Below are 144179 nucleotides of genomic sequence, written 5' to 3'. Positions count from 1 at the left end.
TAAAATTATGGAAGAAAACTACTTCCCTAACCTAAATAGAGAGATGCCCATGAATATACAAGAAGCCTACAGAACTCCAAACAGACTGGACCAGAACAGAAATACCTCCCATCACATAATAATCAAAACCCCAAATGTACTAAACAAAGAAAGAATATTAAAGGCAGTAAGAGAAAGAGGCCAAGTAACATATAAAGGAAGACCTATCAGAATCACACCAGACTTCTCACCAGAGACTATGAAAGCTAGAAGATCCTGGGCAGATCTCATGCAGACTCTAAGAGAACACAAATACCAGCCAAAACTACTATACCCAGCAAAACTCTCAATCACCATAGATGGAGAAACCAAGATATTCCATGACAAAACCAAATTCACCCAATATGTTACCACAAACCTAGCCCTACAAAGGATAATAGGAGGAAAACACCAATACAAAGAGGGAAACTTCACCCTGGAAAATGCAAGATAGTAACCTTCTTTAATTAAACCCCCCCAAAAAAATAACCAATCAAATATAAAAGATAACATCAAAAATGACAGGAAGTAATAATCACTATTCCTTAATATGTCTTAACATCAATGGATTCAATTCCCCCAATAAAAAGACATATACTAAAGGACTGGATACATAAACAGGATCCTACATTTTGCTGCATACAGTAAACACACCTCAGTGTCAAAGACAAACACTACCTTAAAGTAAAAGGCTGGAAGACAATTTTACAAGCAAATGGTCTCAGGAAACAAGCCGGAGTAACCATTCTAATATCAGATAAAATTGACTTTCAACCTAAAGTCATCAAAAGAGACACTGAGGGACACTTCTTGCTGGTCAAAGGAAAAACACACCAAGAACTCTCAATCCTGAACATCTATGCTCCAAATTCAAAGGCACCCTAATTCATAAAAGAAACTTTACTAAAGCTCAAAGCACACATTGCACCTAATACAATAATTGTGGGTGACTTCAACACTGCACTTTCCTCAGTGGACCGATCAGGAAAACAGAAAGTAAACAGGGACACAGTGAAACTAATTGAAGCTTTGGACCAATTAAAGTTAACAGATATAGATATATATAGAACATTTCACCCTAAAGCAAAAGAATATACCCTTTTCTCAGCACCTCATGGTACCTTCTCCAAAATCGACCATATAATTGGTCACAAGACAGACCTCAACAAATACAAGAAGATTGAAATAATCCCATGCTTCCTATTAGATCACTATGGAGTAAAAGTGGTATTCAATAGCAACAAAAACAACAGAAAGCCCACATACACATGGAAACTGAACAATACTCTATTCAATGATAGAGTATTCTGGTCAAGGAAGAAATAAAGAAAGAAATCAAAGACTTTTAGAATTTAATGAAAATGAAGACACAACATACCCAAATCTATGGGACACAATGAAAGCAGTGCTAAGAAGAAAACTCATAGCTCTGAGTGCCTCCAAAAAGAAAATGGAGAGAGCAAACACTAGCAACTTAATGACACACCTGAAAGCCCCGGAGCAAAAAGAAGCGAATTCACCCAGGACAAGTAGAAGGCAGGAAATCATCAAACTCAGGGCTGAAATCAATAAAGTAGAAACTAAGAGAACCATACAAAGAATCAACAAAACCAGGAGCTGGTTCTTTGAGAAAATTAACAAGATAGATAAACCCTTAGCCAGACTGACCAAAGGGCACAGAGACAGTATCCAGATTAACAAAATTAGAAATGAAAAGGGAGATATAACAACATAAACTGAGGAAATTCAAAAAATCATCAGATCTTACTACCAAAGCCTATGCTCAACACAACTGGAGAATCTGGAGGAAATGGACAATTTCCTAGACAGATACCAAACCCCAAAATTAAATCAGGATCAAATAGGTCATCTAAATAGTCCCATGACCCCTAAAGAAATAAAAGGGGTCATAGAAAGTCTCCTAACCAAAAAAAAAAAAAAAAAAAAAAAGCAATATATCCAACATCAAACTAAATGGAGAGAAACTTGAAGCAATCCCACTAAAATCAAGGACTAGACAAGGCTGCCCTCTCTCTCCATATCTTTTCAATATAGTACTTGAAGTTCTAGCTAGAGCAGTTAGACAACATAAGGAGGTCAAAGCGATACAAATTGGAAAGGAAGAAGTAAAATTATCACTATTTGCAGATGACATGATAGTATACTTAAGTGACCCAAAAAACTCCACCAGAGAACTCCGACAGCTGATAAACAACTTCAGCAAAGTGGCAGGTTATAAAATCAACTCAAGCAAATCAGTTGCCTTCCTATACTCAAAGGATAAGCAGGCTGAGAAAGTTAGGGAGATGACACCCTTCACAATAGCCACAAACAATATAAAGCATCTTGGTGTGACTCTAACCAAACAAGTGAAAGATCTTTACGACAAGAACTTCAGGTCTCTGAAGAAGGAAATCGAAGACCTCAGAAAATGGAAAAATCTGCCATGCTCGTGGATTGGCACGATTAATATAGTTAAAATGGCCATCTTGACAAAAGCAATATACAAATTCAATGCAATCCCCATCAAAATCCCAAGTCAGTTCTTCACAGAGTTGGAAAAAGCAATTCTCAAATTCATCTGGAATAACAAAAAACCGAGGATAGCTAAAACTAGTCTCAACAGTAAAAGAACTTCTGGGAGTATTAGTATACCAGACCTCAAGCAATACTACAGAGCAATAGTGTTTAAAACTGCATGGTATTGGCACAGGGACAGGCAAGTGGACCAATGGAATAGAATTGAAGACCCAGAAATGAATCCCACACCTATGGTCACCTGATCTTTGACAAAGGAGCTGAAAACATCCAGTGGAAAAAAGATAGCCTTTTCAACAAATGGTGCTGGCTCAACTGGAGGTCAGTATGCAGGAGAATGCGAATTGATCCGTTCTTATCTCCTTGTACTAAGCTCAACTCCAAGTAAATCAAGGACCTCCACATAAAAGGACCAGACACACTAAAATTAATAGAAAAGAAACTGGGGAAACCTCTTGAGGACATAGGTACAGGGGGAAAGTGCCTGAACAGAACACCGATAGCTTATGCTCTAAGATCAAGACTCGACAAATGGGATCTCATAAAATTATAAAGTTTCTGTAAGGCAAAGGACACCGTCAAAAGGACAAAATGGCAACCAACAAATTGGGAAAAGATCTTCACCAACCCTACATCCGATAGAGGGCTACTATCCAATATATACAAAGAACTCAAGAAGTTAGACCCCAGGGAACCAAATAACCCTATTAAAAATGGTATACAGACCTAAACAAAGAATATTCGCCTGAAGAAATTCCGATGGTCGAGAAGCACCTTAAGAAATGCTCAACATCATTAGCCATTAGGGAAAGGAAGATCAAAACAACCCTGAGATTTCACCTCACACCAGTCAGAATGTTAAAAACTCAGGAGACAGCAGGTGTTGGCGAGGATGTGGAGAAAGAGGAACACTCCCTCACTGCTGGTGGGATTGTAAGACGGTGCAACCACTCTGGAAATCAGTCTGGCGGTTCCTAAGAAAACTGGGCATGACACTTGCAGAGGACCCTGCTAAACCTCTACTGGGCATATACCCAGGGGATTCCCCAGCATGCAATAAGGACACATGCTCCACTATGTTCGTAGCAGCCTTATTTATAATAGCCAGAAGCTGGAAAGAACCCAGATATCCCTCAATGGAGGAATGGATACAGAAAATGTGGTATATATACACAATGGAGTACTATTCAGCAGTTAAAAACAATGAATTCATGAATTTTTTAGGCAAATGGATGGAACTGGAAAATATCATCCTAAGCGAGGTAACGCAATCACAAAAGAATACACATGGAATGCAATCATTGCCCTGAAGCTCTGAACACTGAAGATACAATTAGCATATCAAATGATTCCCATGAAGAAGGAAGAAGAGGGCACTAATCCTGGAAAGGCTTGATCCAGAATTGCAGGGGAGTACCAGGACAGAGAAAAGGGAGGGGGAAAGATAGGAGAATGAATGGAGAGAAGAGGACTTATGGGACATATGCGGGCGGGGGGACTGGGAAAGGGGAAGGCTTTTAGAATGTAAACAAAGAATATAGAAAATAAATAAAAAAATTAAAAAAAATAAAATCAGCTCGAACAAATCAGTAGCCTTCCTATACTCAAAGGATAAGCAGGCTGAGAAAGAAATTAGGGAAATGACACCCTTCACAATAGCCACAAACAGTATAAAGTACCTTGGGGTGACTCTTACCAAACATGTGAAAGATCTGTATGACAAGAACTTCAAGACTCTGAAGAAGGAAATGGAAGAAGACCTCAAAAAATGGAAAAACTTCCCATGCTCATGGATTGGCAGGATTAATGTAGTTAAAATGGCTATTTTGCCAAAGGCAATATACAGATTCAATGCATTGGGATTACCCATGAAAATCCCAACTCAATTCTTCATAGAGTTAGAAAGAGCAATTCTCAAATTCATCTGGAAAAACAAAACAAAACAAAACAAAAACCCAGGATAGCTAAAACTATTCTCAACAACAAAAGAAATTCTGGGGGAATCAGTATCCCTGACCTCAAGCAATACTACAGAGCAATAGTGTTAAAAACTGCATGGTATTGGTACAGTGACAGGCAGGCAGATCAATGGAACAGGATTGAAGATCCAGAAATGAACCCACACACCTATGGCCACTTGATCCTCGACAAAGGGGCTGAAAACATCCAATGGAAAAAAGATAGTCTTTTCAGCAAATGGTGCTGGTTCAACTGGAGGTCAGCATGCAGAAGAATGTAAATTGATCCATCCTTGTCTCCTTGTACTAAGCTCAACTTCAAATGGATCAAGGACCTACACATAAAGCCAGACACTCTGAAGCTAATAGAAAAGAAACTGGGGAAGACCCTTGAGGACATCGGTACAGGGGGAAAGTTTCTGAACAGATCACCAATAGCGTATGCTCTACGATCAAGAATTGACAAATGGGACCTCATAAAATTACAAAGTTTCTGTAAGGCAAAGGACACCATCAAGAGGACAAATCGGCAACCAACAAATTGGGAAAAGATCTTCACCAACCCTACATCAGATAGAGGGCTAATATCCAATATATACAAAGAACTCAAAAAGTTAGACCCCAGGGAACCAAGTAACCCTATTAAAATGGGGTACAGAGTTAAACAAAGAATTTTCACCTGAAGAGCTTCAGACTGGGGAGAAAAATCTTAAAAAAAATGCTCAACTTCATTAGTCATTAGGGAAATGCAAATCAAAACAACCCTGAGATTTCACCTTACACCAGTCAGAATGACTAAGATTAAAAATTCAGGAGACAACAGGTGTTGGCGAGGATATGGAGAAAGAGGAACACTCCTCCACTGCTGGTGGGGTTGCAAATTGGTACAACCACTCTGGAAATCAGTGTGGTGGTTCCTCAGAAAACTGGGCACCTCACTTCCAGAAGATCCTGCTATACCACTCCTGGGCATATACTCAGAGGATTCCCTAGCATGTAATAAGGATACATGCTCCACTATGTTCATAGCAGCCCTATTTATAATAGCCAGAAGCTGGAAAGAACCCAGGTATACCTCAACAGAAGAATGGATGCAAAAAATGTGGTATATCTACACAATGGAGTACTATTCAGCCATTAGAAACAAAGAATTCATGAAATTCTTAGGCAAATGGATGGAGCTGGAGAACATCATACTAAGTGAGGTAACCCAGTCTCAAAAGATCAATCATGGTATGCACTCACTGATAAGTGGATAATAACCTAGAAAACTGGAATACCCAAAACATAATCCACACATCAAATGATGTACAAGAAGAACGGAGGAGTGGCCCCTGGCTCTGGAAAGACTCAGTGTAGCAGTATAGGGCAAAACCAGAACAGGGAAGTGGGAAGGGGTGGGCGGGAGAACAGGGGGAGGGAAGGGGGCTTATGTGACTTTCGGGGAGTGGGAGGCCAGAAAAGGGGAATTCATATGAAATGTAAATAAAACATATATTGAATAAAAAAAAAAGAACTCCTAAAAAAAAAGTGTAAGGAATGGGCCAGAATGGAAGTGAGGAGCCCAGCAGAAGGCAGTGGAGGTGTGCCAGAGTAGGTTGTAAATAAATCAGAACAGTTTTCCAGAGAAAGCTCAGATTCCCTTGATCCTTGACTGCTGGCCTTTGCCTGATGACCCCATCACAAACAGAGCAAGTCATGCTCAATGTCCCTTGGCCCGTGGGCTCAGGATGGTGCTGTATAAGCCAGCTGACTTCCTACAGAAGGGTCATCATGCCCAGCTCGGTTTATAGAGAGTCCCCAGAGCAGCTTTCTAAAGTCTTTTCTACTCTTTCCACCCACTTTAAAACTCACTGCTGACTTAAATAATCGGGGGAGGTGCAAGTTTCTCTTGGAAGACAGGATTTCAGCCTTTCGCTAAAGGGCATTTTAAAATCTCTGGCTTGGTGTTGCTCCGTTGTTAGACTGCTTGTCCAGCACACAACTCTGTGTTTGATCCCCAGCCATACATAAACCACGGGTAGTGCACACATCTGTAATCGTCTTACTCTGGAGATAGAGGCAGGAAAATATGAACTTCAAGGTCATTTCAGCTACAGGAGGATATGTTTTAAAACAAACAAACAAACAATCTGCATTGTCCTGGCTGTCTCGGAACTTGCTCTGTAGATTAGGTTGGCCTCAAACTCAGAGATCCTCTTGCTCTGCCCCCTGTAGCTGGAACTAAAGGCTTGTGCCAGCACCATCTGGCAGCCAGGGGAAGCTAACCCATAGATTTTCCGTTCTTTTCTTCTGTTTGTTTGAACTGACTTATTTTTATTTTATGTGCATTGGTGTTTTGAGTGAGGGTTTCAGATCTCCTGGAACTGGAGTTACAGAGGATTTGTGAGCTGTCACGTGGTTGCTAGGAACTGAACCCAAGTCCTCTAGAGAACAACCCAGTGCTCTTAACCACTGAACCCTCTCTCCAGCCCTCCTGGATAAATTCTTAACAGGCTTGTCCATGGCCGTGAATGTGTGCAAAGCCTGGGTCTGTGTAGAGAGAGGACGTGAGGCTGTTGTCAGTCTTACCTCTCTTACCTGGTCTAGAGATGAGGATCCTGTGGTCAGAGCATCCATAGCAGCCCAGCTTCTGCATCCTGCTGGGGCTTGTATCTCCATCCACAGGCCATTGCTGCTGTTCATTGCTGCTGTTCAGACAAACGTGACTTAACAAGCAGCAGGAAACACAAAAATCACAAAGGGTAAGATTAAGGAGGAAACAGACAATCCTAGGAAGAAAATTCAACCACACACCAACCACCCATTCTCTCTACTCAATGGGGCAAAAAAAAATTTTTCCTTTTTATTTCTTTGTACATTCCTAATTTGATTTTTTTTTAAAAGTGGAAGAAGCCCTTCTCTCAGAAAAATAAATCACAAAAATTACATAAAAGTTTCTCCTCTAAGACTTGGTTTTTATATTTTTGGCCACTTTTTGTAGGCTGCAGTGGCTCAGGGTTTAAGTGAAACATTTGAGAGCTACCCCCGCCCCAGAAAACAAACTGAATGTTTAAAAACTTGTTTTATTTTACTTGTATAAGTGTCGCTGTGGCTGAGTAAATAAAAACACTTAGAGGACCATTACACGGTGGACAAAAAGGTGTTTATCTTACACAGTTTTGATCTTTAGTCCATTCGGGGACAAGCCGAATTCGTTGAACTAAATTTACCCTTAAATACCCCTGTTTTTCTATTCTTAACTTCAATGAAGTCCTGGTTTTAAAGATATTAATTTTAAACTGTTGCTTCAGCTGGTGAACCTGATATGACAGCGATGAACTATAATATTATAAGATCTCCTAGAATTTTTTTGGAGAATAAACTTAATTGGCACAGGAGTAGTTGTAAAGCATTGTCCCTTGCCTCTTGTTAGTCTTATCCCTGAGGAAAAAACTGTCCTTAGGCATCAGTAGTAAATGATTTGGAGCTATATACATCATAATTTGATTCTTCTAGGGCGGTGTCTGTGTAGCTTAGAAACTCCTCACACACACACAAAAGACTATGCAAGATTATTCTCTCTCTCTCTTTTTTTTAAAGATTGATTGTATACTTTAGCTGTTTTCAGACAAACCAGAAGAAGGCATCAGATCCCATTACAGATAGTTGTGAGCCACCATGTGGCTGCTGGGATTTGAACTCAGGACCTCTGGAAGAGCTGCCAGTGCTCTTAACCACCGGGCCATCTCTCCAGCCTCCACAAGATTAAGAATAATCTTGTGGAAAATGACACTCTATTTGTGTTGTGCACCATGGGAGCTAAGACAGTGATTTCTTTATTCTTTGGCAGGTTAAAAAACTGGCTTACCAAGCCATGCCTATTTTTTTATAGCTATTTTATCTTGTAAAATTTCATTAATGCATAGGGATCAAATTAATGTTAGGGAACAGGTCAAATTGTCATTAAATATATGCCTGTCTTCAAACCTTGGTTCTGCCTCTTCCGCACTGTGTGACCCTGTGAAGCTCACCTGACTTCTCTGAAAAGACTTCTTGGAGGGTTGTTGGAACAGAAGCATAAAAGTCAGCACTATCAGCTCTTTGTGTTACACATGATGGCCATATAAATTCATTTCCATTTTTCCACTCAGTTCTTAGAGAATGACAGTTTTGTTCAACTGAGCAAACACTGACTGTGCTGTCTACCAAGTCCAGGAGACAGCAATGGTCACTCATCCTTTCAGGTTCTCTCCGTCTTCTGGGGCAAATGGAGCCTTGCTATGTCCTTCAAGGCAGATGACCACATCTCTACCTGAGTACAAGGAAGTGTGCTGGGATCCAAACACTAATTTCACTTCATAGAATGTGAAATTCTCATACTTCATTCATTCTCATAAATTCGTATGCTTTTATGGAAAAAAAAAGTCAGTGAGCCTCCAAGGAGCCCTTGAAAGACCAAAGGTTCTGGATCTAAAGAAGAATGAGACTTTTGGAAAGCCAGCAATGAGGAAAGAACATTGTCAGAGGTGACAGCAAGGTCAAAGACAGGGCAGAGTGGATGTAATGTAACTTAATGAGATACAGTGGGTCCCCGTATCCACAGGAGCAACACCTCTGGGCTCAACCTTAAGTGCGGGTTAAAAATATCTGGAAAAAGTTGTGGCTGTGGAACCAGAGAGGTGGCTCCGTGGTTAAGAACTCTTGCTGTTCTTTCAGAGGACACATTCAGTTCCCAGCCCTCCTGTCTGGCCGCTCACAACTGCTTGAAATTCCAGCCCCCGGGCCTCTGACACAGTCTCTGACCTCTGTGAACACTGGCTTATATTTGGCATACATTCTCACAGACATGCGCACTTAAGGAAGGATAAATCTTTTGAAGATATGGTTACAGGCATCACTTTTTGTAATCAGTTCCCAAAGAGAACAGTGTAACTACCCAGGACAATTTACACCAGACTATACGTTAGGGAGAATGGTTTAGATCACACCTAAGGATTTAGGACAGCGCTATGCAGAATGTATTGAGTTCATTGTTTACCTAGTTATTTATTTCTTCAGTTATTTGTTTGCTTGCTTGTTTATTCTTGAGCATTCATGGATTTGGGTATCCAAGATAGTTCTGGAATCAATCCCAATGGCTACCCAGGGGGAAAGGATGCCTGTACCTAGGAGAACTGAATGTCCTCAGGGAGGTGGCAAAGTAAAAGAGACAGAGATGTAGAGACACATAGTGAGAGACAGAGACAGAGAGACAGAGAAGAAGAAGGAGGGGGAGAGGAGGGAGGGAGAGAGAAGAGAGGCAGGGAGAGAGAGAAGGGAGGTAGCATCTAAAAGATGAGGTTGAACACACTGTTTTTCCCATACCTCTTCAGCCTGACCCTCCACAAAGGGAGTCTTACAACTCCAGGAGAAGTGAAACAGACACCTTTACCTTGAATCATGGATTCATGATTGTTTTTCAACTACTTCCTATGTTCTAGTCTCATAAAAGTCAATAGTGAACAAGGTACTATTCCTCCTCCAGAGAGCTGACATTCCTATGGAGAATGAGTGAGTGAGCAGAGACAAATGAACTTAATGGAAAATGGAGCTTCAGAGCCATAGTCTTGCTTAGCATGGCCACCACGGTACAGGATTGTGTGCCCTACCCCAGAGCCCACATGCTGAAGTCCTCAGTCGCAAGACATCAGAATGTAACCTAGTTTAGAGACAAGGTCTTTAAGGAGGCAATTGTCAAATTAAAATGAGGTCAAGTGGGTGGCTCTTCTCCCTACATCAAGGGAAGGGGACATCCAGGAAGAGGCTCTTAAGAGACAGAGATGTCAGCCTCAGAGGTGCGGACCCATTCTTCCCTCCCAGTCCACACTTTCTGGTACTTTCAGCTTCCAGAACTAAGAGGCACTATGTTTCTGTTGCATAGGCCACACAGTTGATGGCAACTTCGCATCAAGCTTAAGGAACAATTTCAAGTTGAGGCTTGAAAGGAGGTAAGTCATCCCAGGGCCCTTCTGTGTGGGAACATAGGTGCTAAGCTTTTTGTTTTGTTTTGTTTTGCTCTGGGGTGTGGTCTTCTCTCAGTGTGGGGCATCTGGGTTGTAGCAGCTACTGCAGTGTAATCAAGAGAAGGTTCTGTAGTTACCACAATTCACGCCTGTACTGCCAATTTTCTTCCATGGTGCCCCACGCACAAAGCACCTGCCTCTCAAGGAGCCTGAGGATCTGATTTCCCCGAAGTTGCTTCCTTGTTTTTGTTGCAAAGCCCCATGTGTGGCTTGGCCTCCTTCAAGCCCAGAGAGTCCATTAGACAGGAGAAGGAAATGTCGAATTCAAATGCACTGATATGCAAATACAGGTTCAATGCAGGGTCTCAGGGGAAAGCCTGCTTCCTAGCTGTGTATCTGGCTACATCACACCTTAAAAGGCAGAGATTCCCCATTTCACAGCCAAGAAAAGCAGAGTTCTAGGAAAGCAATGAAACTTGGTGTCCAGGAGATAAACAACTCTCACCCCAAAGAAATAAAAAAGATGATTTGATTTTGGAGCCAAACAAGAGTGATCATAGCCTGAGAACAAAGACTTGAGTGTCCCTAAATGGCATGTTCTAAGGAAGTAGCTATCCTATGAATTTATTATAGAACAAAGAAGGTTATAAGATAACACATACATCAAATACGTGACTGGGTATAGCTATCTGACAGCGGTCTTAGCATTTGACTAGGAAACTAGGAGTCTGTTCATAAACTCCAAAGGATTTAGTCAACAGTTACAAAAGATCATAAATAGAGTAAGACATTAAAAGGTATCCAGAGGGCAAAACATGTCCCCTGCAAACCCTGTTTCCTCTCAGGAATTCTCTTATAATCACATTACTGGTGGCTGCCCAGCTAGTGGGGCAGCAGAACTAGGAGTCAAACAGTCTGTTGTTTCTGTTTGGAATCTATCCAGGTAGCTGGGGAGACAGCTCACTGAGTAAACCACCTATCACTAAGGCATGGGACCTGAGTTTGAGCCCTCACACACATCTAAAGAGTAGAAACAGGCAGATCTTCAGGTAGGTCCTGGGGTTGGGGATTGGGGCATCTAGGTCTACAAGGTGTCAGAGATAACCACTTATACATATATAAGATACAAGCAGACTTTAGTGAAACAAACTTTTCTCAAAGGGCAACAGCACAGAGAAAGTTTCGGGTCATTGGACTGTCTGGGACTTTCAAGTCATTCCACCCACTTTAACATCCTCACTCCCATGAGCCCATCATGTGGGGTTGTAGGCCTGAAGCAGAGAGAGGGCAAATGCCTTCCCCTGAACATTTCAAGCACAGGTGAGGAGGAATCAGCAAGATTGGATGTCATCACAAGCATTAGCCATTTCCTCCACCTTGGTGACCCCAGGGCACTCACTGTTCTCAGCCTGAAGACTTGGGGGTTGGGGACAGTGGAGTGCGGGGTGGGGGGTGGGGGGTGGGGAGTGTGAGTGTTGGGGAGAGGGGGTATCTAGATTCTGGAGTTCCCAATGAAATGGGCACCACAGTGATGGATAAGTAGGCGTGCCCTGGCAGAAGTCCTGATGCCTACCTACTCTTGAGGACTGAGGTGACACAGAAACAGGTGGTTGCCCCTGGTTGGGTGAAACTTGGGAGCAAGTTCTCCCCAAGCTCCTCAGAAGAGAAGAAGGAGATCTCCCTAGAGGACCAGGCAGTAGAACAGAGATCCCCTGTCACGGTGGCCTCAGCTTTGTTTTGTATGTTTTAATCGATGTTAAATCACAAAAAAAGTAGCCACTTAAGGCCTGGGGATGTGTAGCCATTTGTTTAAATTTTTTTTTTATTTTTTTAAGCAATATTTAAAGCGAATAATTCAGGGTCAGGTAGTGGCAGGTGGATCTCTGAGTTCAAGGCCAGCCTGGTCCACAGAGCATGTTCCTGAATAGCTAGGGCTACACAGAGAAACCCTGTCTCTGACAACAAACAGGAATTATGTAGTGGCAATTAGCATACAGTAAATGTTGGTGCACTACCAACTCCATCCAGTTTATCTATCTTTCACCACTCTTGAGAAAGCAGTTGCTCCACAGAGCCCTTCTCCAGCCCTCCCAGCCTCTCTCAAGATTTCCCTATACTGGTCCTTCAGACAAACAGAGCTACACAGCACCTCCTTTTAACTGTCTGCAGAGCGTCAGGTCGAGAAGGACTGAACTGTGATTTTTTTCCACCTTCATTGACATTATTTTTGTCTACTTTACTAAAAGTTACACATTTCATGGTTAAAAAGCAAAACAAAACCCGGAAACAGAGGAAAAGCTCAATGAACAGAATTAAAAATCATTACTGTGTCAGTCTTGCACGTGACTACCCTACTATTTCATGCTCCCCACAAAAGTATAGTGGAGTAGCTAGGGTACTGGGTGTCCTGGGCTGTTTTCTCAGCGTCCGTGTATTGTGTTTCATTTATAAAAATGGAGTTGCTAAGCACACCCTCTTGTTTGGAGTCTGACTGAGGACAAAGACTCAACACAGTACACACAACTCGTTGCTTATGTTTTTTGCTTCCAACTCAATGGGATATTGTATTTGCAGAAGAAATCAAGAATCGGGGAGGTCATGTGGGTGCCAAAGGGCACAGGGAATGAACAATCCTTCTTGACTACTTCCTTGTCTAGGTCATTCCTGTCACCTCCATTCTCCAGTGAGGGAAACTGAGGCACAGAAAGGTCAAGAGCACCCAGAATCTCATGCCTCCTGACTAACTAGATAGAAGTCAAAACAGGTTGTGTGTGTGCTCTGTCTGATTGTCTTGTCTCTCCCTAAGAAGTAGGCCCTTCATCTTGGGTTAGTACCAGGAAGCAGGGCTCCTTACCTCTGAGTAATTCCAGGCATCTGGCACTGCTTCCTGGTTGCCCCAGGCTGCTGTTAGCTCCCTCTGGCTTGACCTCCGTGCTTGCCTCCTGGCTGTGACCGGGAAAGCTCCTGCTGTTCTTTTAGAAAAGAAGAAGCTGTGCTGTGGAAACAGACTCCTTGGCCCTTGGGTTCTGCCCAAGTCATTCACCCCCTGGGCAATGCTACAAGATACTCCTTGGCCTGTTGGTGGTTCAGTCATTGAGGTCTTGGGAACAGGGTTAAGAACTATGAAAGTAGAGATCAAAGCTTCTAGGTCACGGCAAGCAATGAAGACACTTTCTTGGCCTGCATCAGAGGTGGGACCAGCTTACTGGTGGGTGGGTGGTTAATACTGTTACCAAAACAATTCTACAGGTCCGCTGAGCATTCTCTCAGATCCACCTGAGAGCTCTAAGACTGAAGCCTTTTCCCAGGATGCTAATTAAAATCATGACTCACCCAAAGCCAGCATCAAAAATAATTCAACTTGGAGGAGAAGGGGACACAGTGACTCCGATGCTCAAAACAGAGGTTTTGCAGTTCCATCTTTCTAGAGAGCGCTCCCATGGGAGGATACCTCCCAGGAGACAGCTGCTTCTCAACCTCCAGGAGCCCTGGGACCAGAGGCCCACATAGCTGCCAGGTTGCCCTGTGGCTGGTCCCACAGGTCTTGAGTTTGCAAACAGGATACTTCTCCTTCGGTCTCTGGGAAGGGAGGGCTTGGCCTGGACTCAGAGAACAACTCTGCTTTCTGAGTTTTCAGGGAAACTTATGACACCTGTCTTGTTCTTAACAGACTTTTAGGAACCTGACTGGCATTCTTGGTGGACTGCAGGCCTTATCTTTCCCCTACCATAGAACCCAATGAGTTACCATGGCCCAAGGGATCTTGAGAGGTAATAGAGAGAGATGATAAGAAGCATCTCAGTTCTAGTTTGGCTTTCTCTGCCATTACCATCCTTCCTGCTGTGGAGATCAGCACAGAGTCCTCCCCTCTACTACCCTGAGCTTGAGCATACTGTTATGACCAAGTCAGCCCCTCTTTCTTCTCTGTGCTTGCAGGCGTGTGTTTCCAGGGGCTTCATTTTGTAGGGCCCCAAACTGATTCATCGGCTGCACATGGTATCAGTTAACTGTGTGACACACAGAGGCTCCCGAGCTGTCCTGAAGCTTCCCAGTTCTTTGCCTTAAGAGTGAAGAGATCCTGGGGACAAAGCACTGCCAGTGGTATCTATGACCATCTCACAGTCTGTGGCATGTGAAGAGGAGCCAGGGGGTTGTTCCATGTCAGCCCTGTCTCTTAAGGACAAAGCCATGACCAGGCCTGGAGACTCTTTCTGACATATGCTCCAGGAAGCAGGTTGTTCAGTGGCAACAGGGGACAAGATGGGTGTTTATTGAAAACCGGTGTTTTCTCCACCATCAGTATCCTCAATGCCCTATCTGTGATGGCTTAGGCGTGACGTGCAATGAAGCAACAGTTCCTGAGATGAAAGGAGAAGCCTTTTGAAGGTTTCTGGGAAATGACTTCCACCCCCAGAGAAAGGACATGCAAGGATAAGCTACCTTTCCTACCAAAGACCATGATTCCAGGAAACTAAACTACGATGGAGAGCTCAGGCTATAACCTTATTCCCCTGGGCCAAACCTGCGGACACTGAGCCAGTGAAGGCGGGGCTGCCTGCCCTTGGATAACATTAAAAAGCAGCAGGAATAAAACTACCCACTTAGTGTATTCATGTGTTGTTCCTGACACCAGATAAGGAATCCTTTGTTCTTAGATTCTGAAATGCTAGCACAGACAGAACCACCTAGAACTCAGCAGCAACATTGGATTCAGAGGAACTAAGTGAGTTCAAGGCTTTGCATGTTCAGCCATCTCTGGAAGGATGCTCTTGATGCTGATGCTGGCGCTGGTCTATGCCACACTTCTAGGACCCATGGCTGAAACTAATTTGAGGTGCTTGCTCGAAGTGGAAACTTATGGTTTGTTTGGAAAGTCAGTTATGTCAAGTAGTAGTTTGCTGGGGCACACTGGCCAAAGGATGTTTCACTGGAGCAGACAGAGGTGGAACGATGTTTTGATATAGCAAACATGTGAACGGACTCCTACATCATGGTAGTGGGAGATGGGCATAGAGCATTGGTTGGGTTTGCTCTGATTTGTGATTCTTTGCTTACAGCACACATGCATTGGTTTGCCTTACATAGCGTTGTTGATCTCCACTAGTGATGATGCCAGAGAACTGCTCACGGGGCTCCTGAGGCAGCTTACCTTCTGCAGCATATCCCTAGACTGCTCGGCAAGCTGGACAGTTTCTTCAAGATTGAACTACAGTCGCAGGTTCATTCCTGGTATCTGCCTGCCTGAAGGACTTGTCTGCAGCCGCTGAGTCATATTTGGTGATTGCTACAGGACTGAACCGCTGCCAAAGAAGATCGAGCTCGCTCCCAAAGAACTACTGCTGAACAGGCCCACTTCCCCCATAGCCTAATAACTTTTCCCTTTCACTACCTCTGTTGGGTGATGGGTTAGAGAAGAGGTTGAAAGTAGATGGCAAAAAGTTTATGCCTACACATGCTTCTATATGTGAATGTGAATAGTATATGCAGGAAGTGCCTTTGAGGGTATAATACCTGCGAAGAAATTATTCTACTTTGTATTTAAAAGAAGGCATAAACGTTAGTTCAATTGAAAGGATTGGAAGCTGGCTTTATTTTGCAGAAAAGAAAATAGCCTTAGAAAATTACATCTTTGCCAGGCATGATGGCACACAACTTTAGCTCCAGAACTTGGGAGGCAGAGGCAGATAGGTCTCTGTGAATTTGAGGCCAGCCTTGTCTACAAAGCAGATTCCAGGATAGCCAAGGCTGTTATACAGAGAAACCCTGTCTCATAAACAAATAAGCAAGCAAGCAAAAAACAAACAGGATCTTTAATTTATCTTTGAAGGTGACAAAATCCTAACTCCAAAGGAGTTAAAGCACAAAAGGGAAGTTAGGTCAGAGATTATATAGAAAGAACAGGAGGTTGCTTCAGATACAGCTCAATCCAGCAGCTTGTGTTACATTGACTTCCCAAGTACTGAGCAGCTTTCTTTGTCTAGTGGAGAATCTGAGATGAGCAACCGGAGACTCTCATTCCACAACACGGAATTAGGAATCCAGAGGAAATGGAATCCACAGGATTAGGATTCCAGAGGAATCCTGGACACTGACCTAGTGTCTAGGTATAAAACCTCTTGATCTGCCTGCAGTGCGCAAGAGTGAAACCTGACAGCAGCGTTAGGAAAGTGGCACTATCTGTGCCTGAGAGAAGGCAGTTTACTTCCGGGTGGAGGAGGTGGGAGAGGAACTGGATACATTGAAATCAGAATATATTTGTAGAATTCTACTTAAATATATGCATAAATAGACAATTCTAAACTCAGAGTTCTTGTTGGAGTATTTGAATGAGACAGCGTAATGCTCCTAATCACAGAGCAGATTCAGTCCTATAGCTTGCAAGTGTTCCTTAGCTCCTTCACCAGATTCTCCGGCACCCTAATGGCAGGAATCATTCCCTCCTCTGTCCATTTTTACTCTTCGTAGAGTTGAAACAGAAGGAGAAAGGAGGGGAAAGAATGCTGGGAAGGCCACTAGGGAGTATCTCTATGTTCTAGACTTATAGTAAGCTATTCTGATATTGAGGTAAGTTTAAACGTTAATATAAAGAAGTGAAGATATACACCTACTTTTATATGTGCAAGATGATAAATCCTTATTACCAAGGACATGTTTTGTTTTTAGACTGCACGTTTCAAGCTGGAATGCTGAATTGGCAGCTAGGAATGCTGGCTACTCTTCTAAGCACTCTCAGTTCAATTTCCAGCAGGATGGCAGCTTACAACCACCCGTGACTCTGGTCCCAGTGACCCGATGCCATCTTTTAGTCTCCTTGGGCACCAGGAATGCAGATGGTGTACAGACATACTTGTAGACAAAATACTCATACACAAAAAATAAATTACTTCCCCCCCCCTCTTTTTAGTTTTTTGAAATAGGATTTCTTTGTGTAACCTGGCTGTCCTAGAACTCGCCCTGCAGATCAGGCTGACCTCAGACTCAGAGATCTGCTTGCTTTGGTCTTCTAAGTGCTGGAATCAAAGGCAGGAGCCACTACGTCCCTGCTACAAAATTTTGAAAAGTTGCACATTGGTTTTGTGAAGATACTGACTTAAGACTCCCAGGATCTACCCAAAAGGGCAGAACTTCATTTTAATTAAAGAAAGTTCAAATGAGTAGTTGCTAACATGGCTGAAAACTGACATGGGCAGATATGTTCATTGAAAACAACTTAGTTGTATTCCTTTAGAGATGTGTTTGATTCCTTTTCTCTGGTCTAAGAGTGAAGAGCTCAGATCTAGAAAGAAAAAATAGGAAAAGGCTGCCCTGGTGTTCTGGAGGACCAGGTTGCTAAGAGGAAAGCGTGGGGCTAGAAGAAGCCAGCTGAGGGAGATCGCTTAGGGTGACATGGTCTTAGGATTGGGGACCACAAACACTTTCCCCATTTCTGAATGTCTCCTGAGAATGTTGCCTTCAGGAGTATGCTATTAACTCTTTCAGCAGTGGTTTAGGGATGAGAGAGGAAGGAACTCTATGCTTGGGAAAGTCATTGTCTTAGTTACCTTTCTCTTGCTGTGATAAGATACCATGACCAAGGCAAGTTACAGAAAAGAAGAAAAAAAAAGTATGAATCCATCATCATGGTAGGGAACATGACAGTCACTATAGGCAAAGTTATAATTTTTACAGAGAAATGACACAGGTAAGAGTTAGCATCAGGGGGCTGGAGAGATGGCTTAGTCGGATCCAGGTTCAGCACCTACATGGGAAGCTCCAATCAGGGCCATGATGGTCAGAGGTTTTACTGTGTGTCAGCCATATGGACAGGGCAAACTGCTTAGATGGTCAATTTCCGTGCCATGCAGCATCTCTAGCAACTGAGCAGAGACTGCCTGAGTTCAGGCTCTACTGTAACTCACTGCGTTAAAATAGACAACCAGACAAAGTTTAAGAGCTGGGAAAAATCACGTAATTGGACAGACTACATCAAGGGTGAGGTGTCACTTCCCAGATGTCTTGGAGTAAAGTACGGAACTTTCTTTGGGCAACGTTAATCCTTATCAAGATCTTCTTTCCAGTGTTCCCAGACATTCTTACGCGTGACCTAAGACTTAAAAAAAGATTTATTTTACTTTTAAGTGCACATGTGTGTGCGCGCGCGTGTGTATATACACACACACACACACATGTGCACAGATGTGTGCAAATGCCTTTGGAGGCTAGAAGGCACCGGATACCCTGTAGCTAGGAAGTTCAAAGCTACTGGATATGGGTACTGGGAACTGAACTCACTTTGATTTCACTCTCGTAACCACTGGGCCATCTCTCTAGGTTCCCTAAACCCCTTTAAAGAAGTCTTTCTGAAGTACTTGATGGCCTGCATCCTCTTAAAATCTCCTGAGGTTGGCAAAGCAGATGCTTTGATCTGTTTTCTTACTGAGTCAGCTAAGACACAGAGAGATCTAGAAACTTTCCCTCAAGGGCACCCAGGCTGTTCACACACTGGCATGTCCTGTCCTGGCAACTAACATGATGCCCTCTCTGGCTCCACTCAGCTGCCGTAGGCATTATTGCTCCACTGAGCCTGCAGTTGACCAGGAAGAATGAGTGGATGGAAAGATCAGGAGACCGAGGTCAGCCAAACCCCATCGCAAATATTTGGAGAGCTGATTGTTTGCAAAGGCCACATAAGCTTGCTAGAACCAATGAGCTGGCTTTCTGTTAGCACCCCCAGGAGATTACAAAGGCAATTTCTGTAAATAAATAGGGCTTACTGTAGATTTTAACAGCTGTCACACATAGGCTGCTTTCAATATGATGGAGAATGAGGCCAGACATGCTAGGAGCTGTGATAATACCAGGTGGCAATACCCTTGACTCTGTGCAGTGGCAATGAGCCTGTAGCACAGACAGGTGACATTTCTAGGCAGATGTCCTTCACTCTGACCTAGAATTGAAAGTCTTTGGTTGTGCATAAAACTTGGTCAGAGGAACAGCTCAGCCATAGTCCTACTGCCAGCTGGTCCCATCTGTTGCCACAAGCTCTAGGAGAGAAATGATTGCTAAGGTAACCATGAGGCCCCAGGGATGGGCAGACATGGGCACACAGCAGCTGCTGTTACTGGGCATGCAGCCTGGGCTCTACTCTAAAGGGATCCCCAGGACCCTCTGCCAGCTAAGCCTTTAACATACTGGGGCATGCACAGCTACTTGGATAGAACTCACTCCCTGGACTTTGCAGTGTTCATGAAGGGCCATGGAGACATCTCTCTCAGCAAGGGAGCTGTAGGTGACATATCACTTTAGAGTGAACGTTTAAAAAACCCACATTAGCCTGCTAAAAGGAACTCAAAGTTAGCTTTCTGACAGCATTTTAAAAAGATTTAGATTCCCAAATATTTGATATGAAGTGCTTTTAAAGCCAACTCCAAGGTAAACTCTTGATGCTCTCTAGAACTTCACAGAAAGAGGCAGGATGCTACCAGGAATGGCACAGACAGACCTGTAGTTGTACGTGAAGTACTCACTCAAAGTCAATTGTCTCTGCTTCTTTTTTTTTAATTTTTTAAAGATTTATTTATTTATTATATATAAGTACAATGTAGCTGTCTCCAGACACACCAGGAAAGAGCATCAGATCTCATTACAGATGGTTGTGAGCCACCATATGGTTGCTGAGACTTGAACTCAGGACCTCTGGAAGAGCAGTCAGTGCTCTTAACCACTGGGCCATCTCTCCAGCCCCTTGTCTCTGATTCTTCGGAGATGCTACAACAAATTACCACAAACCTGAGAGTGTAAAAACAATAAAACTCTGTTCCCCCACTACTCTGGAGCCCAATGAAATTCCAGTACTATATGGAATTTACAATCAACATGTTGACAAACCCTCTCTGAAGGGCTTCAGGGATGCCTTCCTGCTTCTTCCTCCTCCGGTGGCTCCAAGCCGTTGTTGTTCATCTCTACACCACTCTACAATCTGCCTCGTCTTCGCTTCTTCTCTACAGCTCCTCCTATTCTTTCCTCATCAGAATGTCCATCATTGAACGTAGAGTTTGACTTAGCCTAGGGTGATCTTAATTCACAGTCCTTAATTTGGGTTAGGGTTGTAGCTCAGCAGTGGAGTGCCTTGTCTACCATGTACAAGGACATGGATTTGATCCTCACAGCTTCAAGAAATTCATAATTATGTTAGCAATGACTGTTCTCCAAATGAATTTTATGTACAGTTTCCGGTTGCTGTATTTGAGTAAAGATGGGAACACCACCAAATCCATTGCACTTTCCACGGGTCCAGCTCTGTTTGAAACTCCGGATACAGCTGGAAACAGAATAGAGAGTCAGCATTCATGACATTTCCACTCCAGTAGAAAGGAGGCAAACCAATACCCTCTAAACTTAAGATGCTTTCAGTAGTGAAAACGGCTGTGCTATGAAGGGCAGGGAGACCATCTGGATAGGCATGGCTTCTTCTTTGGAGAAAGTGATCAGAGAAACTCTCTTACAATTGTAGTCAAAGGACAGGGAACCAGCTGGCTCACATCACTCACGCATAAATGCCTATTCTCCCAAGTTCAGGGGATTGGAGTCCACAGATGGTGCCCTTAAAAGATGAAATCTTGGCCACATGTCTTTTATGGGGTATGCAGTAGAGGAGAAAAAAGTTCCCACAGGGCTGTGGCTGCCTATGACAGTTGGGGGGACTGGGAAAGGAGCCAGTGGCAGGCCAGAAGTCTAAGGAAGGCTGACTTTCAGCGTTCATCCACTGGGTGCTTGCCATGAAGGTGGCATTTTATGCTCCAGCAAAGTTTTGGAGGGGAATTTATCATAGGAAGAGAATCTGTTACGGGGATTGTGATTTCCTGAGTATACCAAAGTATAGACAATGGTTCCCTCACCCATTTTAGAAGCAGGCATGAGATTTCCTAGAAGTGTCCAAGCCATGATCTTGATTCCCCGCTCTCTTTAAACTATGTCAAAGAGGAGACTTTTGGAAGATTGATGGAGAAGACTGTTTTTCAGAACAACTTTCAATGTCTCCTCTTTTGAAAATAACACAAGAGAGCAAGGTCTTTATCCTTGAGAAGAAGAAAGTGTGAGAGAGGTGAGGGGTAGATGCCCACAAGCCAGGTTGGTGTCTGACTTGACAGGATTATCTCCTGAACATGCAGGCGAAGACCTACTGTAACCTTGAAACTAGATAGGAGTTAAAGTGATCCTGCTATAAGAGAACTAGGCTGCAGCCTGGTAATGATGCCTTTCCCAGATCTGTCCAAGGTACACACTGAGGAGAAGCAGATCACTGTGGGTGGGAAACCCACTTTCCCAGAGGCTGGAAGGGCCAAGTGAATGTGGATTTCCAAGGAAACTCCAAGGAAGGAACCAGATGAGACACCTGGATGAGAATCCCTTGGCAAGGGGCCAATTACAGGTGAGGAGACATCCAGAGTCAGCTCTTACTGTAGAATAAAAAGATGCGAAGACTCATTGATTGGCCAGCAGTGACAGACAAGAGTAGGAATAGGGGCGATGCACAGTCAAATACTGTGGAGCTTTGGGAATCCTCCAGAAGAGTGGGAGAGAAGGATTGTAGGAGTCAGAGGGGTTAAGGGCTCCACAAAACACAGTCCACAGTATCAACTAAACAGGGCTCATGGGGGCTCACAGAGAGCTCACACCAACAATCAGGGGGCCTTTACATGTCTGACTTATGTCTTTGAATATATATTCTGGTTGTGTGGCTTGTTTTTCTTGTGGGACTCCTAACAGTGGGAGTGGGAACTGTCTCTGATTCTTTTGCCTGCCTTTGAGACTCCTTTCCTTCTACTGGGTTGTCTCGTGCAGCCTTACTATGAGGGTTTGTGTCTAGTCTTATTGCAGCATGTAATTCCCTGTTTGGTCATTATTCCCCTGAGAAGCCTACCCTTCTTAGAAACAGAGGAAGAGTGGATCTGTTGAAGAGGGGAGATGGGGGAGATAAGGGAGGAGAAGAGGGAGGGCAAACTGTGCTTGGGATGTTATATATGAAAGAAGAATAAAAATAAAAATAAAAAAAAACAGGAACAATGAAAAACTGACAAAAGAGTTTCTAGGAAAGAAAACTCAAAGAGTTGCTGTGGATTGAATTGTGTCCCTGAAAAGCTATGTCAAATTTCTAGCCCTTCAGCCCCTAATGGCTATGATCGGACTGCGAGATGAAGTGTGGTTGAAGCAGTTAAGTGAGCAGGATCAGGTTTTGCCCAATAGATGTCCTCAGAAGGGTGGAATTTGGGCATAGTCACAAAGGATGGTGCTGTGAAGTCACAGAGGCAGACTGAAGTGATACAGACACAGTCAAAGACAGCTTGGTCTCTCAGAGCCGCCTGAGGTGAGGAAGGTTCTAGAAGTACCAGAGAAGGCTATTCCTGCCAACACTTTGACTTTGGACCACAAACTTCTAAAACTAGAGAACTAGACTCACATGCTGTGAACTACAGTCTGTAGGACTTTTCCAGGCCTAGACATTAGCATGGGAGTCAATGTTTAGACGTCAGTCACACAACAGGAGCCCAGGGCCAGGTGTTACCACAGAAGTCAGTCAAGATGCACTCTCCTTACACTTTCCTCCTGACTCAGTTTGCTCCCCGTCCTAAGCGGAGCCAGTCACAGCATGTGTCATTGTTCGTTTTTTTAAATGTCACCTTGACACAGTTTAGAATCACCTGGAACCAGGGCCCTTGGGAATGTCTTGGAGAAAGTCTCCCCATTATGATAACTGCCTGAGAAGCCTTGCCAACTGTGGGTGGTAACATGACTTAACAAGGAAATTCTGAAGTGTGCAAGACTCTTGTGGAAAAAGTGGGCTGAGCACAAGCTGTCTTTTCTTGGCTATGGATATACTATGGCCAGTTGTCTCAAGCTCCTCATGTGGTGACTTCTCTGCAGTAATTAATTGTAACCTGGAACTCTGAGTTAAAATAAATCCTTTGTCCCGTAAATTACTTTTTTATCCGGGGTATTTGATCATAGCAATAGAAAGGGAACTAAGAGAGAAGGCACCAAGGGCTGAGAAGGTTGAAAGAACCCCACATCTGTCTGGCCTGAGAAGAGGGAAGAGAAACTTCTTTGAAACTGACCTGAGGGCTGAGAATTTAATTCAGTTGGTAGAATGATTGCCTAGCATGCATCATGTCTAGGTTTGACCCTCAGGACCATAAAAAACCAGGCATGATGGTGCATACCTATAAACCTAGCTCTTGGAAGGAAGAGGCAAAGGATTAGAAGTTCAAAGTCCTCTGAGATCTTTTTACTATCTTGACAATGATCCAAACAAGTTATTTTCCACAAAAAGAGTGAGGGCATTGTCTTAGAGACTCAAGAATGGAAAAGATTTCAGCAGGAAACATTTAGGTAGAAACATTTGATGGGCACTAGTCCAGTTTCCTCTTAAACTCTGGTTGCTCCACGTACCGAGAACCTGAATCTGTAGAAGCGAGAGGCAGGAGGTTTGCTCAGATTTGCATCATCTCTAGGGCTTTCTTCTCATACTGCCGTGAACTTGTTCAGCATCACAGAGATGGTGACTCCTGTCCCCTCCATGGACTGATGCTTAATCTAAGGCCCAGATCAGCAGGGGAAGTGATCCAAACCTCAAGGAATGTCAAAACACTTGGTGGGGCAAGCATTCCCTGGGGGCTGGTAGTTTATGGTACACAATGGCCAGAGCACTGATCCTGAACTGAGGAAATGCTTTGCGGGGTGGCGGTCCTTTGGGATCAGCTTGTGTACTGCATATGCTGGTGTCCACATGAGAGGACTTTCTTCCTGGTAGAGAATGGGGTGTTTCAGACCAGCAGAATGCTGGGAGATTTTGCTCCAGTGGGCCACACTCACTTGGGTGAGTTATTCTGAATACCAAGAATCTCAATAAAAAGATTTGGGTATCTACGAAATCTCAATAAAAAGATTTGGGTATCTACGAAAACCAGCTGAAAGCTATTGATGGGAGAATAACCTTACACCGGGCCTCTAGGGATAATTAATAGCTGCCTGAAAGTTTTGTATTTTGCCAGGTACAGTGCCAAATGGGTTCCACCCTTGTAGATGCTGTAATGTTGAGCTTCATCTCAGTTTCATAGATGATTCCAAGGGCTAAAAGGTTAATCTTAGTAGAAGTCTACATTAAAGTTTATACCGTACATACCTGGCTCTGAGGGAGAGGAGCTTGCAGCCATAATCCACAGCCTTTACAAAGCAAATTAGCCATGTGGGGGCTGCTATCGGCACACCCAGATATCCAGATAGGTCAGGAAGCACTGGACCGGTAGCAGCCAAAGAGCACAAGGCCACCATATCCTTCTGCAGAACCCTAGCCCACTTCCTGACTGGAACTGGTTTTCTAAGCACTTTTGCTCATGAAAAGCCCACCCACTGGAGTGTTGTCTTGCTTTTATTGTTTTGTTTTTACTAATTTGTTTTTTTACTTGCAGTCTTTTCAGAGAACATACTCTTCATAATTACTAAAGTGATATATGACTTCCCATAAAACAGTGACATGTATATGAATGCAAATCATCCCATCCACCAGGAAGGTCGTCATAAAACCACAGACAATAACAGACGTAGACTGGGTGTGGACACCTGCAGGTATCACATACCAGGAATGCAGGGCACTTCCACTATAAAGTAGAGTTCAGCTGAAGAAGAGTTAACAAAATTCGGAAATCCATTCCCAGGAATATCCCCAAGAGAAATGAAACACAACCACGGAAGATGCTGTCTGCACATGTGAAGTAGAAGCAGTTTAAGCTTATTGCCAACTAACTTACAAATAAACGAGTCTCAGACTATACTTATTTTATTGAGCTTTATCAGGGCCAACCCCTAATCTACTCTTCTAACTATTGGCCTGGCTACCTTCCCAGTGGTTTAATCCAGGTAGATGCGCTGTTTTTCCCAGCCATGTGTTTATGGTCCAGTTCATCCTGTGGCAGTTTCCTCCTTCTCCCCTCTTCTTCCTCCTTCTCCTCTCGTTGCTTTCCCCCAACCAGGTCACTCCAAACCCATGCATGTCTAATCCCTGCGGTCATTGGCCAATTTTATTTAACCAATAGTTTTAAATCAAAGAACACGGTTTGCACAACAAAAGCTTGTAAACATTAGAAGTCGGTCACTTGTAGGTTTAGACTTTTTTTAGGTATAGAATTTACCATCATGGTACATAGCAACAGAACAAACTAACATGGATGTTCTTCCCAAGGTGATTCTTAACAGCCCCAAATAGAAGCAGCAGAGATGGCCATGAGATAATATGGGGTATCCGTACAACCAATGTTACTCGGGCATAAAGGAGCAAAACCCCGCTGCAGTCTATCATGTGGGTCAGTCTTGAGAATATTGGGCTCAGAGAAAGCTTCCAGTCACGAAGGACCATATGCTGAAGGATTCCATGCTCAGGAAATAATTGGCAGAGACCGATCATAATACTAAGTAGGTGAGCGGTTGCCAAAGGCTGTGTGTGTTGGGTGGGTGAGTGACTACGAATGAGTAGCATGTCTTTCCTGGTATTACAAGAATGCCATGAAATGGATTCTGGCCACTATTGCATAGCTTTGTGAATATCCTAGGAGATCTTGAATGTACACTCTACATGGATACTTTGTATGTGGTATGAGAGATGTGTGTCAATGAAGCTATTATAAAAATCATAAAACATATCTACACAGTAACTTTCACACAGATGCTGGCAACAGCTTTGTTCTTTTTAAAAATTAATTGATTAATTATAATTAATTTCCCTTAACTCCCCCTCCCCCAACAACAGCTTTATTAGTAATTATAGAATCTTTAAAACAACAAAGATGATTTCTGGACATACAATGGTGTCTACAACATGTGGAATTTCATTTAATGCTAATAAGTCATAAAAAGACATCAAATACACGTCTCTAAGTGAAAGAAGCAAATCTGCAAAGGTTTTGCTGTGTATGTTCCCTGTTGATATGCTGAGAAAATCCCTGTTCTGGAAAAGGCAACACCAGGGAGACAGTAAAAAGAAGTATGCCCAGGAGTTCGGGAGGTGGGAGTGGACAGGTGGAGCACAGCAGGCTTTTAGAGTAGTGAAGGTATTCTATACAATGCTGCAACAGTGGGCACACAGCATTCTATATCCCTTAAAACCTAAAGAAGGTACAGCGCCCAGGGTGAGCTCCAATGACCACTGTAGAGTTCGGGTGAGGCAAGCTAACCTGTCAGGCTTGTTGGCAGATAGCAATTTGGTGGGTAGGGAATAGCAGTGGTAATGGAGGTGAGGTTCTTGTAAAGTAAAAGGCAAATGGGACTTAATATTAAGTTCGTATTCAATGTTGACATGAAGCTCAGACTAAACAGACCTTTTTTAAAAGCCGTTTTTTAAAAAAACATCAGCTATATGGGAAAAAAATCACTTAGCATCCTGACTGTGCACACTTATAAGATCATTCAAGAGTGTGCCTTGGCGGGTCTCTGCAGATACCAGAGTTGGCCAAGTAACAATCTCCGTGAGGCAAGAAGGAAATCCAGTTCAGCACAACTCAGTAGCTGGTGTTGGTTCAAACATCTAGAGTCTGATAGCAGGCAGTTTATTATAGGCTTATTTAAGTGCAGTACAATTTAGAAAAAAAAATGTTTTCTGGAGTAATGTAAGCCCATGTGTGCACGAAAGCATAATTACATTGAAACTCTTGTCAAAGTATACATTCCTTTTTCCATGAAGACGGTTTCTACAGATAGGCTGCATGTGCTATCTTAAGGACCTAGGGGAGGATCTGGTGTGGTCTCAGTCATACAGATAATACAGACATCATGTAGATTTTCAGCTATATCCAGTCCTAGTTGTGGGAATTTGGGGGAGCCAGGTTATGGCCTGGGCCCACAGATAGCACAGGAGTTACCTAGACTATCAGCCAACTCAATTCTCAGCCTTCTGGGCAGAAAGCAGGTTATACATCTTTCCCTTTGAACAACCCCATGTGTTCAACAGTCTGGTTTCCCTGGTGCTGTCTGTGAGCACAAGGACCTTTGGACTTCTAACAGTGACCAATATTCTTGGTGGTTTTGTAAGATTTCCTTTTTTGTGTAATTTTAAATACTGTTCCTTCTTCCCTTAGCAACACGTTTAAACATTTTTTTCTATGCCAATAAATACTTCCCTGTGTTCAGAAACAGCAGCATGGATCTGTATTCTATGGAGGATCTATAATTTATTTGAGCATATCACATTTTAAAAGGCACTACAGTGTGTGCTATTTTGTGAGCACGGTGTTCTTTTTTGAGCACTATGAAAAACACCCCTTGTCCTCAGAATTGATTCTTAACCACAATAAAGGGACAGCCTTGTATTGGATGCTTGATAAAGGTTCGCAGTGAACCAAGTGCCTTGCAGATGTTGCCTCAGTTCATGCTCAGAGACCCTTAGTTCTCAGTTGTTTTCATTAGTCCCACCTTTCAGATGACGTCACAGACACGTAGGAGATATTGATTTCCTGAGGGCATTGGTAAAAAGTGGAAGCTTTAACCAAATTTAAGATGACCTGATTTTAAAACTTGAGCTGTTAGTTCACACCATTAGATAGATTGAGTTAGCTTATAGATCTTTTAATTTTTCTAACCTTTTCTTCAAATAGCTCTTCAGGAGAGTCATACTCATTTATTGTCACCATAAAAAAATATAAGCATTATATTTTCCTCTTATCTGCTCCCTCCACTGCCTTCCCTTTCCCATCTCCCTCATCTGTCTTCCTTCCCTCTCTTTAACCCCAATGGTCCCGTGTTCTGCTTTTGTGACACACATATTCCAATACCCTCTCTCTTGCTCCTCCCTGCTCCAATTAAAGGTCTTAACAGAAGACCTGGAGCTGTCAAACTGCTAGGGGGAAACAGGCTACACACTGACGATGCAAACAGAAAAGGGTCTTTCTGAAAAGGATTTCGGTCAGCCAGAGAGCAAAACCAAGGCTTGACAAATGGGATTTCATGAGACTCAAAAGCACAGTAAAGTAAGAAATCAACAGACCGAAGAGGAAGCCTACAGAATGGGAGAGTCTCTGCCAGCCATACATCGGACAGGTTTATCTCTAAGGTCTAGGAAAGAGGTTCAGAAATTAAATGCTAATGAGGATGTGAGGAAAGAGGAAAACTTACACACTACTGGAAGGAATGTAAAATAGTGTAGCCATTATGGAAATCAGTATGGAGATTCCTCAAAAAGTTTTTTTGAGTTACCATAACTCCAGTTAGACAATCCAGGGTATATACCTGAAGAACTTCAAGTCAACATAGCACAGAGATACTTACAAACACACCGTATTATTGAAGTTTTCACACTAGCCAAGATACAGAACCAGGGGTCCTATCAACAAATGGCTAGGCAAAGAAGACGTGGTACAAAACACAATGGCATTTTATCCAGCTACAGAAAATGAAATATTTACATTTTCAGGAGAATGCAGAGAACTTAAAGAGTGTTATGTTAAGTGAAACAAGCCAGACTCAGACAAATAAGGTCTATTTCTTCTCACATGCAGGATCTAGATTTAAATATGCACGCATGTATACACACATGAGTATTTAGCTCTGACATAAGGTGCAAAGAGGACTGAGAAGGGGGAGCTGGTCAGTTGCTTTAAACTATCAAACATTTATGTGTAATAAAATGTCATTCAGATCCAAGGGCATGAGCTTCCATCCCAGAAGCATATGAACTCACCAGTCACAACAGACTCAGGCCTTAGCTATGCTGGTTGTTGTTACCTTTTAAATGGTAGATGGTAGGTACCAAAGAGGTGGTTTATAGATGCCCTGTAGGAGGAGCCTGTTCCACAGCTGGCATCTCAGAGACCTGCCCCCACCAAGGGCTTCCCTTTCCAAGTGCCATTTGGTAAAACCTACTGGTCCCTATTCCCCACTTTCAATGCTCTTAAGACCCTGCATCCTCATCTTCCTCATAACTGTCCTACCCCTGCCTTCCTTACATGTTTATATCTTCCTTATAGAGTACAAAGCCGTGACCCCAAGCATAACATTATTTTCATTGCTACTTCATAATTATGCTACTGTTAGGAATCATAGTGTAAACACCTATATTTTCTGATGGTCTTAAGCATCCCCTGTGAAAGAGTTAATAGACTCCAAAGGGTTTGTGACACACAGATTGATAACCACTCATGTAGACCATTCCGTAGGACGTTCATATTTTGACTTTTAGGGGCCTGGAGATTGGAAACATGAGTTACAAGAATACTCTAGGCTTCCTTGCCAGTCTGTGGTGTTCTCTAGGACTCCAGCCGCAGCAGGGCTCACTCATAAACACAGATTGGAAAAGCAGTCTGGAGATTTCACCATTTATACCCAGACCGATACAAAGGCTGTGGTGGCTCCCTTCTTTCCCTAGGACTTCAAGGTATGCTGAACTCCCCAGAGAGCCAGACAACTGCTCTCGCGATGGTTTGGGTAGTTTCTTTACCAAGGGGTCTACAGTTCTCATAGATGCTGAGGGCATCAGTAGAGATGCCATCTGCTGTCCTCAGTTCCTAACATTGGGCAGTAGAGGAGAACGTGGGAAGGGCACGTGTTGTAGATCAAGCCCGCTCCACCCTTCTGCCTTTCAGCGACTCAGCTTACGTCATCACCCGCTGCGTCCACTTGCATTTCCACTGATGCTGTGCGTTGCACATACCCCTTTTAAAAGGTCCTGGCCACCCCAGATGGCTCTCTCTGTCTTGTTCATTCTCTATGTCTCTCGGACTGTCTGTCAGTCGGTCGATTCTCTCATGTCCCTACTCTGAGATGGCATTTTACTCCCTGCCCCTAATAAACCTCTTGGGTTAGCTCAGTTGTGTGGCATGACCAGGACCATCCCTGGGCCCTGGACCTGCTGAAGGTAGCCCCGCCGCTCTATCCCAAGAGTGCATCTAGAGGAAGCCCAGGCATCGTGTTTCTCCATCGTCCATCTCATGGAGTTGATCCGCTACAGTCTTGAGCTACAAACCCACCTTTTTTATTGTCATTCCCTTTTATGTGTCTTTTTAAAAGATTTGTTTATTATGTGCAGTGTTCTGTGTCATGTATGTCTGCAGGCCAGAAGAGGGCACCAGATCTCATTTTAGATGCTTATGAGCCATCATGTAACCACTGAGAATTGAACTCAGGACCTCGGAAGAGACTCCTAACCACTGAGACATGTGTCCAGGTTTTATGTGTCACCTTGTGTGTCCAGTTGTCATTGTTTAGACTGTAGGAGTCTTACTTGATCTCCTGCTGGAGAGGACAGGCTAGGTTGTACAGATGTTACCTAGAAGAAAAACCAGCCAGACAACATGAGCGTTGGTTCTTCTTGGAAACAACCAGAGCTCATCATTTCTAAGTATGTTCCATCTGTCGTGATACTTGAGAACGTCCAGGAGTACAGGAGTTTTCCTGAGGAGACTTTCCTTCGGTCTGGTTGGTTTATGCTTCCATTCACAAGAGCTGGCTCTTTCTTTATTTTTTTTTTTTAATTGAAAAGGGAAGTAAAAACACTTTATGATAAAATTAAAGATTTACATGGAAAATATTTCAGATAAAACAGAAGCGATACATAGAAAAACACATTAAAATTGACAATTTTCATGGAAAATTAAAGAGTAAAGTGGTACACATAAAAACATTACTAAATTAATTGAAATATGAAATAGAAATATTTTATGTAGAACTGAAGATTTATGTGGAAAATATTTCTGATAAAATTGTAGAAAAATGTAGAAAAACATGTTAGAATGGAAGATTATCATGGAAAATTTTATATAGATATAATAATGGTAGGCATAAAAGTATTCTTAAGTTGATTGAAAGTGGAATTATAAACATTTTCTGATAAACTTGAAGATTTACATGGAAAATATTTCTGATAAAATTGAAGAAATATATAGAAAAATGTGTTAAAATTAAAGATTATCATGGAAATTATACAGATAAAATGACAGGCATAAAGATAATTCTAAGTTGATTGAAGGTGGAATTATAAACATTTTCAGATAAAATTAAAGATTTACATGGAAAATATCTCTGGTGAAATTCAATAAATATATAGACAAACACGTTAAAATTGACTATTTCATGGAAATTTTTACATATAAAATGGTAGATATAAAAACTCTTTCTAAATTAATTGAAGGTGGAATTAGAAACATTTGTAATAAAATCAAAGATTGACATTAAAAACATTTCTGATAAAATAGAGGAAATATATAGAAAGACATTAAAGTTGAAGATTATCATGAAAAATAATGCAGTTAAAATGGTAGACATAAAAAATTACTAAATTAATTAAAAGGGAAATTACAAACATTTTCTGATAAAATTGAAGATTTACATGAGAAATATTTCTGTTAGTCTGTTTCTTTTTTTGTTTTGTTTTGTTTTGTTTTGTTTTGTTTTGAGTCAGGGTTTCTCTATGTAGCCCTGGCTGTCCTGGAACTCACTCTGTAGACGAGGCTGCCCTCGAACTCAGAAATTCACCTGCCTCTGCCTCCCAAGTGCTGGAATTACAGGCGTGCACTACCATGCCTGGCTTAGTCTATGTTTGTTTTTTTTTTTAATTGGGGAGTTGAGTCCATTGTTGTTAAGAGATATTAAGGAATAGTGATTGTTGCTTCCTGTTATTTTTATGTTTGTGTGGGTATCTTCTTTTGGGTTTGTTGGAAGAAGATTACTTTCTTGCTTTTTCTAGGGTGTAGTTTCCCTCCTTGTGTTGGCATTTTCCATCTATTATCCTTTGTAGGGCTAGATTTGTGGACAGATATTGTGTAAATTTGTTTTTATCATGGAATATCTTGGTTTCTTCATTTATGATGATTGAGAGTTTTGCTGGGTATAGTAGCCTGGGCTGGCATTTGTGTTCTCTTAAGGTCTGTATGAAGTCTGCCCAGGATCTTCTAGCTTTCATTGTCTCTGGTGAGAAGTCTGGTGTGATTCTAATAGGTCTGCCTTTATAAGTTACTTGCCCCTTTTCCCTTACTGCTTTTAATATTCTTTCTTTGTTTAGTGAATTTGGTGTTTTGATTATTATGTGCCAGAAGGACTTTCTGTTCTGGTCCAGTCTGTTTAGAGTTCTGAAGGCTTCTTGTATGTTCATGGGCATCTCTTTCTCTAGGTTAGGGAAGTTTTCTATAATTTTTTTGAAGATATTTACTGGCCCTTTAAATTGGAAATCTTCGCTCTTGTCTATACCTATAATCCTTAGGTTTGGTTTTCTCATTCTGTTCTGAAGTTCCTGGATGTTTTAGGTTACCAGCTTTATGCATTTTATATTTTCTTTGACTGTTGAGTCAACATTTTCTATGGTATCTTCAGCACCCGAGGTTCTTTCTTCTATCTCTTGTATTCTGTTGTTGATGCTTGCATCTATGACTCCTGAATTCTTTCCAAGGTTTTCTATCTCCAGAGATGATTCACTTTGTGATTTCATTATTGTTTCTATTTCCACTTTTAGCTTCTGGATGGTTTTGTTCAGTTTCTTCACTTGATTGTTTGTGTTTTCCTGTAATTCTTTAAGGGATTTTTGAGTTTCTTCTTTAAGGGCTTCTGCTTGTTGACCCATGATCTCCTGTATTTTTTAAAGGGATTTTTGTGTTTCCTTTTTAAGAGCTTTTACTTGTTGACCGATGTTCTCCTGTATTTCTTTAAGGGAGTTATTTAAGTCTTTCTTGAAGCCCTCTATCAGCATCATGAGATACGATTTCAAATCCGATTCTTGCTTTTCCGGTGTGTTGGGGTATCCGGGACTTGCTCTAGTGGGAGAACTGGGTTCTGATGTTGCCATGTGGCCTTGGTCTCTGTTGGTAGGGTTCTTGTGCTTGCCTTTCGCCATCTGGTTATCTCTGGTGCTAGTTGGTATTGTTGTCACTGGCTGGAGTTTGTTCCTCCTGTGGGCCTGTAAGCCTGTGTCCTTACTCCTCTGAGTTCAAAAGTGAAAGCACTGCTGGGAGATCTCTCTCTCCTGGAAGTCTATGCACAGAAGGCTGTGGAATTTCCCGGCTCCCTGGTACAAATGGCGGCAAGAAGACTTCCATCCTAGCTGCTCCACTGATCTTAGACCATGTGTGCTCCTAGCTCTTCCCCTCCAGAGAGAAGGTGGAGATCTCCCCTTTGTGCTCAGAAGTGAAAGTGCTGCTGGGAGATCATTCTCTCCTGGCGGGCTATGCACAGAAGGCTGTGGGGTTTCCTGGCTCCTGATGCAAAAAAATTGAGCTGGCTCTTTCTTAATCACTATTTTGTGGTTGATACTAACCCCATCTTCTAGTCTTGCTTCTTACCTTGAATGGAGCAATGACGCTACACTATGTAGTCTGCCACTGGCACAGGCAGACTGACATCATCACTACCAAATCTGACTTACCCTTTAGGGGCTGCCTTATCCTTTCTGGACCCTAGGCTCCTAACTTAGAAACCTGAGATAAGTTTGTCCCTGGGTTGCAGATTAACACAGTATGCGACTAACAGCCCTCTGCCTGCACAGTGGCTCACACATAGAAATAAGTCTCTTTTCTTCTCCATGCTGGCCCCTGACTATCAACCTGAAGTTTAAACAGTTCCGTAGGAGCCGAGGAGTCTATAATCTTCCTTGGGTCTGATGGTCCTGTCTGCTCTAAGGACAGAGCTATGGGCTAAATGGCTGTCAGTAGCACAGACAGGTTGTAGATAAGAGTTCATGGGCTAATGATGCTATGCTTCCTGAAGGCAAGGCGCCTGAGCTTTATTCTTCCTGTGCCACTGACCATATCATGTCTCTAGGCACTTTCAGCTTTTTTTTTTAAACTCTGTCTCATCTATAAAAAGGAAGTGATTCTGATAGTACCTCCTTGAGAAAGGATATGTGTGAAAGCAACAATCTCACATACCCATATATATATTATATATATATATATATACATATATATACACACACATATACATATATACACATACATATACATATATACACACATACACACACACACATATGTAGGTAGGTATAGGTAGAGATAGAGATATACTGCATTATAGCAGAGTGCAGATACAATAACAGCACTCTACAAATACAAAGCAATATTGTCTCCTGTGGCCTCAGGGGCCATCCTGGTCATGCAATGAGATCATGGGATGGGCTCTTGGCTAACGATAAGTGGCTAGTTAAAACGAGAGCTTCCTGTCATTGGAGAGGGAACATGACAGGTTCTAAGATGAAATCTAAGGGCTGGGAAGACGCACGGCAGAGCCAGGACTGAGGCTTTAGTTCCGAGTTAGGAACCACATCAGCAATATGACACTGACTCAGCTTCCTGGCGGGATTTTGGAAGTGTGGGAGATGAGCAGGGATTGTCTTGTAGCCTAATTAGTAGGAAGTTACAGGAACTCTGCAAAGCGGGGAGGCAAAGACGACTTTGGATCACTCCTCTGTGTTAAATTGACAGAACTAATTACTTCCATTTTAATTAGGAAGTGTCAGGAACTTAATCTATGGTGACAGCGGGTGCTCTCCCTCAGGGTGGTGAGGAGACACTAACCTGGAGTCGTAGGTCAGAGGCTCCATCTGGGTAAGCCCCTGCCACCAGGATGAGAGTGATCTAGGAAGACCATCTCACCTTTCCAGGTCTTTTTTTTTTCAATTGATTATTTGGGGATTTCACATAACACCCTCCCCCCATTCTCACTTCTCATTTCTCCCTCCCATGTCTGCCCCCCACCATGTGGCCTCCTTTCGCCCCCAGAAAAGATAAAAAGGAAGCCCAAACAAACAAGTCCCATTTATGTTGCCCATATACTCACTGGAGCATGGTCAAACTCCCTAAAGAACTCCCAGTGGCCACCTCCCTAAAGAAAAGTGAGAAGCAAATCCTTATCACAATTTTTAAGAGTTCTCTTCATAGATCCTTGTCTAGGTTGTCAGTTTTTTTAGGGGGATGAGGTGAGGCTTGTCCCAGAATCCTTCCGTGTCTCTTTTTCAACTATGGTGTCTACAATCATTGATACCTCTGCAGAAGCAGCTTCCTTGTCCTTTATAATCGGTAGGAACACAGAGCACGCACTTCTACATGGTATTTTTCTGGTCTCAGAACAAGGTATTGGATCATACAAAACTATCAGGGTTGGACAATGCTGCTCTCCGGGGGCGGGGGTATCTTCCAAGAGTGGGAATAATTTTTCTCTTTGTTTATTATTTTCCACAAGTCTTTCAGATAACACAGAGAAATAAATATACATCATTCCATAATGAATTTCAGATTTTTTTTCTTCAGACAAGGTCTCATTGTGTTTCTCAGGCTGGCTTCGAACCCATGGCCTCAAGCCACCCTCTTTCTTTGGCCTGGTAGATAGCAGGGAGTATAGAAAGAATAGTACACCACATCCTACTGCATACAGCTCTATTAGAACTATATACCCCTGCCTTCTATATACCCCTGCCTTCTATATACCCCTGTCTTCTATATACCCCTGCCTTCTATATACCCCTGCCTTCTATATACCCCTGCCTTCTATATACCCCCTGCCTTCTATATACCCCTGCCTTCTATATACCCCTGTCTTCTATATACCCCTGCCTTCTATATATCCCTGCCTTCTATATACCCCTGCCTTCTATATATCCCCTGCCTTCTATATACCCCCTGCCTTCTATATACCCCCTGCCTTCTATATACCCCCTGCCTTCTTTATAACCCCTGCCTTCTTTATACCCCCTCCCTTCTATATACCCCCTGCCTTCTATATTCCCCCTGCCTCCTATATATCCACTGCCTTCTATATACCCCCTGCCTTCTATATACCCCCTGCCTTCTTTATACCCCCTGCCTTCTATATACCCCTGCCTTCTTTATACTCCCTGCCTTCTATATACCCCCTGCCTTCTATATACCCCCTGCCTTCTATATACCCCCTGCCTTCTATATACCTCCTGCCTTCTATATACCCCCTGCCTTCTTTATACCCCTTGCCTTCTATATACCCCCTGCCTTCTATATACCCCCTGCCTTCTATATACCCCTGTCTTCTATATACCCCCTGCCTTCTATATACCCCCTGCCTTCTATATACCCCCTGTTTCTTTATACCCCCTGCCTTCTATATACCCCCTGCCTTCTATATACCCCCTGCCTTCTATATACCCCCTGCCTTCTTTATACCCCCTGCCTTCTATATACCCCCTGCCTTCTATATACCCCCTGCCTTCTATATACCCCCTGCCTTCTATATACCTCCTGCCTTCTATATACCCCCGGCCTTCTTTATACCCCTGCCTTCTATATACCCCCTGCTTTCTATATACCCCCTGCCTTCTATATACCCCCTGCCTTCTATATACCCCCTGCCTTCTATATACCCCCTGCCTTCTTTATACCCCCTGCCTTCTTTATACCCCCTTCCTTCTATATACCCCCTTCCTTCTATATACCCCCTTCCTTCTATATACCCCCAGCCTTCTTTATACCCCCTGCCTTCTTTATACCCCCTGCCTGCCTTCTTTGGCTGCTGAATGCCTCCTACTGAACCTGCTCCCTTAGAGTCTTTGCTAATGGTCCCTTGTGGTATTTAGGGTTGGGATGTTCCAGGTTGTTGAGTATGCTCAGGACCAATGAATGTTTTCTGAACTATAAGACATGCTCCATCGTCAAAGTATGAAATCAATTTAGTACATTAAGACCAGCATCAAAAAAGCTATAAACTGTACATTTTCAAGTAAATTCAAGTAAAGGCAAGTAGTTGATCCAGATTTACTTTTAGATATAGCCATGCACTTCTCAGGGTTGCAATGGAATGTATTTATTATGGATTGCAGTCAACATTCTTGGAAAATGTGGCTTTTAGTCCAGTCGTAGGACCTGGGTCTGAATTCCTAACTCCCCTTGTTAAGCACAGCCATTGTATTTCTAGTTAGCGTGAGAAATGTTTCCAGCTGCAGGTGATGTGTCTAGGGAGCTGTTCCCTGATTAGAGGACGGGCATGGGTTAGCATGTCATCTGCCTCTCCTCTGTTTCCTGCCTTTAACACGAAGTGGGATGCTCTGAGATGCGGCAACCACCTTGACACCAACAGGGACACTGTCAGCTCTGTAGCCGGCATTGCCAGACAGCCATGATGAAGCTTGTCCCTGTGTGAGACGCTCTGCCACACCTGACCCCTGCTAAAACCTGCAGGAGTTTGCTCACCTGCCACATGCAGCTGTGCAAGAATTCAGTTTAAATGCCTTCTCTGTCACACTCTGTGTCCGAAGGTTCTTCTTGTGGTGGCTCTGTATCTACAGTTACAATGACAGACGTGATTCATCGTTGTCACTCCACATCATTTCCCAAAGCAGTAAGAGCACTGCAGATAAATATCTGTTAGGTGAATTTGACAAACTGGACAAGACATCAGGCTATTTGTGTCTTAGACTGGAAGACAGGAGAGCAAAGAAAAATTCAGTCGCAGCCTGTGTTTCACTACAGTACTTAAACAGGCAGCCATGCTGGAGGCGGGTGCTATTTCTACTATGCTTATAGGGGAGAAAGGCTCAGATAGGTGGGGTGCTTGACCCAAGCCCTTCACTGGGGTAGATGTGACACTGCTGTCATCAGTCGGGTCCTTCTGATTGTAAAGCTCTGCTTGTTCCATTGCCTCCAGCAAGCAGCCTTCCACAAAACAAAACAAAACGAAACGAAACGAAACGAAACGAAACTAAACTAAAGTAAACTAAACTAAACTAAACTTGCTTTTGAGAAAAGAAGACCCAGCTCTTAATAGCTGAGTTACTCCTTAGAGAGGCTGCCAGGACTTCAGAAAGCCTCAAAGACAGTGTAAATTGGGACAACTTTCCCTCAGAGCCCTACTCTCGGGGGTCTTCCGGATGAAGACTGGTGGCTTCTAGGACTTCAGGAGTTGGAAATCAGTCAGGGAGTTGGTTCATCTCTTTCTCTTTGATCAGTTCTCTTTTTTCTGAAGTGTGTGCCGTGGAAGGTGATATCTTTGGCTTCACTTGGACTGCTGTCTAAAAACCCAGAGTTCAGTGGGTATCTCTAGTTACACCCACTGAAGTTATTTAATTTTTAACATTTAATAATTATTCAATCATTTATATTTAATCATATAATATTTAATAATTATGTAATTATTAAGTGGGGCGCTGGGTGGAGGCAAGTGAAACATGCATTACCATAGAATAGAAAGAAGGGAGAATCTTCAGGTTAGCTAACTGGTTAGGTGTGGGAGCTTCTACGCTTGCTGTGGAAGCAGAGACAGCAAAGGTTAATATAGCCACGGAGCCCGCCAGGACTTTCTAGTTTTCCTTCTTCAGAATTTGTTTTTTCCTCTAGTCTCCTTCCTCTCTTCTTCCTCTCCCTTCTCCTCCTTGTCTTCTTTGCTTTTTTGTTCAAGAAAGGGTTTCCTCTGGGTAGCTCTGGCGACCCTGGAACTTACTCTGTAGACCAGGCTGGCCCTGATCTCAGAGATCTGCTTGCCTCTGCCTCCTGAATGCTGGGACTAAAAGTGTGCGTTACCACCAGGGCCTGGCTTTCTCCCCTGTCTTCATCCAGCGCTCTTGCTTAGGATTCACTCTTTTTCATCCTGAGCAGTTTTTCCTCAGAGACACGCCTGCCACTCGAGAGACACTTCATGGGTCTGCTCGTAAGCTTCCTACCAAAGCTTTTGCATTTAACATGCTAACATTTTTCTTGTTGGTTAACAGCATATTTCAAGGGTACACACTGATTTATGACTGCCAGCGAGGGCCTGACCTACCGTGGGTGGGGCAAGAACTTCTACCTGTGTGAACTCATTTTGATGCCCTGAAAGTTGGGTTGAACCTTCACCATTTTTAATAATAAAAAAAGTTAACACACAGAAGAAAATTAATTCAGTATGAAGTGGGGAGCTCAGAGCACTGACTGTCCTTGTAGGGGACCAGAGTTTGGTTCCCGGCATCGACATTAGGTCTGTAACTCCAAGTCCTGGAGATCTGCCATCCTCTGCTGCCTCTGCAGGCACCTGTGTACATGTGTTCATGCATGTACAACTCACACACACATAAAAATAACAAAAATAAATCTTTTTAAAAAGGACACTTTAAAAAGTGTCACTTTATGATACTATTAAGTGATGTGAAGGAAATGAAAAATATCTACTACACATATCACATATATTAAAATATTTAAGCATACTGCTGAAGCTGGGTCTCCTGTTTCAAAGTCAGCAAAAGTTAACAGGACAATGGTGCAACCCAGGGCTGCTGAGAGCGTGGGCCCCGGGGCGTACTCAGACCCTCGCTGCTTATGCAAAGTATTGAGGCAGTTACTACCTTGTAAGTAAGTCAGGACTTACTTGTAGAAGGAATTCCAGTTCAGGGACGGACCTCAAGGAAGTAATCAGAAAAACAACCAAAGGAACTCTTCAAATTATGATCTGGCTATACATGGAATTCCATACAGCTATTAAAAATACTTTAAAGTATTGCCATAGATGAATGCCCAGCACATGTACAATGAGAGGAAGATGCTATACACCAGCATATATGACAGACTCCCGTCGTGATATATTTACATGAGGACACCTGGACCTATGCATGTATTATCAGTAACAGTTTGAAGAAACAGACTCTTAGCTAGATGGTGAAGCTGTAAGTATTCCTCTGTCTCTACAATTCTTTTTTTCTTTTCTTTTAAATTTGTGTGTGTGTGTATGTGTGTGTGTGTGTGTGTGTGCAGGTGAGTATAGATGCCTGTGCCAGAAGAGGGCATCAGATCCCGTGAAATTGGAGTTACAAATGGTTATGAGTCACCTAATATGGGTGCTCAGAACAACCTGGGTCCTTGGGCCTTCTGGAAGATCAATAGGTTTGAACCATGAACCTCTCTCTTTTCACTCTCCTTTTTAAAAATGGTCTTAGGTTTTTATCTGTATTAAACAAGTACTACTTGAGATCTAAACTGATCTCACCTTTAAAATGTCTGATACTTGCTTGAGCTAGAAAGAGCTCATCCCAGCTCATCCCCAGCATGGAGACAGCAGTGCGGGCATATTCTGCCGTGAGCCGGAAGCCCTTTAGAGCAAGCTGTACCAGCTTCGCGGCGCCCGTCCGCCCCAGGCCTGCCACACCATCTGTTGGAAACCCAGCGCTTCATCAGCCCTACTGGGCACACCCTGCAGTGTCAAAGAGAATTAAAGAGCGTCCACTTAAAAAATACTAACCTCACATAAGTCCATGGTATTCTGCCGTCTGCTTAATGATTCCTTAGAGAAAGACCCTTCAACTGTATAAGCAGGATAACCTGAACAATCCATTCTTAATCCAGTTCTAAAAATAACACTCTGCAAAGACCATCTATGGAGAATTTGGATCATATGAGAGTCAGAAATGTAAACTGACAGGAAAGTATAAGAGATGGAAAACCACTCATCTGGGCATGATTTGCTGGAAAATGGTTAATGTGTGCTGGGGAAGTTCTCACACAGACTTTTATACTGGGCTGTCTGAATGTCTGTAAACAGACAGACCCTGTGAAATCTTGGTTCCAAGCTCAGTGGCTCAGTTGAAGAAAGGGCTTTCTGTACCTTGGCTTCTACATCTACAAAGAGGGGGCTTTGTAGGGAGGGGCACAGTGCAGAGTAAATGAGGGAATGCATTACAGGAGCCTTGCACGGTGGCTTTAGTAGAAATTTATAAGTATTGGTTTAAGCATCATGATTAATACTGCAAGACAAACTAGGAGGCAATTGATAAGAGGTAGTGAGATGTTTGCCTCAGGGAAGAGTTGGATGTTTTGTTAGAGGTGCTTTAATAACAGAACTTCCACCACCTTAAAGTCTAAGCTTATATTGGAGGGCAAAGGGAATCATGTTTTTATAGCTATTTGCAAAGGAAAGAAGGCCATATTCTTTTGTACTTTTCAATTCAAGATGGTGGTATGCCTTGACTCTTAGATATCCCCCAAAGGTCTATGATGTATCAAGCTCTGGTCTCCAGTTGGTGCTGTTGAAGGAATGTTTAGAATGTGGAGCTTTGTGGGAGGTGCTTTGTATTTGGGGGTATAGTGCATTTTAGCGGCAGGCCCTTGAAAGTGTCTGTGAGACTCACGTACCTCTGTCTCCTGGTTTTAGCTGGGATTGGTAGGTAAGCAGCCTTGCTTTGCCTCATGTTCCCGCCATCAGGTGCTGCTTCACCATAGACCCAAAGCAACAGGGAAAATTGACCATGGACTCGAACACATAAACTTGAAGCCAAGAAAACCTCCACATACTGGACTGAGGCATCCTCTCTAACGGTAGCCAGCTGAGCACTCTGGGTGGGACCTGAACTAGTATGGTTTTATGTCATCTTACCAAAGCTTTAGCAACCCAACTTTCTGCTCTGCCCCACAGGAGTTAGCTCAGCTCATTCTGGTGTTCATCATGGAGTTCACAGACTAATCTTTCTTTGGTCTCATAGAAATGTTTGTCCTTCACTAGGGCCCATGAGCAAGGCCAGCTGGACCCTGGAGTCATGACAGGTTGACAGAATTGAGAGGATTCATCATGTGATAGTCCAGTGAGAAACAAAATCAAGTAAAAGCATGTCTTTCCAGATAGTGTCAGCACTGAAGCAAATGGATCAAGTCTAGGGTTAGGATTCTCCCTTTAGATTTATTTACCAAGGGATGTAGGAAGGCACCTTTAGGACAGTCTAGAGTCTTGGCACTGCCCTGGTGTGGCCTCAGGTCTGCATGAGTCCATTACATTCCACACAGACAACCCACTGGCTTCCTTGATCCCATAGCAGCTGCACTGGATATCTGCACCAAGGATATCTTAGCTTCTCTGGTCCTTAGGCTGGTGTGGATGTCCCTTCCACACCTCCTTCTCCCAATCCTTCTCTTGCAGAAAATAGCTGACATCACGCCAAAACTGCAGAAAAGGGGTTTAATGTCCTGTTTTGCTACCTAATGTGGCACGTTACTCATCCTTTCTAGATTGTGTTTCTAGCTGCAGGATGGGACCACAGCATGCACTCCATAGTGGGATGAAGATGAAATGATGTGGAAAATGAGAACAGCACTATGCCTTCACATAAACCTTCCAACAGATATAGGTATCAGTCCTTTGGAGGGGCAGCAGCCTGCCTTTCTTAATACACTAATCTGGCCATAGTACTTAACAGTGTACAAAGTAGCTTCTTCATTTATTCTCTGCATAAGTGAACTTAAAGTCCCATTCCAGCTCCCCTCTTCCAAGCCTCTGAGCAGGATCGGGGCAGAATCCTCAGCAAGGCATTAAGAGCTCTCAAGTCCTGTCCATATAGAGCCCCTGCCACCTCCGACCAGAGCCTTCCTCTTTTCGGTTTCAGTAGTGGCTGGCTCTCAATAGGCACAGCGTACGCGCATGTGTGTGTGTGTGTGTGTATGTAGGGGCCAAGGCTGTGCTGTAGACATATACTGTGCTTTTTCTTCTTCAGTGACAACTGCCTTCCCCTCCCTCCCCTCCCATCAGTCCTATTCTAACAAGGCACCTTACGTGCACGCCCCTCACAGTGGCTCCTTTTAAATTCCTGCAAAAAGTACTCTGTCTGTTTAAACTAGAATTATCTTAATGAGATATCCATTCCATCAAATATAATAGTAATCACTGCTACAAGAAATCCAGTGACCTTTTTAAAAAAGATTATAAAATTGAATTTATTGAGTTTCACACAAGATGCACTTATAAAATTAGTACTGAATGCCATTATGACAGAAGTGAGGATCATCCGCCCTCCCAAGAGCATCTGCAAAGGAAATGCAATCTTCAGAGAATAGCACAGAGACAGGAAACTCAAGTGGAACAGAGATCCACCTAGGCTGTGCTCGTGTTCTGACCAAGGCTGCATGCAAGGCTGCGTTTGGCCCAGGTTTCTCCACACTGCTGCTGGTTGCCGTGTACTTTCTTTTGGTAAAAGAATAGTTTAAAAGTGGGGTGCCACTAAAACATACACAAAAGAATAAAAACATTCATTTTAAACTTAAAATTGCTTCCTGGTTTTACAAGGCATAAATATATAGTATCTCCAATAGCTATCTTTAGATTCTGTTAGTGCAAAACATTAGAAATCTTCCTGTATCTCAAATGCATAACCCAAAGCATCCAAACTAGTTTTATATTTATCCAGGATTCAGGCAAACCATTTAAAATTTGCCATCTGTGCCCAAATGTTTGCATGAGAGCAGAGTTTCAGAAGATAGCATAGGAAATGAAGTTAAGAGTACCATCTTCTGGACAGTTCAGATCAGAAACAGTCAACTTTCTAAGTGCAGAAAATATTCTTAAGATAAAGTAGGGTGTCGAAAACTTGTCCTTGGATGCTAACAGGTAGCAATGATGCAGGAATAGCATCTTTATCTTGAAAACCCTAGAGCACTGCTGTTTGGCTGCTAGTTACAGTATCCAAACACCCCATTTACGGGGTCACGTGAGGGTCTCTCCAAGCACAAGCACTCACTGTCTCCTCCCCACACAGAACACCTACAGAAAGACAAATGCATCATTTCACAAGCCCAGCAAGGTGCCGCTGCTCAATCTGCTGGGAATACTTTAAAACTATTACACAAAACAAAACAAAACCCAACAAACTAGCCTGTCGCTAGCAACGGCTTTTCAGCCAATTCAACAGCAAACCCTTTAACTTGGAATAATCGATGAAGCAATTAGCCTTAAAGCAAAGCCAGGTCACACTGCACCTTAAAGTTGAGGCTGCTCTGAGCCTTTTACTGTCGCTGTGCCTGTGTCACAGCTCACACTCTGCCCTGAGAGTAACTGAGGCAGCAGGAAGCATCTCTCAGTGACACATGACCTTCATAAAGTAAATGACTGGGCCAGGAGCTCATTGTTTCTTACAGCACGCTGCTATTCATCACATTGTAGTAAGTAGCCTTTTATTCTGATTAGCTCAGATGTATTGCCAAGGATGATTTTGGTGGTGAGAACTTTTAACTGGACTTATATGTAATTACTTGTCAATACTTGGCAGATGGAGTCAAGTCTGGAGAGTGTGTGGAAACAGTCTGAGGCTGGAAAGGTAACTCATGGCAAAGGCTTCACAGTTTCCCAGGTGTGTCCTTACACTGAAGAGGCCGTGAGGAAAACACAACGATCTGGAAGCCCAGGCTGGCAAAGGAAAGGAGCTTTTGCAGTGCTCTGGCCAGGTGCCGGAAGTGGCACGGCCGAGGCCAAGCAGGAGGAAGCATTCATGACTGTCAGCATCCAGAGTCAAGGCCAGAGGCCATCGCTGTTCCGTGATCTGCCTTTCTGCAAGGCCACATTACTGGAAGAAAGATACTAAGATTTGCTTGCCATTAATAATTTAAGTTTTTAAATAAATATTTAAGTGCCATTTTTAGCAAGTGTCCTGGCACCCAGCGGGTGTGGCCCGGGGCCTGGCATCTTCCTCTCGTTAGTCACAAACTCAGTCAATCCGGTTCCCACAGATTGTGAACCTGTCTATCTCTAACAAATCTTTCTTTGAGGATCTGTGTTTTAACTCAGAATTTTCCTGTGTTGTGTCCTTCTCATCACCATCTGGGGTTGTCAGGAACTGATCAGAATTGCTGGTCACAAGTAAGGGTATGACGTTTTCTTTCTGATGAACAGGCTGGCTGGTGATGGAAGCAGACAGGTTTTCTTCTGTGGAGAGGCCTGTGGAAAAGGAGATTCGCCAGATTAGGAGATGATTTCCCTTCTTCAGTCACAGTAAATACTTAACAAACCACTTATATTTTCAGAGTACTGGAAAGTATCTATAATCTTTCCTCTTAGATACACAAAATGAAAACTAAAAGCATACTGTATAAGGTGTGATTTACAATAAAATGTAGAAGCCAGTCACACTTTGTTCATCCAACTATTACCCACCCCATAGGTAACATTGCCCCCTGATTTGGGAAAGAGCCTGGCTCTGATTTTGCAGCTCCCTCCCCCGTGACCACAATCTTTCAGGACTACTGTCCAAGTGGAAAACAATCCTCTCCCCCGGCCCCCTGACCTCCAGGAAGAGCTGAGCAGACTTACTGTGCTCCTCCTCTTGTCTGTACACTTTGGCTAGACTCAGACGAGCATGGTTACCTTCAGGAAGTCCACATCTGAAGGAACCCCCACCCGCTCACCCCTGCCCAGGAATCTAGGGACCTGGTAATGGAAGCAGCTGAGGATATGAGGACCCACTGACCTCTGAATTATAAATCCACCCTCCTCCCCTTTTCTTCCCCAGGTGCTGGGGACTGAATTCTTTGTAGGTTAAGTGCTCACTCACTGAGCCAGCATCCCCAACCTCATTCAGTTTGCCATCCCCACAATTTGATCCTTTTTTTTTTTTTAAGATTTATTAATTATATGTAAGTACACTGTAGCTGTCTTCAGACACCCCAGAAGAGGGCATCAGATCTCATTACGGATGGTTGTGAGCCACCATGTGGTTGCTAGGATTTGAACTCAGGACCTTTGGAAGAGCAGTCAGTGCTCTTAACCGCTGAGCCATCCCTCCAGCCCCCCAATTTGATTCTTTTAAGGAAGCTTTAAAGCAGAGTGAGCCGTAGAGAAGTTGCCATGAGCACTGCTGCTGAGACCGAGTGTCTTCTGTGACTGAGAAAGTAAAGAGCAAACGCTGCCTGCGTCAGCTTTGAGTGGCACCCTCCCTCTTCAGGGCCTGACTGTCACACCCGCCTGAGTCACTCCCACCTTGTAGTCTCTGACTTCTACGGCATCCTTCAGATACTCATTTTAAATATACTCCACATGACATGACATGACCCCTGATCTGATGGTTATCTTCCACTAGACTAGGCCCTCTTGAAAGTAAGATGGAATTTACTAATTTCTTAACATAACAGAACACATGTTGACACACTTTCAATCCTTGTATCACTAGCAGCGCCTTCTTGTTCTTATAGTGAACTGCCATCTGAGCGTCCACCTCAGCCTCTGAGAAAACACACAGGAGTATGACCTTGGCTTAGACCCTGGGCCAGCCGGTTCCCTTGCCCTGTTCAGAACAAGAATTGCACTCTCCAGCATAACTGTGTGCTGTCTAGATGCACTGGCCTCTTCTCCCTTTCAATTCTAAGCCAAGAGCCTTGCAAGAGTGCCCGGGCCCTGGGGTGTGGGGAGGCACAGTTCTAGGCCGCAGACCAAGTCAGCCCTATCCTGACTTACACCCTATCCGCAGACCACAGCACCCCCTGGCTGCTATCCTTCCAAACACCAAAGGCCTCTCTCTGCCCAGCTCATCTCCCCTTGCCTGACTACACTCCCTGCAGCCTGACACACGCTCCACTTACTGCTCTTCCCCTCTCTCCAACAGTCCAGATGAGGGACAAGGCCTTTTTCACCCTGCACTATATCCCGTGGTCCTGACATGTAATAGGTTCTACAGAACAGTAGATTAGCAAATTAATAACAGTGCGGGGTCAGGTGTATCTGTTCTAGAACGTAACTATTAAAGGACCCAACAGTGAAGTAGAACGAAAACACCTCTAAGCGTCACTTAACCTTGGCTGAGCAGGAAGAATGACCTGAGATGATGACCTCTGAAGCCAGCGTACCTTGAGAGGACTTGCACTTGCTCTGGGATTTATTGGAGGGTTTTCCGGGTGTGCTGGCTGGGGGAGGATTAAATAGCTTCTCTTCCATTTTGGCTTCTTTCACATATTGACATGACTTTCCCAACAGCACAATGCTGTTAAGTATTTTCAAGGAGATCAACCTAAGAAAAGAAACAAAGTTGTAGGAAGTGATCTAAGTCATGCTGTGAGCCAGCCTCTTAGCCTGGCTTCTGAGATGTTGAGAGACAGGCCCAGCAGTCAGGGGACTTGGGCTGTGCAACATGAGTTCTGAGTATAAGGCTTGAGTTTCCTGAGGCTCGCAAAGGAAGACTTCTGATACATTCTAATTCATAACAAATTCTATCAGCCAGCAGCATTTCCTAATACAGTGAATCCAAAGTATATTCTTTTCTATAAAATAGGTAGATTCAGATGGACAAAAAAGAGACAATTCCCTGTGCAGTACCCAGTATATTACCAGCCATTTGCTCTGTCCCTTCCCCCTGTACAGAAATGGGGTCGATTTACAAGGTTGTAGTAGAGGCAAAGTGGGAACAAGAGGAGGGATATGGGCTCAGTGTGGGAGTAGAGTTCTTTGTGGTCCTGGGCAAAATTCTTCACAGCTGATACTTACATAACACACACACACACACACACACACACACACACACACATACACACACACACACACACACACACACACGCACACACGCGCGCGCGCATACACCAACATAGTTTACAAATATTTTTTTCTTGTCCGTTACTGTCCCTAAGTGGTCTTATGAATGCTTTGTGGTATGGGCTGTATAACTTGTAATATAACATCTCCCATTTCTGAACATCTGGATTATTTCTAACATTTCGCTTCTATTAATAAGTTTGTAATTAAGAAAAGTTAACTTAATCTTGTACTTTATTAAAATAAACTGCTAATACCTATAATTACAGACATGGACATTTTAGGCCAAAAACTAATATAAAACATCTGTTATAATCAAGGCAAGACAATTTAGAGAGCCTGGCATGCTATTCCCATCTTCTCACACTGTGGACTGTGATTGACAGCTGTAACAGGAGGGAACAAGTAGGATGCTGCTTTGTGCCTGAGATCAGACTGTCAGTAACACGGACTTACAAGCCCGTGAGAACCATCAGTGGCTCAGGAACACATGACAATTCTTGCAGGTCCTCAGGCCTTTCACCAGGGCTCAGCACATGGCGCAGAGGGCCCCACGGAACACAGGTGCAAACTTGCTGTCAGTTCCAGGTCTCCTCATACCCTACCCTTTCTCCTCCCCTGCTTCCAAACGTACGAAACCAATCCCCAATTCTAGCCATCCCCACCCCAGGACCTCCTCTCCCCACCCCTCAATGCTGCTTCTGTCACAGTACGTGACAGCTCCATTGCCTTTACTACTCCAGCCCAGGTTCCACAGCCACAGCGCAAGTCTCTCCTTTGTGCGAGCAGTGTGCATCCACCCGACACGTGCTAGCCCTCCCACTGCTAGCACTGCCATTTCAGCCTTGGTCACCTTTCCCTGGTGGTGCCCACTGCTTCCTGCCTCATTGTTCCTCTTGCCACACTCTAGCCTGTCCTCCACACAGGAGTTGAGTGGCTCTTGCAAAAAGCCTTCCTGTGAGGCTCTGGAGCTGCCTCCCCCACCAGGGCCTTCGCACAGCCCACAGTCTAGGCTTACACTCTGCACTTTCTGGGTCAAGTCTGCTCGCTTTCTGCTGTGCTTACAACTTACGTCTCTGGCTGTCACTCTCCATCTCCTGACACCTCCAAGTCTTTCTTCACACTGCTCACTACCAACAGTCTCTTGAGAACGAATCTGTCTATTTGAATGCTACAACTCCAGTGATATACCAAGGGACAAAACTTGCTGGACTTCTTTTTGGCCGATCCCTAGAGCAGCCTGGATCCTGAGCGGATGGGGAAGGGCAGTGGTGGCTGGCTTCCCCCCACAGCTGACAAGCACATATCCTCCCTGAGAACTATGCAGAAATCATGATAACAAAGGTTTTCAAGTATACTGTATGCAAGCATCACCTTCCTGATTTATGTTCAAACTATGAGAACAATTAACTTTAAACAAAAACAGGAGCAAGTAGAAAAAAGGGAACTATGCTAAGAATACCAATGGCAGGGTGTGGGAGTTTGCACTCCGGAAGGAGCACCAGGATTTATTTTGTTGTTTTTAAGAAATATTTTAATATCTACTGTTTAAAGTCTAAGTACAAAGAAATCTCTCTAAGTATAAACCCTCAAAAATAACATAGTTTAAAGTTTTGACATTGTCTTTAGTGTACAGTTGGAACACCTTTGGCATATTAGTAAAAAGAAAAGGAGAAAGAACAAAAGGCCAATGGGATTCCAGACAAAGGAAGAAATGGCTCAGGGAAAATGTGCAAAAAAGACTGGAAGAGTCCAGAACATAAAAATAAAAGTCAGTTTTCTGGGATGGAAGTTTTAACTCCTACCTGGAAAAGAAAGTATATAGTAAAATTTCTAAGATTATATCATTTAATATAAAAAACTTAATGTCAAACTTAAGAGAGCTGTGGATGGTGGCATGTTCAAAACCAGCCTTTTGTATATACTGAGCTTAAAGCCAGTCTTAGCTGAGATCCTGTCTCACTGGAGATGTAGTTCAGTGAGCAGTTAGCATGCACAGAGTCCCAAGACAACGCCCAACAGAGCATACATCAGGTATGGTTGTGCACACTTCTAATCTCAGCATTCAATCAGTCACGTCCCCTGAACACAGCTCCACAGGAGGACTGAGACACGCAGCTAGAAACAACTTATGACTTGCAAGACATAAAGGGTATCAAGTGCAGCCCGCGGGAGTGACCATGTCTGAGCAGCTTGTACAGAGGAGTCTTGGGTGCCTGCCACATGCCCTGCAGTATGTGGGTGCCAGGAAGATCTACGTAACACTCAAATGTGAAACTGGAGCAGACGGCGGTGGAAACCAGGCTCTACCGGAAGCTGGAGCCCCACAGCTTTTCCTCTGGTGGTGCTTGGGGCTGTACTCTCCCACAGACCAGCATTCCTCAAACCCATGCCCACAGATCCCACAGAAACCACGTCAGCCATGGGTTCCTGATTCCCCTTTGGGCAAAGACATCAGAACTCAGGTTGGCTCCTTACTTTAGTTCACTTTTTGAAAAATCAAAAAGTGGCAAAATAACATTTGACATCATCATTTTCTTGTTATCATTTATAATTATTATAAATAAAACTGTTTACTTACTGCTTGTATTTCACAAGCAGACATGTATATAAGATAGTTGGGACCAAATTTGCAAAAGTTTCAGTTGGCCCTAGCCACGAAACCTACATTTCCATCAGTTAGGTTAATGTGAAACAAGCCGGGTGTGCAGAGTATTAGTGTGGCAAGTACAAAGGAAAATCAAAGGTGTCCTTAAATATGGAAGCATGACTCTAATGAGAGACTTTTCCTAAAAAGAATAAAGTATGGATGAAATATAAATCTTGAGCATAAAGACCCTACTATAAACTTTTGATTAAAGATTCAAACTCAAGTACATAGAATAGGAAAAATACCACTGGATGCAATTAGCTTCTATTACAGCTTGCAGTCAATACATACTTTTCTGTAAAGTCATAATCAAGAATAGTTGATCTTACCCAAAATAGAAGAGCACGACACAGGTGTAGGACAGGATTCCTTGCACTTTAATTGAGCTGGTTACAACTCTGATGAGCTAGCCAGAAACAAACCAAAAGACACAAACACAGGGACAAAACAGAGCCACAGTTATTAGTTGATATTTCAAAGCTGTTTTTCTCTCTCTTAACATTGTAGAGCATACTTGCATCCAAGTTCAAGAGGCTGGCCTAGCCGACCTAACACAACACGCTTCCTCCGTCATCTGTGGCGGCTGGGTTTGCCTGGCAAGGCTGCCGCTGCCCCCTCCAGGAAGGCCTGCACAGCTGCCCCCCCCCCAGGAAGGCCTGCACGGCTGCCCCCTCCAAGAAGGCCTGCACAGCTGCCCCCCAGGAAGGCCTGCACGGCTGCCCCCCCAAGGAAGGCCTGCACAGCTGCCCCCCAGGAAGGCCTGCACAGCTGCCTCTCCAGGAAGGCCTGCACAGCTGCCCCTCCAGGAAGGCCTGCACAGCTGCCCCTCCAGGAAGGCCTGCACGGCTGTCCTCCAGGAAGGCCCGCACAGCTGCCCCTCCAGGAAGGCCCGCACAGCTGCCCCTCCAGGAAGGCCTGCACAGCTGCCCCCCAAGAAAGGCCCACACAGCTGCCCCCCCAGGAAGGCCTGCACAGCTGCCCCCCAGGAAGGCCTGCACGGCTGCCCCCCCAGGAAGGCCTGCACAGCTGCCCCCCAGGAAGGCCTGCACAGCTGCCCCCCCAGGAAGGCCTGCACGGCTGCCCCCTCCAGGAAGGCCTGCACGGCTGCCCCTCCAGGAAGGCCTGTACGGCTGCCCCTCCAGGAAGGCCTGCACAGCTGCCCCCCAGGAAGGCCTGCACAGCTGCCCCCCCAGGAAGGCCTGCACAGCTGCCCCCCCAGGAAGGCCTGCACAGCTGCTTCCACTGGTGGCACTTTTATTTACATCTCACAGAGGTGCACATCAGCTGCATTTGCAAAGTGGAAATTCATTCTGTAAGAAGCTCATCTAGGTCTTGCCAGATATAATACCAGCTGAACATTTTTTCCCTTTCCTCCTGTTTTTTCCTGCCCATTGTTCAAACTCTTTAAGAGCCCCCAATAACTTGTATGGAACAGAGCAAAGGGAATCTTGGAAGACTTACATTCTTTAAGAAACAAGGCACACAATTAATTACTTAAAAGCCATGAACATCTGTCTTTTTGGTTACCTATGGCTACCTCGTTTCTTATGTAACAGAAATACAGACATAGCAGTATCATCCCGGGAAGCCTGTTGAATGAGTCTGGTGGGAACAGCTGAGAGAATTTACACATTACAGCTACATGAGGGGCTACATGGAAATGGAGCAGAGGTAACTGGCTTCATTCAGTAATGTCAAGATTCTACTGTAGTACCTTAAATAATATACCTTATATAATTAAATGCTATAAATAAAAAGAACAACAGAAGTGAGATATGGGAATGGACTGTCATTATTTAGTCAAATTTCATTGTGAGAAAACCACCATGAGAAAGCCCTCACCTGTACCACAGCCTCTAGCACAACAAGCTACTCTTGCACAGTTAGCCACTACCACCTAACTAATCCTTCTATTAAAAATTAGTTGAGCAGTCTGGATTTACCCTCATGACTGACTATATCATCTTTCTAATGCCAGAAAAAATAAGTAGTATTTCTGACATTCTTTTTTTTTTCAGTTTAACTTTTACTAGTTAGCCTTTAAAATCTAAGTTTCTCCAAAAATTTAGGTAGCCTTTTCCTAAAAAAAAGAAATTTATATTACTATATAATAAAGTGACATAACAATGTTTAGGATATGTTATCTGTTAAGCTATACAAATTTTACATTAAGCATATCATCACTTCCCATCTAAAACAGTTGGGCAAACCAATCTAAACAGACTTGTTATAAGTTCTAGCTTTCTTGTACTTGTGTTAACTGACCTGTACACAACTGCTTTCAGGCCTCCTGATAAAAACAGTTGTACTTGTTTTGGCGCTGAATCCAGTAGTGAGGAGGGCAGTCAGACCTGCACAGACACACTGCACCGCCCGGTTCTGCTCACCACTCACATTCTGCCTCTGCATTCACTTGCTCAGTGTCAGTTCCCAGCACTGGACTGATGGCGTCCAGCACATCAGTCTTGAAGTGCTCTCTAGAAACAGCATCAGTTATGCGGTCACCCCCACGCTCCAGTAGCCTCAGCCTAATGCCCACCTCTGGGATAATCATTACAGAAGACAACTGCTTGCCCAATGGATAGGCAAAAGAGTAGCCTTACTGTTAGGAAAGCTACACAGACAAGCAGTCCCGTGAAGTCACTTTCCCTCTGCGTAGCTCAAAACTGAAAGGAAGGCTGCATTTAGAATTTAAGACAAACTTTTCTTTCAGGTTATTTATCATTTCTTAAACAAGTCCCATTGAAATAAAGTTACTGATAATACATACTGATGTTTTATGATGACAGTCATGTCATGACAAGAACAGAAAAGATGAACTTACTAAGACAGCTAGTGGGAGAGGAATAAATCCCATTCTTCGCGCTACGGAGTCACTGTAGTCTGTGTATGCCTGCAGACAAAGGAGAAAAGCACTCACTGGGTTAATCAGCATTAGAAAGCACTAGTCACTGTCAGCAAAGGCTCTCAACCGCTGCCTTATCAACAGGAGAGAACCCAGCACCTGCCATGCAACTGAACACAAGGATGCAGATGTCGACATGAGTTTCAACTAAAGCTCTACCATTGCTCCAATGCTGCAGCAATACATTCTATGTAAGAATTCAGTGTCTACAAGAGGGCAGGTTCAAGTCTTTAGTTGTATCCGTAGCACATTTATCCACCAGTGAGTTAATTTCAGACAACACCTTTAACGGAATGCTTACATTTTTCTGTCGACTGCTAACAAGATCAAAAGCAAGGCTGGCTCTATATTCACTGTAGACCTGAAGGCAAATAAGAAAAAAGGATGATGTAGACTAGAACAAACACAAGTAGTGGAAAGGCTTAGACTTCATAGAGAAAAATGCTTCCTAATTACACTAATGCCCATCAGCAAGCAGACACCCACAGCTTGAGGAAAACAGTCTAAGCTCCCCTGAGCTGCTACATTCATGGGCTTATAAAGGATTTTCTTTAAAGACAAGTAACAGCCAATGACTCTCATTCCCAGAGTTTAGAAGTTAGGGAGAAGAGGCTGTTTTAAGCAGTTATGTATGGAAAAAATAATTCTGGAATTTTGGCTGCACAATTAAGTATTACAACTGTGTATTTAACTACAATAACACTTCCCCAAAAGGATGCTACAGCGAGAGACAAAGGAGGGCTGACCTCAGAGCCCTGTGGCAGCCACTAGGGAGCTCTGACAGCTTCATGTCCACTAAAAATGCCATCAACTCCCTGAACCAAGCCTTTCATTTTAATTTTAGGTACTGAGCAAAGGACCCCAAGAGAAGAGAACAAGTGATCCCACACTGAGGAAGGCAAGAGAGAAAATGATGAACTCTGTCCATCCCTGCTTTACTGAAGGGACAGACAAGATGCCTCAAGCATTAGCCAGCCAAAACAGGGTTCTCCAACTGACACCATGTTCAATCTTAAATCTTTGAGCTAAACAATCAATAAGTATCAAGAAAGCTGTTGGGCCAGTTCTCCATTCTGGAACAAAGGATGAGGTTGTACAGGACACCCCACCTTCACTGTATCTGTATAGTGATTTAGAGCCTCAGACCTATTTCTAAAGATACTACAGAAAATGATTATGCTGGGCGTGGTGGCGCACGCCTTTAATCCCAGCACTTGGGAGGCAGAGACAGACGAATTTCTGAGTTTGAGGCCAGCCTGGTCTACAGAGTGAGTTCCAGGACAGTCAGGGCAACATAGAGAAACCCTGTCTAGAAAACAAAACAAAACAAAACAACAACAACAAAATGGTTACAACATAAAGCAAATCCTTCAAAGCTTCTTCAAGTGAGTTCACAAGTAAAATGAACAGCTCATCTCCTGGAATTCAGGTATCTGTTTATATAATCCTAGCACTTGGGGGAGCAGAGGCAGGCAGATCTGGCCAGCCTGGTTTACGGAGTGAGTTCTGGGACAGCCAGAGTTTAAACACCTGTCCCTAAGAGACAGAGTTTAGAAACCCTGTCTCTAAACACCAAAAATAAAAAGGAAAAAAAAAAGCCAACTTTGAAAGTTTGCCAGCTTACAAACTTGTCAAGGTTTTGATGGTTCTATTTTAAAAACAGACTCAGTATGATTTTAAAAACTCATTTTCATAAATGTAATAAACCAAAGGCTACATGCTTATGATATAAGAAATCAATGAAACATTGAACAGGATTACTAGAAATACATACATCTGCAGTGATGTCATTGAATTTGGTGATAAAGGCATGCTTTACAATATCGACAGCAATTTCTGATGCAATCACCATACAAACATCAGGAAACAATACCCAGAGATGATCTATAAGCAGAGAAAAAACACACAATTAGAATTCTTGACATAAGCAGAACCTGCACTCAGGCTCCCAACAGCCTGGGGCCTCCAAAAAGGCACACCCCAGCATTTTCAACTCAGAGTGGATAGCCAGCACAACCGTCATTGCCGGAGTCACACTTTACCAAGTCAAAGGATGATATTTATTCAGTACTGTCCTAGTACCATTCCACCTGTAGGCCAGTGTCCAGCAGTACCCCCTGTCTCTGAGAAGTCTAGACACCAGAAAGGTGACATGGGTAAGCAGTTCTTTAGAAAAGCCGTAACTGCCTCAGTGTGACAGTAAATACACAGCCACTGTGCTGATGTTCTTTCCTCCTTGGTCACCTTGACTTAAAAGAACCTAAGGTTTATTTATCTCACAGCAGACATAGGCATAACTTACAACAACTCAGCATGGACAACTGGAGGGCAGGGCTGTCTACACGGACAATGCAGGGCAGCTTTTCAGAGTCTGGCAACTTGCCGAAGCTATGAGACCCCTGGAATTCTTAAAACCAAGTGCTGCTACCTCCTGCAATGTTCTTACACAAATCTCCTAAGATCGAAATTCTAGTTTCCTCATCCACAAAATAAGAATAATAGAAATGTCTATGTTTCTTTACTCTAAGATTTAATGGAGATACTAGTATGCAGCAATGTACTTTCCATACAAAATAGTATTTTTGTTGTTAGTTAATGAGGGCACAGTGGAAAAGCATGATGTTCAAAACAGTGAAAGCATCCAAGCATGGTGTTCCTGTCACTGCACAGTGGCGATAAAGGAGACAGGGTGCCATTATAGAGTTCACAGATCCAGTCCTCAGGAGGCTCAGGACTTCCTTTGGCATAACAATTCTGTTCCGGTGGGACTGATCCCATCTAGGCTCATGGGCCATGCGCGCCACTCTGCCTGACCCGGGACTGTCATTGTCAAAGGAGTAAAGCAACTGTAAAGTTGTTCTTCAACCTTTGCTTGAATGTGTAAGTGAGCATGCACAGGCACACACACGTGTTAAGTGTAAAACTAATAGTTTTGGAAGTGTCTAGATAACACAAAGTCTGGTGTGTGTTAGGAGCTTTCCCACCACAGGTCAAGCAGCCTTTGGGTCTGTTCTGATCACAACTGATAACATCTATGATTTGATCTTACAGGTTCTATAAAAAAGGTAACTTCTGGAAATGTGTTTCCAAACTCAGTATCACTTTATATGCGATCCTAATTTCTCAAATGTCCCTGAAAACAAGCCGCAAAGCACTAAGTTAGCATGAGGCTTCAGATGCCGAGGGCACCGCCATGTTGGCAGGGACAGAGGTCTAAAACACTGCCTGTCCGTTAGGAACAGCACTGGGCATCAAGAACTCAGCTGGTCAATGACCAGAGCTGCCTGAGCAGCGGTCGCCTCTCCCCTCAGCAGCTCACGGTCCTGCATGCTCTGTAGGTCTTCCCACACCTGGACTGGGCACAGCAGCATGGACCTGCTACCTGCACAGGTGGACACCTATGGACTCTGACAAGGTCCTGTCAGCTCAGATTCAGGAGCCCAGATAAGGAACACGTGTTACTGTTTTCACTTTATCTCTGAAATCCATCCCTATTTAAAAACAGTTATTGTGATGCGGCGCAGGGCTGTAGCCCCTGAGCAGCTGTGTGTGGTGGAGTGTGCTTATTCACCACAACACCTGCTGAAATGCCAGCATCCCAGCCTGCAGAGGGTAACACATCCGTTCTCCTGCAAGAGCCATTTCCAATCACAAACAGTCACGTCAGTACTGACTTTACTCCATGGGGAAGAGCAATCTGTTTTTTGTTTGTTTGTTTGTTTGTTTTCAGACAGGGTTTTTCTGAATAACAGCCCTGGTTCTCTTAGAAATCCCTCTACAGACCAGGCTGGCCTTGCACTCAGAGCTCCACCTGCCTTTCTCTTCTAAGTACTGGGATTAAAGACTTGTGCTACCAATGCCCAGCCTTGATTTGTCTCAAGAGTAAAACATGATACCATATTTGATTCCAGAGAGAGTTACCTGGATTCCAAGAAAACTGTTCCATGTTTCTTAAGCACACTATTAGCAAAAGCACGTAATTTGTGAATCGTTCCTTAATATCTAAAAAAAAAAGAGAGAGAAATTGACCATTAAGTGCTAAAGTGTATTAAGTAGGAAAATACTTAATTCTATTAAAACATCTGTAAAAAATAGTAATTTTTGGAACCTAGGGGGTTCCATTTTAAGCACCAAAATTCACAGTGCTCAGGTCTCTTATACAAATGCTGCACTATCTGTACATAACCTATCACCTTCTGTCATACACTGAATCATTTCTAGATCTCTTGTAATACCTGCTACAACTTAAAAGCAATGAATATAGGTATTTTACCGTATTATGTAGGGCACAGTGACAAGAAAACGTCTGCCCATGTTCAATACAGAAGTGGTTCCTGCTTAGAATATTCCCTACAGCCATAACCATATAGGCAGAGAGCACAGACACAGGGGGTTAACTGCTGACTAGTGTGTGTGTACATGTGTGCGTATGCACACATATACATGTGTATAAGTCATTACTTAATTTTCCAACATATTTCTAGTATGGAAACTTAAAAAAAAGTTGTTCAAATTTGGTCATTAAATGCCTCCAACAGTCTTTGGGAATATAACAACTGTTTTCATTTTATAGAAGAATAAAAATAAAATCAGAGAATTAAATATAAGACTTTGGGTAAAATAAAACATCTGCACTTCAAGGAATATCTAACCTGGTAGTAAGGAGAGTATAATTTCTTACCCGAGAGAATACTGGTACTGTAATAGCATTCCTTGTTGGTATGCAGAGAATTTTGATGTGCAGGATTAGGTTTCACAGTGATGTTTGCTCTAAGTTAATAACTAGTTGAATGAATTTAGTGAAGACAGAAAATTGAAGTCATATCAAAGACAGTTTATGTATTTCATTTTTTTCAGTTGTTGTTTTCTTCTAGGAGTCCAAGATACCATGTAGTCATGAACTAAGTACGTGTGGCAATGAATGTGCACTGTGCGTGTATCTGTGTAAGGCTGGGAACTGTGAAGGCAGCTGTCACTCACACAGCACAGCTTGCCCTCCACCTGACTGCACACCTGTCAGCAGCCTGCAGCTCAATTTCACCTCACTGTCCTCTGTGGGACCAGCTGTGCTTCTCCACTTCCTGTTCTTGTTGCTCTAGAACATGACTGGACTTTCTTTTCACTGCAAATCCCCTCTAGTTGAGCTGCCTTTACTGTCTGTACCTTCCTTAAATTCTTGAACTCTTCCAGTCAGAGCTGGCTCCTTCCCCGTTAGAGCTGCCAAGCTTCCCACTTGCAGCAGGTCTGAACTGCGCTTCAGTGGGCACATGCTGCTCTATCCGTGAAACCAGAGCGTGAATCCTTGTACAATAAATACCATGTGTAAGGTATATAGAACAATTGCTTTTGAGCTACAGAGCACAGAAACACTTCCTCTGAAATGCATAAAAAAAATCCTGGAAAAGCATATGTAGGTAGGGTTTTCAAGTACACGTTGTGACTAGCTACACAACACATGTGTATATTTTTTCACATAATTTCAAAGGGGATGTAACTTAAAGTCTGTCTTAGCATAGCAGGGTCAGACTGAAGGGAGGAAATATTCTCTGGACTTAGAGATGGATCTTGATTCATGGGATTGCTTTTCTAATGCTTAGCTGGAATTTTATATAATTAGTCACAAATCTGTCTTGGTATGTGCACTCTAGCCTTCCTCATTATTTTATTTCTTTTACAGAAAAGACTATCAGTACACAACTGAATAAAAGTGCAAGCTTTAGAAAAATCTGAACTTTTCTTATCTCAACAGAAAGCATTAGGTCCGTTGGTCATAGGATGTTAGCGGTAGGTGTCAGCATTTATTATATGAAAAAGATGACTGTAGTTCTCTTCTAACATTTGTTATGACTTGGTATCAGTGTGCTTCAGTTATTATTTTCTCTTATACGTGTTTTCCATTCCAATGACTTTCAAGACCAGGTTTAGATAAGTGTATGTTCCACAAAGCTTGCACTTAAAGTCAGGTGGCTTTTAGTATTTTTTAAAGTATACATAATTACTGTCGCAACCAACTGTGAACTCAGGCTGGAAGCCTCATACTATGTAGCTCGTATCCCCCATTCCCTTAAGCAACTACCAGCCCGTTTCCTCTCTATATGAACTACCACTATGGGATTTGATATGAATAGAATAATATAATGATTAGTATTTATAATTGGCTGCTTAAAGTTTCACTAAGTATAATGTTTCCAGGTTTAATTTCCAAAATGCAATATGGCTCAGTATTCCAATTTTACTTGATGGCTCAATAATATTTCATGGTATACAAATCTTACATTTCACTTATCCATTGACCTCTTGGTGAACATATGGATTGTTTCTACAGTTTGGTGATTATAAATAAAGCTTTTATAAACTAAAAAAAAATAAGATGTAGCACTTACACTTATGGCAATAAAGTACTTTGAATTAGCATTCTTGGAGGAGGACAGGGATCAAAAGTCTTCCACTTAACCTTTATTCCAGATGTAACTGTTAGGCTAGAACTCCCCCTCATCCTCTGCACAAGTTGGGAAACCCTGTCTGCCCTCCTTCCCTCAACCCCACCTACACAGAGAAAATTCCCCATCTGCTTGGAGAAGACTCCCGCTAACATTCATTATTGCTCGGCTCCTGGTTCTGAGACTCCACCCACGAGTCCCCACCATGATGGCCACTATCCCAGCTCCCAGCTGGCACGTCATCACGCCAGCCTAAACTTTGTAAACCGTGACTTCACTGACCTCTACCTCTGAGAAAGGTGAACACACCCGAGAGCTGCCTCCTAATAAATCTGACTTCATCTACTTTTAATCTGGTCTAATCTGCCCTATATCTCCATGACTGAGAGAGAGAAAATGCCTATCAGTAACCACTATTATGTAAAAAAATAACTCACTAACTACTAATCTGTTCTAGAAAATATGGTTTTAAACCTTTAAAAAAACCTGAAATACAATTACTTTTAATTAAAGTGTTATTATTCAACATCTATTTATGGTACTGAGTCACCTTCTTTCTTTCTTTCTTTCTTTTTTTTTTTACTGAGTCACTGTCAATGAATGTTAACCAGAGCTACAATCGGAATGAATAACTCACCACTGTTTGACATTTGAAAGAGATTGTTCTTTTCAAACTTCTTGAATACACTTCCTTTAATTTCAACAAACTGAAATAGCAACAGAAATACCATCTTTGTCACTTTAAAAAATATTTATTTTATATATATATACATACAATATATAAATATATAAACAAACACACACACACACAAACACATACACATACACACACATCACTTTAATACCTTAACAGTTGTAAAAATCAACTCTCTCCACAAAACAGTTCTTAGACTAACAGGTAACTAAGAATTCCTTCTATGCATGGCATTACTGAGTCCCCTTCCTAAACTTCCAATGTGAAGTGTGACCTCATACTTACATTATTAGACATCATGATAGTAAGCAGTGACTTGTTGTGAGAGTTAAAAGCTACATTGAGAGTTGTCGCTTGAACCATGATAAGAATTGCATGTAGAACTAAGAGTAAGTCAAAGAAAACACTTGTTTCACAATTATTAACATAATATCATAAAGTTTTGAAGGTAAAAAATGGGGGAAATGACCATATTTTCTAAATTAAATCTGCCTAACAAATATTTTCTATTGTCATAATTTCCTTATTCTCTAGTTGCTATAAACTTGAAATGATATATGTTCTCTACATGAAAGAAGCAGAAGCAGAGAGGACATCTGGACGTCCATTAATTAGAACTATAGCTCTGGTAGTTGGCACATTAGGCCCTCACCAGGCCGGGGTGGCGCACACCTTTGATCCCAGCACTTGGGAGGCAGAGGCAGGTGGTTCTCTGAGTTTGAGGCCAGCTTGGTCTACAAAGTGAGTTCCAAGGCAGCCAGGGCTACACAGAGAAACCCTGTCTTGAAAACAAACCAAACAAAAAACCAAAACCACTACCACCACCACCACCACCACCAAAAAACAGAAGCAGGCCCTCAAAAAGGGTGTTAATTCAAAAAAATTGAAAAAATTATGGCAAATGATAAAAGAGACTAAGAGATATACATCTGTGTTATGATAATTCAATGTTTTAAAAGTGAACACAGAAATAAGTCTGGAGCTGGTTTTCATTGGTTACCTGAGTGATATGGACTATGAAGGTCACTTTCATATGTGCCCTCCATATGTGCAGGGATGGGCAAACAAGGCAGCGAGGGCTGCTGGAATATTGTCTAAAAGGATACAGACATAGAGAACAGCCATGAAGAAGTGAGGAATGACTCCGATGTGTGCTCTTTTTCTTTCTTTCGGTTCTGTGGCTGTCCAGTAGAGAGCATCTAAGATATCTTGTCCAAATGAGGAGAACAGACGATCGGCTACCTGCAGAGAGAAACCGTGTGACATGCTTCTCAACTGCCCACTTCAGGAGTTTACTAGCAGTCAGACCCGAGGCTTGCGGTCCTGGAAGGGAACTGAGGACATGCAAAGAGCTGCTTACACTCCTTGCATGTGCTCTCTGGTGTATGCTGAGGATGCAATACATTTATGGAACTAGAATGGGATTTACTGAATTAGCCATTTGTAAAAACAAAACAAAGCAAACAGAAAAAAAATGGGAAATTTGATGTAAAAATTTCAAAGCCATTTATATTTAGTATACTAAGTACACATAATTAAGTTATGTGGAATCCTCATAATTCTTGCAAAAACAACAACAAAAAACAGTGCATCCATGGGTTTCCAATAAGTTTGCAATTTGACAGCATGTGCTCCCAGAACCTGCAAGCAGTGGAAATCTTTCCTTTAACTTAATGTTCCCAACCTTCCTAATCCTGTGACCCTATAATACAGTTCCTTGTCTTGTGGTTACCCCATCATAAAATTATTTAATTGCTACTTTATAACTGTAATTTTGCTACTGTTATGAATAATGTAAATATGTGATATGCAGGACATCTGATATGCGACCCCCGTGAAAGAGTCTGCTGACCCCACATATTGAGAATCACTGATTTAACTGATTTTGAGGCACTCTCCCTTCAAGTATGACCCAGTGAGCGGCTCAGGTGGCACCTCGGTAAACTCAGCCCCTAGGCCTCACTAGATCTGACTCTGCACTGTACCAAGATCCTCCAGTAATGAAGCACATTCATTAATGGCTTCCCAGGCATCCTAGCCAATGCCCTCATCTCACTCCCTCTGTAGGACCTGAGTCTTGAGTGCTGGACACGCTGCAGGCTGTGGTCAGACTAAGATGTGGAGGAGGCAAGGCCTTACCTCTAGCATGTTGTAGATGATATAGAGTTTGATGACAGACTGGCCTCTTATCAGATGGTACATCATGGAGTAGTCAACATAGTGCATCATGAAATAGCAGATTACCAAGATGACACCCTTCAAAATGTCACACACCTGTGCAGGCTGAAGCAAACGTCTGTCCCTGAAATATACAAATAATGGAGATAGGAGTTTTACTCTATGTGTTCTCAAAACAAGTCATCTTTACTGGACACGAAATAGCATATCGAGGTCACGATGAACATCAGGCTCATGTTTTAAAAACTTTAACAAAGATGGTCACTAAAACGACTGAGTAACTGGACCTTTTCTGCTGCTTACAGAATGTAAAGATGTTAGATTAGGGCTGTAGAGATGGCTCAAAGTTTAAGAGCACTGACTGCTCTTCCAGAGGTCCTGAGTCAATTCCCAGCAGCCACATGGTGGCTCACAACCATCTGTAATGGGATCTGATGTCCTCTTCTGGTGTGTCTGAAGACAGCAACAGTGTACTTATATAAATAAATAAATAAATAAATAAATAAATAAATAAATAAATAAATAAATCTTAAAAAAATTAAATATTAAAAAAATGTTAGACTAAAGATGGATCAGAACCGAAGAGTGTGCAGGCAGCAGCTTTGTGTGTGTGTGTGTGTGTGTGTGTGTGCATGTGTGAGACTTATAGCCGCTGGGTCAGCCTGCCCACCCAGTAGGCACTCTGTGTACACCACTCTGCACCTCCTCAGGCCACTGCTGGGATTACTAGCTCCAGATCTTTCATAGTGGTTCAAAAGGACTCTCTGATCTTTATGGTTATGTAGTTTTCCCCATGAATACATACCATAAAATTTCCAACCCATTATTGACAAATTTCTACTCATTTTCAACTATAAGCTAGTACAATGTACATGTCTCATAAGTAAAAATGTATCTGTATTTGTGAAATCCTATAATTCTAGGTGCACAGTTCCATTGACTTGACATTTTGGTAAGAACAGTCAATGTGGGCCTCTGAAGGGTTTGTATCAACTTACACTTCTCCCAGCAGCATACTGAGAAGCTTGCGGCCACAAGCACCAAATAACTCATGACCAGCTTCTGAATCTTTGCCAGTTGCACTGGTAAGAAACAGAACCCAGTATAATTTGGTGTTAGTTTACCTCAGGAGTAGAGCTGGTTCTAGGTGAAAATATCACCTAGGGCCTTGTTAATGCTAGCCAAGCATTCTGTCACTGAACCATACATCCATTTAAAAAAAAAAATGAGCTAAGTCTTATTCGTGCTTCAAAAAGGCCCTGAGCTTTAAGTCTCCCTACCCGGCCTCCCAGACAGCATGGGTCATGGGCCTATGCTCCCAGGTCTCACACTGAAGGATTCTTTCAAACCCTCAAGATTTATTTAAATTTCTAATGAATCCTCTCATATCTTTTCTTCCTTCCTTCCTTCCTTCCTTCCTTCCTTCCTTCCTTCCTTCCTTCCTTCCTTCCTTCCTTCCTTCCTTCCTTCCTCTCTTTCTTTCGGTGGGTTAGTAGTTTGTCAGACAACTCCTTTTCTGCAGAAGTTTGTCCTTTGTAACGTGACTTGAATTTTCCAAAATTAAAAAAGTAGTTGATTCTTCCTTCTGAGTAGAGCATAAAAACTGAAGGCCAAGCCGAGGAAGGACGCAGTAAGATGGAGAAAACAAGCAGAAAGAAGAAGTTTAGTATTTCTTTTTACTGGACATAACATTTTCATGACAAGAATGGATACGTTCGGGTCTACTGCAGGTTTATTCCTTGGGATCAATGTTCAGGCTTCTGTTCTGCCAGGTTTTACCCATATATTCAACGGTTAGGACTAGGAGCTTCCTTTAGGAGCTGTGGCTGCTTTATCTTTATCAACAGTGACTACTCCACACTGCAGTGTGTTCTGAACTCATTGCTCCTGGCCTTAGAAGAAAACTCAGGAGTTTCTGGGCTCTTTTTCTGTTCAGCTCCTTCTCAGCCTGTCCACAGGAGCAGGGCTTTCTCAGCATAAGGTGTCCATCTTTTAAACTGTTCCTGTAACTAGGCTGTGGTACCAGCTCTGAGAGGAGCTGTCACAGAACTGCGTTCTTGCTTTCCACAGGCTATCAGTAAGTTTGATTGATCTGTTTGGACTCAATATGGGAGACTGCACGTCTGAAAAGAGGCCCCTTCAGGAACGGTGCTAGGAGAGGGGAAGCCATCTAGTGAGCTTCCACGGAGACAGGCCTGGCTCACAAGTCCTCCACAGAGGTGGGATGCTCATTGCTTTCTCTTTGCAGCTCAAGTCAGAGCTCTGGGCAGAAGTGCACCCAGCACACCACCTCCATCATTCCTTTCATGCCGACTTTCCATGGAAAGCAGGGTAACTTTTATCTTCCACTTCCCTCACACCCAGCTGAGAACACACTTCCCTGCCAAGGGCTAACTGATAATGGAGAAGATTTCATGCCCTGCTCCACATGAGGCTGGGACTGGGAGCAGTGGTTCTTCTGTCAAGAGTGAACATATTTCTAATTCAGATATCAAGAGGAGACAGGCTGGATGGTCCTGCATCCCTGGACTACAGATGGGCACTGCCCCACGATGCCAGGGGATGTCACGAGACGCACCAGTGCAGGTGCGACTCTTCACCAACACTGACTGCTAACTCCAACTCAGAGCAAAGAGCAACGCGTTCTGCAGAACGTAATCGAGCATCTGCAAACATGTAAGGAGCAGGCACACCTCTCACTTTATTAACTTCTAAAGTACACAGCGGAAAACAGGACATAACATACTTGCACTGGCTCCTCAGCTGCTGTCCCTGCCTGAACATCGTAATCGTCTGCTACAGCAAGTGCAGGTTTTCAAAATGGAGGACTACTATTCCAATACAACATAAAACTTGTTTCACAACAACCTCTATAAACAAGGATTTTCTTTCCACATGTGCCTAATAACAATAATAATGATAATAATGATAATGATAATAATAATAATAATAAAGCAGCAAAAACAAAACAACAAACCCTTCCTGAGTGGCACCTTATACAATGCTTGCGTGCATCGCAGCTTCTCCAAGATCTAACCACAAATGAGTTTAACTAATTAAAACAACATGAACCAACCAAAGCATTTGCTCCTATTCTGGCAGGATATTTTTAGATGACTATCAGTAATCATTACTAACTCCATAAGAAGCTTATGTACAAAGCTGCCAATTCAACCCAGAATGGGCACTAGATAATCCTTCAGGCTGAGGACTGAGTTATGATAGCTGTTAAAGAGGAATTATAGGCAGTTCCTTTAGCAAATGCTGGAGATCTCAAGAGAATGTTAGACAAAGTAAACAAACCAAACCAACCAACCAAATAAACAACAACAACAAAACCCACATTAATCTAATTTAGTTTAGCCTATTGGTTTTATTATATGAGGGGCAAGACAAGATTAAATAAGATATTCAATAGAACTTCGAATAAAAATAAGACATTTAACACAATTTAAAAGATATTCAAGTTAAAAACACCTATACAGAAAGAATAAATTTTACCTTTTAATTCCTGCAAATACTTCCACTATACTTTCATAGTTACTACAAATGGCAATTTCATGTCATATATTTTACTATTATACATCTTGGAGCTATTTAAAGTGCTTATAGATTCATAGAGGTAGAATTATGCAGCAGAGAAAGATGCTCGCTGTGAGGTGTCCCCACCCCTTGATACTCTACTGTTGAAGAAAACTGGGACTGGCAAGACCAAGAAGGAAGAGGCGACAGCAACAGCAAGCAGAGCCCTGCGGGTTCATTGCAAGCCATGGACAGAGACCAGGGCGGAGCACGGCTCAGTTTACCTTAAAGTATGCATAGCTGAGGGCTGGAGAGCCACAGACAGCTGACATTTTAAAAACATGTATTTCATGTGGTTCATATTTTTAAGAGAAGTACCTTTATGGTCTTAAAGTGAATTGGAATAAAGGACTAGGATCAAGATACTTTCCTGAACTGGGAAACTCAACATTTAAGTTTGACACACAGTAAAAAAAAAAAAAAAAAAAAAAAAAAAATCACTTAGCACTCTACACTTGATGGATAACATCTTTTTTTGTACATTAACTTAATTAGAATGAAGTAGCTGACTTATGAAGTGCCATCTGTGTTTGGAATAACACAAAATAAATGGTGGGTCTAGGAACAAGTGAGTTGGCTTAGCCTAAGGTGAGGACTGAGGTGTCTGCTACCACGGAGACCCACAAGTCGTTAGAGACTGTCTCACGGGGATTGTCATGGTGACTGTGTGGTCCAACACTGGAATAAACATGGCTAGAGCTTAAGACCAAGTGAGGATGCTACCGAAGGCCGGGAGCCACATTTTCCTCCGTGTGTTCCCACCCTCAAATGGTTATGTGGCCTATGCTGGTGCTTTTGCTTTGGTACTGAGGTCAATCTGGCCAGGAGTATAAAAGGAAAAATCCGTGTTTACTCACCACAAGGAGTCCCTGTGCCACCACTCTCCATCCTATAAAGGAAGTGAAAGTGCTCCTCCCTTCGGTCTGATTTACAAGAGAGAGAGAAAGAAAGAAGGTTGGAAGGTTGCTACGCTACTTCGAGCGTCATGGTGGGGTGCATGGGATGACAAAACTTGATGCTGCTGTGAAGGCTTTCTACATAACCATGTATTCTCTCTCTCTCTCCCCACTGGTGCGGCACACGTCAGCCCTGGTCAGAGGAAAGAATGGACATAATTGTTTCCCTGACAAAGACACTAAGAGCTCTCCTACACTCATGTTCTTGTGGTGGCAGAGTTACTCAGGCCAGAATCAAATGCTTAACTTTGCATGGAAAGAGAAAACCTACTTATATAGCACAAATAAAGTTAATTTGAGCACAACTAAATTTAAAGAGGTAAGGCACATGGAGGAAAGCCAACAGGTTAAGAAACTTGAGAATTTGAAATAGTTCTTCTGGGAGATAAGAACTCTCCTACAGGGCTAAAAGATATTCCTAATCTAAAACAAGAAAAAAAGCCAATGAAGTCTTCGATGAGAGTTATGTCTAAAACCAAGACAGGGATCAGGAAATTTGCTTGCCTGAATTTTTACTATAATAGCAAAGGAAAAATACTCTAGCATTCCTAAATCGAGTCAGCTTACTTAGTACCATATAATGTTCAAAAGTGCTTTCTTTACTAATGGCTGTCAGCTCTGGGTTCTATATTTTACCATTTTTCCTCTGTAATCTCATTCAATGTATAACTTAAGTGTGACAGAATTCTAAAGCACAAAATAATGCCAATTCTAGGAAGAGACAGTATTCACACTGATACCACTTAAATTACCACATACTTAGTATTTTTAATATATCCCATGGATTAACTTAGAAAGATATCTGATATCTATCAAGCACAGATAACTCATATAATGAATAACAACCTAATTGTTTCTGTCTTCAATTAAAATATCATCCTAATTTTGTCTAAAAGTTTAGAAGCTATCTTACCTTATCTAGGAAAGGAAAGAACCAGCTTTCCAGGATCCTAGATGCCTTCTGTCTTTCCTCCCTTCCTCATTAAACACTGGGCAGCAGGGGTTAAGACTGCTACTTCATCAGAAACAGATTCAACCAAGTCTTTCTGTGATCACTGAGAAGTGCTAGCAGCTTTCAACAGGAGCAGTGCGGCATCCTTTGTGAGCAGTGCACCTCACCATTGGTTTACAGCAGCACTTGCCAACACCTTCAAAGGAACACAATCCTAGCTGCTTGAAAATTGGCAAAATGGGGGCTGGAGATATGGCTTATTGGTTAAGAGCACTGACTGTTCTTTCAGAGGTCCTGAGTTCAATTCCCAGCCACCACATGGTAGCTTACAACCATCTGTAATGGGATCCGATGCCCTCTTCTGGTGTGTCTGAAGACAGCGACAGTGTACTGCATACATGAAATAAGTAAATCTTAAAAAAAAAGAAAAAAGAAAAAAAAAGAAAAGAAAGAAAAGAAAAAAGATGGTCTGTGGACTGGGCAGTCAGGATGAGGACTGAGTTACTGAACAAGCTACAAAATCTTCCTGCTTATCATCTTTCGTGAAAGGCAACGTCTCTGTTCACTCAACTGCTACCAGTGGCAACAAAACCTAAACTTCAAAACAAAGCCAAAAACACATCAAGATAGCAGAAGATCTAACAATAGCTTCAAAGCAGAAATTTTGGTTTTCTTTAAAAAGCCTCCCAGAAATGCTGCAGCAAAGAGAGGGGCAGACAGAGGAGGAGACACTCACCCGAGGATGACAGACACAGCGCTGTGCTGTGCTGCTGATTCTGACCCCGTGCAGGGCGATACTGTTTCCATGTCAGGATTTAACTAACAAATAACTTTTCTTCTCTTTTTAGAAAAAAAGAGACTAGAAATATATATATATATACACATACATACATACATACATACATACATACATACATACATACACAAAAGATTGAAACAGAAGAGATGAGGATGATAATGACTCGGGAAAGTAGACAATTAACTTCTTTGCAAGTTTTAAGTCAGACTGAAGGAAAGAGCACCTTTGCTTTTTGAAAAAAGATGGACCATGAAGCAGCTATAGGCAAAACAAATCAAATAACCTTTAATGGAAGCAGAACAATGGGAGGAAAGCTGTAAGATAGCAGGATTCGGCTATTTCTAATAATTCCATAAAGATAAAACATTTTTGGGTATTCTAGAAATACCTGAATGGCTTTGGGTATAATATTAACAGTATCTTTTGTTCAGGCAGTTTTCACACTGTACTATATTTTCAGTTCCATGCTTTAAAAAAGACTCACAGAGCCATTGTTTTCATGGTTCAGAGACAATAACTGTGCCTCACAGTAACACACATTGCTTAACTCAGATACAGAACCGCTGAAGGCACTAAGACATTAAAAGAAGCACTTCATATTTCCTGTAATATTGCTTGCTCTCATATAGAGGATTCAAGATGGTTGAAATTTGGCTGAAGAATTGTAATTGTATCCTCATGTTTCATTTATCATATAAATATGAATGACAGCATAAAATGTAACTGCAGGTAAGCAACATTGCAGATAATTACAAGTTGTTTATAACAAGCTGCCCCCTAGAGTCCTTTTATCTATAAAACCATGAAAATAGAAAGCACTTTTTAAATGCCACTGAAGTCAATTTAGATCGAAAATGCTTCGAAATAAAATTTTAAAGCAATCATTTTTTTGCACTAAAAATGTAAACTATCATAGAAATGTTAGCACTAGGAAGCAACAATGATTTATGTGAAGCAAACTGCAGTAGATGGTTTAAGAATTCCTATTTTCTGCAATACTTAATACTCAGAACAGAAAGGGTATGCTATACGCTGCTTACGTGTCCTGCTTCCCCAAGTGACAGAGAAACAGAAATGACTTGGAGCATAAAGCAGTATTACATGTCTGAAGAACAAGATGTATCGTCAAATAAGATGACTTCCACCTCAAGAGCCTCTGAGAACATGGACAGGCCCTTATCAGGAAGTGTATGTCTCCGGTGGACTAACCACACAGAAAGCTCTAGTCCAGTAGGAAGCGTTTCCAGGTTAGAAAGCCCAGGGTGCTGCCAGCTGATGAGAATGTGCCACAGGTAATTCAAACCTGCTTAACACTGCTGACCTTGGAATAACAGAAAAGGAACCTAGCTCACAAAGGATGAGTGAGAATCCCTGCATCTTAGTAACTTTATGTCAGCCTGTGGCATGGGATTAATCTAATTTCCCTGTATTCACCTTCTTTATGCAGCTACACACGGAGATTTCCACAGATATCCCCCATCTTCTGAAAAGGTAACTAACATGTCATCTCGCTGAGCCCTCAGTATAAAAGCCAGCATTAGCAGTAAAGCACCACTAAGGCCTTTGAAAATCCTGACCAATGAGAACTAGCCTTTTAAAAAACCCTCCTCAAAAGAAAAGCAAATACCTGGCATGTCCTAAAGTTGGTGCTAAAATGCCTAAAAAGATCTCCCCACCTGGATAACGTAGGATTAATTAAACATGCCATAATTCATATCATTCTGGAAGATGAGAAAGATACAGACACAAATAAGAACTTTTACAGCACGGAGATAGGCTGAATTCTTACAAATGTTTATTCTCTGCAATCTTGCTAATCGTAACTGTTATTCCGTTCACAACCTGATATATTATTATTTCTATTTACATTAGAAGCATTTCTTATCAAAATGGATTAAAGCTCATTTGAAAGGGCTGTGTCTCTTATTATTGAATATAGATGGCTCATTTTCTACCTTAAAAGAAACGTCGTTGTGACTTTAGTCTTTCAAACACAGCTTACAGTTTTGAATATGGACTGGTAATTTTTTAGCTCAACTTCATTGATGAAACTATAGTTCCAAGTGTCATGTTCTACTGAATGTACACTATATTTAAATTGAGTTTCACAAATTATTGCCCATTTCAGCATTTTAAATTTTCAAACTGAAAGGAAATGTTTTTAAAGTATTTATAAAAGCCACATGCTTTAGAACTGTAACTCAAACTATGCTAAAGTGAAGCAATAATTTCTAAAGGGTGACCACATAGAGCAGAGGCGTGCTGATGTGACTGTCAAGAAGGAAAACCCTAAAATCAAACTTCCTGCTCACGGAAAGGACGAGTGTACATTAAGCGCTGCGCTACATTCCATCTTTCTGTTTTGGTTGAACAGAAGTGCAAGAAACTGGTATGCACTCCTCGGTGCTGGAGGCAGGCAGGCACTCTGCGGGCACTGTGGGGTGCTGGAGGCAGGCACTCCGCCAGCATTAGGGAGTGCTGTGGCCATGGACTCCAGTGGGTGACATGCTTTTTATAAGTATAGGTTTTGGGGAACGGGTACTGAGCTCTAAATATCTTCTTTTGCAGATAGGAAACTCGCTTAGGGGAGGCACTCACTACACTAGCTCTCCAAGTTGGTTTGAGCTGACTGATATTTTCTATCAGAATGATGCCATTACAGAGTTATCTGCTGCTACCAACCAGAAGTCGGTGACTATGGCTTCACAGGTCACTAACACAACTGAACTGGAGGAAGAAGCCTGCAGTAAGGGCTCCTGAGGAGATTAGAACCTGGACTTCTCACAGATGAAGCAAGCCAGGGGACCTCACAGCCCTTGGACAAGCAGGTTAAGAACATCAGTTTCTTCTACTTCTAGTCCTGTTCCTCTTTTACTCAGCCTCACGGCCTCCACACAGTGTCAGTTTACACACGGCCTCCAGTGGTGTCAGTTTACTGGCTAAAGCAGTTTTGGTTCAAAACCTCTCTGGAAAAAATGCATATATAAAACACATATTATATAATATAAATTGAACAGATAAGCAGTGAATGCATTAAAAACCAAAGTATGAATGAAATTATTTGCATCATCTTTATTCTAACAACTCTACAAGTTATAAAAGTAATAAAATAGTCCAAGATGTAAACTTACCTTAAGCCATAGCAAGGCAGAGTGAGGAGCCGGAAGAGCGCCAGGAAGACTCTTAAAGGAAGCAGGGTGAACACATACAGAAAGGCATCGAGGCACAGAAATATTCCAAAAAACATGAGCTGCATTGGGGGAGAAGGAAAAAGAGAGAGATTCTTTAAGTAGTTGCAGATACAACTTCAAAGTCATTAGAATAGGACATTAGTCTTCTACGACTCTTGCAGAGTTTTCTGTTTACCATCCCTAGAGGTCAGCTCCTCAAAAGATAGTTGTTCAGACTCAACTGATGTGACTTCCGGTACTTCCTAAAACAGAGAGGCTAAGTAAAGTCCGTCAGACAAGCGTCTTCCCTTTACCCCATCCTTCCAGTCCCTGTTTGTCAGAAGACTGGGATAGACAGTTTCAGTTTGAAAACAGTGGGATTAGGTTTAACAACATTTTACACAAATAGGCAGCTGCTGTACTTGGAAGACCTTATTCTGATTAGTTTCAGAACTAATCACTATTTTCTTTAACCTCTCCCCTGTTTCTTATTGACTTATACGTTTCATTTTCTCCAGTAACTTTAGCAGTATAGCTCCTAAGAGGAGAATGAGATAGATCTTTTCGTAGTTTACCAAACTTTGCTACTTAGTGGCAACTTCTTATAAGCCTAACATACAAACATGGTCTGATGGATATGCTCATATCCATCACTATATATATATATATATATATATATATATATATATATAGAGAGAGAGAGAGAGAGAGAGAGAGTGTGTGAGTATGCACTGTAATACTCTATATAGCCTTAGGTAACCAGTGATCCCACCTGCATGTATTACCTAAATTCACACTGTTATAAGCAAAATAGTTTCTTGCAGAGCTCATGAGAAAGTTCTAAATTCTAGGACATGGATCTTTAAAACAGAGATCTGAGTGAAAAAGGTCATTGGGATAAATAGGTCCTGATCCAACATGTCTGCTACCCTGGAGATGTTGGTCATGAGCCACAGCCTTCCATGGTTGAGCTAGCTCTCTAGCCCACACTGGTCTTCTTTCGAGAGAGGATCAGGACACAGATACACAGAGGAACGACCAGATGCAGATCTCTGAGGAAGGTGGCTGCCCACAAGGCAGGGGGAAAGGCTTCAGGACACGGTCAATCCCTCCATGCCACGCTCCCTCCTTCTGCATCCCTGCTGCTTAAACTGCCGTGTGGGATTCTTTGTTATGGGATGTCTGCTGGCAAATGTATACATAATGAAATGAAAGTCCATATTTTATTAATTTTTAACAAAAATCTAAGAAATAAATTATAAATGTCAGATTTCTCAATGTGAATCTAAAGCCTCTTCAAGATTCTGGACTCATGAACGACAATGAAAGCACAATGTGAACCTAAGTCATGTGGAAGTCTACAGTTTTCAGTCTTTCCTCCATGACAGTCACCCTGACGCTGAGTGCAAAGTGCTAGTTTTCACCCATGTTTTCGAGTTACGCAAGGAGTACTAAAGTCTGAGTAGTAGTCCTTATTTATGACTCTCCCCCCCTTGAGAACCCTTTCCTGCCTGCGAATTCCAAGAAGAATCTTGGGTATGTCTACATGAGAACACAAAATACTAGGAAGAGGAGTGTGGCTATCTCTTCATGAGCTCATTCTGGGATAAACACTGTATTCCTGACTGTGTAGGCTCACTCAGTCCTGAAAATGTGACTGTGAACATGTAAGATGCTCAGTCCAGCAGGTACAATGATATCAGGAAGCAGGACAGGTACTCCTGTCAGGAAATTTATAACTATCAGAGAGGGAAGCAGTCACGTCTGTGTAGGGATAACAGCTGCAATGGCAGACAGGAGAGTGCAGGAACATGGAAGGTCCAATGGCCAAAACACCCTGCAGAGATCTGCCACACACAGAAGATGGGCTGAGCAGAAGAGACGGCCTGGCACAGGGGATAGAAAGGTTGTGAGGTGCTGGTAAGACCAGAGATGGGCAGTAAGGATGGGAAGAATAAACTTCCTGGCGCTCAGCAGATTTTGTGTTAGTATCCTCCATGGTGCACAGACATAGCATACATTTAATGGCCGTCCTTTCACATTTCAAATCTGCCACATAAACCCAGTAGAGGGGAAATCTTTCCTACACTGTACAGGGCCTGTACCTGGACCACTGGATATGGCAATAGACCTCACCACAAAGATAGAAGACAGCATGTGGCTGCAATTTAAAGCCATTTCAACTGAGTGAGGATAAATACTCAGAAGTATGAGAATACAAAATGCAAAGGAAAAGCAATAGCAGACAACAGTGGAAGCAGGACAGTCCTTACCATTTCACATTATATTCTCCTAAACAGCATTCTTCTGAATGCCTTACAAAGAAACTAGACATGTATGGAGTGTGAGCCTAGCCCTGTGCAGGACGTAAGCTGCCCACCATACCTTCATGAACATGGTGACTCAGGATGCTGTGTCTCTTGCCAGTGTCTGCAGTGTTCCAGGTAGGCGCTATATGTTAAGCACTTAATACGCCTAGCAGCTCTTCGAGGAAATGATCACCTCTGCTGGACACATTAGGAAGCTGTGGATGTGGACGATGAACACTGGCCCACAATGAGTGTGAGCAAAGGAACCAGCAAGTCTGTCTGGTCAGACAGAAGGTCCTGTTCTCGATCTTTAGCACAGTTCAAGTGACCGCCTCCACTATGTCTACTTGCTTCATGAGTTAGGGTGGCTTTTCTTTTGGCTAATTTATCTTGCAATCTGCTTACTGTCTTTAAAAAATGCAAGAATTTAATGGATCAAATATTTAGACTGGCTTTAGCTTTAAAATTTGTTACAAATTAAAAGCTTTGAAAACACATCAATAAGAATAATGTGTACGTTGAAATCTTAGTATGGATCTTGAGAAGGCAAGTAATTTCTATTTCACTTTATTTAGACAAAGTATAAATTATCTAGTTGTCCATTAGTAACTATAAATTCGAATTTCCTCTCTAGCACACAGGTGTGACTATAAAGTAGTGACACCAGACATGCAGCTTTTCCTGAGACACAGTCTCCTGTCCTCCTCCAACATCCACTTCAAATGTCAGAACACATGCACGGCTGTGACACCAAAGCAGCAGTGACTCTGAACACGCCCCTAAGCCAGTCTGTCGGACTAGCGGATGCTCACAGGATGTGCGTCAAACCCCGGCCGGTGACACCTTCTTCTCATTTTCCCTCTTCAGCCCCACTGCTGCCGGCTCACATCACCTCGCCTATCTTAGAGGGACTCTTACTTTACCTCTCCCTCACTTCCACATGGATGGCCTTTCTGACACATATGCCATCTGTGTGCACTCGCATGTAGGAGAAAACACAGTAGAAAAATAACCCCGAAGAGCAGAATGTAAAGACAACCTATCAAAAAGAAACCACATACAGGAGTTCCGGGTTGTTCCTCTTTGCATCCAGCTGCTTGCATGTGTTCCCAGGAAGACAGACAAAGGTGACGCAGGTCATAGGTGAGTACCTTCCCTGACAAGGCCACTCTCGGGGTCATCCTTTCTTAATCAAACACTCTAGAGCTTTGTCTAGGCAGACATTTTGACAACTGGATATACATGTTCATGGCCAGGCACAGAGGGGCACACCTACACACCACACTCAGGAGAGTAGGAAGGAGGCATAAAAACCAGCCTGGTGACTTCCAAGCCAGCCTGGGCTATATATAACAAAAAAGAAAAGAAAAGAAAACCTTACTAAATCAAAATACCCCCCTCAGAAAACAAAGCGGGAAACAAAGAACAAGCAAACAATCAAAGGGTCAAGACAGTGTGTACTGCACTAAGCCGGTCAGCGTGAGGCGTGGAGAGGCAGCTCGGCAGTTCACAGGCTACTCTGGGTTCCATTCCCAGCACCTACACAGACGTTCACAACCATTTATAACTCCAGTTCCAGGGGACCTGCCACCCTCTTCTGGTCTCCAGAGCTACATACAGTATGATGATTTTTATTTCCCCGAAAACAGATTCATAACTTCAAAAATAATCACGGGCTTAATTAATGAGGCGGCCTCTGCAATTCCTAAGGTGAAAACAGTCAAAAGCCAGAGGTACCTGCTAGTCTGACTCTGGGAAATCTTGTTTTGAGGCCTCTACAGGTGCAGTTCCTTCTTACTGCCACCTTTGCAGGCAGGCTACAGTACCTAAGTCTGCAGTGACACTAAGGATACATTCTTGAGCAGTACAGACATGGTAAAGACACTAGCCAGTCTGCTGAAAAACACACCAGTTCCATACTCAAACTTACTGCTGAATTCCTAGTCTTCTATACTAAGAGAAGATTCATTGCAGGTTTTTAACAGCTGATATTCTCTTTTGAGGATACTATAGAGTGGTAATGCGTCAGCAGCACGGTAGGGTAATATGCATCCAACATGTGTGCAAAGGTCTAAGTCTCTCTTAAGCATTTACACAGAACCTACTAAATTGCTCTTCGCTGTTGGAAAAATACTTGTCTCAAAACAAAAATACCAGCTTCTATCCATGAGAATTTTGTTTTTAAGTTGAAAAAAATCTCCAGAGCCTTTTCCTTAATGCCATTTAAAATTTCAAAATATATAAAACTCCATGGCTAAAAAGGAGCAAAAATGGCTGTGGAATGTAGTTCTTCAATGCTCATTTGAAATTCTGCGTGCTATCTCCTCTGCTGGGGCCAGCAAGCATCACAGCCTACTGTGGCGAGGCACTGCAGACTGGAACGCTCCCGGGAAATGTGACTAAAGAGCCTGGAAGAGCCCCTCTCCAGCCTGAATGAATGAAACGAACGCTGCTGTCTAGAAATGTCTGGGCCTATACTTGGGTTAAGCAGTCCCTGGGGCAGAGGCTCCACAGGGTGTTAAGAATCTTGGGGACAGGAAGAAAACTGTGCAGTGAGTGCCAGGGTAGAGTGGTTAGCTAAGGCAGAGTCTGAAGCAAATTGGTAGAATGGAGGCCTAGGATAGAACAATGTTCAACAGAACAGTAAAAGGGGCCGGACGACTCACGGATCATTCATTATGTATAATCTTTCTCCGAATTAAATTCTAAAGTAATGATTTATTTTGGAAACCTCAGGAAAAGCTCAGGTTTGTGCAGTGCTAGTGTTAGGAGTTTGTGAAACGCATTGAGGCATATGCCTAAGAGTCAGGAAAGCTGTCTGGTCTCAGACAAGACTATGCTGTCATCACAGAAGAGACAACACTCAAGACTAGACCTTGCAAGGCAAAGAAAAGAGGACCAGAGTTCTACACAGAAAACTGCTTGCTGCGCTGTGGGTGTAAGCTATATATACAGTTCTATGAGAGTGATAAGGCCATCTTCAGTTAACAGCTAAGGAACTCAACTTCTTGCCAGCAGTTTTCAACAAGCTCACGTGCAGGAATCTGACTTTGAAAGCAATGGCTGCACATTTTATACACTAAATTTTCTATGTACATGAACTCAAAAATTCATGTCCCTAAGAAGTCTATACTCTAGGAGGGTCAACAAAGGGATTGCTGAGTTTTTCTGTGATGGGTGAGTTTATGCACACATCTGTAACCACAGAGAGCAGAAGTATCTCAATCAATGCATCACGATCATCATAACCTACAACTGGCACATAATCTATATCTACATATGTCCCCAGTTAACAGTAGACATATTTCTTGAAAGGTAAATACATTGAAGAATTTAGTTTGTAGAACAATTATATACAATCAATGACCCTACTACTTTTTGGCCTCTCTTATTTGATGGTAATCCTCCGCAAAACATTTACGCTAACTTGGTTGGGACTCTTTACAATACACAAGGTGGGGTTACGACTTGTCACTCTTAATGGGACAGACAGGGCAGAGAGTAAAAGTATCTTTTATTCATTTGAAGTAATTATCATCTCGGAGGTTGACTGCTTTAGTCCACTAACCTAGGCCTAGGTTCCTGGAAGCTTCTAGCTTCTGTACAATCTTGTGTAGGCCTAGATCGCTTTCCGGCTCTGAGACTTACTGCTGAATAACCTCACTCTTCACTCTTTCTAGTTCTTTCTCATCTCTCACTGGCCAGTTCAAGTCAGCAATTCTGGCCCAAACTCCTCTCCAAGCTGACTGATTCAATCTGGCTTCTCTCTTGGTCTCTGGCTTGTTCGTCTTCACCTGTGTCTAGCTTGCTCTCTCTTTGCAACCTGTCTTTGTACAACTGTCCCAGAAAAAATGTTTCCTCCTCTCTTTTTCTCTCTTCACCTCAAGTTGCTTCCCTTTCTTTTCTTATGACAGTTGCAGATATCCTATCCATCAAATCTTTCTCAAACATGGGTGCTTCCTTCTACAAATAACTTTACTTTCTAACTTGTTTTGGATTAAAGGTGTGCATTAAGAGCATGTCTGTATTCCAGCCAGAGGGATTAAAGTTATGTGCTAAGGGCTGAGCCACACCACAACTAGAAACAGGTATTTTCAGTAAATAACACAATCTTGGGGGTCACACTATGATCAAATATCTTGCAGCAGAAGAGGATCCTGCTGAGAGGCTGGCCAGATGCAGGGCAGTAAAAGTGTCCTTAAAGCTCTGCAATAAGGTGACAGTTACCCTAATACCTGAGGCCTTCACAGGTCCTGCAGGTAAAGGCAGCCAATGCAAGATGACATCTTTTGAGACTTAGATCTGATTCTCAGGGAGATGCCAGCCTCCTTAGGCTGGCAGTTAAGAGTCAAAAATGGCTTAAGTAAGGAATCATAATGGCATGACCAAACTCAACAAGGCAAAAAGAGAGTTTCCAACAAACAGCTCTCAAGTTGTAAGCTTACGAACAGTTATCTTTTAATTTGCTCGATGGTCTTAAGTGCCCAGCAGGTAACAGCAACATCACAATGCAAGGTAGCTGGGAATTCACTGACTGCTGTCCCATCGTATCAAGCCTTATTTCTGGAGGGGGCTGCTGGTGTTGCCATCGTTGCCTCAGGCAGGGATGTGCCCTGGAGAGAAGGGGAGGAAGGCTCACAAAGTGCTGAGGTTCAGTCAGATCGTGCTGACCTGCTTTTTTCTCAGTAGCTCTGTAACTGGGGAATGTGGGTAAGGTTGAGTCCTAGACAAAGAAAGTCTGCATCCCAAGATGGATTTATAAGGATGTTTTCTCATGGAATTAGAAACCAAGAGGATGACTGAGAAGTCCCTGACACAAACAGGGGTCTGAGCAAGCAGTATGTCAGTTTCACAATAAAATTGAGAACTGTTTCACTGAAATAAAGTGACCTGATAGCTACTATGTTTTCTTTTCATGTCTTGTAATAAAACAAAACCAGCTTTATATGATGGCAAATTAAGTTCACAACTATAAAGTGAACTTTTGAATCATTCTGTTAAACACTGACCCTGCTTACCCTCCAAGAAAAGGGAAATAATTAAGTTCTCCTATTATATACTGAAAACCTCTTTCTTGGAATTTTTCTGTTACCACCCATTTTCTCTGTTTCTCAAAAGCAATCTCATAAAATAATCTGTGGTAGATAGAATGAGAATAGCCTCTAATAGACTCATGTATTTGAATGTTTGGTTCCCTGGTTGGTGAAACTGGTTTGGGGGGTTTAGATATGGTTTTGGAGGAGGTCACTGGTGGGGGGGGGGATGACATCTGAAATTTCAAAAGTCCACACCAGGCCCAGTCTCTGTCCCCGTGTCTGCCTCCAACTTGTAGGTAAGACATAACGTCTGAGGTACTGCTCCAGGGCCTGCCTGCCTGCTGCCATCCTCCACGAGGGTCACATTCTAACCCTGGAATCTGTGAGCAAGCCCCCAACTAAATGCTTCCTTTTATAAGTTGTCTTGGTCATGGTTATAGTGTTTCTTTCCAGCAGCAGAAAAGTAACTAAGACAGGTTCATATTGTATTAGGCCTCTTGAGATGACTGTCAACCTTCTCATCTTAGATGAAGAAAATAGAGTCCTAAGGAGACTCAGATGAGCAGGCAGCTGATGCTGGACCACACGATTCTAGTGTTCAGTGATTCCCTCTCCCTTTGGTTAATAGTTCATGCTTAGTAATAACATAATTTCACATATCTTGTTGATGAATTAAAAAGGCTCATGTATTGAGCATTTGGTTCCCAGTTGATGCCAGTAATTTAGGAGACCTAGACTTATAGGAGGCAAAGTCTAGGGAGGAGGCAGGTTATGCCTCTGACATCCACTCCCATCACCAAGGTTCTTTAGCAACTCAGAAGCGAGAGTCAAGGCCTATGCACTTAAACTTTCGGAATAGTATATACATATAAGTTTTGTCTTCCCTTAGTTGCTTATGTCTGTGTCAAAAATCTGACCAACACAAATACATATCATTCCTTATAACCTTCAACCTAATAGTCTCATAAACATTTGTAAAATTTGCTAGTGGTAGAAAAAAAAATCTCAATTTTGAGGTTAGCCTAGGCCATACAATAAGTAGGCGATTTAGTGAGATCTGCTTTCAGGTGACAAGGACAGAACTTGGGGATCCAGTTGCAGAAATTTGCCTCATATTATACTCCCATGTTTAATCCTTAGTCTGACAAAATAAATAATAATGAATAAATAAGTAATTGATAAGATTCTTTAAAAACAGTAGCTACATTTAAGACTAAACAGTACAACTTAGTTTGCATAAAATGTATTTTAAAGGTATAATGTACAAAGTATGGTAAATATGAAATAAATGGATGCCCAAAGCATGCATTAAAGGTAAAGATACACTTTCATTGTAGCTTAGCTTTTGATGAAAGACAAGGTTCATAAATAGTGATTTTTATAAAATAATATAAATATTTTTATATTTATATCATTTACATTTATATATAAATATAAAATAATATTTATTGTAAGCTATATCTGTCCAACACCAAGAATAAAGGATAGAAGAGGCAAATAAATCGACTGAGGATGCTTAGAGAGAGGCATGGAACATAAGGAAGGTCGGAGCGGTCCTTGTTCATTTCTACCTCACACTGACTGCTGCTGTCCTGGTTTTCAGAAGCAGAGCTCCGAGGCTAACACCATACTGTTCCTAATCCTTTTCTCTGCTGTTAGAGCTCACTCTGCGTTTACTATCTTAGTCTCCTGTGCTACAGCTGGCCTTGACCAAGCCTTTGTTTAGCCAGTAAGACACAAGTGAGAGTTTTGAGAGTTCTGGGAAAGCTTTAATTCTGTATGGGGGTCAGTCAAAAGGGGGCACTACCCGACCACTTTTTTTTTCTTTCCTGATTACAATGAAGATCCAATAACTTATAGTTGTCAAATTTCTATTTAAAATCATTAGGCAGGAGAACCAAAAAGGTATGTAGCCAAGACTGGGTGAGACGAGGCCTTGGAGCCACGGCACGTCACCAGTCTGCTGGACTAACTCGGACCTTGATTACATTTGCTCAAAAGGAGAGGAAACTGTCCAAGCCAGCCTCTCCTAGCCCCACTTTCTCTTCTACACAGCTAGAACATTTCTAAGGAATACAGCCTGGGAGTGTCATCCCAAAGCCTAAGTCCTAAACTCTTCAGCTTGACCATGAGACAAATCTAGACCCAGCCCATCTTTCGGTTCTTGTGGCTCCTTGTTCACACCCATATCCCCATCTCTGAATCTCCCCAGTCCGCTCACCCACACCACCTGGTGCATGTACACATGCCCTGTGATGCCTGCTCACAATCTCCCTTCTCCTGCCTTGGCTGCACACTTCCTTCTCGGGCCCTGCCCTTGACTATTTCAGCAGCTCAGCTGCTAAGCAACCTCCTCTGCTGCCCCCCTCTTTCTTTTTTCTTTTCTTTTTTTTCAAGACAGTGTTTCTTTGTGTAACTCTGGCTGTCCTGGAATTCATTCTGTAGACCAGGCTGACCCCAAACTCAGAAATCCACCTGCCTCTGCCTCCCAAGTGCTGGGATTAAAGGCGTGCACCACCAGCACCTGGCCCTTCTGGGAGTTCTTAGCAGCATTTTACCTATTTTGCTTAACTGCACTTATCATTTGGTATCTTGTATCATAACTCAGTATTTCCCACCATGCTAAAATCTAAGTCTATGTACTTCCATGCTACAAATGGCTAGGATATACCATAAGTACTTAAGACAGAACAGATCAGTCAATAAGTATGTGATCTTTATCTCCTTCCTTAAATTAGCAAATAAACTGACCAGGGGATTTTAGAAAATGTTATGATGGACAGATTTTTTTCAATGTTTTATAAAATTTTAATTTTTGCAAAATTATTATAATTTTAGGTCCACAGAGTCAACAAAATTAGCCTTGGACAAGAGATAATTACATATTTGACACATAGTAAATCATCCCCTAGTACCAGTATCCACCAAAATATGGTGGGAAGTAAACTCAGTTTGGAAGTCAGCAATAGGAACTACCACACAGGCCAGAAAACATGTGTCCCTGTCCTCAACTAGTGTTATGGATGGGCCTATGCTGTTCTTGTGAACCAATCCCCTAAAGAATAAAGGAACCAATCACTGGGTTAATAGGCAGGACTTCCGGTTGGATGGAAGAAGAGAGGAAGCAGAAGAGAGTTAGTCCTCTTTGGAACTGGGACAGCAGAGGGGTAAGAGGTAGATGCTAGAGTTTCCTCGTATCCTGGTGGATCTGCTAGGATCCGCCACTGAGGGATCAGATTTTCATAAGGCATACAAGATTAAGTTTTAGTTGCTGTGACCTGAGATTGAGTTACCATTGTTTCTGAACTAAGTTTGTGTTGTGCACGTTGATATGATAGCTTAGCGTGGGTTTGCCTGAGGTGCTCCACAAAGGCCGTGTGGGATTTGAAGCACAGGATTGGCGTGGTAGCGACTTGCCAGTGGGAACCTAGCAAGCTGGATGGAGAGACTGTGGAGTTCGGAGTCAGAATCTCCATGAGATAAAAACAGATTGGCCATTGCCCACCAGAGCATGGCCAGCCGGGTGGCTGGGGCAGAGGCGCAAGTGCGGGAATGAGCCAACTTTTTTAATATTTCTGCCGACAAACTTGTGTCCAGTTGCATCCCACTAAAGATTAACTCCAAAAGCCAGGAGCTATGAATCAACTGTAGGCTGTGTTACCTAGTGTTCCTGTAGAGTAAATCCTTCATGAGCAAGAACAGGTTTACCTCAAGAGCGCCTGGGTAAAGCAAAGAGCAAACAAATGTTCCCTAGGGTCTCTTTCTATGTGTGCCTAGCAATCTGAGAAAGGCTGACAGACAGTCTTTTCTTGCAGGGTTGGCAAAGTCATGTTTAATTAAAGCAAAGCAGGAGATAAAGGAGACCCAGGGGAGCCTTGGAACCAGGACTCTCCCAAGCATCTCCTGCTGTGCCCTAAAAGTGTGGCAGGACACTCCTCAAAGGTGCCAAAGCTAAGGCTGTTAAGATTTTAAAACATTTCGACAGAGTTCAACTGTAACTGACCCGCAAGCAGGAGACTCCAGCAGAGGAAGGAGAGGGGACGGCCCAGGAGCCACAGCTAAAGCAGGGGAGCTGGGCAGAGGCCAGCAGTGGCGGCCTGCGAGAGCTACGGACAGAACACTCCAACAGTGGGCCATAAGCACTCAGTAGCGGGCTGTGGAAGAGCCCAGAGCGAGGCAGGACTGGGAGCTTTGTGTGAAAAAAGGAACAGAAGTTCACCCCCACCCAGACGAAGGAAGCACTCTGAGATGTCGGGCTTCATGCAGGGAGAAGTTTGGAAAGGAGTGCTAGGGAGGCTGGAGGCACTGCTCGAAGCCCACAGAATGTCATGAGCCTGCTGACCCACAGACATGCCCTGCAGTGACACGTGTTATTGTGTTCCACGTTAGTCCACAGGTTTCGTGAAAGACACTGAGGTGATTTCCCTGGCCTGAAAGTATAAACATCAATGTTTTATAATCCTTGCAGACTTCAGAAAAGCACAGAGCTCTCTAATTTTCAAGTACCTCTTCTAGATGATGTTATGTGAAAATATAGCATTTACCAAGAAAACAACCAATAAAGTCTTATATATGTTAGTCCTGACAATGTTCACTAAAAGGGAGACAACAAAATAATTTAGATTAACCTGGATGCGGAATAGTCTCCTAGGCCTTACGTGAAGTCCTGCGTCTATGCTAGCAGTCGAGAAGTGCAGTCAGCTGGAAACTCCCACCCTCTTCTGAAGCACTCTGTATGTTCCTCAGAGACCTACAGGCAGCAGTCCCTTTCACGGAAGGCAAACAACTGAGAAATGAATGCTAATTAATTTGGGATGTTATACATTTAACCTTCATACAAATAATTACAGTTTTATAAACAGTTAACTCCTGGAACAGCAATGTTCTTTGGTATTTTGTTGTTTCTTTCTTTTAAAAGGCAAATCCTGATGGCAACACACCACATATATTATGTAGCCCAACAGTGGCTCATAGTGGACCTTAGTTTAAGAGCACTTGCACATCCCCATCATGACACACATCTGCTTACCACTTCAAAGTTGTGATGAAGGCAAATGCATGAATGCACTGGGCCTGCTGACGAAGTACAGAACTAATGGACGATGTAACGAAGGGATCAGATTCAAAGCAAAGGCGAGCTAGGAGCCTTCAGGAAGTCTGTGTTTGCAGGGAGATTCCAGTATTTTCAGAGAAAAATGGCATCCAGGATTGATTACCAAGAGAGAAACTTTCCTTACAAGAGGGCTAAGGCTGGGTAGGTATAGGTTAAGGATTCTGGTGTTATCTCAGACCAACTTAGCAACAGCAGATTATCTTTACCCTGACTGTGCACTGTGGCTCAATACTATACACCATGGTTTATCACACATACACCAAGAACTAAAAAAAATAAATTTAAAAAGCAACCTAACAAGGTTTCTCCTCATAACAATTGGCCTCATCAGGCTGGAGAGACGGCCCAGTGGTTAAGAGCATTGACTGCTCTTCCAAAGGCCCTGAGTTCAAATCACAGCAACCACATGGTGGCTCACAACCATTCGTAATGAGATCTGATGCCCTCTTCTGGAGTGTCTGAAGACAGCTACAGTATACTTACATATAATAAATAAATAAACCACACACACACACACATATATATATATTTAAAGGCTTCATCTTTTTTCTACTTACTTCCCATTACAAACATGTCTCCCCTGACCAGCTCTAGATCCAATGTTAGTTGAATCTCTGGAGAGAAAGTGCAGCTCCTCTGTGCTGAGGAAGGAACACTGCAGAGCCTCCGTCCTCCACTGCCCCTCAGGCTCCTCCATGGGAACCTTCCTCCTCCTTAATGTGGCTCACAGGCAGGCACAGGACCCTGCCTCCTCCTCAGCAGTGTTCTTAGTCTCGCCCCAGTGTAAACTCCCTCACACTCCAGCAGGTGGCACTACCAAGAACCTACACAAAGTCACCTCTTCCCAGCCAAGGAGGCTGGGAGGCAGCTTCCCACGGCCTGCTGGCCACACCTCTTCTTCACAGTGCACTGAGAGACCAGGCCGAGGAGGCTGCTCGGCCACTCTAGTAGAAGGCACAGTTCTGAGGAGGCGGCCCATAAAGATCCGTGAGCTAGCGTCTTTTCCTGTAGTAAGATCTGGACTCTCCCAGGACTCCTAACTCAGACAGCATCAGAGGGAAAAGGGCTTTCCTGTCCTCTGCCTGACCCTGCAGCAAGATACTGAGGGTTGTTTTTTTCTGTTTACCTTTAATAAAGGGCTTTCTGTGACAAGGATAAACAAGTCATCTTCTTCCTTGATGGTCTGTTACATATGTCTTCAAATATGTGGCTATTCTAAGAAACTAAAACCTCAGAAAAGGTTGAAATTAAATACCTTATGTGGAAAAAAATAAAAGAGAGAAAGTGCTATTCTAGAAACACTCAACTGAAGGGAGCAGGCAGGCTGGGTGATGGAAGGCAAATCCTGACATAAAGCTGTTTCGATAAAACGCAAATGTGTATGGAAGTGAATGCGTGAAGAGATTCAGTAATGTTCCCCTAGTACTAAAACCTGCTGTTACAAGCCACTGTCTACAAAGCAATCCTATATCCCCAGACACATTCAATCACTTACCACATTATTTCCAATATTTTAAGAAGTCTACAGAAGCTGTTCACAATTTTTTTCATAATTAATACTTTCAAATGATGTTCAGAAATGAAAAAAAAAGAGTACCTTTTCCAATTCTCTTGGTATTCGCATACAAGTGTACACCCTTTCTCTTCGCTCTGTATACTTGGCCTCGTTATGTTCAAGGAAATACCCTCTTGTCAGTTCAGCACTGAGGAATCTCAATAATGACAATTCTACAGAAAAAAGAAATGACACAAAAGAAAAAGAAGTATTTATCAAGAACTCACAGGATGGGGCTATAGGTACAACACATAGAAACCAAATGGGGCATATACAATCTACAGGTCTGTGCCCACGAGAAAGGGAAACCAGATGGCTGGAGAGTAGTGTCAGGAACTGCTGTTGCTGCATGCTGAAAACCCCTTCGGAGTATGGCAGGCAGGGATGGCCACTGAGAGCCTAGGAGCCGAAAGGCACCTCAGTCTCATGGTGCTACGGGCCTGACTGCGCGGAATCTGCATTCCACTGCCTTGGGAGGCAGCCCTGGGCCCTGGAAGCACTGCTTTCAGCCCATGGCTATGCAAGCCATTCAGACACAAGTCAGCTGCCTTCTGCTTGGGTGAGCCCCGACATCCTGCAGAGGCCAGCCAGCAATGGCACTCCTTATAAAAGTTTGTTCCTGCTAAGTGAAAGTTTCCCAATGCCATGAAGTCACTAGGTGTACACAGAACCTTTCCCAATGCCATGAAGTCACTAGGTGCACACACAGAACCTTTCTTTCGAAGACTGGTCCCCTGTCCACGTTGCCTCTGCTCCTCTGATGTAAATTCATCCCGCCCGACCATTCCACTCTGCAGGACTTGAGGTTAATGAACAGAGGTGAAGACGCCCGACCTCTGGAATGCCATGCTCTAAGCCCATCGTCTCAGCCATCTCTGCCAACCCCTTACCTGACCTACCCCTGCATGAGGCTCTGCCTGAGGCTCAACTTCTTTCCAGGATCACAAAAGTTTTCAAACTCATTTCTGAGCTTCCTCTGTGCTTTCTCTAACAAATGTCCCAAAGCACTACCAAGTGGGGATAGTCAAAATGAACCCCAAAAAGCGGCAAAGAAGGGTCTGGGCAGCACACCTTAAAGAGCTTACTTTTGTCAGCACTGGAATGAATCCCAGCTCCAGGAGTTTTACATCACATCACATGCTTATTTTTGCTTAAGTAGTATGTTCTATGTAAGTGCACACATGCACACACACACATACACACACACACACACACACTATATATATATATATATATATATATATATATATATATATATATATATATATATATAAATGAGAGACTGATAATGCATTTGCAGCATTGGTGACAGATACACTGAGAAGTATCTGGGAGTGAAATGGGGGAAGGGAAGCCTTCCTGGGGAGAAATGCCACATTTCCCCATTGTTGCTTGGCACGAGGCACACAGGGTCACAGTGCACCGTGGGAATCCTGCCTTCCTTTCTCAGATTGTACTTAAATCCTGGGTGAAGTAGGCACAAGCTACACATGTCACTGCTTATATTCACAGATGCTCAGTTTTAAAGGCGATGATATAATCTCATCCACAGAGAGCAAAACTTTGGGCTTTCTAGAACTACACCAGCACCTGAAGAGAAGAAGGAAGCCTGCCCGCTGTGCGGCAGAAAGAAACACTGCTACCCCCGGAGAAAGCTGTGCTTAGCCTCAGTTCAGTGCCAACTTTTGGCACTTTCCACCCAATCTTATTTAATGCCGACTTTACTTAAAGATGACCTATATGAACATAAAAAGTAGGATTAATCCAAGTGTTCAGCATTGGTGGAACTACTTAATAAATACCAAGGATACACTGTTACAAGATAACTCAGCAGCTGAAAGAGAATACAAATATCTAGAAAGGAAGAGCTGCTGGGGGCTAGAGATGGCTCACTTCTGAGACTGGGGAGTTGGCAGGGATGAAGGCTGTTGGGCCTCAGCCCATAATCCTCAGTGATCATGTTTATAAACATCAGCTCAAGGGCCCTGGGTCTAACCCCTGGGATCAGCCATTGCAAAGATGGGGTGCTTCCTGTCCCCAACAAAAGACAGAAGCTTGGACAGACCGAGAATCTATCTTCTGTGTTAAAGAGACACACAGGCAGGCCATTATAGTTTTATATTTTAAAAAGCAAACTAAAACAAAAAGGCCCAGATGCACCTTGTTTATTGGGCAAATTCTCTTTAACAGTGATGTCTGCCTTGGTGACTGCCGAGGCCAGTTTTTGCTGTTATCAGTGTTTTGATTCACAGGTCCACAAAAACAATGTGGGGTCCACTGGAGAAGGGGCTTTAGCACCACCAACTCTCTCAGCTTTTAGGCCTATATGGTCGAATCACAGATCTCTCAAGTCCTCAAAAGGGAAAACCGAACCTTCTGCCAGTTCTGTAACACCTGTTTCCGTCTTTCCTTCCACACAGGTTCTAGAGGCACTTGACAGTGTTTGTGTGAGAGCAGATGAAAACCACAGGGCATGATGTGGTGTCACCAACTCCAGCTCCTTTCTGTATGTTAATGGTAAAATTAACCATTTCTGGTGTGGCTGTCACCTAAATCTATAAATGCTGTTTCTGCCATCCAGCCTCTATGGTGGAAAGCATCACAAGTACATTTAACTAAGGGTGTTAATTAGATTTCATAAATAGGTTGTGATATAAACAAAAATATTTCAGTAATATTATAAATACAAAAGAGAACTGTGTGAGAAAACTACCTCTAGAAAGGCAAAAATCTTAGTGTTAAACACCAAGCTAGATTCCTAACTGCTGAGCCAGGCCCCAGCCATTAGGTCCTATAATGGTAAAACACTAAACAATGAAAGTGTATTCTTTAAGCACAAACACTCACATTACAAAACAGAGTCTATCGCTATGGCTGTCTCCAAGTCACAGAGAGGCAGAGGACATCCTCTCCAAGGCTGCACCAAAAGCAAGCAGTAGACCAGATTCAGAGTTCTGGCCAAGTGGAGTCCTGGCTGGTTGGCCTATATAGATCTGGCTGACCTCAAGTTCACAGTTATCCTCCTGCCTCTGTTTCCACAGCACCAGAATTACAGACATGAGATACCATGCCTAGAACTACTTTTAAACACAGATAACCCACATTTTCTGAAATGTCTAGTAAGCCATCAGTCCCCATTCTCTGCACTTCCACAGAACCTGGAATCTATGCAGCCACCCTAACAGCAGATCCTGTTATAAGACCATGAACCAAGTACCATGTACCTTACTTTTCCAATGTCCATTTCTGAGTAAGTTCTATTGTAACACTGTCTCCACACACAACCAAAAACACCATGCTAATAGACGGCAGAATGGTTTTTAAAAGCACAGTAAAATAATGATGACTAAAAGCCCGAGCTTCACGGTATAAACTATAAACTATCTTGAAGGTCTTAACTTGCTTCCATATCAACAATTCCTAGAGATAAGACCAGGTTTAACAGATGGGATCCTTCCACTCTAAGGCAGTTTACAAAGGTCTTGTGTTCATTACTTTATATAAGTCTCATAATAATTATAACTGAAAAGGAGACTGAAAGATATTCACATAATATAAATGAAGAAACTGAGAAAACTAACAGACTTGGTTGGAAGCCTTTAAAAGGACAGATGTGAGAGTGAAGGGCAGAGCTGACCTGCAGAATGCAGCGTGCTCTTCTCTCCTCACATAGTCGCACCCAGTCACCCGCTGTTATGTTACAGAGAAAAAGACCTGGCCAGAATATGCTTTTCAATCACACCCGCTGAAGGGGCTTCCACTGCCTGGACCTGACCTGTCAAGCGGGCCTGCTGCTGTATGGATGGCTCCTCTCCCCATTACCCTCGGAGACGTCTGCACTTCCTATCAAGACGTCAGCACACCAGTGCATAGTGGCTTTCTCTAGCATTCCATAGACTTATCTGACTTTACTTGTCCTATGACTTCCGATATAGTCTTTTGAAAATAGAGTTATTTTACTATTTAATATAACTGTGTCTATTAGAAGTTTGTGAACATTAATAAAAGTAAAATAATACCAGTCTTAAGTCCAAATCAATTCCATCAGTATATTTTAATCAATATTCATCTATCACAGAAACGTTCTGTAATCCTGTACCTTTAATTGAGAAATAAGAGTATAATTTTCCTTTACTCCTGAAATAAGAACTATTAGTCTTACTCATCCGAGACAGCTTATTTTAGAAATTAGAAGCTAGGATAAAAAAGTATTTATTAAAAGTAGTGAGTAATCATACATATATTTACATATTCAGCAATATGTCTAAATATATCTTTCTTAAAATAGCACTGCACATTAAAAAGCAAATTGGAAAGGAATCCTGGGCTGACTGTGAAGAAGCCATGAAACAAGCTTGTCTCCGGCCTTAAGTGAAGGAAGTGCTGACAAAGTTTAATGAGGTACCTAAAACAGTAAATGCGCCTTCCTTACATGCGGGCACACTTTTATACAGGGAAACCAGAAATTAACTTTTCTAGGAGACAATACAATAGGAGTTTTGCCTTCCTAAGTTAAATGTAAGAAAAAGAACCACTTTGCATACTATATTCGTGTTCTTGTGGCTTTGTGGTTTTTTTTGTTTTTTTTTTTTTTTTTGCTTGGTTGTTTTGGAGACATGGGCTCTCCATGTAACCCAGGCTGGCCTTGAACTCAGGATCTTCTCACCTCTGCCTCCCACCCTTTAAAGAGCAGAGCAGTCATATGCTTAGAGACAGAAGAAGATACAAAAATGAAAGTGACATCTAACAAAGCAAAGGAATCAAAGTGTGAGGTGTCAATAATCCTCCAGCCTGCTTAAAATTCCAAGTCCACAGACAGCAGAATGCAAGGAATAGGACTCTTCTGAATCCACTGACACTCTCTGTGGGAACTGCTAACAGGAAACCAGTTGGCTTTTCTGGGTTTCAGATTTTTCTTTCTTCTCCTGGAGAAACAGAGAGATGTGTAAAGGCAAGGAGAGAAACAAATCAGACAAGAGTTGAGTTCCAGGAGTCAAGTCACCATACAAAGAGAGCAATAGTCACAGCCTGGTTCCATCACAAACAACGCTGTGGCCACCTCAGGCCTCTCATTCCACAAGCAATGCTTATCCTCTCACCTCCTGCACTTGCCTTACAGGGAACTGCTTCGTGCCATGGGTAGAGGTCATGTTTATCTTACACCAAACCTCTGCTGCCTGTCCGTGGAGAGTACGACAACTAAGTTAGAGACTATTTAGTAGTGGCTCCATCACGCAGAGCCAAGTGGATTAAGCAAGCAGTTTACTCAGGTCAACAACAGGACCAAGCTAAGATGACAGATTGCCTAATTCTTAGTCCAGCATTGACTTGCTCGGCATTGATTTCCAAAGACAAACATGACTATATAGAATCTCTCTCACCTATAACTTTGTAGACCAGTCAAGGGGGGGGGGCACAGGAACCGGATGCTAGGCATTACTTAATCTGGTCTATGTCAAAAAACGCACCGTGAAATGGCAGTCAGGTTAAGAGCAAGGTGAGAGCACACACACAGTCTTGCTGAGCACTACTCCCAGAGTTCCGCTCAGTCACCACAGTGGGAATGGTGGACGGGCATCCATCTCTAACTGTATTAAGGTGTAAGTACTAGCATTTGTCAGACAATTAAAAAAAAGGCTGCTGGGAATCAAATGATAGCAGTCTGCAGAGAAACAGAAACATAACTGATATAGATCAATGCATGTCATATTTATAGCTGTATATACTCTAATACACATATTTTTTTCCTCCACAGATAAATTAGGGTGAACCTTAAACACCAAACTGCTTTATTTTACTCAAAGTATGGATAAGTACCTTTACTGTATGTTCATGTAAAAAAAGAATACTAGACTGCTATGACTGACCAATAAATGTCTTATAAAGGAGCCCTGAATGCCTTAGGGAGAATGATAAAAGGGACTGGAACTGAGTGATACGTCATCAGTTAGGCCATCAAGACACTAAGATTATGACTTTCAAAAGGAACAGCAGAGACTGCCCTCGCTTGCAGAGGGAAGACAGGGCAGGTCCACAGGAGCCTTTACACGGAATGGACAATTAATACTCTGGTGTGAGTTTCCAGTCTGACACTAGGTGGTGCCCTCTGGCCAACCGGCTTCCTAGTTCTTGGTAAGGAGGCAAAGAAAGGAAACAGCAGAGGAAAGCAGCACTTGGAGGTGAACAGAAAGAACACCTGGATTTCTAAGGCAGTGGGGATGCCATGGCCCACTGCAGACCCAGTCCCCAGTGGACACGCATCAGCAACAGTGAAAACCTGGCTCTTAGGACAGACACCAGGGCTCAGAAGAGGGTGGATCGATCACAGAGTCCACACCGGAAAACCACTGGCTGGTACTTCTAACTGAAATAAATGTTCCTGGGATGCTTGCCTAGATCCCTAATGCCATCTACCAAAGCAGGAGAGACGACCACTCTCTTTTCTCTTGCACAAGACTGATGGGATCAAGAAGGGCCGCCCCAAGAGCTAAGGCTTGATGCTGTCTCCCTAGTAAGGACTTTCTGTCACCACAGGTTGAAAAAAATCTAGCTTTAAACCTGTTAAGTATATGATATGCAGTGTGCCACCTCTGTGACGAGTGAGTGGGTGATACGATGTTAAATTTTATATAAGTCCAAATGTCCAGCTCAGCCCAAGAACGCTCACTTCAAAAGTTCAAGGTCTGTGTTAGTGCCAGGGAAGAATAAATCCACTTCACTTCAGAGGCTCAAGGTCTGCGTTCACCAAAGGTTCTTCACAGCTTCATTGTCTTTCTTCATGTAAACAACATAGAGGCTTTGACAGTAACGGCTGTCCTGATGCTTAAAATGATGTCAAAGAAACCATAGTGAAACCCGGTCCCATCTGTCTGCTTGCCCTCGTCAAGCCTAAGTGAACAAGCAGCTGAGAGATTGAAGACTTTTTGTCTTACTTAGGTCTTGCCAATTTAGAAAGCAAACATTCTTGCAAGCAAGTGTTTAACTGACAACTAAACCAAATAGAGAATAAAGGAAAAAATTTAAGTGGCACACACACACACACACACACACACACACACAAAAGACCAAACAAGGCACACAGCAGGTGCAGGAGTTTTCAAAGATATGGCGATGGATGCAAAACTCTATGTCCAATTCTGAGAATTAGCAAGTCTATCAGGATCTATCCAGCAGTCTTACCCTTTTCATAGGAGACTTTTAGGACTCCTATAATTTCAGTACTCAGTGAATGGAGTCCACCTTCTAGCTTGAACGTGTATTTATATAAGCTGCAGGGCCTTATTCCACTGCATTAGCTTGGAATAGGTTGGAAGAAATGTCATCAAGTTGCTGTCCAAGATCTTGGACCGACGATGTAAGAATTAAAATACAGTCACCGATGAAACGGCCATGCCAAAACTTTTTCTTTTGCTTCCGGGCTTAATACAATGCTTCAGTATAAATACCAAAGCTATTAAAAATTCATAATAAAATCCTTCAACACACAGGGATTATAATATTTTAACAGTATGCTTCAGAGTGTATGGACAGCTGAGCTTAAAAGTGGTACGTTTTTTCTTGTGTGACAAAACTGTTTCTTCTGGCTTAAGTTTTAGTTTAGGAAAACTCCACATGTAACATTTTAAGGGGTGCCGCACATTTCTGTGCAGGAGAAAAACACTGAACTTAACGGCCACGACCACGCTGTCAGCTGAGTCTATGAAAAATGGGTTCGGCGGGCCAAGTTAACAGGTTTCCGAGACACAACTTCGCATAAAACACAGGGGAAAAAGTCACCTTGGCATTGACATCACCTAGAAAGCCCGCGTTTCCCATTTTTGACCTCCTTCGGATGTGGGAGATGCCTGTCACTGTTGAGGCCGGTCGCGAACACTCGGTGACCGGGGACCGCCGATCTCCAGGGCGCACCTGGCTCGGGGATGGCCGCGGGAGCATCGGGCCGCGCGCACTAGCCGCCGGGGTAGCTGTCACCGGCCGCGGGGACATGGGAGCCACAGGAGCCGCGGCCGCTCCGCGCGCAGAGGGAAGGCGCTGGCGTCCCCGCTACCATAGCCCGGTCGTCCCCTCGGTAGCTTGCCGCGGCCTAGTGCCACCCGTCCGCCCGCCCGCCTGCCCGCTCGCTCGCCTCACCTGCGCGGCCGCGGCGCTTCTCCCGCCGCCGGTCGCTCTCGTAGAAGCCCAGGGTCTCGGTGTGCTGGGGCGCGGGCCCATGGCTGCCACCACCGGGCTGCTCTGCCTCGCCGCGGCCGGTCCGCTCCGGGCCGGACGCGCCGCCACCACCGCCTTCTCCCGGGGCGGCCGCGTCGCAGACGCCCGCCATGTTCCGAGAGCCACACACTGTCCCCGCCACCTCCCTCCAGCCGCCCGCCCGGCCTCCGCCTCCCGCCGGCCCCCTCGCCGCCTCGCCCCGCCCCTCGCCCGAGCCCGGGCAGCCGCCATCCGTAGCCCGCCGGCCGGCGCGCGCCATTGGCGTCAGCGGCGCGTGGGAGGCCGCGGTGGCCGCCGCCACGGCCGCCGCCATCTTCTTCCTGCCATCGCCGTGGCGCGCGGCGGGCTCCGCGGACCGGGGCGCCGCGCCCGGCTCCATGCCGCCGGGTCGCGCGGTGGGGGACGGCGGGCGGTGGCGGGGCTCGGCTTGGCTGTCCGCGCGGCCTGAGCCTCTTGTGCCCGTGCGGTGGCCGGAGTGCGCCGGCGCGACCCTCCTGGCCTTGGCTGCGCGGCGACTGGGGCCGGGCTCCAGCTCCGTAGCTCCCGCCGGCGCCGACCTGGTGGCTCTGCTGTCTTGGCTGCATCTCTCCTGCATATTTATGATCGTCTGTCACATTCCCTGTCCGTGGACAGTGTCCAAAGCCTAGCTCAGGGGAGCGTGCCAACAGGTGGGGGACTCGGCCCAACGGGCAGTGTGCTCGATGCGCCTAACGTGTCGGGGACATGGGCTGCCTTTCGGGAATAGGGTTATGTGACTGCGGGTGGCAGCCTAGGTGGCCTGGTTCTGTCACCTGGTCGCCGCTTGCCTTGGGACTGTGACCCTTACCCCCTCACTGGTAGCCAAGGATAGCCGCGCTGAGACGACCGGATGCTTTCCGGGTGCAAATGAATCGCGCTCAGACTTGGGAGACCTTCACTTGGGCTCCCTACGTTATTGCTGTGCGCTCCTGTTAACGCACACGGTGGCCCCTGGGTTGCCTTCTTGCCCACTTCGGAATTAACCTGAACGGTTGCAACTTTTTAAATGAGCAGAAAGCATAACAAATACCTCTTCACGCTCTAACCTGCCCTACACTTAAACCGAGAACCGATGGAACAGGTCCTAGAACATCCGGGAGAGTCTTAGGGATAACCAGATACCGGATTGCAAACTCAAACTTTTCAGTACCGTGCTGCAGCAAGGCCGTTTTGATAGCAGGGCGGGATGAAGGGATGGAAAGGGTTAAAGAGGAACTTGCAAAGTCCAAGAAATAGCCCTACCAATTCAATGTAAACTTTATATTGTGGAAAACCAAACAATGCAGAGAATATTTTTTTAAAGTCAGTTTGGTTTTATTTGGTCAAACTGAATCTTAAAAACAATGCCCGTGACAAATCAGAATCATGAAAGTCAAAAGACAGAGTTATACACTGTAAGGTTCCTTCCAAACTAAATTTTATTGTCTATATTTCAAAGGGTGTTCCTAATCCTAAGTAGTCAAGGGAAAGGGGGCCTGTCAGGGTTGCCATTTAAAAGCTCTTTGTTTTAAAATGTTATTGCTGGAAACCTAAGTCTTTGTCTTTTCTTTATAACGATTATATTTAGATGCTATTTATATGGTCCTTAGAGATTTTCCTAGTTCTATACTATCAAACCCCAAAATAATAAGCATTCAGAAACCTTGAAATTAGGTTACAAATAACCTTAAGATACAAACAGTTTACACAATACAGAGCATTTAGTTGTGTGACCTCAGCATTGTTATATAGGGCAAAAGAGTACTAGTTCCTTTTTGTGATAAGTTGGAGTGCTTTATGATGTTTTCAGTTTTCTATTATAAAGTAGATTAATCTCTTGATAGCACAATCAGCATATCTATCCTCCTAAATTGTTCAAAATGAGTTTTCCTCACACTTTTCTTGAGTAAAAACAAAAACAAAATAAACAAACATCCCTAATTGTGGAAAGACCTGGACTCTGACTCTGAGACTCACTCTGCTCCATTTCCCCTAACTGTGAAATCACACTTGGGCCAGATTGCAGTGACCTTTTAAAACATCAAAACTATGCCAAAGTCTATGTATCCCATACTTTAGAGTCTTGTGCAATTTAGTTTTTAAAAGCTATATTGGCCTATTGATATTATCAGGATTTATAGGAAAGTGTGAAATCCTTAACTAGGGTCACTTTGTACCAGGTCTAAAACTTAAAAGAAATTAAAGTACAGTAACTATATTGATAACACATCAGCGAGATTTCCATATCTCCATGTGCCTTCTTCATTTTCTCCCTCCTTACTCCTTGATCTGGGAGAACTAACTGTGGATACAGGCCAGACCTTTAGGCTCTAAGCTACAGTTTGTTTCTCTAGCCTCAGATTCTCAGACTTTCCCAATGAACACCAGGAGCAAGCTTCTAAGATTATTCCAGTGAGTGTTCCAAAGGACACTACTCCCAGGTAACATTTGAGGGTGGCTGAAGTAGTACTGGAAATGATTACTTGAGTACATTTCAGTCATGTAGCTGCAAAGACAGAATTCACATGGATAGTGATGCCCGTGTGATTCCACAAGAAATCTGCTTTGACAATACATGGCTTCTATGTCTGGCACCATGAAAGTCAATATTTAGTTTTCAGGCTGTAGCCCTGAATTTAATTCATTTGCTATTTTATCTTCAGAGAAAAAAAGTTGTATATTTTTTGGTGGTGGTGTTACTTTTTTTTTTAAAGATTTATGTGTGTATGGGTATTTTGCCTGTGTGCATGTATGTATTGTATGTGTCTAGGCCCATTGGATCTCCTAAAACTAGAATTAACAGATGTTTGTAAGCCATTATGTGGGTGCTAGGAACTGAACCCAGATATTCTGAAGAGCTCTTAACTCCTGAGCCATCTCTCCTGCTTTTGAGTTTTTGTTTTGGAGGTAAAGTTTCACGTAGGCCAGAGCTTGGCCTTAAAATTAATGATCCTCCAACCTCAACCTCCCAAGTGCTGGTATTACAGATATGTCCAGCATAAGAGTTGAGGATTTTTAAAAAATTTAAACAGCTTTGCTGTAAGTTTAGAAATATAAATATACTATTGGGTCTCCAGTAAACCTTGTAGTGAATTGGTGGGGGTTCACGGCACCCCTGGGCTTCACGGTGTCTTCCATCTTTGGCAGTCTTTTCTCCCCCACAACTCAGACTCATGATGCTTTATCCTCTCTGGGTTTGCTCCATAGAAATTAACTTTGCTTATTTTTAGAAGAAATAACCACACTGAATAAGCCTTTGAGTGTAATGTACCCATTACAACTTCACAGTAACCAGCAAAATTTTATTCTTAAGTATTTGTTTAGCATGAGGATATTTGACTGAGATCACAGTAGTTCAAACTCTGAAAATTATATGAAACATTCTGTTCTAATAATCCTTTGCACACTCTGTTTCAATAATTATTTGCTAAAAGGGGTATTCGGACAAAGATAACTGAGTTCTGAAAGGTAGGGATTGTTTGTTTGTTTGTTTGTTTGTTTTCTTACTTACTTACTTACTTGAAACAGGGTTTCTCTGTATGGCCCTGGATGTCTTAGAACTTTTTCTGTAGACCAGGCTGGCCTTGAACTCAGAGATCTGCCTGCCTTCCTTGAGTGCTGGGATTTAAGGCGTGTCACCATCACCACATGGCAGGTTCTATTTATGTGACAAAAGTGTGAACAAAATCCTCGTTCTGTTAGTCAACAGTATTTTAAGTTTACCATCAGATATGATTGTTCCATATAGGCATTTAATTTCTGGAAAATTCTAAAATACTGATGAAAGGGACCTAGGAAATGTCTTACCAAGTTCCTCATTCCAGGTAAAAAGGTATTTCTCATCACAGTTGAAAAAAATAGCAGTGTCACGTTTAGAACTGTTTTAATCACTTAATTAACATGCTTATAGGAGAAACTCATCTTTCCTTAAATTTATTTTTTATGGAAAAATAAATTTTTTCCTTTTTTAAAAAAAACTTTCTTTCCTTCCTCCCCCCCCCCCCCCGCCTCCCCCTCTCTCTCTCCTTTCTTTTATGTATATGAGTACACTGTCCCTGTCTTCAGACACACCAGAAGAGGGCATCAGATCCCATTACAGATGATTGTGAGCCAGTATGTGGTTTCTGGGAATTGAACTCAGGACCTCTGGAAGAGCAGTCAGTGCTCTTAACCACTGAGCCATCTCCCAAGCTTTTTTTCTTTTTTTTTTGCTATTTCTTAACATTCTTTTTATTTCTACCAAGCATATGTTAGGATTCAGAAGGCAGAGAGATCTTAATGTCTGTCTCCCAGCCCCTGTTGCTAGCCTTTCCCTTTCGGTACCTCTTTGTTCCTGGGTGGTGAGCTGTTCCTTGCTGGGCTGGCCTGCTCAGCACACAGTAGTTGGTAACTAGTGAGCTTTGTATACTACTTGGATAAATAGTTTACCTTTTTCTAGTGTCTTTCATTGAAGTATCTTGGGTTTGGTAACTAAGTATTTGTATTCTTCTCTCCCTTTTAAAGTTCTCTGGCTGTGATCCTGCTCCTGTAACTGGGTCTCATCCGCTCATTCATCAGTTTGTCCTGTATACCATCTGTTCATTTCCCCCAGCCTCTGAGGTGCTGAAAGGGACCATGCTGTCTAGTTCTTATACGACTAGGCAACATCAACTATTCTTACTGCAACCCACTATTTATCTACCATTGATTTGTGAAATCAACGATTATCACAAATCATTAGCAATACGTAATAAAATTATGAATTTTACAAACAATCCTTTTGGCTTGTTCCTTCCTGGTTTTAGAGATCCATCTGATCTTCAGTTGTCCTTTTATAAGCATGTGTTTTAGCTGACAAATGGTTCTCTCAAAACAATCCCGTGGTGTGTGTGTGTGTGTATGAGTAAAATGTTGTTTGAGAGTAGAACAGAGATTGGGATTTCCAGTTCTAGTTGTCCCTTTCTAGGATTGAACGTATATTGGTAAAATGCTTCCGCTCCTGACATTTCTTGTTCTGTTCTACTTTCAAATAACTAACAACTTGCTTGGCTTTCATACTACAAGCTAGGAATGTAGTCTCACAGAAGAGAACAGTGTAATGGTCAAGTTCTTAAAATAGCAATACAAAAAAAAAGTATTGTGGCTTTAGCCACACAGTGTTTGAGGACACTTTGTATTGTTTACTGTGCTCTGCCTACGGTGACACAGACATTAATTCCTGTTGTCTTGAGTACATGTCCTCTGGTGACAGATGCATACTGGGTTAAAAGTGTGGCATATATAATTCAGACATAAATTTCTGATCACGAAGAAAATGAAAATGAAGCCAGACCCTGATCATTATGCATCATCTGAGTGCTCAGTCTGACCTTCATCTATATATTTAGCTAAGCATATAGCATCACTAAATGTGTGACTAGAAATGTATTTATAGTGCTGCAAACCAGTATTAGTTAATTTTGATGTTTATTATGGAGTTACTATGTATGAGCAGACAGCTGGCTAGATACTCCTTTTCAGAACAATTATGTTTTATGATATTGGTTTTTATTTTTATAAGCTTGATAGAAACATAGCGTCTGGTTTATCTTACTGTGGCCATAAAAGTCAGTTACATATGGAGTTAAAGAACTAAAGTAGAGTGACTCCATTGGCTTTGGAATAGAAAAGAACTTAATGTTTTCCTTTGATTTGCATTCATTTCTAACATCCAATCATGCCTCATGGAAAGAGCCCACTGGCGCGAGTAACTGGTGTCCTCTTGGCTGTAAAATTGGTTTCTACCTTGCAAACCTGATACTTTGTATCAGGAGTATCTTTTGCTTTAAAAGTAGCTAATCACAAATAGTTAACCACATGAGTTTTACTGAAGCAGCATCCATTAGTCCTCAGGGATGCGAGTAAACACAGGTGGACTCACCCACGCCAGCATGGGTTTTAGTTGACAGATGGTTTTCTCAAAAACCAGGATGTGTGTCTGTGTCTGTGTCTGTGTCTGTATGTGTGTGTTGTGTGTTGTGTATGTGTTGTGTGTGTGTATATGGTGTGTGTGTGTGTGAGTGGGTAAAAGAGTTGATTGAGACTAGAACAGGATGGGATTTCCAGTGATAGCAAGAAGTGTTCTCCAGAAAAGTGGTGGAATATGGCAGAGTAAGCTCCTAACGTGGGGTGAGGAGACTGGGGGAGGTCCTGAGACTGCCACGTGCTTGTTAACCTTATTGTCCTAAATCATGCAGAAGAGGACAAAATAGATTCTCAAGAAATTTCCTTCTGTTCCGAACTGTGTGGTTTTACTACTACCTACATTATTTTATGCTGTCACTAAATGATAACTTTGCATTCACTTTAATATTATTGTTCTTTATTGGACCATTGTCAGTTGTAGTGTTAATCTTGAGTGGCCTGCTTTCAGGCATCAGGCTGGTGTGCTCTTTTCCAGTAAACAATGTTAACATTCTTTTATGAGTAGGTATTGTACAAAGCCCTAGCCTGACAAGATCAATGAGAGGTACTTCCCACCCATAAGTATATACTACAAATGGATGTAGTAAGTACAGACAGACAGACAGACATGGCAGGGGGTGCTGACAGAAAGAGCAGTGGGTGAGATGTCATGATAATGCCAAAGAGAGACTGACTAACTGTACTTTGGTGGTCGCTGACTGGATTTGCAAAGATGAGCTTGCCAAGCAGAAGACAGGGACAAGGAAGGCATCCAAGGACCTACAGAAGATGCAGGCAAACGAGCGGAGGGAGAGGGAAGGGAAGACGTAACACTCTTTGAGTCAAACTTGGCAAAGTGTCTGTGCGTAGATAATCCTAAAGGATGCTGTAAAGTAGTGTGCTCTGGGTAGGTAGAAGAATGGCGAGAAGCAGGATGAGGACCTGGAGGTTAGAAGGTAGCGAACACCGCCTGACCCTCCCAGGCTGGAGAATATCCATCCCCTGGTTGCTCTGAGACTCGTGTGTTTGGGATTTGCTTGCACTTTTGTCCCCAATACCTGGGCATGACATTAACTTGTCATTAACTAGCTGAGTATTAACCTGTTTTTATTAAGGATCTGAGGTGTTCTGTGTCTTACCCTCAATATCAAGTCCGATATCTAGTTAGGAGAATTTACCAGCCTCTGGCTTCTTTTTTCTTCATGAGAAGTTGGGGTAACATTTGGGGGGTAAATATTTTAAAGATTGTCTTTATATGGCTGGAAGGTGACCACAAACTAGGAATGGGATTTTTTGGAGAGGGACTGAGAGACTTTTTGCCAACAGCCGTGTATTTGTGACATCACAGCATCACCTTTCCCTGAGTTCCAAATCAAAGCACTTTAGTCACCGAAGAGGCAGAACAGGGTAATGGCTCACGCAGCTGCTTTTGTAAGTTTTGAAGATTCTGAATAATTATAGATTCCAGGTTTTGGGGGACATGCTGTCTGATTTTTCAGTGTCTCCCCACAGTTACACAGGGAGGATGAGGACTGTATGTAGGTTTGGAATGAGATTCTCTGCTGTGATCCATTTAATTTAGACACTTGTTATAATGTAAGTGCTTTTGTTTCTACTTTGGCAGTCGGGGTGCAATTTTAATTAGTACTTGGAACACAATAGAATGTGTTGATGAAGCACAAGACATGAAGAAATACGTTCATAATGGCCTGTCTTGAGGACTCTGGCAGCATCCACAAAAGACACTCTCAGTGTACTGCACAGGACTTCTGAGAACTCAGCCTGGCTGGCATTTATGCTCTTGTACATTAATCATCTCAGTGTTTTCAGATGTCAAAATATTGGCATAAGCAGGGTTGTCATCTATGCTACATTGAGAATACTAATTTCTTTGTTATTTTGATGAAGTGGCCGATGTATTAAGAAACTATATTTTCTCTATCTTGCCAGGATTCTCTTCCAACCTTGGCCATCCATTTCTTCCTAATTCGTTAAGCTCCTCACGGCCATCTTTTACCAGCCTTCCTCTGTTTGCTCTCTTGCGTCTGTTTATAACTACTCTCCACCTCCGGCAGCTGGAGACTGCACTGCCTGGCATTTTGTCAGAAGTGTTTCTCTTCCCTATTGACTCTTCTGATTTACCTTGTCAACTTGACAGGACGTAGAGTCACCTAGGAGAAAAACTTTGGAGTATGTTAGCCACAGGGTTCTAGATTGGGTTAATTCCTGCGGAAGAGCCAGTCTGTATATGGGTAGCATCTTTCCATGGTCCAGGGCCTGGCCTGAAAGGGAGAAAGCAGGCCAAATGCCAGCATTCACCTCTCGTTGCTGCTTGTTTGCTGATGCAGTGCGAGCAGTTGCTTCAAACTCCTTATCATGCCCTCACCACCCTCAAACTGGGAGCCAAAGCAAACCCTTCCAATAAAGTTTGTCACTCTGATGTTTTGCCACAGCAACAAGAAAATTAATGAATGCAATTCTCAATGCCACCTTCTTAGGAGCCCTTTCTCCATATCTGGTGTTTGGATTTTTGTGTTGTTGTTGGTTTTTTTCTAAACTGCATTCCATTGAAAGGTACAGAGCAGTGCATTAGAAAGGCTATGCACATCCTAGTTACAGTAATAGAGGATGAATCTTCTTACCTGCCCCAGGGAGTGGAACAATTAACTTCTTTGAGCTTCTTTAAACGAGGATAATAATACCTGTTATGCAGGATTGTGGTCAAGATTAAATAACTTCCATTCATTAACTCACCACGTATATAGAGCCCTATTGCTTGTTGGTAATTATAAGTATTATTTACTGTACTTGCTACATGGAGGTGAATAGGCCATGACCATGTCCTAAAGACTTTAAAGGAGAGACAGACAAGAAAATAGGCAACTGTAAAATAATGTTTGATGAGTGAGCAGGAATTGTGAGGACAAGGGTTCCAGGCAGTGGAGTGAGAGCGTCAGGAAGGAGAGTCGAGGGAGAAGCGTGCAGATGATGTCAGTCAGAGCAGGCTCCCAGTTGAAACACAGGGAGAAGAAAGCTGCAGTGTCTCTGTGGTGGTGTGTGTGACTTAGGATGGAGCTGTAAATATCAGGAGGGGCCTTGCAAGCCAGGAGCTGTAAATATCAGGGAACCTGTGAAAGTACAGGATCCTATTTGTGTTTTAGGAAGATCTCTTTCCTTTGCAAGGTGTGGAGTGATTTGAAAGAGTTCAGTGAACCAGTAAGACCAGTTAGGAGGCTGCAGTTAGAACAAAAAAAAAAAAAAATGACCTAGGCAGCAGTAGGAATGGGGAAGACATGACCTACTGAGAAACTTAAGAGAGCCAAAAAAGGGAGTGGGGATGGGTCAGAAAAAGGAAGGAGGAGAAACTCTAAGGAAAATTCTAGGATTTTGCCTTGGGTTAGTGGCCCATTGTGTTTTGCAGGAAATGCAAGATGGACAATTCATAAGCTAGAGTTGGTTGCTATGTCTTAACTGCCCCCTTCAAGAAGTCATGCTGGAGTTTTATTGCCATAGTAACAGTCGTAAGAGCTGGGCCTTTCTGTAGTGAGTGGGATACTGGGGTTATGCTCTCACGTCTGGGTTCATAGCAGGCGTGCACCCCGCTGGTGTGGACATCCCACCTTTTCCTCCTTCTCCCTCCATCATGAGAATGTGCGCATGCATGAACGTACTTTCTCACCATGTTATGATTCAGTTGAAAGTCTTCTGAGCCGTGACAGTTAGTATCGGACATTGGCTTGACCAGATCTTGAATTATCTAGGAGAAAAAGCTCTAGGCTCGTCTATATGGGAAGGCCCCTCCCCTCAAACAGCCTCAAATTCAGGCATCACCATTCCCTGGATTGAGGTGCTGGGGTGAATAAAAATGGGAAAATAAGCTGAACATGACCAAGCACTGCTTTCTGTTTCTCTGCTGATGTAATAGGAACAGCTAACCTCACACTCCTAGTACCATGCATTCTCTGCCGTGATAGACAGTACTCTGGGTCTATGATCCACAATAAACCCTCCTTAATGGTTATCTTTGCTAACACAACCAAGAGCCACCTGGGAAGATAGTCTTAGTGAGGAGTTGTCTACTTTGGGTTGGCCGGTGGGTGGTACCATCCCCTTGGAAGAAGATCCTGAACTTCATAAGGGTGCAAAGTGTGAGCTGATTGTGAGCTGAGCTCAAGCAAGCATGCACACATTTATTTCTCTCTGTTCTTGAAGGGCTGTAATGGGACCAGCTGCTTCAAATTCCTGCCACTATGACTTTCTCACAATAATGGACTGTATCCTGGTATTGGAAGCTTAAAAAAAAAAAAAAATCCCTTTTTTCCCTAAGGCTTTCTTTATTCGTTTGGTGGGTTGGTTGGTTAGGGTATTTTATCACAGCAACAGAAAATGGACTAGAATACCCTCCTTTCTTTACCTTACCTTTTGTCAGTTATTTTGTAAGAATGAGAAAGTACCTAGTACACCATCCTTCCAAATGCAGCCAAATAAATTTCTGTTGTTTGTAATTTATCCAATCTGTGGTTTCCTGTTGTGACAGCAGAAAAAGAAAGTCAAGAATAAGGGATATATAAAGTGAGTCTAATACAAAAATTAGGATCCGAGCTACCCCTTGGGGAAAGTAGGGCATTTTGACTTCATTATTTTGAACTCTCTATATTGTGACCCTGGTTCAGTTGTTACTACACATGAAGACTCTGTCATGATATGGCATGTCGAGCACTGATGGACTTTGTGTTTGTTCTGGGAGAACTCTACTGCACCATTCAAAATCTTTGTCCTGTTTTCTGTGTGGCGGATTTAAATTCTTTCCTCTCTGGGACTTTTATTGTACCAACATTCGCACCAGGATGTAGTCTTTCTCATGTGTATTTTACACTGAAGACTTAGTATATCAACTTCCCTTTTCTTGTCTTTCAGATATTTACATTTTATCCTTTACCTCTGTTTAAATCTCATTTGAATATAACTGTTTTTATGATATCAAATTTGCAGCACCGAATTTTAGACATACAAACTTTAAACCTTAGACATCAAATCATTGACTTTTTATCAAATCTCAGGCAATATTTTTTATCTTTTAAAATTTTTGTTTTTTGCTATTCTCAGCTGTATTTACCTTTAAAAAATAAGGCATAATATTTTCTTCAGATAATTATTTCAGTGTTGGAATTTACCCATGGCAAGAGCTTTTTCCTTCCGTTCTTTTTTCTATTTTATCTTTAATTGCATTTATTTATTTATTTATTTGAATGCACATGGAAGTCAGAGGATAAATACCATGTAGAAGTGGGCTTTCTTCTTGTACCATGTGGGACCTGGGGATGGAGCCCAGGTCAGGTGGTCAGGCTTGGCTGCAAGTGCCTCTAGCATCTGCCATCTTTCTGGCCTATCATAGGTGATTTCAAAACCACCTTTCCATTTTTAGGAGGCCTTGATAGTTTGGCCCTTTATAGTTTCGTGTTAGATCTTTAGATCAAAACCATCCCCGGAAAAGCATCAATGTGGCATATGCTGTGTGACATACCCACATATCTAGGGAGATGTCTTTGTAAACAGATGTATGGACACAAGAGTGGAGACTTGCTAAAAGATCTGTGAAGTGGATCTGGGCTTGGTGTCATTTTCATCTGTAAAACCCAAGCAAATGATTGACATCTCAAAACGAGGTAAACATGAGAGAAGATTACCCTCCTAACCTAGTAGGACCAGGACTATTGTAGCATGAGGCAGGCAAGGGGGGTGAAAGCACAGGGGAAGTCTAAGAGGACAGAGAGGAGGAATCCAGCCAGGGGAGAGGAAGTGGTCACTTAGACTAGCTGCTGGGAAGAGGATACTTAGAGAACGTGCTCTTCAGACTTAGCCACAGCGATGCAACAATGAGGATGCCCGCGTCCTCACTGAGAGCCACTCAGGAGTGGAGAAAGGTCCATACTGCAGCTCATACACGCGCTGTGTAGGTTGGGGCACGCTTGCTTCAAGAAGGGTAGTATGCTTATCTATTTCCCATTCATTTGGGAGAGACTTAAGCATGATGAGGTCTTGATGGGTTGAAGGGGAGAGGATGGACTTAGATGAGAGTTGGATGCCCTGCTGCTCATAGGAAGCACCCAGTTCCCTCTGTGCGGTGGGTTTACACTTGTCTGTCTGCCAGCATCTCCACATCTGGAGCCCTGTTCCCAACATTATCCACCAGCCTCATCTAATTAGACTTCGACTTTGGTTTTTCCCTCCTGCCTCTGATTCTTTCTGCAGTGCAAGTATTAGGCAGGCATTAGTTTTTTAGCATTTAAAATACTCACTGGGATGGAGAGTTGGCCTGGCACATAAGATGCTTGTTGTGCAAGCATGAGGATCTGAGTTCAAATCCCTAGCACCCACAATAAAAGCTGAAATCCAGGCACACAGTATATGCACGCATATAGTATACAACCATCTGTGTGAAAGGAATCTATTCCTAATCCATCATCCCATTATCCATCACAAAACCTGTTACCACCCTTCAGAAATACTTCTGTCCCACAGTACTCTTCACATCAGATATGCTTTGCCGTGTGTGCCGTCTAGCCATGAGCTGAGTGTATAACTGCCACATGTAAGGAGGCCCATCACTTACTGGTCAGCTAAAACCACACTCAACTCTCTCCTATGACCCTGCAACCGTCTCTCTTCTCATTGTTCCCACGACTGTGCAAATCACTGCAAAATGTATGTTGCCTTACACACACTGGACAGTGGTCAACACAGACACATTTGTGTTTATGGAGCAATGGTCTTCACTGGTTATTGGGCGTGTCCTAGTACCAGGCGCTTAAGTCAGGGAGCTCACACCGTGAAGAAGCACAAGCCCAGCCCTCAGGGGCTTCCTGTCTAAAGATAACTTTTCTCTCCCGTGCTGTGTGAAGAGGAAGGCAAAGACCCAGCCCGTCTAGGCTGACCAATGCTGGTAAAGACCCAGCCCGTTTAGGCTGACTAATGCTGGTAAATTTTTCTTTCTTTCTTTCCTCGTTCTGGTCCTCATAACCCTTCTTCCTTTCCCTCTTCTCTCTCCCTTTTCCTCCCCCACCCCGTCTCTCTCTTCCTTTCTCTCTCTTCCCTTCTTTCCCCACTCACAGAATCTATTAACAAACCGACGGGTTCAGTCAAACATGAAACGCACCCTTCTTACTGCACACTAACTCTCCTGCCAGATTACACAACCTCAAAGGTTAACTTTGTCCCCAGGGCTGGACCAGTTCCAGGACTCCGATGGACCTTAAAGGAAACTAACTTGTCTGCTTATATAGACTGGTTGCTGAGTCTCCAGGACATTGAAGAAAGGACATTCTTTGTATTTTCAGCTAGTGTGTTCCCCTTCTATCCTCTCTGACACTGTTTTTGTTCTTGTCATATTGCCTTCAGGACAAAGGGCAGGACAGTTTTGTTGGCTGATCTTGAGTCTAGCATTCTGGCTTGACTCCTGCCAACCTGAATCGCATGAGGATTTAACAACAACAACAAAAAAGTAGATTGACCTGCCACCATCTGCCTTCTTCCCTGACAGGGTCCCAGGTTCTTGTTTTTGCCGGTTCTGAGGTAACCTCAGTCCTGACTTGCCCTTGTTTCTGGGTTTTAGCATTGGTACTTGTCAATAGAAAAACAAAAACCAAACCAAAACAACAACAACAACAACAAAAAACAAAACCACTGTCTCTTGTAGGAATAAGAAATAATTTATTCTGGAGCCCTTTTGAGTAGCCATGGCCTGGGAACACAGACTTGGATTACCCCTAACTCTATCTTCCAGTGAAGAAGTAGTTTCATAGTTTACAGAACAAAGGAAATCACAAATTAAGGCAATTTAAAATACCTTGGTAGATACATCAGAGAGGCAAGACAAGAGACGGGAGACCCCTTTCTACGGGCCGTTGTATGCTGTCTGGTGACGTTCAGAGCTTTTGGAGTTTTTAGTGAAAGCAAGGGGCCTACTAAGGTACCAGATTCCAAAGGCTTTATTCACGTCACAGGAGAGGTGGAGTGAGGGAGCGGTAAACCGAGCTGCAGACAGGACCTGTGGCATTGACTCTCCCCATGGCGCTGCATTTCTGCCAGCCGTCAAGTCAGCCTCTGCAGCCACAGCCACAAACTCCATAGAGGACAGGAAGAGTCTGGAAGAGCCCGGGCAGCCCGGAGACAGCTCCTTTTGTTTCCCTGTATGAAGCCTCCATACTGAAGTTGAAGTATGTCCAGTGAGACAGACAAGTAATGAGAGACACTGCGTGTCAGTTTGAGCCCAAAAGTGAAGTGTGCACTGAGATGACCTATAAGCCAAGCCACTTCCGGTATGGACCCGGAAGTCTCATTACCAGCTGCTGTTGGAAAGGGAAAATGGGGAAGAAGCCCCAACTCCTCAGTGCCTCTTTCCGAGTCTGACAGGACATGACAGTTGCTGCCTCTTGCTCTCTGCTGCAGACTGGCAAGGGGGCAATGGTCTCTGTTGCTAGTCCTCACGTGGCTTTCTTCACAGCCCTTTTTCTATCAAGTGTGTTTTCCCTCTTTCCCCTCTAACTTGCCTCGCTTAGAGTGCAAGCCCAGGCAGGCTGGTTGTGGGGCCTTCTACTTCTGGGTTACCGGCACATGGCTGTCCCCGCTGCAGGGTCCATGGTTGCCCTGGGATCCCTTTCAGTAGTGGAGGAGCTGTGAATGTTAAACAGACAGGCTTTTATTTTCTACTCTAGGCATCTATTCCCTGAGGCAGTTAACCTTCCAGGCGTTCACAGACTCACCCAGGGGACCCAGAATGCAAAAGGAGTGGGGTGTCTCCCATCCACGAAAGGATTTCCCTTGAATAACACGGTTTGTCTAAAGATATTTCTAGCTAATATACATACCAGTACCGGAGGAGGTCTGCAGATGGCGCTGATGAGGTTTGAGGGAGTGGCGCCTTCTTTGTGCCTCTTCTGTGTTCTTATTCCCCTTGCCGGCTATTTCTTGAGCCACGTGGGGACCCTTCCTCCAGAATTATCTGTCTTTGTCCAGTTCTTACCCTTCCCCCCTTTCACACCCGTGCTCAGAATGGTGCTCAGGGGTGGGGTTGCACTACAAGATTTCTGTTTGGGGCTCTTTCTCCGAGAGCCACACCACATTCAAACTCGGATTTAAATCCACAATAGGCATTTGCTCATGTATATAGTATCTCTTAATTTTTTTTACAAGTTATTTTCATCATGCTTTACATTTTCTTGTAGGCTTTTCTAACAATTATTACAAATACCAGTTGATGCACGCGCGCGCGCGCGCACACACACACACACACACACACAGAGAGAGAGAGAGAGAGAGAAGAGAGAGAAAGAGAGAGAGAGAGAGAGAGAGAGAGAGAGAGAGAGAGAGAGAGAGAGAGAGAGAGAGAGAGAGAGAGAGAGAGAAGCTGAGAGAGAGACAGAGGCTGAGAGAGAGACGGAGAGAGGCAGAGACTGAGTCTAATCAAGAAGAATGCTGGGCTTCTGCCCTTACGGTTGTGGGAAACCAGATTCTACTGATTGGGTGCAGCTGTGAAAACAGGTGGAAATGGACACATCCCTAACACCCAACTAATCAGATCTCCCCAATGGTACTTTCTCACCACCTCCAAAGAAACCACAGACACCTCTCTATTCTTAGTGATCAAGCTCATAAGATCTCATGTGCCTTTGTTGTCTGTTCTTCAGTGATGTATTAAAAATATTAGAATTAGGTGTTCCCAGTGCAGCCACACACTTCCCACTCCCCTGTGCTTGCAACCATTATCAGTGTGAACTGACACATCTAGAAACAACCACACCCTTGTCGAAGATTCTGATTGTCTAGTTGACTGGTTAGAAACGTCCTGTGGTGGGGAATTGGAACTTGGCCAATAATTATGTCAGGAGATAATTCCGTCTTTCTCCTATGTGGGTCACAGGAATTGAACATAGAGCCTCATCCTTGACAGCAAGTATCTTTACCTGCTGAACTAACTCTCTAGCCTTACTTCTCTTGATAACCATTTATCACCTACCTTTGTATCTGACCTAACATCCTTTCGACATCAGGTCAAGGTGTCGTAATGTGTTAACATGGACTGTGAACTTCCACCAACCCCACAGCTAAGGCTGTCATCAGATAGCGTTCCATGTTCACAGCAGAGATTCCCTTGCTTTGCTGTAATCTGCCTACCTGATTTATTCAGTAAATTTACTGGTTAATAGCTTGCTTTTGTTCTACAACTCTGAAAGGCTCAAATAACTGCTTCTGTGACGTGGCTCATCATTAAGGACAGCCTGAACCTTAGCTCCTGGGCCAAGCACTCATATTTGATTCAAAATAACCTGCCTCTGGCACCTCCTTGAGCAAGAGCTGTGTGTTGTGTTGACAGCCTGATGAATGGTTTCAAACTCTTCTCCCATCCCAAAGCCTACAACAAACTGTACCTGAATTCAGAAGGTAGGAGATCTGCTTGCTCTATAATTCTGAAGGAATCTGAGGTCAATGGATCCAAGATTTGTCTTAATGAAGAGCTAATATAAAATATTAGTTTTATACATGTAAGGTAAGGGACTTTATTTTCAAAGCATCTCAGTCTTGTCCATGGATTGGACAGATCAGCACAGGTGCTGTGGATGAGGCCCCTTCTCATGCTCAGGTGTAGTTTCAGAAGGCCCCTCTGATAACAGAGAGATGATTAGGGACCGTTTGTCCACTATCACCAGGCAGTGCCAACCCTCTGGCCACAGGCAGCTCTGCATTTTTTCCATTGTTTTCTTGCTATTTGGAACACTGATCTTCCACACTGGTATTGCTGGATTAGAAGAAACAGTTAAAAAATGCCTTTTAGAAGAAAGTGTGAGTGCACCATGCTTCTCTGCAAGCTGTGTCATGTGGCCGTCAGCCTTACACTGCACGTTCGCAGGTGAGCCTTAGAGACTGGGTGCTCATGTGAGGTAGCAGGTTAAGTGTGTGTTCACAAGTAAGGGACTGTCAAAAATGCTATATATCTTAAAATCTGATTCAAGGTTCCCATCCAACAGGAGATACTGATTCCATGAACTTGTTTACATCCAGTCCCTGCTTATTACTGTCCCTAAAAGGTCCTGGCATCTCTCCTGCGCTTAGAAATAACAAGGCAAAGTTCTGATCATGTTTTCAACTTCAGCAAACTTATTTCCAAGGTGGAACTGGGCTGTTAGCTAGGGAAAATTTCAGGCCAGGTCTGCATTTCAATTTGCTTAAGCAATTCTCCACTTGGCTATATCCTCAGCTGCCTGGAAGAAAAACCAAACCTAACACTACAGTGTGACTCTGATTCACAGCCTTTGGAAGCTCTCACAAGTCACTGGAGCAAAGGGTCATGCGGACATTATCATCATAGACAACTACACTGGGACAGAGGACACTCTTATTCTCATTGATAGTGTCTGAACTTAAGCTTTTGATCCTGGGCCTTAATTTGGTCATTGGATGAATGTCACTGGTCCCTTCTCATGCTCAGGTGTAGTTTCAGAAGGCCCCCTTATTTGTAAATGCTTACAATATAGAAAAAACTTAAACTCTACTAGTCTGAAACATCCGCCTGACATAACCTTAACACGCCAGGGACTCTGCCTTGGGATGGACAAAATAAAGCAGTCGTGCTCTCGCTGTAGGAGCTTGTCCCTGACTTCTCTGATGGAGCCTCAAGCCTCTTCTGAGTTTGTGCTTTGGAATCTGTGAACTATGGCTTGCTCAAATAAATTCTTGAACATTTTAAAATTGTGCCTCCATTTCCATTTGGAACAATTAGAAGTGAAGGCTGGAGGGGGGTGGGAGGGGCTGGGGGAAGTTAAGTCCTTCAGACAACATCCTTTAACACTTTTGAAAGAAGACCTGGATGCTGTTGGGGTCGGGGTGGGGGTGGGGGTGGGGTGGGTGGGGGAGCTACTGGATGTTCTCAGGGTTCTCTGTTCCCCACAGCTTTTGTGCTCTGTGGGAGGCCTTAGAGAGCTGCCCTAATCCAGCCCACAGCTATTGAGTTCTCCAAAGACCTGCCTGATCTGCTGCCCAGATCTCTTTCCCTCTGGGGGATTTATCTGGGGATGTGGGATGACTACATTGCTTAATTAAGCAGGTAGGATCTTTATGGGTCCCAGAAAGCCTCTTTACATCATGCTCTTTGGATTTTGTGTGTGTGTGTGTGTGTGTGTGTGCACGCGCGCGCGCGCGCGCGCGCACACACACACACACACACACACATGTGTCCATCCTTACAGGCTAAAGAGTATTAGATCTTCTGGAGCAAGAGCTACAGGCGGTTCTGAGAGATATGATGCTCTAGGGTTCTAGGAACTAAATTCTGATTCTCTCCCAGAGCACGAGTGCCCTCAGCTGTTGAGCAGCTATCCAGCCCCTCCATCATATTCTTTTACATTTTTCACTAATTTCTTTGGCAAAGCACAAAGCCTCTTGCTTAGTAGGAGAGCCATCCATTACAAGAGCACTCCGTGGCATTACTGTGTGAAACTCTGTAGCATACCCTTTCTGTAGAGCTGTAACAGGCTCTCATTAACAGGGCTGTCACTGAGCTGCACTTGATGGGAAGGAAGGAGGGCAAGTCAGAGAGTCCAGGAAAGCATTTCTAGAAATTTCATAAGGAAGTCTGTCACGTTGCACAGTTAAGAGTGCTTTGATAGATGTGATGATGATGCTATCTCTGTCATGGGTTCTAATCCCCTTCCCCTGGTTCTTGGGAATGGGAACCTGATATCATATCTCTTACCTTAATTGCACCTTGAAAGTGCAGTTAGTTTCGCTGCCTTTCTCCATGGCAGTTACTACTGCCCTCTTATGACCCACAACACATCTCTGGGTCTGGAAAAGGAGAGAAGTCTGTAGACTGTGGGGCCAGACTCCCAGGTTAAATCTATTGCTCGGTACTCATTAACTTGAATTCCCCACAGCGAAGTTTTCCTGTGCATCGGGTTTTCTCCTGTCAATGCAGGTGTACAAGAACATTTATCACATTACAGTGAGCGTGAGTAAAATGTGTAAGGAGCTTGGAAGAGCGCCCGGTATGCACGAGACCACAGGAAGCTGCAGGCGCCATTGAGAAGCCTTCTGACTGGTCTTGCTGCCTTTTTCTTTGCCTAATTCTCTTCTCACAGAGAAGACTGGTCTTTTGTAGTTCACGTTAACAAAGAGCATTCTACTGAAACAATTCCCATGATCCTCTGCACTTTCTTGAGTGGGCCATGGCTACTTTTCTAGCCTCTCCTCCCTGTAGTCAATCTGTGAGTTCCTGGCAGTCCCATGTTTAGTATGTACATGGGCAGCTCTGTGCTTCTGGGCTTCTTGCCTGTGATAACTCTTTTTGCCTTTCTTCTTCTGTGCCAGCTACTTTGTCAACTAGACACAAGCTAGGGTTATCGGGAAAAGGTGAACCTTTATTGAGAAAATGCTTCCAATCACATTGGCCAGTAGGCAAGTTAACAGGGCGTTTTCTTGATTAATGTTTGATGAGAGAATGCCCATCCCATTAGGGGGCAGTGCCATCCTTGGGCAAGTAGTCCTGCGTTGTATAAGAAAGAGGCTTGAGCCAGGCAGTGGTGGTACACACCTTTAATCCCAGCACTTGAGAGGCAGAGGCTGGTGTATCTCTGAGTTTGAGGCTACTCTGGTCTACAGAGGGAGTTCTATGACAGCCAGGGCTAGATGGAGAAATATGGGGAGAGAAAGGAAGGGAGGGAAGGAGGGAGGGAGAGAACTAGGAAGCAGTGCAGAGCTCCATCATCTCTTCAGTTCTCACCTCCAGGTTCTTCCCTTGAGTCACTGCCCTGACTTCCCTCAGTGATGAGCTGTTAACAGGAACCATAAGATGAACACTTTTTTTCCTCCTCCATTAATTTATTCACCCCTCTCCTCCCAGCCTCCTGTCCGGCTCTCACAGCCCCTCCCCCACCCCTCCTCTTCTAAAAGGAGGAGGCTCCTCCTGGGTACCAAACTACCCTGGTACCTCAAGTCACTGCAGGACCAGGCACATCCTTTCTCACTGAGGTCAGACAAGGCAGCCCAGTTAGGGGAACAGACAGGCAGGCAACAGATTCAGGGTCACCCCCTGCTCCAGTTGTTGGGGGACCTGCATGAAGACCAAGCTGCGCATCTGCATATCTGGGAGGAGAGGTGTGGCTGTGATCAGGATGTAAAAGTGAATTAATTGATTAACTACCTAATTAATTAATGGAGGAGAAAAAAAGAAAGTGTTCGTGTTATGGTTCCTGTTAACAGTTCATCACTCCCATGGGAGGTGGGAGTGGGGGTTAGGCCCAGGACATATGCTCCACTGTGTTCATAGCAACTTTATTTGTAATAGCCAGAATCTGGGAACAACCCAGATGTCCCTCAACTGAAGAATGGATAAGGAAAATGTGGTTCATTTACACAATGGAATATTACTCAGCTGTTAAAAACAAGGACATCATGAAATTTGTAGACAAATGGATGGAACTAGAAAATATCATCATGAGAGAGGTAACCCAGATCCAAAAGACATATATGGCATGTACTCACTGAGAAGTGGATATTAGCCATAAAATACAGAATATAAATGCTACAATCCACAGACCAAAGAAGCTAAATAACAAGGAGGGCTCAAGGGAGGATGCTTGAATCTCACTCAGAAGGAGAAATAAAATAGAAACAGATGGAAGGAAGAAACTGGTTAGGAGAGTGGATGAGGAAGGGACAGGAAGGTGGGAGAGAGCTGGAGAGCTGGAGAGAGGGGGCAGGAAGAGGGCAAGTGTGGAAATACACACTTTCATCCCCAATGCTCTGTGGCCAGAGGTTTATCACAGCAGCAGAAAGCAAAGTGAAATGGTTTGGCAGTTTATTTCTGGTCCTCTGGTTTGCAGATGAGATGCGCTATGCTTAGTGGACATTTTGCCAAGCACGCCCTCCCTCCTCATCACCAAGTCCGCCCCTTGTGCCTGTTACTGTTATTTTTTTGGTATCTGCCCCACACTTAGCCACCTCCCATGCACAGGCAGCATGGGCAGACACTCCATAGATGGGCAGTTACCGGGCTTGCTTGGAATGTGGCTCCTTCCTGCAGGACTCCCTTGTGGTCAGAGCCCTTCTTCCCCTCCCCACACAACACCACGTAACCTCCGAGAACTCTCTGCACAATCCAAGAGATGAGCAAAGTCCAGATGCTTAGTTAGCTCTAAGAATGGTTGAAAACAAGCAAGAGGGATGTGATGGGTCGGGTCGGGCTGTAAGAGTGGGATTAGCCTGTTCCTGTCCTGTGGGTCTCAACAGTGGAAGTGTCACTGGGAGATCCTACACCCTACACCAAGGAGTGCTATTTACTTTTCGTGTTTGCTTCCTTTTCTTGGAGGGTGTTGAGACAGGATGTAGCCAATGACCCTGAACATTAAGGACATAGACTTTCTTCTTGGGTTATAAAACTTCAGATAGAAAAGAGGACTGACTATCTGCCTTGTGGTTGGATGCACTGCTGCTGCTGCTGCTGCTGCTGCTGCTGCTGCTTTTTCTAGAGGTATTTAAGGGATGATGACTTAAGAGGACAGGAGCCCTACTAAGGGAAACAGCAAACACTTAGTTTTGGGATCCTCTAGATTGTACTTAGTAGTCACTGGCAATTTTATGCCTTTTTTATGTTTCAGAAGCTGTTAATTGTTTGATATACATTTTTCTTCCTTATTTATTTATTTATTTATTTATTTATTTATTTATTTATTTAAGTTTTTCAAGACAAGGTTTCTTTATATAATGGCCCTAGTTGTCCTGGAATTTGCTTTGTAGACCAGGCTGGCCTGAAACTCACAGAGATCTGCCTGCTTCTGCCTCCCAAGTGCTAGAATTAAAGGCAGGTGCCACAAGGCTTGGCTATACTTTGTTCTTAAGTTACTCATTTGGAATTTCCTTCTGGCTTTGTGTGTTCACTAGTATAAAGAAGGTGATACTTGAAAGGAAGTAGATAATGCTAATGCTCACTTGAAGGCCGATTTCTCAGGCAGCTAAAGCAAACGGGGCTAAACACTGGTTTACAAGCTTCTTATTTGACAAAGAAAACTCTAAGGTGAAGAAGAACCCAATAATTTCTTTTTGTTGTTGGTTTTTTTTTTTTTTAGTTGCATGTGTGTGTGGTGGGGGTTGTGCTCATAAGTTAGTGCCAGAAGAAGACAGAAGAAAGTATATGCCCTCGATCTGGGGTTGGTGGCAGTTGGCAGTTGTGAGCCTTCCTACATGGGTGCTGAGAACCAAGCTAGGGTCCTCTGCAAGAACAGTGTGCACCTAATTGCTGAGCCATCTCTCTAGTCATTAAAGTGTTCTTAATCTCTCTAAACAATTTCAGAACAAAGGGCAGAACTACTCACCACAGTTTTCATTGTACTCAGAGAGCATCCACATATGACTTTCTGACCTTCTCAGAGATTCTACAACTTCCTAATGTCCTCATAAGAGCTTGTGTCTGCTCCGGCCTGAACTTTTACTGACTAGACATCTCATAGAGCCAGAGGACTTGACAACATACACTAGGTAATACCTCCCCATGATTACAGGCCTCTGGGGAGGTCCGCCTTGCTAATTGAGGATGTTTACTGCCTTGCTATTTGAATAGTTCTACTCTAGAGATTTTCTTGTGTCTCTTCATGGGAGATTCTTATCCCTGAAACTATTGTATTCAGGATGCCTGGATAAAATCTTCCAGAAGTAGGGTTACACATGAGGAAAGGGCTTGACTGCGTTTGACAGTCTTGCCCTACAGATGATTGTAGGACCTGAGAACTGTAGAAATGTCTTGCTGTCTGAGACAGAGGTCTGGGGATGCTGCTTCAGTGGTCCATGTAATCAGTTTCTGACAAATCTAGCCAGGAAGGGCTTCCCTCCCTTCTGCTAGAAATCTGCTATAGAAGGAACAATAATCAAATTGTCTCATGTGTTTGGGTTCTGGCTAAAAAGTCAGAAAAGGTCCTGATCTCAGTGCTATTTACCTGATGGAAAGACCTGGAAGACCACCTATGAAACATCAATGCCATTATTAAAGGGGGTGGACCAGAAAGTAAGTTTCTAAGCAGAGAAGTGAAGCTTCATATGTGCTCATAGTGAGTTGTGATTTTATACAAACCCAATTATGTGGGTATAGTAAAAGGCCTGCTGGGTGGAAATTTTTATCAAGAGATGTACACAGAGGACTTGTGGGATGGCTCAGTGCAAAAGGCACCTGACACCAAGCCTGATGATGTGAGTTTAACCCCTAGATCCCATGAGATAGAGGGAGAGAACTGACTCTAGCACGTTGTCTCCTGATCCCTACATGTGTGCTGTGGCATGGAAAAGCCCCTCCCCATCATATACATACAAGCGGTCAAATAAGTAAATGTAACAGCAATGAAAAGAAATCCCCTCTTAAAAAGCAGTAAACATAGAAAATCAGATTGGAGTAAAATTCTCTAAGAGACATAAAAGATACAATTGGGGGCTAGAGAAATGGCTCAATGGTTAAGAACACTGGCTACTCTTCTAGAGTTCCTGAGTTCAACTCCCAGCAAGCACATGGTGGCTTACAACCATCTATTATGGGATCTGATGTACTCTTCTGATGTATCTGAAGACAGTGACAGTGTATTCACATACATGAAATAAATAAATAAATCTTTAAAAAGAAAAGACACAGTTAACTTTGGAGAAAAAGCTCTGCTTTTCAGGGCTGGAATGCAGCTTATTTAAGTAAAGTGTTTGTTGCATAAGCTGAGGACCTGAGTTAATACCCAGCACTGATGTGGAAAGGCTGGGTGACACGGCAAGTGTTTGTAATCCCAACACTGCAGAGGCAGAGACAGATGGATTTGACTGCATGGCCATCCAGCCTGAGGAGACTGGCAAACACCAGATCCAAGAGAGAGATCCTATCTCAAAAATCAAGGTGAAAGGCATCTGAGATACAATGCAAGAAGTTGACTTCTGTCCTGCACATGGATATCTCCAATCCATTCTCACCAACACCCTCCCCCTTTGCATATTCTATGAGTCTGTCTGTGGAGATTCTATAAACTCCACAAAGAAACAAATGGTTAAGACTAGAAATCTTGACACAATGGAAAATGGTGGTCCTGATCAACCGGGCAGGGACAGAAGGCTGCATGAAGGTCCCAAAGAGAAATTCACCCAAAGAGAGTAAAGTCTGGCAGTGATCTGAACTCTGCCCTAACAACCTCAGCTCCAGACAAATAGACTGAATTTGGTGCACTTGAGTCTGAATTCCTAAGACTTGTAAGCACCATAGCAGAAACTAACCATTATTCTTACTCAGTGAAGAGCTTAATCATCCTATGGCTTGGATTCATTATAATGGCTGAAATGGAGGACATATGTAGGAAAAAGAGAGAGAAGAAAATGTTGTTATGGTTCTGAGAAGAAGAGGAGAGGGTCAGGTGTGGCAGGCATGGGGGCTGAAGGAGCAGGAAGTGAACTCGTCATAATGTGGTCATGGATCGGCTTTGGGGGAGCAGTGGTTACTTTGTTATTGGTGCTGTTGATTACTGTCATAAATGGCAAGGGTTCAATGAAATAGCCAATTATCATACCCTTCTTGGTGCCACTTGTCTTAGCTGTTGGTCTCTACAAAGAGAATTATGAAGATGGAGCCCTGATTAGCTACACTGACTCTCAGAAGGACTGTGGTTATCATTCTGAGTTAATCAAGTGGAGTCATCGTTTCAATTTATATTAAGTGGCTTTTGGCTATACAAAGATCCAATTACATTAAAAGCTAGATACCAATTGGTATAGGAAAACAATTATCTAGACGTGGCCATGACATTATAAAGAACAAATGTCTGACTGAGGGTTTGCCAAGATTTCCATTGAGTTAATTCTGACTGCCAAAAAATCACAGACGGGAGGGGGTGGAGACATAAAGAAAATAAGAAATATAGATAGCTTTAGCCAAATAATGTATCTTCAGATTACAAGAATAGAGGACATCTCTTTTTGTTTCGCTTTGAACTAGTATGCTCAACATCAGAAGAAAACATTAAGTAGACCACTTTATACCATCCATTGCAATAACATGTACATGTACATGGTAACAGCAGACAGTGACCCCAACTGTCACTTCTCATAAGCAGCACCCTATTAGTGACCACTGTTAACAAGTTGGTGAGAATTTTGCCAAAATGGCATCCTTAAAGAGATCCTGTTCATTGTATGGAATGCATGATATCATATCTTATCAACTTACAGACTAGAAATCTTGACACAATCTCTTTCCATTCCATAGCTCACAATGCCTACTTGATAACTTGGTGCATAGCTTACCAGTTGGTTAAAGGCTAGAATTGTGGTTGGCAAGAGATGTAGTCACACTGAGGCAACAGACAGTAGCAATAACAACAATAAGAGCAGCAGTAGTCGCAACAAACACCACCACAATAGAACAGGACAGAGTTCTAGGAGGATGTAGGGGCACTGAAGGCACGTGTAGCCAGGAAGATGGGAAGTGTTGGTCACAAAGACTGGGTGGTCCACAGACTTGGGAGTTGACTCTGCACTTTTGTTATTATGATCACCCTATTTATCCTAACCCTTATTGACTCTTCTGAAGATTACCAGGTGTGTGAATCAGGGGTTCTGTTGCTGTATTATAAACACTGTGACTCAAAGTACCATGGGAAGGAAAGGGTTTATTTCACCTCTACTCCCATATTACATCAAACAAATCCAACGCAGAAACTCAAGGAAGGAACCTAGAGGCAGAACCTGAAGCCGAAACCATGGCGGGAGTGCTGCTTACTGCCATGTTCCTCCAGGCTAGCTCAGACTTTTTCCTGACATAGGACCCAGAACAACCAGCCTAGGAGCAATACTGCCCCTGTGGGTTGAGCCCTTCCACATCAACCACAACATCAAGGAAATGATCAACTGGGTTGCTCAAGGCATTTTCTCAGTTGAGGTTCTCCCTTTCCAAATGACTCTAGCTTGTGTCAAGCCAACATAAAACTTACCAGCACATCAGGGAACAATGCTGTATGCCATTTGATGGCTTGTCTTTATTTTACTGTCCTTAATGGCTTTTGGTATCTCCTACTGCCTGCCAGTCTCTGCCATGAGACTTCTTTGCTATGCTGGCTGTTTGTTAAAGTACTTCTAGTTCTTGAATGTGCCTGACGGTTCTTGTTCTGAGTTCCACACTGGCTCCTCCAGTTATTGTGGGTGTTGTAGACATATTGTTGATGGCTCTGTCTTTCTCTTGTTCTTTGCTCTGCACTTTCTGGTTCTTGGATACTTGATTCACTTCTAGAATGTCAACAGTGATCATTAAGAGGGAGTCTTTGAAATACTATTGATGTTTAGAGACACAAACAAGTATATGAAGCTGGCCCCAGCTTTCTTTTTGGTTTTGATCATTCAGTCACCACTGCCTTTGAGATTTGTCCTGTTTGTGCTTCAAATTTAGTGCAAATTGGCAATTGTTCCTTGTCGGCTCACCTGAAAACATGCCTCTGTATGCTTATAAGGTGCTTTCAGAGAGACGGAGGACCCACTCTGAAAGTGACCAACACCATTCCATGGATTGGGGGCCTGGACTTGGACCAGAACGATATTCATCTCTGCTTCTAGATTTGGGGTGCAGTGTGACTAGCTGCCTACACTCCCGCCTTCCCTGCTGTGATGACTACCTTCAAGCTCTGAACTAAAATAAATCCTTTCTCCTAACAGCAAGAAAAGTAGCCAGCAACCATGCATGACATTGCTAAAGTGGAACTTGTTTTCCTATCACTCTCCTTAAATACTTAAGGAGAGATTTCTAGATATGTTCTCTTCCTGCCCTTTCAATCTCTTCTCCCCATATAAAAGTAATTGTACTTTCCTAAACTACTTGATATCACATTCCTTTGTGTTATTAAAAACCACGCTCTCTTCCCCTGAGTCTTTCTTTTGGGGCCTAGATTCTCTCTACCTCAAAGAGAACCTTTTTCATTCCATGCTTCAAAACTTATCTTCAGCATGGTTTTCATTCAGAAGTCTTATTTAAGCTGGGTCTGGTTTCCCTCTGCTGTTTCCTAGAACACTGTCACAGAACTCATGGTTTTATAGGTATCTGGCTTGTGTTTCCATCTGGATTGTGAGTTTTCAGAAGAGAAGGACTATGTTTTCATCTCCGTACTCCACACATTGCAGGTGGATAGGCTTGGGCTTCTTAAGAGTTGAAAACAGGCCCACAGAGCGAAATCAGCAGACAGACAGTACAAGTTATGGAGATTGACAAGGGGTCACACTGTGTGACTATTCAAGGCCCCCAATTATTGATCTTGTTTGGGGCTTCCTTTTGTAGTGTTCGAGTGGAGAAGGATTGGTTACAAAGTAGGTAACTTGAGTGGTTCTCTGTTGTGATAGATAGATTAGGTTATATGATCATTTTCTACAACACATGTCCCTTCCTGTGATGTATCTGATCTTAATCATTTGCATACCCAATTATGCATAGGTATAAGATGGTCCATGGGAGATTTCTCCTAAAACCATTACCCCAAAAACCAGTTTTTCTGGTCTTCATAACTGGAAATGTTTGGCATACATTGGAATAGAACGTCTAAATTTTATTGTTACCAGGAGTGAGGAAGCACATACTATTGTTTAGAGATAGGAGTATGTGGCCCTATGCACATAGTAATTGAGAGGATGCTGAGACTGATAAGGGCATTCTTTGGAGATGGATGTGTGCACATTGTGCCTGCAGGCGGAGGTCCTGGGCTGTCAAGTGCATTATTGCAAGGACAGTGTGTATATAACCTCAGACCAATTGGGGTCCCAAGAAGACTGTCTTCCATGCTTGCCTGCCTTGCAAGGATTAGCACAGTGCTTACACAGAGTAAGTGCTAAACTGCAAGGCTGGCCTCAAACTCCTGGGTTGAAGAATTTTCCTGCCTCGACTTTGTAATTGCTGCTGTGGTGGTTTGCATAGGTGTGGCCCCCAGAGACTCTCGTATTTAATTGCTCAGCCCATAGAGAGTGGCCCTGTTCGGAAGTGTGGCTTTATTGGAGTAGATGTGGCCTTAGTGGAAGAAGTGTGTCACTTGGAGGCAGGCTTTGAATTCTTCTATGTGCTCTTCCTTCTGCCGCCTCAGTTCAAGTTGCAGAGCTCCTCCATCACCATGTCTGCTTGCGTGCTGGCATGCTTCCCACCATGAGGATAATGGACTAAACCTTTGAAACTGTAAGCCAGCCCTGAATAAATATTTTCTTTTATAAGAATTTCTGTGGTGGCTCTTTGCTCCATCGGTTGTGAGAACGAAGACCATTTCAGCAGTCAGACTGTCGACATTCCTGAAAATGTCCACATCACTCTGAAGGGGCACACAGTCATTGTGAAGGGCCCCAGGGGAACTCTGTGGAGGAACTTCAGTCACATCAATGTAGAGCTGAGTCTCCTTGGTAAGATGAAGAAAAGGCTCCCAGTTGATAAATGGTGGGGTAACAGAAAGGAACTGGCCACTGCCAGACCCATCTGTGGTCATGTTCAGAACATGATCAAGGGTGTTACACTGGGCTTCCGTCGTTGTTAAGGAGAATGGGTCTTTGGTTGAAATCAAAATTTCTTGGGTGAGAAATACATCCTTGGGGGTTGGATGAGTACAGATGTTGCTTGTTCTGTCTCTCAAGTCCAGAAGGATGGACTAATCCTTGAAGGAAATGATATTGAACTGGTTTCAAATTCAGCGGCTCTTAATCAGCAAGCTATAACAGTTAAAAATAGCTGGGCGGTGGTGGCACACGCCTGTAATCCCAGCACTCTGGGAGTCAAAGGCAGGTGGATTTCTGAGTTTGAGGCCAGCCTAGTCTACAGAGTGAGTTCCAGGACAGTCAGGGCTATACAGAGAAACCCTGTCTCCAAAAAAACCAAATTCCCAAAACCAAAAAACCAAAACAAAAAAACAAACAACAACAAAACAAACAAAAAACCCCCAAAAAACAAAAAACAAAAAACAAAAAACAAATAAAACACCAAAGATATCAGAAAGTTTTTGGATAGCATCTACATGTCACTCACTGCAGCAGGCTAGTGAGTGAGGCCTCCGTTTCCCAGCTCCAGAAACAAGATCCTGATCACAAGTACAATTTGGGCTCTTTGAGGACAATAAAAAACTTATATATTGAAAAAAAATTTCTATGGTCATGGTGTCTCTTCACAGCAATAAAACCCTAAGACTTGCAGATGGTATAATATCCCCATTTAAAAATGTTGAGTGGAAAACTTAATGTTTAGATATGTATGTGTATGTATGTTCTTTCTCTCTGTGTGTGTATGTGTGTATGTGTGTATTTATGTTCTCTCTCTGTGTGTGTATATGTTCTCTCTCTCTCTCTCTGTGTGTTTATGTTCTCTCTCTGTGTGTGTATATGTGTGTGTGTATATGTTCTCTCTCTCTCTCTCTCTCTCTCTCTGTGTGTGTGTGTGTGTGTGTGTGTGTGTGTGTGTGTATTTGGAGGTCAGAGGACATGCTGGTTCTCACCTTTCGTCGCATGGGTCCTAGGGATCAAACTCAGATCCTCAGGTTTGGGAGGACGGCTTACTTGCTGTGCTAGCTTGTCAGACCCTTCAGGTTGGTTTGCTTTTTGTTTTTTGTTTTTAGTGATGGTGAAACCATATCATTTTTTTTGTGTCTAAGTTTGCCTTTTCCTTGTACCTCCAGCTCCTGCTTTTCCTTCACGGTATCACCTGATGATTATGAGGCTTAGCACAGGTAAACGTTCTAAGCAGGGATCTGGGATTCTTTGGTCTGCCATTCTCTACCTCTGGGTTCTGTTGCCCATCCATCCACCCATCAGAAGCATCCTTGACTTTTCTTTTCCTTATACTCCACATTGTTTTAGTTATGGTATTAATTGCTGTGAAGAGACACATGGTCACAGAAACTCTAAGAAAACTAAAGCATTGTTTAATTGTTCACCGTGGTCTCCCCCAACCCCCACAATGGCAACATCTGGAATAGTTTCTGGAATATAGTAAATCTTTTTGAGTATTTGCTAAGTGAATACATTATTCTTAGTACTGAAGGTGATGATTCACTCTTGACTCCACACTTAAGCCTCTTATGTCGAGTCACGAAGCCCTCTGGAGTCAGCCTTGTGTTTATGCAATTAGCATTTACGGAGTGCAAACTGTCTTACAGTGTGTTTATCACTGGGCTGCTCACTTCCCACAAGTGCTGTACCCAACCAGATAAGTGATCCAGCATGAGCTCTCTAAGCTTTAAGGCACCACACAGATGTCACTTGCCTCCCAGCCAGTGACACTAATTAAGGTGGCTTCTATGCTCAGTTCCAGTGGGAGCCTCCAACTAATCTTCATGCTTCCAGAATCTCTCTAGATAATAAATTCTGCACTCTGATGCATATTTAATCTTAATGCATTGCAGCAATTATGTTCCCTTTCTTAAAAAAAAAAAAAGACAAAACATTGACTGCCTTCCAAGTTCTGACCAAATAGTCCACAAACTCCTTGGCTTGCATCCAAGACCCTCTTCAATCCGGCTATCTCTTCAGTGCCTCACTGTTCCCCATCAAAAGCCTTGATTTCCCCTCAAACACATGACCCACTTACCTTTCCTGGAACATTCTTGACTTCCCCCTTCTGTACTCCACGAATGTTCTTTCTGTAATTGGTGTTTCCTGCATCCCTTCATGTGCATGCAACGGACATAAAGAAATCCCTGGATTTCTCCATTTCTTGATTGTCTGTTTGAGAAAGGGTCTCATGTAGCTAAAGCTACATGACTGCAGGTGAGAGTCATCTGTCCAGCTCTGAAATTTCCCACCTTGAGGTCATCTTTCTGAACTCCATGTTTAAGATATTTCTTTCTTACTGAAGAAACAGTCTTCTCTCTCCTTACTTTCCCTAGATGAGGAAGACAGGAAAGGGGTGTAAATGACATGTTTGTGTCTATGTCCTCTTTCAGCATTCTGAGTTGGAGGGTAGGGCAACCCTGGCGTCTGTTTGTCCTCCACTTACAATAGGCCATATGGGTCTCCCTCTGGAATCCCCTGATTAACAATATATATTCATGGCTGGCTTGCCATTGTGCTGGGATCTAGAATAACCTAGGGCATAAATCTCTAGCAGTATAAGTGAGAGAGATTCTATACTGGTTTATTTGAAGTGACAGTACCTACTCTAAATGCGGATGGCGCCGGTCCATGAGCTGGGGTCCTGGAGTGAATAACAGTGAGAAAGGAAGCAGAGCAGGAGGCTTTCCTGTGTCTCCTCTCTCCCAGGTAGGACCAGCTGCTTCACACTGTGATCGCCAGGACTTTCCTGTGACCCAGCAGAGGAGGGGCTGGAGAGAGTTCCCCAACACCACGCCCCTTTTCTGTATTTAGTTTTGTACTTCCCACAGGTGGCAATTGTTCCTATTTTGCTTATGTGATTCATTTATCCTTGCCTTCTTTCTCTACAGCTAGAATGTAAGGCATTGGAGGACCCTTCTTGCCTCCTTGGTGCCCGAGTCTAGCATATTGCAGGTGCTTAGTGAATACCTGGAAATAGGTGAGCAAGCTATTCTAGTAAGAGTTTGCTGTCTGAAGGTGTAAAGAGAGACCCAAAGGTCAGGGGCCATGTACTGGATGTATGGGTCGTTAACCCTGGAGGAGCATGCTGTGGCAATTACAGCACGCAATTGCCAGATTTAGGAAAGAGTGTTGAACAGCACTCACTTCTCATTCGGCACAGAATGTCTCAGAGGTCCACGAAAATCCAATGACGAGTGTTCTGATAGGTGAATGACTATGGGATATACTATAAACAATTGAATTGCGTGAGTGGATGAAATATATCCTATGTGGATAATATAATAAAATACAGATAAAGAATAGAAACTAGTCTGAGATAAGCATTTCAGGAGAAAAAAAACTGACTAGAGAGTATCATTACAGTGGTGGACATTACAGTGATGCCCAATTTCAGTTCTCAACTTGACACACCGCGGAGGAGGGAACTCAACTGAGAAACTGCCTCCACGAGACTGACCTGTGGGCATGTCTGTGGAAACATTTTCTTGATTGCTAATTGATACTGGAGGGTCTAGCCTGCTGTGGACAGTACCCTTCCTAGGAAGACAGGCCTAGGCTATATAACAAAGGCACCTGAGTGTGGTCCTGGAAGGAAACCAGTAAGCAGCATTTCTCCATGGTTTCTGCTTCAGGTCCTGATTGAATTTCTGCCCTGACTTCTTTCAGTGATGGATTCTGACCTGGAAGTATAAGCCAAATAAACTCTTTCCTCCCCTAAATTGCTTTTGATAAGAATGTTTTGTCAGAGCAGCAGAGACAAAAAACTAAGATAATCCCTCAACCATACATATTCCCATATTCAAACATTTTATTTAAAAATTTAACTCTATTTACTTATTTCTTTGTAGTATGCGTTTGGGAAGGCATGTCATGGTGTGGGTGTGGAGCTTAGGGGGCAACTTTTCAACTTGTGGGAGTTATTATTCCCCTTCTACCACGTGAGACCCAAGGTTTGAGCTTGAGCTGCCAAGCTTGGTAGCAAGCACCATTTCCTGACAAGCTGTCTTTCCAGCCCTCAAAACATATCATTGTCTTATGTGTTAGGTAGGAGTGGTTAGGATCAGGGACACATCAGGGAATACATAGTTCCTGATCTCAAACCCTCATGTCTTCCTTTCTCCACTGAGCAAAAACAGGGAATGACGAAGCAGGAGTGAGGACCAAGACACGTTTCTAGCCAACTCTGAAATAGTCCGCAAAAGTCAAAGTCTCAATATTTAAACATTAATAACAATCTGTCAAGGAACAGAAAACATCTCCGTAGGTATCAGAGTGCCCTTCCTTTAAAGCGGAGAATTACCAAAGAGAAATTGGAGCATAGCTCCCATTAATCAAGTAGGTTTTCAGTGTGAGTTTCTGACGTGCAAGCTGTAAGATGCCAATGCCAAGGGCCCAAGGAACATTTTGCCATTTAGAAATTGCAGCAGGCCAGCTATCCAACACGGTGCCAAGGCCTGCTTCTACCCCAGGAGGACATGGTCAACGGGGCAAGTCCTGGGAGTGCAGGAGTCAGAAAAACTGGATTAAACACTCTGGCCCTGCTCCTCCCAGCTCTGACGTCACCATCACCTACTCCGGGACCACCACTCCCTGTCCTATCTGTTGGAGACAAAAGCCCATATCGTACAGCGTTGTAGATTGAATCAGCCACTGTGAAGTCCTCTATCATCTATGGTGCAGACTAATTTAGCCAGTAACCATGTGATTATTGATAAAACGGTATGTAACATCTAAGACATAATATTGTCATGAGGAATAAATAATGCGTGTATCTACATGTCTAAGAGTTATGAATGGGGCTGGAGAGATGGCTCAGGGGTTAAGGGCACTAACTGCCTTTCCAAAGGTCCTGAGTTCAATTCCCAGCAATCACATGATGGCTCATATCCATCTGTAATGGGATCTGATGCCCTTATCTGGTGTGTCTGAAGACAGCTACAGCGTATTCATATACATAAAATAAATAAATAAATCTTAAAAAAGAGTTATGAATGTTTGCGTCTCCTTCACATTTCCTGCTGAAAGTTAATCCCCACTCAATGACATTAAAAGGTGTGGCCTGTCTGTGGGAGGTGATCAGTCCCCTTTCCTAATACAAGGACTCTGGGTGAAAGAAGTCACTTTCCTGCCATTCTGCTCTTGTGGGGACACAGCATTTGCTTTTTCAGGAGGATACAGAGGGCAGCCCTCACAGACACCACTTCACTGTCACTCTGGCCTTGACTGTCCTGCCCTACAGAGGAATGATAAATAAATGTGCATTGTTGATAAATTATGCAGCTTATAGTATTTTGTTACGGAAGCACAAATAGGCTGGAGCATACACACTAACTCTCTCTCTCTCTCTCTCTCTCTCTCTCTCTCTCTCTCACACACACACACACACACACACACACACACACACACACACGGAGAGGGGAGGAAGGGCACTTAAAACATTGTAGGGTTTAAATAAGTAATTATTGATAGGTACAAGGTGTATCTTGCTATAAAACACTCTGCCTCTTATTTTACTAGCAGTTTTCAACAAGATATATTATAAAAAGAGTTTGGTGATACCCAGTGCTAACCAAAAAGGATGGATGGATGCTAGCCATAACAATAAAACTCTTCTTTAGTTAGAAGTTGTTTATAGGTCTTGGAGTGATCATGTGCTGGTTAGTTTTTATCTTTTTTTCCTTTTCCTTCTTTCCTTCCTTCCTTCCTTTCTCCCTGCCTCCCTCCTTCCTTCCCTCCTCCTTCCTTCTCCCTCTCTGTGTCTCTGTTTCTCTCTCTTTCTTTGTTTCTGTCTGTCTGTCTGTCTGTCTGTCTGTCTGTCTGTCTCTCAGAGCTTGGGAAAAAGAAACCTCAGAAAACGTTCCATCATGTTGTCTGTAGCAAGTCTGAAGAGGCATAATTTTGATTAATGATAGACACAGGAAGGCCCAGCCGGTGTGGGAGGTCCCACCAACAGTGATCCTGGGTTGTAAACGAAAGCAGGCTGAGCCAGTCATGGAGAGCAAGCCAGTAATCGACCTCTGCCCTTGATCTCTGCTCTAGTTCCTCCTTCAAATTTATGCTCAGATTTCCCATCATGATGGACAACTATCTGGAAGTTAAGATAAACCTTTTCCTTCGCAAGTTGCTCTTGATCATGGTCTTTATCCCAACACCAGAATCATACCAAGACAGATCCCCACGACAAAAAAGAGCAGAGGGAGACGAGTATGGATGGAAGGATTTGGATAGCTGTATCAGCTATTTCCCACCAGGTATCATACTAAATGGGCTGCCTGTGTTGTTTCTTAGTATCCAGAGACACCTCCCCACAAAACAAGGACCTATATAACCAGAGATGCAAGAAGAGAGAGCGGTAGTACATCCTCTTGCCAACGCCTCTCATCCTAAGCACAATGACAACAAACAGTTTGCCAGAAAGTATTGACCTGCCAAGGAACTGGATCATAGAAAAGACCCTGGCAACTCAGAATGAAGAGAATGCGGCCGGTGTGATGTCATGCGTCTATAAAAGGCACGGGCTATTTTTGGCAGAGTGTGGGTGAGTCGTCGATTGCATCAGCTTCGCTATTATTGCTCTTGACAATACTCGATTAGTCATCTTGATTCCAACAGACTGCACAGCATTCTCAAGTCCACTTTGTAGTAATTATGGTATGTTAGACGCCCTGTACTGTAGAAATAACTCACTGAAAGATGGATCAAGGGGTAAGGTTCAGAATAAACTAGTTCCTGGTTATTACTTCTGATGGCTAATCTTGGTTGTCATCTTGACACACCAAGGGAAGAAGAAATGTAAAGGTGAAGAATTGTCTCTGTTGAATTGGCCTGTGGGCATGTCTGTGAGGTGTTTTCTTGATGAATGATTGACATGGGGGAGGGCCCAGGCCACTGTGAGCAGCACAGTTCCTAGGCATGGTGGTCCAGGCTGTGTAAAAAGCTAGCAGGGAGTTCCTAGGAGCGGTCCAGTAAGCAGTATTCCATGATGCTCTGTCTCAGTTCCTGCCTCCAGTTCCTACTCGAGCCTCTCCTCCGCCTCCCTCAGTAATGGACTGTGACCTGAAAACTGAAATAAACCCCTCTTCCTCCAAGCTGCTTTTGGTCAAAATGTTTTATTATATGGACGCAGAAGCAAACCAGAACAAGAATAAATTAATTCTTGTTTACTAGTTAGCCTTAAAATGGCTGATAATGGATGGAAGCTTAACTTACCACTGTGTAACTCTTTTAGGTTCCTTGCTGATACATCTCAAAAAAAAAAAAATCCTGGTAGCCTGTTATAGGTCAAGAAATTTAGACCCTATAGCTAGTGAAGAGAAATGAAGGAGGGATTGCATAAATGTATGCTGTTTCCAAGGGGAAGAAGACTAAGCGGGCAGTAGGAGTTGATTGGTAGAAATAGTGTCTATGATCCATTTCATGGGTAGTGTAAGTGAAAACCTGTCCATTAAGTCTGTGTCCTAGTACATTTTATGCTACTATAACAGAATACCTTGGGCTGGGTAGTTCATAAAGAACAGAAATGTATTGGCTTATAGTTGTGAAGATTGAGTAGCCTACTATCAAAGTGCTAGCTTCTAGTAAGGACTTTGGTGCCCCACCAATGGCAAAGCTCACCCCCATGAGATGGCTTATGTTGTCATGGATCTGTCTGTTCAAGAGAATACAGTCCTCATGGTTCAGGTATCTTTCATTAAGGTACCTCCCAGCTCAGTCACATTAGGGATTAGGTTTCCAATACACTGATTCTGGGAGTAGATATTCAAAGAACAGCAGTGAATTAGAGTTCTCCAGAAAAACAGGACCATAGATCTATAGATATCAGTATCTATGATTTTACAGGTATCTATCATACACCTGCCTGACTGCTTGCCTCCTTGGCAGTCTGCCTGTTTAATCAGTCATTTATCTGTTAGTTTCTTTTGTGCAATGCTTGTCAAGGATTAGCAGCCACAACTGTATAGGCCAAATATAGTGTAGTCCACCAGATTGGAAGCCAAGCGAGTTGCCTTGAGTTCAAAGGCCATCTGCTGGCAGAATTCTGTTCTGTTTGTCAAAGATCAGACTGCTGTCCAGCTGATTGGGTGAGGCTCAGCCGTGTTACAGACAGCAAGCACTGTATCCAAACTCTATTAATATAACTACTAATCTCATCCAGAAATAAGCCTCGTGGAAACATAATGGGATAATGTTTGATGGAACATTTGGGCACAGTGGCCAGATGGATACTTTATTAACCATTGTAGAAAGTTACGCGAAACGTTAAGGTAGTGGTTGTTGATGCTGTTATTTATATCTTAGAGAAAGTGGCTAAGATAACCAAATAACCAAGGATACAAACTCAATCATTTCTCTCCCTCCCTCCTTCCCTCCTTCCCTCCTTCCCTCCTTCCTTTCCTTTCTCCCTCCCTCTCTCTCCCTGTCTCCCTTCCTCCCTCTAGAATGCTCAAGTGTTTATATGTAAAAGAAGAAGGCAGAATTGGTTTCATACGAGACACAGTGAACTGCAGAGTGGTTGGCATCACCGAAGCTTGTCTTCTGACCACAGCTGATCCCGAGGAGGCCCAGCCTCTCTTTTCTGTTGATTCCCAGTTCTCCACTATGTTTGCCACATATTTCTCTCATTTTTGCCTAGCCTGTCTTACCTACCTGTATGGAAATATACAGACCTCCAGATCTGCAGCATTATCCCGCAAACTTCTGCATGTGTGTTCTTTCTTTATTCCTATTGTGTTGAGCTGGCTTGTGGACCCTACCAAGGCCAGCTCCCCTGCTTGCATGTTTAGTTCTGCCCTTTCTATCTTTTCATCTCTGTAGAAGTCATGGTGTCTGAATTAAGTATATTTGAACAGTTAGACATTAGTCTCCATGTCTGACATGTTAGGTTCATGCCTGATAAGTCCAATTATTGCTATGATTGAAAGTCAGGCAAAGTTAAAAAAAAAAAAGGAACAATTGTATATGCACATGTATGCGCTCTCCTGTGTGTGTGTGTGTGTGTGTATAAAATCTCAACTGGCACATTTGCACTGCTAAAGTAGCTACAATGACAGAAAGAAAGCAAATGCACAAACTTCAGAATATTTTGTTGTTTTTTGTTTGTCTGTTTGTTTGTTTGTTTTGGATTTTTTTTTTGAGACAGGGTTTCTCTTTATAGCGCTGGCTGTCCTGGAACTCACTCTGTACACCAGGCTGGCCTTGAACTCAGAAATCCACCTGCCAGAATGCTGGGATTACAGGCATGTGCCACCACCGCCCAGCAAACTTCAAACTATTGATTGATTAAAAAATGATTAAAGCATGAAGTACTTGTTGGTAATAAGATATCTTTGCTGTTCATATTGACATCCATATACATATATATTCTGGTTGTCCAGGGCAACCAGAAACACACAGTAATCCTGTATCAAAGGCACATGGCAGACAGCAGCCACACCAGTGTGATGATGAGATTTTCCTTTAGCATTCTCTTGTCCCACTCCTGGGTCTACTGACTTGTGCATTTTTACTTATTATTGTAGTTTTGTATAAGACTCTTGCTTATGTAACAAGCAGCAAAATTATGACGTAGTTTTGATTCCATCACTTAAAACATTCTCTCTAGCCTCTATGCAGTTTACGTCTCCAATCTGCAGTCTCAGGCATCGATAGCTCCACTTCCTGCTGGTGTAGACTAACACTGAATGCTCTGCTGTGAAGAAGTCGCATGCTGTTTATTTGAATCTTTTCACATGGTATCTGAGATTTCATTCCTGGCTTCTTGTAGTTCAATGTAGTGTATTTGAGATTCATCCATTGTGTTCCATACAGGAGGAATTTGGTCACCAGTGGTAGTTTTGGTAACAGCCAATTCTAACAACAAAAGAAACAACCAAGAAAACACTAAGGACATTTCAACTTATTTACACTGGACATTTACATATGTATACCCATTGCAAGAAAACTGTATGCCATAACCTGTTTATCTAACAACACAGTAGGTTGTTTCCAGCAGTTGATTATTATGTATAAAATTGCTAAGAACATTCAGGCATACAAACTTATTTTAATTTCTTTTTATTGTATCCATACTTCTTTGCTGAAGAGTGAAATGGATTGTAAATTTATGAGAAATAACCGAGCTGTTTTCCATCGCACTATTGCTTTGTGACTTCACCAATATGCAATATTGCAAGCCTATTTAATTTTAGCCATTCTATTAGCTGTAGACTTATGTTTTATTTTGGTTTTAATTGACATTTAGTGAGTGACTTGCCTGTTCATGTATCTTTAATGTGAAATATTTAAATCTTTGGCCACATTTTAAATGTATACTTACCATCTTGTTGTTGAGTTATAGAGTTCTTCTTGTGTTTTGAAGAAAAATACTATATCAACTACAAATGTTGAGAATTTTTTCAAGTTTGTAGTCTATTTTTGGTGTGTATATGCATGTGTATGGTATACCTGCATGTGTGCATGTATGTTCACATGTTTATGGTGTCATGTGTGTACATGGTTGCTTGTACACATGTATATATAGGCCAAAGGTGATGCTGGGTGTCCTCTGCATCTTATATATAAATGCAGTCTTTTACTTAAAACCAGAACTTACTCGTTTGGTTAATTTTGCCAGCCAGCTTGCTGGTGGGATCCAATCTTTGCCTCTCTAGCTATGGGATTACATACAGTTGTCTCACCCTCTCGACACTTACGTGGGTTCTGGGGATTAAAATTCTGGTTCTCATGCGTGTGAGGCAAGCAGCTTACCTCACTGAGACATCTCCTCTGCCTGGGTTGGCTTGTCTTTATATTTTTTTACGATGTCTTTAAAGAGCAAGTATTAATTTTGACAAAAGTCAAATTAATCCATTTTTGTTTCACAGTGTGTCTTTTGTGTTTTAACCTAAGAAATCTTTGACTAGCTTCAAGGCTATAAGAACCTTTTTAATGCTTTCTTAGAAAAAAACATTAAAAGACCATTTTTTATAGAAAGCATAAGAACTGCTGACAGATATTTTATACTTACGGTCTTTAGGTCTCATAAAGTAGGAGCTACTTTTATTGTATGGTATGAACTAGAAAATGCAGGTAAAGTTTGCTGGGAACAGATACTTCTGTTGCCAAATCCATTCTCTAAAATGGCTAATTCCAAAATCTTGGAATTTTTTCAGCAAAGATAATGAACCATTTATGTTTTTATCTTTGTCTAAATTCCCTACTGTCCTGTCTTTGCAACCATATCACACTGTCTTGGCTGCAGTTAGCTTTAAAGTATGTTAGAAATCAAATAAATAATAATAGTTATTAGTGGCAAATACTAAATATCAAGAAAATTATACAACTTTTTTTGTAATTTTGGTTTTTGGATATTTTGTGAATTTTTACATGTTCTGTTCTTTGAATCTCCTGGGTTTTTTTATTGGATATTTTATTTATTTACATTTCAAACATTATCCCCTTTCCTGGTTTCCCCTCCAGAAACCCCCATCCCCTTCCCCTCCCCTTGCTTCTATGAGGGTGATCCTCCACCCATCTACTTACTCCTGGCCTCCCCTCCCTGGCATTCCCTTATACTGGGACATTAAGCCTTCCCAGGACAAAGAGCCTTTACCGATGCCCGACAAGGCCATCCTCTGCTACATAGGCAGCTGAAGCCGTGGGTCCCTCCATGTGTACTCTTTGGTTGGTGGTTTAATCCCTGGGAGCTCTGGGGGATCTGGTTTGTTGATATTATTGTTCTTCCTATGGGGTTGCAAACCCCTTCAGCTCCTTCACTCCTTTCTCAACTTCTCCATTGGGGGCCCGTGCTCTGTCCAGTGGATGACTGCAAGCACAAGGAGGGAAACTGCACCCTAGAAAAAGCAAGAAAGTAATCTTTCAACAAACCCAAAGAAGATAGCCACACAAACATAATTCCACCTCTAACAACAAAAATAACAGGAAGCAACAATCACTTTTCCATAATATCTCTTAATATCAATGGACTCAATTCCCCAATAAAAAGACATAGACTGGATATGTAAACAGGACATAGCATTTTGCTGCATACAGGAAATGCACCTTAGTGACAAAGACAAACACTACCTCAGAGTAAAAGGTTGGGAAAAAAATTCCAAGCAAATGGTCCCAAGAAACAAGCTGGAGTAACCATTCTAATATTGAATAAAATCCACTTTCAACTGAAAGTTATCAAAGAAGTTAAGGTAGGACACTTCATACTCATCAAAGGAAAAAAAATCTACCAAGGTGAGCTCTCAATTCTGAACATCTATGATCCAAATGCAAGAGCACTCACATTCATAAAGGAAACTTTACTAAAGCTCAAAGCATACATTGTACCTCACACAATAATAGTGGGAGACTTCAACAGACCCTCTTATCAATAGATCATGGAAACAGAAACTAAACAGAGACACAGTCAAACTAACAAGTTATGAACCAAATGGATTTAACAGATATCTATAGAACATTTTATCCTAAAACAAAAGAATATACCTTCTTCTCAGCACCTCATGGTACCTTCTCCAGAATTAACCATATACTTGGTCACAAAACAGACCTCAACAGATACAAGAAGACTGAAATAATCCCATGCCTGCTATTAGATCACCACGGACTAAGACTGGTCTTCAATAACAATAAAAGCAACAGAATCTCTTGTGTTTTGTGAATCTTTTCAAAACTCCTGCTGTGATTCTGATTAGATAGAGCTGATATTTTCACAGCATCACTTTATGCAGTGGGCAAATGGCATTCTCTTTAATTTGTTTTTTACCTCTTTAATTTGTTTTTGAATGGAACAGGTTTAATTTAAGCATGGACAGTTTTTTAAAAATTAAACATACATCTTCGAGCTAAATAAAATAGATCCACTCCCTTAGTGTAGAGTGTCAATTGCTACCCATGACCTTAAATTTCTTATCTACTTGGGTATGCTCCCCCATAGCTAAAATCTTGGTTTTACATATGGAAATAACGATATAGATCTGTAATCCCAGAACTCAGGAACTGAAGACAGTAATATCAGGAAGTCATGGTCATCCTTGTCTACAGAAAGAATTCAAGGCTGGGGCTGGAGAGATGGCATAGTGGTTAAGAGCTCTACTTCCAGAGGACCTGGGTTCAATTTCCAGCTCCCACGTGGTAAATCACAGCTATCTGCAATTTCAGTTCCAGGGAATCTGTCATGCCCACATAGACAGACATGCAGGCAAAACACCAATACATAGAAATACAAATAAGTAAATTTAAAAAAGAAATTCAAGACCAACTGGCATACAGGAGACTTTATGTCAGATCTCCCCCCTCCACCCGCCAAGACTAGTTTTCTTTTTAAGTGAAACCAAAAAAAGGCTGAATCTCTTTTGATTGTGTCAGCACCTTCAACAGGTTGACTGTTAGAGCTTTTGACAGCAGAGATGGCCCCAGTCTTCTTATTTGCTGTTACATGCTGCCATCTAGTGAAAGCCGTGAGCTTGGTGGGAAGGAGAGCTGTGTATGAGTTCTGTGACTCTAGAGAACTCTGACTAATACACCCTGTGAGCCGGAACTGTGATAGTAATTTTCATACCAGCTTAGTTATTACTGTTAGTAATTAATTATTAATATCAGTCAAATATTAAGCTTTTTATAGCAGTACAAGCAAAGCTGGGAATGAAAGGAGTCACTATAAAAACAGATAAGAGACTAAAATAGCTCTGGATTTGTACTGGTATTTAGTACTTGTATCTCACACAATGTGTAAGGCAAACACTTAAAGAATGTCTAGGAGATGTTGAAACATTTTCTTCAATAATGATAGAACTTAATCAGCTTTTAAAAATTGTGATGAAGTGAATATTTTTAAAGGAATTAAAAATGTGTTTTTAACATAATATTTTTATTGTCTGAGAATTTTATATAATGTACTGGTCATATTTATTTGGTCATTATGTCTTACCTCACTCTTCTTCCTTACTCCCTCTGGACACACCCTCTTCTCCTTTATTTTTAGAATTTACAATACAACCAAATAAGCATAATGGAACTCTGACTTATTTAGTAGAGAATGAAGAGACCATGACCACAGAACAGGTCTGAGTAACAATTTGAAAACAAACACACTGCAGACCAAGTTGTCTGATGAACTACATTGGAAATGCTAAAAAGAATCTCCACACTTTCACAAATCTGAAGAAATTAACAGTTTTAATTACTAATGTGTATCCCAAGAAGAAATGGAAATAAAATTAATGAAGTATCAAGTTGAGTAACACTACAAAATAATTGCTAATAGAATTCAGCTATCACAATACGTTCAAATTCATGATCTTAATTTGAAAACATCTAAAATTTCCAAACCAAAACAACACACCCTGAATTGTCTATGGGGTTAGGAAGACAATGCTAGAGTAAGCTTAAAATAAGAGAAGGCAGTGCTAAAAGGCAGAAACGAACTAAAGAGGAAACAAAAAGATACAAACACTAAGACTAGCCTTGGGGGAAAGCAGTGAAAGCTTCTAGCAATGGTTATTAGTATTGGTAGTGATGGCAAATGAGAATTAGCAGCAGTAGGCTTAAAGGAATCCCAGCAGCAGAGATGAAAGATACTATCTAAAGATATCATGAAATATTCTGTGCCCCTATATTTGGAAGTAGTTTGTCAAGTTTGCGTAAAGAATGAAAGGATTTATGAGAACATAGAAAAATCTAAAAAGTCCTTTTAGTATTAAAGAAATGGAATCCCAGCATGTTGGTGGTTGTGCAGCATTTTCCTCCTAATCAAAACCTAGCTTAGAGGGAGATTGTTAAAACTCAAGAAGGGAGGCTCATCAGAAACAGTTCCTATTCACCAGATTCCCAGGGTATTTTCCATGCTTCCCTGAATAAAGCTGGAGCTAGCTTCCATTCCTTAGGGGAAATGCCTGGGTTCAGGTTATTCTATGGATAGCCAATAAAGTGAGTTATTCTGAAGTCAGAGAAAAGGGGTTTTGTGGAAGGGATGCTGAGTGGATGATTGAATGGAGAGGCTGTTGAAAACTTGACTTTAAAAAGGATGTGGAGAGTCAGTAGAGAAATGGGCTAGCTGTGCAGACAGAAGCACCAGGGATTCTTCAAAATTCCAGGCTGTGCTGTGTGCCAGAGGGAGTCAACACCTATGGGAGGTTGAGTCCGAATGGCCCGTTTGCCCTGAGGTTGCACAGAGGCTGAGGAGGCAGGTTCTGGTGGAAGGAGCTCCTGGGAGTTCTACCTAGAGGGGTGAAGCCACAGAAAGTTGGCAGGGCTTAGAAGAGCCAGCGTCTACTTCTGGTGTAGCAGAATGGGGAGGGGTGGATCTGAACAGGGAAAGGAAGGAAGGAGAAGGACATTGACTTGCACCTGTTGAAGCAGATCAAGTAGGTGATGGAGATTCAAGCTGGGGTAAGGGAGGAGAATGAGGAGGGCAGTGGGGCCTAGAGAGGAAATGCATCAGCAACTTCCTTCCTCTTGGCTCTTCTTTCTGTGTTCGCTTTTTAGCATTATTTCCTGCTCCGGTACATTTGGGCTGCTCTGGGAATCAACGTTGTCTGTTTCCGTATCTGTCTTCAACCACTGACTCTGCTCTCAAGACCTAAACTGTATCTTTACACAATTTGGTTCCCAGCATTTTCTTTTTTTAAAGGAAGATTGTTTTTTAATTCATGTATTTTATGGAAATGAGTGCTCTGTCTTCATGCTCACCGGAAGAGGGCATCAGATCCCATTACAGATGGTTGGAAGTCACCATATGGTTGCTAAGAATTGAACTCAGGGGTCCAGCACTCAGGAGGCAGAGGCAGGTGGATCTCTGTGAGTTCAAGGCCAGCCTGGTCTACAAAGAGGATTCCAGGACAACCAGGTAACTGCTTCTGGAAGAGCAGTCAACGCTCTTAACCACTGAGCCATCTCTTCAACTCCCTGGTTCCCAGTATTTTTAATCCAAATCATTTTATTTCTGATAGAGACAAGTATGAAGCAAGTATGGTTTGTGCTTTATAATGGGAACATAATTTCAAAGCAGACCATTCTTTTTGACCCTAACCAAAACCAAACCTCATATTAGCTTGAATTTATTATACTGTTAATATTATTTACTCTTTGAAAATGGACTAATCCTAATTAAAATTGTGATTTTTCTGATCTTGAATGAACGGATATTGCATCTTATTACATTTTAAAAATCATTTGCATGGTAATTATGGCTTAGCTGTACTGGTAATTGGCATTGTTTGCATTCTGGTAATGTTGTGCAGTGGTTGTTCATTAAGCACCGGAAAACTTTGCCAGATGGCAGTGTTAAGGAAGTAGGGCATGCCCTTCTGCTAAATGTATTTTCATTATAGTTCCTAAACCAGTGGTCCAGTTTGTTTGTCAACTTCTTCTGATGCTCTTTGTATTTCTAAACCATTGATGCATCATGAAAATGATCCAAATACCAGATGCCTAGGGAAATTGTATGTTAAAATGTGAAGGGTGATGGCTCAGTGGATAAAGCGTTCCCAGGAAAGTGTGAGAGTGTGAGTCTGGATACCCAGTACTCAAATTCTGAGTGGGTGTTTGGATGATTTTATGTCAACTTGGTACAAGCTAGAGTCATCAAGAGGAGGGAGCCTCAATTGAGAAAAATGCTTGCATACGCTCAGGTTGGAGGCAAACCTCTAGGGCATTTTCTTAATTAGTAATTAATGTGAGAGGGTCCACCCTCTTGTGGGTGATACCCCCTGGACTGGTGGTTCTGGGTTGTATAAGAAAGCAGACAGAGCAAATGTCTTAGGGTTTCTGTTGTTGAAATGAAAAACCATGACCAAAAAGTTTATTGAGTTTACCCTTCCACACATCACTCTTCATCACCAAAGGAGTCAGGACAGAAACTCAAGCAGGATAAGAATCTGGAGGCAGGAGCTGATGCAGAGGCCATGGGAGAATGCTGCTTACTGACTTGCTTCACATGGCTTGCTCAGCCTGCTTTCTTATAGAACCCAGGACCACCAGCCCAGGGATGGCACCACTTACAATGGGTTGGGCCCTTCTCTATTACTAATTAAGAAAATGCCTTATAGCTAGATCTTTTGGAGGCATTTCCTCAATTGAGGCTCCTTCTTATTTAATGATTCTAGCATACCTATGTCAAGTTGACATAAAACCGGCCAGTATAACCGACCCCTTGTCAACTTGACACACAAACACAGTGCTATTAAGCCACAACCTTTACTTTCTTATTCATCCCCAAGAACTCACATTAAAACATAGCTTTAAAAGTCCCAGTCCTTACAAATTTAAACACATTAAAATTTCAGTCCCTTACCAACCCACCCACAAAACTTTGGACTCAAAATATATCCTGTCTACATGAAATGCAGGGTTGGTTGATGGAGGAGAGACTGAGGGAATGCCTAACCAATAACCGGCCCACCTTGAGACCCATCCCATGGGGATGCACCAATCCCTGACACTATCAATGATTCTATGCTTGCAGACAGGTGTCTATCATGGCTTCCACCTGAGAGGCTCCACTCAGCAGCTGACTCAGTCAGATGCAGAGACCCACAGGCAAACAGTAGAAGGAGCTTGGGGACTCTTATGAAAGATTAGGAGGAAGGATTGTAGCCCCTAAGGGGATAGGAATTCCACAGGAAGACCAACAAAGTCAACTAACCTGGACCCTTGGGGTTTCTACCACCCCAAAACATACATGGGCTGGACACAGGCCTCTCTGCACACATGTAGCAGATGTGCAGCTTGGTCTTCATGTGGGTCTAGAACAACTGGAGTGGGGGTTGAGGTGGGGTTATTCCCAAAGCTGTTGCCTGTCTGTGGAATATGCTCTTCTAGCGGAGCTGCCTTGTCTGCTCTCAGTGGGAGAAGAAGTGCCTAGCTTCACAGAGACTTGATGTACCAGGGTTAGAGGATACCAAGGTAGGCACCCACCCCCAGAGGAGAAGGGGAGGAAGAATGGGTAAAGGATTGTGGGAGGGGGTGACCAGGAGTGGGGCAGTGAGCAGAATGTAAAGTGAATGAATAAATTAACGACAATGATGATACTACTACTACTACTACTACTACTACTTCAGTTCCTTTAAAGCAACCAATCTCTATTTTTTAAAAAGATTTATTTATTTTATATATGTGAGTACACTGTGCCTGTCTTCAGACATACCATAAGAGGGCATCAGATCTCATTACAGATGGTTGTGAGCCACCATGTGGTTGCTGGGAATTGAACTTAGGACCTCTGGAAGAGCAGCCAGTGAGTGCTCTGAACGACTGAGCCATCTCTCCAGCTCTGCCAATCTCTTTAAAAATCTGAAGTCTTTCAACTGTGGGCCCCAGTAAAATAAAAAAAAAAACCAAAAACAACAAATAAAGTACTTTGTTATTTCCAGAGGCAAAAATAAGGGCACAAATCAAAGCAAAACCAAGCTCCAACTGTCCAATGTTGAGAATCCACTCACAATCTTCCAGATTCCTCCAAAGGCCTTGGGTTCAGCTCCGCCCTGTGCAGCACACACAGATCACCTCCTGGGCTCTGGCAGGCTGTATTGCACTGCTGCTGCTGTTCTTAGTGATCATCCTACGGTACTGGCATCTCCAAAACTTCTGGGGTCCCTTGCTGCAGTTGGGCTGCACTTTCACCAATTGCCTCTCATAGGATCTCTTCATGCTGCTAAGCCTCAAGTTCTCTGCATGACCCCTTCAATCCTGGGCATTCAACTGCCACTGAGGCTGCCCCTGCACCAGGTGCTTCTTCCAGTGCCAAGCTACGCTCCATGACCCCTTTATATCTTCAAAACTAGTATCACCTGGGTGACTCTTGTACTACTAAGTTTGACCTGTAGGACAGTTTGTGTGTGCTGACCCTGAGGAAACATTTCCCAAATTTTACCTCTGAGATGCTAGTCTCTTCTTGATCACTGATATTTCTAAGCTCTAGCTAGCCAGCACCAATTGTCCCAGTAATGCAAAGGTTTCACTTCGATGTGGCCAGTCTCTTGTTAATCACGGCTGACTTTCCAGCTCCAGCTGATCAGAACAACAGAATCTCAATTCAAAATAGCAAATGGCCCAGATAGGGTCTTTAAACTTCCCTCTGAAACATCACAAACCTTTACCCTCCGCACTGCAGAATATCCCACTGAGCTTTCCACACTCAACAGCTTTTGTAGCCCAAAGCTCCAAAGTCCTTTCACAGTCCTCCCCCAAACATGGTAAGGTCCACCACAGTAGTACCCTACTATGCTGACCACCTTGTCTTAGCTAGGGTTTCTTTCTTTCTTTCTTTCTTTTTTTAAAGATTTATTTGTTATTATATGTAAGTATACTGTAGCTGTCTTCAGACACACCAGAGGAGGGTGTCAGATCTCATTACAGATGGTTGTGAGCTACCATGTGGTTGCTGGGATTTGAACTCAGGACCTTTGGAAGAGCAGTCAGTGCTCTTAACCATTGAGTCATCTCTCCAGCCCCTTAGCTAGGGTTTGTATTGATGCAAAAAACACCATGACTGAAAAGCAAGCTGGTGACAGAAGGGTTAACTTCCATACATTGCGGTTCATCATCAAAGGACATCAGGGCAGGAACCTGGAGGCGAGGCCTGATGCAGAGGCCATGGAAGCTTGCTGCTTACTGACTTGCTTCACATGGCTTCTCAACCCATTTTCCTAGAGAGCCCAGGCACCACCATCAGTGGGATGTGCCCTCCTCCACTGATCACTAATTAAGAAGATGCCTTACAGCTGGATCTTACGGAGGCACCTTCCTGTCTGATGACTCTGGCTTGTGTCAAGTTGACATAAAACCAGTTAATATGACAAGCCAGTTCATGCCTTGTTTGAGTTCCTGTCCCAACTTTCTTTGATGATAACCAGTGATGTGGAAACATATACCAAGTAAACCCCTTTCCCGGCAGGTTGCTTTGGTTAATGTCATCATAGCAATAGTAGCCTTAACTAAGACAATGGGCTTGATGCCCCGTCTGTAATGCTAGCCTAGAAAGCCAGAGACAGCAAGCAGGCTAGCTAGACTTGTCACCAAAACTCTGGGTTCAATTGATAGGCACTGCCTCAGTGAAGAAGGTACAAAGCAGATAAGGAAAATGCCCATTAATGTCAATGTCTGGTCTCCACGCATATGCACATATATGTGCAGCCACATGTATGTGAACACCCGTGCATACCATAAACAAGTATACATAAACAAATTCAACAGTGCAAATTATTCACTTTGTTCTCATCCTTACTTTCGTTTCTTTTCCTCCTCTGAGCTGATAAAGTAAACCTAAAAGCAATTCCAGGGTTTCAGAGAAATTGAGACACATGCGTTTGCATATGTAGTTTGTTGTTACATACAACACATACGGTATAAGGAAGTCTGTTGAGAAGAAAAACAAACAGTTGCAGATCTTTATTTTACAGGAATTTATTTTTTTAACTTCAACATGCCCCGATGCAATAAAAATTTTTGGTGTTTACAATTTTCATCAGTAAGGCTGATTCAGCAAAATCAACAAATTAAAATATGATAGTGTTGGTGTTGGAGGGATGCCTCAGCAGTTAAGAGCACGTGTAGCTCTTACAGAAGACCCTGGTCTAATACTCAGCATTCACATGGTGGCTCATCTGTGACTCCAGTCCCAGTGGATAGAACTCCCTCTTCGGCCCCTGTGAGCACCAGGCATGCTTGTAGTATACATACAGAGACATGCTGGCAAAATACTTATACTCGCAAAAAATATGGCAGCCTTGTTCTCCGGTGTCTTGAGTTGGTGCCTTTTATAACAAGGCACTTAGAAATGATTTCTGTTCAGTCTGGCGGTTCCTCAGAAAACTGGGCACGTCACTTTGGAAAGATCCTGCTATACCACTCCTGGGCATATACCCAGAGGATTCCCCAGCATGTAATAAGGATACATGCTCCACTATGTTCATAGCAGCCCTATTTATAATAGCCAGAAGCTGGAAATAACCCAGGTATCCCTCAACAGAAGAATGGATGCAAAAAATGTGGTATATATACACAATGAAGTACTATGCAGCCATTAGAAACAATGAATTCATGAAATTCTTAGGCAAATGGCTGGAGCTGGAGAACATCATACTAAGTGAGGTAACCCAGTCTCAAAATATCAATCATGGCATGCACTCACTAATAAGCGGATATTAGCCTGGAAAACTGGAATACCCAAAACATAATCCACACATCAAATGAGGTACAAGAAGAACAGAGGAGTAGCCCCTGGTTCTGGAAAGAGTCAGTGTAGCAGTATAGGGCAAAACCAGAACAGAGAAGTGGGAAGGGGTGGGTGGGAGAACAGGGGGAGGGAAGAGGGCTTATGTGACTTTCAGGGAGTGGGGGACCAGAAAAGGGGAAGTCATTTGAAATGTAAATAAAAAATATATCGAATAAAAAAAACAATAAAAAAAAGAAAAAAATGATTTCTGTAACAGCAGAAAGGTGATTGCCTCTCAGATCTCCAAATG

At 42.9% G+C, this 144179-nt stretch overlaps 1 protein-coding gene across 1 annotated transcript; it reads right to left on the bottom strand.

Moving 5' to 3' along the window:
- Positions 1-43099: 43099 nt before the first annotated feature.
- Positions 43100-94409, bottom strand: Tapt1 (transmembrane anterior posterior transformation 1). The gene is made up of 14 exons (XM_052198224.1): positions 94171-94409; positions 86083-86213; positions 71989-72107; positions 62530-62692; positions 61497-61632; positions 60676-60773; positions 60334-60403; positions 57178-57258; positions 55031-55140; positions 53558-53617; positions 53176-53244; positions 50681-50757; positions 47023-47183; positions 43100-45121 (listed from the first exon to the last, which is right to left on the bottom strand). The coding sequence occupies exons 1-14, from the start codon at positions 94358-94360 to the stop codon at positions 44892-44894; spliced, it is 1695 nt and encodes a 564-aa protein (XP_052054184.1). The 5' UTR covers positions 94361-94409; the 3' UTR covers positions 43100-44891.
- Between the last annotated feature and the right edge of the window lie 49770 nt (positions 94410-144179).

The sequence above is a fragment of the Apodemus sylvaticus genome, chromosome 11 (assembly GCF_947179515.1).
Source record: "Apodemus sylvaticus chromosome 11, mApoSyl1.1, whole genome shotgun sequence".
NCBI lineage: Eukaryota > Metazoa > Chordata > Mammalia > Rodentia > Muridae > Apodemus > Apodemus sylvaticus.
This window is presented reverse-complemented; position numbering and strand designations above follow the sequence as displayed.

What these genes read in the sequence shown, in the direction of transcription:
- Tapt1 (XM_052198224.1), bottom strand. Translation starts at nt 94,360, where the DNA reads ATGGCGGGCGTCTGCGACGCGGCCGCCCCGGGAGAAGGCGGTGGTGGC. An exon ending in GAAGCGCCGCGGCCGCGCAG is followed by an intron (nt 86,214 to 94,170) that starts GTGAGGCGAGCG and finishes TTTTTTCTGTAG; the next exon opens with AATTGTCATTATTGAGATTC. An exon ending in CATGGCTGTTCTCTATGTCT is followed by an intron (nt 60,774 to 61,496) that starts GTATCCTTTTAG and finishes ACTTACTCTTAG; the next exon opens with TTCTACATGCAATTCTTATC.